Below are 141,861 nucleotides of genomic sequence, written 5' to 3'. Positions count from 1 at the left end.
TAATGATATCTGCATTGCTTCCAGTGACCACAAGACAGGGGAGGTCTGGGGAGGAAAGCAGACTGCTGTTTTTTCAGGGAACTGGTAGGTGGGATCCCATGGGTGATCCTTTACTCTCTGAAGGGTAAAGGAGCTCAGGAGAACTGGCAGGTGTTTAAGGACAACTTCGCCCAAGCATGAGAACAATTCTTTTCAACATTCATTTGGCTGAAGAGGGAACTCTTGACTGAGCTCCAACATAAGAAGGACACTTAGACGAGGTGGAAGGGGTGGGAAAGGCTACACAGGAGGAATACAGAAGTGTTGTTCCAGCATGGAGGTAGGGTGTTAGGAAACTTCTTGAATTGAAAGCAACACGGCATGTCAAGCATTACCATTAAAAATGAAGTAATAAACAAGGGGTGTGTCGGTACACTGCTGAACGGGATGGGTAATTTAGTGATAGTGGTCCCCAGTCTGAGCAAAGCAGGACATGTAGAAGGTGGCAGGGCCTGGGTGCAGCTTGCACCAGCAGCTCGAACGAGCTGCTGTCATCTCTGAGCCGAGCCATATCTTCCAGAACTCATGTTAAGGAGGTGGGGGAGGACCAAAGAAGGGCAGTGTGGAGACAGCAGTAAGAGGGGGTAAATGGCGTCACTGGCTCAGCCTGGCTTTGATATCAGAAAGAAGAAAGAACAAAGTACAAAGCCTTCAGTTTATAAGTACATATGATATCTCTAGGTGATGAAAAAGAACCATGTGGGATTTGTCAGAAACAAATCATTTCAAATCAGACCAATTTTTTTGACAGTAACTGGCCCGGTGGATAAAGAGAAGCAATAGATGTGAAATATATTGACTTTAAGGCTTTTAACACAGTGCAACAGGATGTTCTCTGAGCAAACTAGGGAAATATACTCTAGATTTCTTAAAAGAATGGGGGTGCAAGTAGGTGAACGGCTGTTCTCGGAGAGCTCCTGACAAGCTCTCTGTCAAACAGGAGGGCTGTTCAGATAGGTCTGTCCCGAGACTGATCCTCTTTTGAGTTTTAGTTCCTGATTTACAGGACAGAATTGAGAGGATGCTTCCACCCCGGTGAATAATGAATTCATCCCAGCTGGAATGAATGTCAGAATCAAAACTAGAGTGGCTGTGATAAAATGCAGAAATGGTCTGAAAACAGATACCTAAAGGGGGAGGGGGGGGATGCGCGTATGGAGAGGATAGAGCCAAACTCTTTCAGAGGTGCACAATGAGGATTAAGGTACAACGGGCATGAGTTTTAACTGGGAAAATTCTCACTGAGCATAAGGAAAATATTCTTCACCTTCAGAACTAGGGATGTGGGGAGGATCTCCATCCCTGGAAATTTTCAAAACGCATCTGGGTGAGGCACTGAGAAACCTGGTGCAGGTTTTGAGTTAGCCCTGCTTGGAGCAGAATAGGCAGGTGGAGACCTCCAGAGGCCCCTTGCAACCTAAATCTTTCTATTAGTTTATGACAATGGCTTAGCTGGTCATTTGCCAATATCAGCCATTCTAAGCCAAAGTAATGATTGAAGTTCTGAGAAGCTCAGGGGAGAAAGAGAAGATGGGATGTGTAAAAGCCAAAAAATCTTCAGAGAAGCTAAGAGGCGAAACACCAGTACACCTGAAAAGGGATAATCCTTCAGTCCAAGCTGACTGGCTGCAGGTTTTAATTTCCCTCCCAGTGGCTGTGATCCTGGTCACTGCTCTTTAACTGACTTTATACAACATGTCTAAGAGCACCCCTTATTTGGAAGGCAATGGGTGACTGTAAATTAATTCGTTAACCCGTTAGGAGACATTTTCTAGGCCACTGTTCCTGGTTTTCACACCCGTGATTCTTTTAAGCTCTTTGGCCTGTTTGCATGACAAGTATAAAGTTTTTTGAGATGCCCAGCTGTAGCCCTAGATTTTTGTTCTCTCAGGCTGTACATGGCTGGATAGCAAAAATCCTCTCCCCAGTTCTGCTTCTCCCTAGGATTAAGCAAAGGAATTATCAGTAATGGACAGGTATCTTTCAGGTATCTTTGTTTTTTCTCAGTGCCCAGGATTGTCCACAGATACAACGTAAGAGGAGAGAGGGTTCCTCAATGGGCAGGATCACAGGCTGCAGCTGGGGTTGGAAAGGCTTTCTGGATATCTCCTTTGGACACAGGACCCTGTGATGTGGCATCTGTGCGAGGTGGCCTCTCTGCAAGGTGACCTTATCAGGTACGTTAGAGAAACACAGATTGAACCAGCTGCACTTGGCTTTCGGCTAGAGAGCATGGGAAAGGCCCTGGAGGTGGGATAAGTGGGCTGAGGGGGAGGTAGGATGTGGTGGGTGAGTCTTGTCCTCAGCATGTTAGACATGGCAGATCTGGATGGGCAGCCAGACCTGCTCCTTCCAGTGCTCTACCTACCACATCATATTTTTGTTAATATTTGTCCAAAGTAGAGGGCATATAAATTCTTGGTCAGCTCTCATGAGAGAAAGTAATCCACATTAGGACACAAGGACACCTGGCACTGCAGGGCATGCCACCTTTTAGTAGCAGGATTGGACATCAGTGCCCGAGTCCATGACATCACTGAGCTGATGTCAGGGTCAGGCTGCGTGTGATCTCTCTGACTCTTCCACGTGGAGGGCTGATACGAAGGAGCAAATGCTCTATGTCCTCCCAAGAAGCAAATAGCCTTGATCCCTTCAGGAACCCATCCCGCCTTCCCACCCTGCACATGGGGCTCCAGGTAACCATTACAGACCGCCTGCCCCATCAATTAATTAATTCCTATTGAAGGCCTTTGCTCTTTTTCATCTTTTCTCTTGCATTTGTCTAAGAGGACAATAGATAGTGAATTCTTCAAGGTCTCAAGTCAAATCCTGGCTGATGGCTTATCTCCATTTCCTTCCCCCACTGAACAGCGGTGGGATAAATCCTAGACTTACACAGCATCTCCCATATTATCCAGGAGCAGCAGAGATGCAGCACCACTCCATCGCCAGCCTGGCTCAAGGACAGCTTGTGCGACATGCCCCTCACTAGGGCTCTCAAAGACAGCTCAGCTGGGCCAGAGTACAGCAGCATTCGCTTCCGAACTGCAGATTACAAAAGAGTCTCAGGGAGGTTTTGCTATGGGAGTTTTTCTAAAGCTTTTGTATTCTGCTCAGATAGTGCTTTTCTCAGAGCAGAGCGAGCTTCCCCCCCACCAAAAAAAAAAAAAAAGGAAAGGAAAGGTCAGGCCAAGCCTCTGCACGGATGAAATCCCTGAAAGAGCCAGTTTCATTGTGCAGCTCAAATGCTGCATTTGCCTGACTAAGACACAACCGCTCCTGCCGGCCTTTTGCACTGGTCCCAGGAGCTTACAGTGGATTGCCACTAACGGCAGGTGTTGTAAGAGCCTGAAGTCCTTGAAGGGAGCATTTCATTAGGGCTGCAGACCAGCAGACACCTCCTTTGCCTTAATTGCTTAATTAATACTCTGCGCAGGCATCCAGCAGCATGAAAGCAAGCAGGTGTGAGGTTGTGAGCCGCCCTGCGGAGCTACTTCCCATTAACATTCACTTGGCTTTCTGCAGCGGGAAGCAAAAGAGCAGGGCAGATAAAGCATAATTAAAGGGCCATTCATTCAAATGTTACATTTCCATCTACTCGAGTGCTATCAGGAAGGCTCTGGCCTGGTGCGGGGCGCCAGCGATTTGATTAAATTTTCAGCTGTGCCCGCTTGGATGTGCTGGCAGAGACCGAGTCTGGGAATGATGCTGACCCGAACGGCTGGGTCCCAGGGTGTTCCCAGTCAGTGCTGGGACTGGGACAATGTGGGAGCAGCCTCCTCCAAAACAGCCACAGAGGGGAAATTAGGGAGCTTGGAAAGGAAATGTGTGTTCAGAGGGGGAAGTTGAAGACGATTTTGTTCATCGGTGGACAAAAGCTGTAGCTGGGCTTCATCCCTAATGAAATTAGTGGTGACAAGAGGAGTCATGGCAGCAGCCTGGCTGTGCAGGGGCTCATTGCCTGGGTGGGAGCATGCTGGCTTGCTGGCCCAGTTTCACCTCTCCTGAGTAAGTTCCAGAAATGTCTGCCGATTGCTGTTGCTGAAATAACTGTGGGCATCACAGTGTCCTGGTAGCATCAGGCCCTGGGTTGCTGGAAAGCAAGTCTGAATTTCTCTGGAGCTGATCTGTTGGGGCATGTTCACGCTGACTGTGTGCCATGCGTTTTTTCAGGTGTGATGGCTCTTGCTCAGGGTCACAGCCCAGAAGACATCTTTGTGGACACAGGTGGCAACTGTCAGTGAATCTCCCCAGCTATCAAATCAGAAGGAGGTCCGAAAGCAAGCAAGCGCCCGCCTGCCTGTGTCAGGAGGCAGCAGAGCTGCAGTTGTTGATGTTTTCTGCTGAATAAAAGACACTGTGGGAGTTTTCCTACCTACAGAACATGTTTTCCCACCTACGAGCTATATCGCAGAGATGCAGGCAATGACACATTGCTCCCTCGAGCCTCTGCTGCTCCAAGAAAAGGAGCCCCATGCAGAGCTGGATTGGCAGGAAACACCCTGATGGCTTCTACCCTGCTGTCATCCCCAAGAGAGACAACTTCTGCTTGGAAGTGGCAGCGAGGCATCGGGTCTCTTCCCTGGAGCTGTCTGCCATGGGAAAATGCTGCCTGTCCTTTCCTTTCCCCACCTCCTGGGGATGAGAGTGTCCCAGAACTGCCACTGGAGCATCTGCATGTACAAAACTCCAGGAGGAGATGGGCAGCTTGCTTCTCCCTGCCCATGGAGGTAGCTGCTTGTGAGCCAGAACCCCGACTAAAACTGATGGTCCCAAGACAGTGTGCTGCTTGCCATAACACTCTCAAAAGGTGTTGGGAATAGGGCAGACCTTGAGGAGCACAGAAAAAACCCCACAAACTCTGTTTCTTAAATAACCATCGGGTAGTGCAACGTAGGGCAGAGGAAAAAGGATTGTAGGTGCCTGTCATTATGTTGGCAGGCCACCTTCCAAAGTTGCCTGTGTTTTGCCTGCTGAAAATACCACCTTCCGCATCGGTGGCCCTACTGCATGTCCACTGCCAGTCGCAGGAAGGCTGACTTTCAACACGACTTCAACACGCTGCCTGGAAGCAGCCAGGAGCCCTTTCCCTGGGCAGGAGAGCATGAGGCTCCGTACAGCCGGCTGCAGGACAGGGGCAGGGAGTGGCTCTCACAGGTCCGGAAGAAAAAGCAGAGAGAGCATGGCCATAGTGAGTCGGAAAGCTGGGAAGGATGACCTGACTGAGAAATGCAGTGGAATTAGAAGAAAACTGGGAAATGTTTGAATAAAAAATACAAAGAAAATAATATCTTCCAAACATCTTTCATCTTATCACAATTGTTCTGACTTTTTTTTCCCCTGAAAATATTTTCCACTGATTCCTTGTCCCATGAAACCTTGTGTAGTCATGCCTGTCTAGCGTGGGAGCACTGGATGGACAATGGAGCTTTCCTTGGAGCTACCAAAGCTGTTGCAACATGCAGCAGCATGGGCTGTCCTGCTTTCTGCTGCAAGCACAAGGCACATTTCTGTGCCTTGCTCCTTCTGAGAAAAGCATACACATAGCTTGGGAGTACAGACAGTTTCTCCTTGAAATACCAGGCTGCACATGCTTCTGCTTTGGCACAGGACAAGACCAAACCTGATGCACTTCACATTGCATAGTGCACTACTGGAAGGCACACAGGTATGGTGGGGAAGGGTCCGGTGTAGGATCCAACAGAAACCAGAACAGACACAGTGGCTGCGGTGCCATTTCACAGCTTCAGCCACCTCTCGATGCAGCAGCTGAGCAGAGATAGACTGAACAGCAAGTTTTTGTTTTGAAAAGGTAAGGAGTGCTTCCACTCCTTCCTCAGCATGGGTCCATTAGCATAAGTCGAGGACTAAGGCAGCCTTCACAGATCACTGTCAAAGGGAGGAATAAAACAAACAGGCACTGTCTGAAATCCAGGCTGCCCGCCTGCAGTGGTGGGGGGTTTCCACAGGTGTTTGCAGATCTGTAAGTTACATTTTCTCAAACGTGTGCACAAATGCACACAGGGATCAAAAGCTCCCAAAGGCCCATCAGGCAGGTTTGCAGGTGCTTTAATCACCAGCTAGGACTGGGAATCCCAGTTGCTGTAAAATGAGAAGAAAACAAATCAAAACCTTTGAAGGAAGAGGGGAGGGGGTGGCAGCGAGATGGAGAGCAGCAGCCCATGCAAATGGCATCTCAGAGCTCCCATCACTTCTCGCCTGCAGAAGTGGCCTCTTGTGGCAAAGCAGATGGTTGTGCTTTATTGTCAGAGGTGCCGGGGGAATAGGCATCCTGGGAGTAGACTGGGGGAACTGGCTTATCCCTCACTTGTGGTCATGCTTTCATTGATAACTCATTTTGGTGGTGACCAGCAATGTGCTTGGACAGCTTCTGCACTGTACCAGTTCCAGCACCCTTTGCAGGGAAACACTTCCCATGTCCCTGCCATGTCCCTTGATCCAGGTCAGGGAAGATCTTGGCACCTGACTGCAGAGGAAGGCGTGCTGCAGCCGGTGAGCAGCTACATGGTGCAGGGGCACCTCAGGCTTTGCAAAGGCTAGCCAGCTTCCAGGAAAGTCTTGGGCTTATTATGTGAAAGACATGCCAGGCGGTATTCACCAATACCAATGCCTTGTTGTGCTAGGTGTTGTACCTAGGTGTTGTAGGATGAGCTGGTGCCTCAAAATACTTCTACATGTAGAATGATATTTCATTCAAGGACAGAGAAGAAAGGTGCAGAGGTAAATGGGACCACTTTCAAAAGCATCTAACTCCCATTGCTCTAGGTGAGAAGCTTTATTGATGGTCTTACATCTAGCAGGTCAGTGTCCTGCAGAGCCCTTGGAGCATAGACAAAATATGTGGTGGTGGTCGGTCTAGGTGGTGAAGAGTCCGGCTGTCATCTCCAGAGCTAGCTGAACTTTTGCCAAAGTTTGCTGGTTCTCTCATGTCCAGCTCACACTCAAACCAGCTGGCTTCTCTCTGAGCCTCTTCTCTGCTAAACTCTCCAGTCTTACATCTTGGAAATGTAATATTAAGGACAAACATCGCCTGGTGCTGGTACAGAAGAAAGTTGACGCAGTCACATTGGGTAGTTGGGAGCTCAGAACAGCATGATATCCCCAGGCCTGTGACGTAGCTGCATGGTGCTTGTGGCCACATGTTTTTTCCTCTCTGGATGGGCAAACAGTGCACTCACATTTCTGCTCCCTCCTTCGTGGCCTCTGGTTCTGAGGCAGCAGGTGAGCATGATCAAAGCCCTCTCCTTGTGCTTGGGAGCAGGTGGGGATCGGCCATCCGCGGTGCACATCTGTATGGTGATCTCCATCAGTGCCTCCTGATTCACAGACCTGAATTCCAGGCAAGTTGGTAACAGATGTAGCAGAGAGAAAATATCCCTCGTCTCTCTTCTCAGCCTCTCCACTTTCCCAGCCCTGCCCTTGAATACCACATCAGCCTCCTTTCCCCCCCCGCCGCCTTTCCCATCAGCTCTGCCTCCTCATTGCCCCCGTGCAGACTCAGGAGCACTGTATAGACACCATATAGACCTGGGACCTGCCATGCCAGTCCTGCAACCCACCCTGGGGCAAGGGAAATTTTCTGCTCCGACTCCTCTAGGAGTCGACATGTCCGTAAGCAGGGGCAAACATGGACTTGGTGACTTGAAGCATGGAGATCAGTCTGGTGAACGGCAGAGGATACCGGGAGTTTGCCAAAGATCTAGCACAACTCTTCTAGTTCCAGAAGAGGAACTGCTGGCCCAGCTCTGGAAGCTGCATGGCCATGGCAGCAGGGCATGCTCCGCCACTGAGAAGCAGGTATGTGAGACGGGAAAGTATTGGTCTGGCTTTGCTTTACAGCTTCCAGGCCCCCAGCCAGCTCTGGAGCCCAGGCGAGCCCCGCATTGAGCTGACATTCAGGTCCTAATCCCCTTTTCCCTGCACACCCAACTGCCCTCCTGCCTGCTTGGCATGTAGTCAAAGCTGGGAGAGGCCTCATTACCCCAGTGATGGCCATGTGCTGTTCCTCTGCCAGTAATGCTTGAAGCAAACAAATACCACATCTTTACAAATGCCCCGTCTTCAGGACAGAGAGAACTGAGTACATGCGATGCTCTTTCCTCCTATTTTGTAAGTCCAGCTGCATCATATTGATTGAAGCCATGACCCTCCCACCCCGATCACCACTTATAATAAATGCACAAGTGCTTCAAATGTAAATGTATTCCCTCAAAGACCAAAGCTCTCAACTTGCTCAAGTGATCCCCAAATAAAAAGCAGAGCAATAATGGGATGGATGAGTTTGCATCAGGCACAGTCGGCTTTGTAATGAACACCTAGGGAAGCATGAGCATGTTAAACAGGGCTCGCTTATGCTATATGGGGTCACTATTACATGCCCTTCATTATCAGAAACTTGTAACAGGCAGATGCTTCTGCCTAGTGTGAATTAAGAAAAAAAAGACATGACATTTATGCTTCTCACGGCACTATCATTTGCTACCTAAAAAAGCATTCTTTCAGCAAGAACTTATAAAAATAATGAGCAGGTGACTCCTTGCAATTTCTTGACATTTATTCTGAATGTCCTTAACTGCCTCATTTCCCAGAGCACTGACAGTAGCACTCACCTGCTCCAGGCAGGTGTATTTCTGAAGCTTTTCTTCCCAGGATCAGACACCCCATGGAAACCCTCCAAGAATTAATCTGAATGGGCCAAAGATTTCTGTTTTGTGTGCAAACCACTGGAAACCTGCAGTGGCTCTGAGCCGCTCTGCAGAGCCACTGGTACATAATGCAGGTAGCCAAGCCAGAGCTCAGCTAAGACAAGCTGAGCTCCAAACTCTGGGAAGCGCCTGGATTTCCTCCAATTCAGCATTACAAAATGTCTGTGAGCACCCAACCTACTGAGTCTAGCCAGGAGGGAAAGGCTAATGCCAGAGACGTCTGAGGGATTTAATTGTGAAAAGTGACTTGGCTTTAAAGCCTGGGTTTTCAGCAACATTTAGGTATGGTTTTGCAGAACATCGTACTCTAGATGGCCAAGCCAGAGAACCTCCAGCTCCATCATTCTTTTTCTACACCCACTACCAACACTCAACACAGCCTGGAAACTGTGTGGCCTCCAAACCCCATCTTTGCTCTTGTACTGTGGCAGTCATTTACACAAGACATTAGCCACTGGCAGTGTGCTTTTGCTATTCCCACGGTGTCCCTAGGACCTTCCCCTTATCTTTAAGTGGAGTCAGATGTCACACAGCGTGTTCAACTGACCCTGAAGAGAGCTCTCAGCAGAGACTGGCCTCTTCAGCCACCCTACTGCCCTGCTCAGCAGGGTTTCATTCAACCTCCCTCCCCACAAGCACTTGCCCTGGACTACATTCTTGTTGGATTACACATCAGGTCATGCCTCCAAATTCACTGACAATTGCTCCCTAGGCAGTGACAGTGAATGGATTGGGTCCCTGGTGCCCTCTTTATTTTAAGAAGATTTTTCCTGGTGGTGGAATCACCTCAGATCCCTATTGAGGTCAATGAACCTGTACTGCTGTTATATACAGACACAGAGGAGTCATCCTAAAATATTCCCACATGGTAGCCACCCAAGCCCCAGAGGGTACAACCTCTAAAGTGCTTTCCAGCCTGCAGGACTGCCAAGGCTGTTTGCTAGGTGGGTACATTAAAACTTCCAACCCAAGAACTCACCCCAAGACATTGGGCTGACTCACCATCAGCTATTCCTATGAAAGCCTGGGCCACTCTCATCCCTGCTTCAAGCTCACTACAACCCACTCCACCACGATGGCTCACCCTAAACCTTATTGCTCCCTGAACTCAGCCCCAAAGCTTTCCCATCCTGCTCCCCCAGGAGAGCTCAGATCCAAATCTTCCGCGGTCAGTCTACTGCTGCCCACCCTCTGCTAACTTCAGACTCATGTCCCGTACTGCTGTCCCCGAGTGCTCGTGTTCAATCACATCCCAAACCACATCTGCTAAGTGATCATAATCTATTCCTTGCTGAATTCTGTCTTTAAACTGCAGCCCGGTGAACTGCCGTGGAATGCTTATGGCCAGGCTGTTCCCCACAGACTGGTATTTCATTTTTTTTTTAAAAAAGCCCTCCCTACCCCATCAAGTTTATTTCTGTCCTTCTGAGTAAGAAGAGCCACAGCAGCCTCAGCACAGACCTGGCCTAAGGAGAGAGAAAGCTGGGAGGAGGAAATTAAACATGATAAGAAATAGAAAGAGAAGGAGGAAAGAAGGAGATAGACTTGTCAGCCTGAAAGCTGAAGCACTGACAACACAGCAGAGGAACTGGAAATAAGGAAATACCTATTAAAAGAAGGGAAAACCAAGAAGAAAGGCAAAAAGGGAACAAATTCATCTGTGAAACATTTATAAAAAGGATCAACTGATGATGATGGAAATTTAGAAAATAATACAAGAGAATAAGAAATATAAGTAATGAAACACAAAGCAGTTCTTTGCAGTTGACAGTCATGAGATAGCCTGACTTTTTATTCTCTGAAACTTGTTTTCTGGAGGCCAGAGTTTATCTTTTCAAGCACATTTGTTCCTGCTTCTTGAGTGGCTTCAGTGCTCAAAACTTTCTATTTCCACAGCAAACACTGACAACATCGCAGAGAAGGGATCCCCACCTTTCTCCTTCTGCCCTTCTTATACCGGGTGGGGATCAGAGGAGGAAGTGGCACAGCTTTAGGAGATTTTTGCTGTAAAATATTAGATGATGAGTAACAACAGCAATGAAAATGCTCCGTGTTGATTCTCTCTTGGGTCTCCACGGATGTAGCAGGTGTTTAGTTTTAAAAATGATGGATTTCCCTTTCTCTCCTTATCCCCTGGACAAATAGTGCAGGCTGGTCGGTGTACTCTGTAGGTGGGTGTGCAGCCCTGGGGGGAGGTGGATGTGCAGGTCCTTCCAAGCTCTGGCAGGGTGCTGGTCACCCTTCTCCAGTGACAAGGATTCTCGTGTTGACCCAAATCCTGTGCCCTGTTGACAGAGAACACCTCTGTTCTTCCAAACCAGAGCTGACCACACAGGACAAGTTTCTTCTAATGTCTCTGGAGGACGGATGCCCTGCTCTGGTGCTCCTCAGCCCACGTCTTGTGGATCGAGCTGCTTTGCTGTATATGGCTGCTGATGGTCCGGCAAACTGACAGCCTGCTCAGCCGGCCGTGCTGCTCCGTAACAAGAAATGTGGGTGTTTGGTGGTTTCTCCGCAACACAGCGGAGAGGCAGTGGCTTGAATCATCGGTGTCGTTTGTTTCACCCTGGTCACGCAGCCAGGATCCCTCCCAGGGAAGAGCAGGGCGAATCGTGTGGCCCTGCCAGAGTGCAGGGACTCCAGTTTGCACTCGAATTTCCAAACTTACTATACGCTTGTAAAAACGAAATGGTCCTCTAGTATTTACAGAACTGGTTTTTGTCAAGTTTAACATGATCCTGAATATTTCATTAGTGTTTAGGATAGTGGGATCACTTTGCTGTAGAATCTACTTCTAGGTGCCTGCACAGAGATGGAAGATGCCTAGATTTTGATGGGTAAATCCCATTTTTCTTTGCTACTTGCCCAGAATACCAAGGGTTTTTCTGTTTCCCCTGTGAAAGCCCAGGCAACCTGAGAGTTCAAAAATTATTAAAAAAAAAAAAAAATCCTCAAAAATGAGGAAACTGACTTAAAAATAATTTGAGTTTTTTTTCAGAGATTGTTCCAAATGTCCTTGAATTTTACAGATTTTTTTTTTTCTGTCCTCTTTTCTTCCTTCCTTTCCTGCAACCGAGCCCTTCTGCCTTGATAAAAGATAAAGCAACTCCCCAGTAGCCACAAACATTTGTAAATTTAACTCCAAGCTGTTTGGACTATTTGTAGGGCTTGAGTTGACCCTCCTGATGGCAGCAACCAGGGCCCCTGAAGCAGAAAATGAGCAGCATGTCTGCACCACGCACCAGCTGGGGACTAGCTTCTGCGTAAGCCTGTGGAGGTCCTGAGTCCATCTGGGATGATGAGGCCAGAATGTAAAAGCTTCCTATTTGGAGACCATCCTGGATGCTGCTCAGCTCCCCTCTTGCCAGACAGCTGGTTGCTTCTTCTTACATCTAAGAAGTCCCCTAAGTGCAGGAGCTGGGGCCTGGGCCGATATTTGCAAATTCATTTCAATTAATATTGGTTCAGTTAGCTTCGAACACAAAGCCTTTGATTTTTTTTCTGTCATTTTATGAATTTTCAATGATGTTTCCAGTGGCACAGTTTGCTCACGACTCTATTAACTCCTGGGAGGGAGCTGGGGCAATGTAGTCAGCGCTCCTTTCTCCTGAATTGCACAGTAAACAGCCCATTACAGCCACAGTTCAAACCAGTGCAAGGGAAAATCCTTCCAATGCTTGCTATGCCAGGCTTGGGCACTTGCTCAGGTGGCAGCTGGCAGATGATGCCTGCTGGCAGCAAGGGTGCCAGCCACTAAGCAGGGCTATTTCGGAGGAGCCTGAGGGTCACCCAGGAGAGCAGGACACCCTAGCAGAGAAGACGTGTCCCCGCGGCTCCTCGTGCTGTCCCCAGCAGACCAACTGTTCTGCTCTCAGATGCTGTCCAAGCCCAGCCAGGTGCTCCCCTCCCTCGGGCGCCTGGTCTTCAGAGCTGGACGGGCACGTGCTGTCCCCGTCTGACAAACGACGGCGGCGGCAGCGCCAGCTTTTCTTGGCTTTGACTCCTCCTGCAGCTCTCCACTCCTAGCACCAAGCCGTCGGATGCCAGCTGTCCAAAGGGCCTCAAAATCACGTGCTCAGGTGGAGGCAATGCTTGCTTTCGCTCATTTAGGGCTCTGCCTTTGCCTCCTGCCGTTAGCACATTTGATGGTCAGGTCTTCAGGATTTTAATCCTTGCTCTACAGACCAAACCCCGAGAAATTTTAGGAGAGAGGTGAGATACAGCTGGAATCCCTTGACTCCAGTCTCTGGAACTGCCCCAAACCCACCGCTGTTCCTGCTATGCGCTCTAGATGCTGCTGGAGGCTCTGGGTCACCTCACCTGGTTTGGCTGGGTTGTTTATTCTCGGATCCAGCCTGGTCCCTCCTTTTCCCCTGCTCAGGATGTCGCAGCTGGTCAGACTTGTGGGGCAGAATTGATTGCCAGTGCAAGGCTGGTGCCAGGCGAAGTGGGAGAGCCGAGCGGGGAAAAGGAGGATGCTTTTCTGGCTGGGAATCCGGTCTCACAAGGCATCCATGAGATGCAGAAGGGAACATGCAGACATCTGATCCACTGCTGGTGGAAATGATAGCACAGGAGAAGCCTTTAGACAGTGGGGTGTGCAGAGACACTCTCCTGCTGGGCACCATAGGGAGAGACAAGCCTCTGGTAGGAGAAGGTTAAAAAACATATACCTGGAGAGCCCAGAGCAGTTTCTAACCTCTCTCCACTCCACTGGAGGGACCATGCTATACTGGGAACGGCTCTTCCATGGAAAGATGATCAGCTGTTGTAGATAAATTAAGTCCGTTAATCCCTTAAATGTCTCCCGTCTTTATCTCAAGATGGCATGTTGTAAATGTGTGCAATTTGGAACCTCACTGAACTTCTCTTTGGCAGTACCCGGGGTGATGCTGCAGGTGAGATGCAGATGCCCAGCGTGACAATGGCCCTGTTGCTGTGACCCAGAGAGGACGTGCCATGTGGTGCTGTAAAACCTACAAGCCGGCACGTGAATGGCACTGTAACACACTTTGCATCATTGGATGTGACGTGTGATTGTGGTTAAGTGTAGAGAGTTTGTAGCTACAGATTAGATTAAGATTATTTGTAAAGACTTTTTTTTACATATGTTTTTCCTTGTGCTGGACAGCTGTGGGCAAAAGCCTCGCTAAGTCTGCTTATCCTCTGCACAGCTGTTTGTGCCAATGTGATGCTGCTGCCACTCGGTGTATCTATGGCAGTTCGTTCTCTCTGCTCAAGTCTCTGTGCTCTGGGCGCAGCACCCTCCTTCCCACATTTCAGCTCCAACTGAAGGGAGCAGAGCCTCTTGCTGAGCCTTCACTGTGTTCATGCCCTTAGTACAACCCCATGGGCTGGAACTCCAGGTGTACTCTGGGTGCATTGGGTCCTGGGTGTATTCTGGAACCGGACTTTGAAAGGAATTGATAAGAGATATCCTGTGCTGGGCTGCGGATGCTCATGTTGATTTGGATAACCTCTAGTCTCTTGCTTTGGTGACTGGCAGTCTCCTCAGTTAAATTTGCCATGATTTCTTAGTGATGCTTTATTAGTTCATAAACGGCTGCTTCAGATAAAAGAATTGCTGAGTGCTTGGGATTAGACCAGCCAGCTTTTGGGTGGTGGTGGTGAGTTAGGTTCTGGTTTAAAAATCAGTTGAAAGAAGAGTAATTATGGCATACAAAAGGCAAGTAAGACTACTTTCCCTAGCCAAATTCCTATACTCATTTCTCTTTCCTGAAGCAGCTGAGAACTCACCAGAGGAATCACAAGCTCTCGGTGAAACATAGAGGTGACTTTGGCTATTCCTTGCCCAGCCACGGGGAGTGTCCTGAGCCTGGAGTCCCTCTTAGGCAGCATAGCCTTGCAGGAAAGGTGTTTTCTGCCCCAAGGATTCTCAGCATGGGCTGTCTATGGGGATCAGAAGAGCAGCAGAAACATGGGTGACGGTGCCATGCTGGGAACGGGATGCCAGCGGGAGCCTTGGGGTGCTACCAGCACCAGTGCCCTGCCCAGAGGCAGCTCAGCAGGAGGGCTTTGGGCAGGCCAGCACAGGGCTGAGCAGCCTGCAGCAATACACCCTCCTTGGCTCCTCTCCCCCAGCCTGCTTGTTCTCTGGACTGCTGCATGGGAAATGTACCTTTTAATAGCTAAGAAGCCCTGTTGACTCTCTGCCCAAAAATTCAGTGAAAGAGGCTCCATCTTTCCACTGTACCATCTTTGATAAATCAATACTGTCTGTGCATTGGAGATCCCAGTAAATGAAGCGCTAATTATTAATTTAATAGAATAAAAAATCTCTCAGGTCATAAAGAGAAACCCACTCCCCTTCAAAGGCGAATACAGCAGTAAGCAGAAAGATAGCTAGATTGATACAGCTAATATATCATCAGAGAGCTACACCATCTTAACAGAGTTTTCTGAAAAGGCTGAAGGCACCTCTCAGCCTTTTCTGTGCTTTGGGTACTGTCTGCATTTGGTTTCTTATATCCAGCAGCTTCCTTGTGAAGCAAAAATTTATTGCGAGGGAGAATGTTAATAGCAAAAGTTCAAGTGCTATAGTCAAAATCTGTTTCCTCTCTTCTTGGAAAGCCCGTGCAAAAAAATACATATACATGTACAAATAAAGCTAAGAAATACATCACTTGGAGCCAGAAAATTAAAGCTAAAAGCTGTGGTTGCTCTGCATCTTAATCTAGATGCCCTGGCTAAGGTTTCCTTTTCCATTAGTGCATTATTTAGCAGCTAAAACGTAATAGAGGATGTAAGCTGCAATGCCTAACACAGCCTCAGAGAGGCCCGTTCTGGTAGCAGTTGCAGTGCTGTGCATGCAGACCTGCCACCTGGAGAGCTTACTCCAGATTTAATGAATTACCAAGAAATAAGGGCATGCCTGAGCATGTGGTTAGAGATTTTGAACATGCGAATGGGGTGGGAAGGGAGACCCCAGACCTACACGGGTATTTTGGCTGTGTAAGGTCTTAGCTATGGGTGGTACAAACCCCCAGTGGAATCCCAGCAGCATTGTCTGTCTGTCCTTCCTCCTTCTGAAACTCCCCCTGTAGAAGAAACTCCTCCTGCTGACAGCTGAGGTCCTTCTCTCCATGCCGCGCTTCCCTTGGGAGACGAGGTCTTCTGCAAAATGATCCCAGGGCAAAGCACCACCTGCCAAACAGGAGAATAAATAACCGTGCTCCGACACGTCCTATCCATGCTCACCTGGAAGCACCACAAACAGCCTCCATCCCTACGCGCTCCGGCTAGCACCCTAACCGTGACTGTGCAGCCACGGCTGTAGAGGAATGCTAGAGCCCCTGCACTTGTTTTTCGGTGCCTGGCAGCTTCCCGGCCAGCCCAAGAGCGTCGGTGTGTTACTGCAGTGTCTCGATGGGCTGGTAAACTGAGCCACCAGAGCCAAAGCAAGACTGCCTGCACGCCGGCTCTCCAGAGAGGCATTGCTGGGCTCTACACGCAGGCAGGTGAAAGGCACGCAGAGCAATTCCTTCATCCCCTGAAACCTCTGCTCCCCGTCCTCTGGGCTTCAGGACTGCCTGGGCTCTCCCAGCACTGTCGGGCAAATGAAACAGCAGTGGCTGCGGTTGTGGATATTGATGTGTGCCTATATTCATAGCTCCATAAAACTATTTTATGGTGATATAATAACCCTAAATATGGGACGTATTGGCAACAGAGAGTTAGCAATTCTAAGTGGTCTATCCATAGTGAAATAAATGCCTCCCAGTTATCAATAGAGGAGCTTGATGGAGTCAAGTAAACAGCCGGTTTTCAATATCTGTCTCTGCTGCAGATTCACAAGGTATCAATATATCTATTGGAGTCCTTTGTGAGTAAGACATAAATCTGGGCATTTGTTTCCTGGGAACAAATGCTTTATTATTAGCAAATTGTAAAGCAGGGTCTAGGCACTTTGCTAACAAGTGCACGATCTGCAATTCTAATGGCAGTTCATCTCCCATCTCACATACACACGCATGCACACACATACGCCCCTCCAGTAAACACCTCCGTGGGAGTGATTAGTATCTCCTGATGACTGATAGCCAAGCTTTCTCCTCCCGCTTACGCTGCCAGTTCAGCTGCTGAAAATAAGATCTGCAATTGCTCCAGGCCTGGCAAAGGAGCACGCGGAAGAGCTGGGCAACATTCTCCACGCACAGAGTGGCAGCGGAGCATTTTGACATCTTGCCAGGTTTCCTGAAAAAGAAAGGGAAAAAAATCCATTTTCATCGGTCCTTTTCTGCTCGTTGTTATTAAAAGTGAATGGGGAGCTGTGTTTATCAGGAGCCGCGAGCCAGACAGGCTGCTCGTCACCCGTGTGATGCAGAGAACAGACAAAGCCTGGCTGGGAGATGGCTGCAGACATCCCTCAGGACTCTCCAAATGCCCAGGTTATCAGAGCCCACTTGCATTACCTGCCTGCAGTCTGGACACCCAGACCTGCCTGCCTGGGAAACCCCACTGGGTGATACTTCACGTCTGGGTGGTAGCCACCATGAGTTGTCAGCAGTTTAGGGACCTTCCCCCAGCCCCAATCCTCTTTCACACATGCTTTCAGCTCTGCCTGAGCACTGTTTCAAAACGGACCAACTGGAGGCAGCAGGCAAACCCACGCGGTCCGTCTTACCTCCCCGTAAAGTCGAACTGGCCCAGGAGGCTGACAAGATCCTGACAGGGGATGCTGAGGGAGGTCCTCTCTCCTGGTTTTCGCTTTTCCCAAGGCATCGCCATCCCTGGTCTGGGGGACAACCCAGCTGTGAGCTCTGCAGAGCTCATCAGATACTCTATGCAATTTAAAGGAGAAAAAAATGCTCTCATGACCATGAGTTGAAGGGCTGGTGGGATGATATTCAGCCTGTCATAAAAAGACTTTCCTATCCTCCCCGAGCTCATCTTCCCTCTCCAGTGATGTGCAGGCTGCAGGGCTGTCATTTCAGGGATACTTCAGAAGTGTGGTTTGCAAAGCTCTGATATTCACAGGAGCTCCTCGGGAGCACTGCAGGAAGGCACCTACCACCCACCCCTCTCAGAGAACAGCAAACACGTCCAGATATTGGCAAGCTACATTTGTAACGCTTCGAAACAGTTTTTCAAGTAAATTTTGGTAAACCTATCAGTGATCTTCCTTACTCTGAAATGATTTTATATATTTCACAGCACATTATCACACATATACAGGAAGGTGCCCTTCAGAGATGGCTTCTCTGTTGCTTTAGTGCGACATCAAGTTGTCTGTGTGATTTACAGACCTTCTGGAGCCTGAGGAAGAGAGCAGCCCCAAGGTCTGTCCAGACATCGGAAGTCCTTCCACACCCAAGCAGTGGTGCAAGAACTTCCCAGCCTGCAGTTTTCCAGCGCACGTGACTGACTGCCCTTCTCCACAAGGCATCTGTTAGACCAGATCAGATGATGTTTGCCATGAAAACAGCTGTGGAAGATAGAGGAGTATTTACATGAGGCCCTCCCCTGCTGCTTTGATGGGAACTCAGCCAGGGTTAGTGTAGGCAAGACAACCAACAAGACACACAGACCAACTGCTGGGGGATCTGCTTAGTCCCGTGGACCTGCCCTCTTCCAGTTTTGATGTGATTAATTGCACAAGAGGAGCTAAAGCTGGATGGGATGCATCCTCATACGGGCTCCTTCTGGGATGCAATTGCTGTCCTTGCCTGCCTGCAGCTATGGGACTGCAGCAGAGGTGAGAATGGAATCAAGTGCCACAAAAGCAAGAGGCAGGACTGTGAAGTGTGGGAAAGACATTAAGGTGGGTGCATTAGCCAAAGGGCTATGCCAGATGGGCTCTGGGCTTTGAAAAAACCTGAGGAGGAGGAATGAGGAATCAGCAGTGAGTCCTGCCCTGCTCCCAGGGCCCAGGGCAGTAGCAGGGGTAAGACCTCCACCACCATGGTCCCCATGTATCCAGTATGAGGGCTCGTGCCCCCAGGGCAGCTCCTCTCCCCAGATGCGATGTGCAGGAGCAGAGGCAGGTCGTCTCCCCACTGCTCAGGAAAGGAGGTTCCTTCTGCGCTGAAAGGCTGAGGCTTTTCACAGAGCCCTCCCATCCCTCGCTGCTCTCCTTTGCATGCCAGCATCTGCAGGGGTGGCCAGGGGCTGACAGGAGCTGGTCTCCTCCATACCTACCCCGTTCCTGCACTGCTCCCTGAGCATCGCTCCCGCTCGCTGCCAGAGATGCAGCTCCAGCCGTGGACAGCCTTGGCACCACAGCTCCTCTGTTCCACACCAATTCACAGGGAAGGCCCCTTCAGCCCTGCCCATCATCCCCAAGATGCCCAGGACAGCAGCACGTTTTTAACACTGCCTTCTGCCTCCAGCCCGTCTACCGCTGCTTCAGCTTGTGCCCAAGCCAAAGCTGCAGTGCTGAGCAAATATAGCAAAAGCAGTTATTTCCAGCAGACTGTGAGCAAAGCCCCCTGCCCTGCAGGTGCCACTCATGGAGAAAAGAAGCCAAAGTCGCAGCTCCTGCAGCATGGAAATGCTCAGGGCTGTCTTGCCTGGCACCCGCAGCTGTCTCTTAACCTTGTGCCCTGCAGCTGCTGGCTTTACCCGATGTCCCCATCATCGCATGGGTCAACAAACACACACACACCGTCCATGCCAGGCATCTGGCAGCACCATGCCAAGCTGCTGAAAATGCTGCACTTCGAAGCAACAGAGGCAAACTGCTGAGCAGAAAGCAATGTCCTCCCCTCGTCCTGCCATCCTTTCTGCTCTGGCAAGGCCTAATGCAATTCCTGTTCGCACCGCATAGATGGCGTTAAGCTGTGCTCTGCAGTTTGCTGTGTACCAGTGTGCTTAGCACCACTCCCGTGTGTGCATGGGTTTGTACGGCCAGATACATATACACACACATATATATATATATTTGAAAATGTTATGACAGTGATCAACTATCAGTGACTTGAATGATTTCCCTCTGTTTCATGCTCAGCTCTGTTGTGCTTAAGATCCACTTCACCGCTGTCACCCAGGATCATCTTCTCCTGCTTCACGTCTCTCCTTTATAGTCCCTAATGAGGGGACTATCATTTGTACCTCTGTACCCTGCTTGAGATGAGTGCAGTGATGTATCTCGCCTTTGTGCTACTCAAACAATGTGCCTGCATTGATGCTCTCTTGCTTCCTCCGGGGCAGCATGGTCGGATCACCAACACCCTGCCAGGCTCGATTTTCTCTGCCAGCTCCCCCCAGGTCTGGCCCGCTGTTTCCTTGAAACTTGTCCTGTACTTTACTTTGAATGCAGCAGGGAGTCAGAATTACGCCCACTGTTCCCTTCTATTCTTGGCCCTCCGCTTCCCTCACCTCCCAACCAAAATCTGTTCGCCTTCTGAAAATGGCTTTTATTTTCTGACTGCGAGAAAGCATCTCTCCCACAGGGGTTGCGGTGCCGGTGGCTGTCACACTTCAGAGCCGAGCAGCCTGGGGCAGGGGTCTGCCCCCTTCCCCTCCCTGACCCCTCTCTCCAGCCATGCCCAAGTGGCCAGCGGCTGATCAGACTTGGGGCAGCAGGTTTTGTGGCTCCTCCAATCACTGTTTGTTGCATTTATTGCTTGCTTTGTGCCAGTATTGCTAAATTTACTGGAGTTGTCACTGGGAATTATTGGTGTGTCCATATTTCTCTCCTTTAATGCCTGTGATTGCTGGGTGAGGCGGAACATGCTATTTGTCCCCTTTCCAAACAACGTCTCTGTCAAATCAACAAGAACAGATTATTCATCTGCTGCAGGAGGCTAATTGCAAACAATCGTAAAACAAAACATTATTTCACTGCAAAGTAATGGACAGCACTGTCTCTGTACCATATGGCACCCTAGTTCAAACACGGCCTGGTCTGGCCATCTGAACACAGCCCTTGCACAAGGACTCTTCCACTTGCTTAAGGGGTGTTCATCTAATGGGACACTTTCCTCAGCAAGGCAGCAGCAGAGCACCATTATTCACAGTCCAGGGAGAGCACCTGCAATGCCAGAGCAGGGTGACTTGCATCTGAGGAACAGCGAGAAGCCCCAAGCTCATGTTAAGGCACAGCTGTAACACCTGCACCAGCTCCCCGGAGCTTCTCAACCTCTGCCTGCAGCTCGGGAAATTGTGAGGTGCTCTCTAGTGCTTTGAGATCTCTGGAACAAAAAAAACCCAAATCAGCATCCCCGAGTTGCCCATTTTATGATCCTTAGCCGAGGGGTGGCACAAACATCAGCACCCAGGAGTCAGCGCAAGGAGAAACGTCATGGAGGCAACTGTGGAGACCCTTCAGTTCAGAAATGTTATGGCAGGGTTTTGCTGGAGATGAGGTTTGTATGTCTCATTCTTACAGCATCCTCCAGCATTCATGGTTGGACCCCACCTCTTAGGATGCACTGTGACATTTACCCTTGATGAGCGGCTAGCATGGCGTGAGTGTCCCTGCATGCCTTTACCTGGTCAAGAACTGGTCAGCATGGCCTTGAGGAGTCCTGGTTTTATAGGAGATGGGAACAAGAGACATCAGGCTCACAGTTCTTGCTGCTGCTGCTAGGTCTCTAAATCAAGCAGCTGGTTTTCAGATAGTCAAATTTTCAATGAAAAGAACTGATTTCCATGGGATGCTGAGTCTTCCCACAGAGAAGCATTATGTTTACCTCCAGCCTTCTGTCTTTTCCTGAAAACCACTTTCTTTAGGAAACTACGTGGGCACTTCATTTTTCCTGGGGACACACTATGCGAGAACAGGCTTTCAGTCATCTCTTCAGCCTCTTAACTGAAATATGAAAGGACGAATGACAAGTGGCCACCAGATCAGTGGGATTCACGAGGTGACCTAACCACAGGAGGTCTTTTAAGTTCAGGCCACTGCCAAGACCACCACCTCCCTCTCACTGTACATGGCAGTATTTTTTGCCAAAATGCTCACTTCCACAAGTTCCTCTCGCCACTTCCCAGTTTACTCTGGTCAGGTGCCCAAATGTTCACCTGCCTTTTGTCAACAGAGCAAAGCCATTACCTTGACAGCGATATTTCTAAAGTTTTCATTAAGAGCTGGTTGAACAACACTGCCAGCATTTTCTTTGGGTTATTTCTTAAAGCTGAAATGGTCTTTGTAAAGCCTCAATAGTTTCAGAACACATCTTGAAAAATCATTGTGGTCCAGAGCAACAATAATGCAACAGTAATCCTGTGGCTTGGTGATTAGCGTTAGCTGGGCTGTAAGACAGGCAGCTCCAAAAGGCCAAACACTGGCATTTGGGGAGAATCACGGTACTTTGGGACAATAATTGCCAAAATGGATCAAGGACAAATCCACCAGATTTGAGCTCACTGTTCAAGTATTACTGTACTCCCCTGAATAGAGAGCAAGTTTTAGGACAGAAAATAGGGTTTGAAAAAGTCCAACTTACAACAGATTCTCTCCAGGTGATGTCTGGGGTCACGTTTAACCTAAAACCTTCTTATATTGTGAGCAATACATTGTTCCTCAAGTCTTCTGCCCAGTTTGGCATGATCAGGGATGGAAAATTCTGCTCTGAACTTTGCACTTCTATATGTCAGCTCAATGTCCCCCACATTATGCTTTCAGGAAAACATGCACAAGAGTTTCATTTAATTGTTTAATTCTAATAAAAGAAGACAATAGTGCCTCCCACCTTTCTGTGAAACACCTTAATTCACTCCAGTCCTGTCTGCTGTTTTACGTGTTGAGTTTTGAAGACTTGTGACTGCAATACAGTTTTTAGAAAACTAAAGAGTCTGACCGTGGCATTTGGAGATCCACGGGGCACCAGCAGTCAAAATGACAAAGCTACTTAAATCTGGTCTGTCCCAGCTGAAGGTCCTGCAGAGGAGGACCCACAAACAGCTCAAGCCACTTCAGAGGGAGCAATCTTTGCAGATGACTGAACAAATAATCATTGCCATATCCCAGCTTCCTATCTTGCACCTTCCTCCAGCTCCATATGTTTCTCTTTACCATGTACAGTTTTTCTGCTCTTTAGCCAGTTTCTCATGCATCAAGCCATGCCAAGCCTTAAACTCATCAGAAAGAGTGCATGGGCACTCGTCGGTACTCATTCAAACACAGCCTGCTCGTAGTCCCCATCGCCTGGACAGTCTGCCTGAGGTCGGTGGTGTTTGTCCGGTCAGATGTGCCCTCAAGAAACCTCAAGCTACTCTTAGAGAACTCATTCTTCTTAAGGGCCAATTTCTTCTCCTAAGGCTGTTTGGAAGATTTCCAAAGGATGGCTGGGCACAGTTCCTGGTTCATCACGTAGGTGGGCTCCAGCATCCGGCACACATGCCCTTATTCAGGAATGCAATGCCATGATGGGGCACATCTGTACGTCCCACATGGTTTGGTCCAGCTTGCAATTATAATTTGCCTCCAGCCTGTCCTTTCTTTTTGTTCCTGCTCCAGGGTGGTTCCCTTTCCTCCATCTCTCTCTGATAAGGGCAGCAGGGAGAGGGGAAGAGTCCAATTTTTGGCCTGGAATAGCCTTACCCTCACTGTTTTTGGACGACCCATGGAGTTGGTTCATGTTTGGTAGCAAATCCACATCAGCTGGGAGGGATAAGCGCTGGCCAAGTGGTGACGGGACACCCTTATCTGCCTCACCGTCATTGTGCCTGCCCCCAACACAGCACTGCTTAAGGTATAGGAGCATCCCTGGAAATCTCTGCAGGCTCTGGAGGGTTTCAAGTTAAGACATGAGCTAGGAGAGTAATCTGAAATGAATAATTTATTTTGGTGAATTTTTCTTCCCTCTGTTTACAGATTGTCTAGGAGCAGATTGCAGCTTTCACACCTCAATTCATTATTGGAAACTATTTGCAGATAGTTCCTGGTCTGCAACTCATTTGCTAACTCTGTTGGGAGTACTGCAGATCTGATATCAGAGCTGTTTTGATTGGTCATGTGGTACTGCCATGCTCTCATTCCTCCATGAAATATATGACGTTTCGAATCAGGCTTTAAGGGCAGATGCTCCTAGTCACGAATTAGATGTTCATTTTCTGCCAGTGATCTCCAGTAGCCTTTCTGCATGTCCCTACAACTGCCCCTGCCAGGACATCCATCAACATTTAAGAGAGTAGGAGTCAGCCTTAAAAAAAGAAAGAGTAACCCTTTCTCATCTTAAACAGGAAAACAAACAAACAAACAAACAATAAACAAACCAAGTAGGAGAAAGCATGTCTCAGTAACTCAAGGCAGAGAAACAATATGCAGCAGCATCCACCCAGGACTGGCACCATCACAGTGGAGACACTGTTGGCTTGGAGGAAAACAAAAAGCTGACCCCTTAAAAAACTTAGGAGCTACAGCCCACACCATCAGTGTGCTGTACCTGGGTACAGCAGAGCTCCTGAAATGCAGAACTGTGAGCAGTTACAGGACCTGGAAGGTGACCCCAGTTGAATCATACTGGTGTAGCTGTGGTGGAGTGGCCATTCTTCAACTGCTGCTCTCGGGACTCTTCCCACTCCCTGGACACTGGCTCCAACACATGGCCTGGTGTTCCAGGGATAGCCACAGAGCATGTGCAGGATCTGGTCACCAGGTCTTACTGAAGGGGCACTGCGAGGGCTTTCCACCCCAAATACCTGCTTGTTTTGGATGCTTTGTTCTTCTGGAGGTTTGGCGTTCACACAGCTATGGATGAGACCAGCAGTGCCGAAATGGAGAGGCCATGACTCTTTTGGGCTCCTCTGGAGCAGATCACTGGGTGGGCCTGTGAGATGCACAGCCATGCCATTCACTCTGCGGTCAACACACGTGGAGTGCATGGTGTGAGTACCCAGGTTCACTTCCATGGAGGAGCAGGTTTTACCCTTGGTCCATGTTTAGACTTTTGCTGCCTTTCTCCCCACTCCCCTTGGCTTCCTCTGCACATGCTGAGGAGGATGTCCCACCCTCATATGGTCCATTTGGTCATGAATCCTATCCAGTCCATCATTTGGAAGGAAAAAAGCCCATCTTGCCCAGAAATCCAGGGGACCAATCTAACCCTTGAGCCGCTAATGAGGCCAGACACTCGGGATGTGGAGCCTTTCTCAGCAGAGCCTACAAGTACCCAGATCCACCATGGAGGACCTCCTTCGAATCAAGAATCTGGCCAGGAAGTTGCTGAAGAAACCTCTTAGGGCTTTGTGTTTCCCCTTCTTCAAAGTCCATTTACCATCTTTGACTGTTCCCAGTTGCTTCACAGTCAGTGCAGAGCAAGCTCAGGGCAGCTCTAATCCGTGTCCAAGCTCTCATCCAGCTAAGTACCCCGAAGGCTTGAAACTGAGCAGCTTTTGGCAAAAGATGCCTGAATAAATCTGTGGCCCTTCCTGCATGGCCCTATGATGCTCTGAAGGATCCTTGGCGCATCCCAATCTCAGCAGCACTGCCAGGACCAGGTGGGAACCTTTTACTGCGTGACGAGAGGGGATTGATGTGTCAGGCTGAAGCAAGTGCTGAGATGATTTACAGGAACAACTCGTCCAAGCCGACCCTATTGCTCAGGCAGAAGAGGCCTGAAATCTGAGAGAAATCACGAAGCAGAAGCTATGAGGCTCATAATTCACTTTCCTGGGAGAGGTAGCATCCATGGGGAATTGCTGGCTGTGGAGGGGGTGGATGCACTGCCAGAGGGGAAGCTTTTCTCACTCTGCCTTGCCCACCCAAGCTCTGCAAGGCTTTGGCACAGTTTTTCATGTCAATAGGAGCAAAACAGCACATAAGAACAATACAGATATTCAGTGCCTTTTCCTGAACTAACGCAATATGGTAATGAGCTGAGACAGTTGACAGAGATGGAGTGTCATGCCCGCCATAGTGGGGGTGGATGGTTCAAGCCAGACAAAGCTCACACCAGGGCCCAGGACTCAGTCAGCACGTCTCTAGCGTGACAGCAAAGGAGTCCAGGAACGGCCAGCCACGCTTCAGTCTTCTGGTTACGGGGGTCTCCCTGCAGTGTGCTGTTTGCTCGTACAGCCATCTGAGGCATTCTGGTACCCAGGATGCATTCCTCAGTGGGGTATCCTACTGCAGGAAAGAAATCGGACCTGGTGTGTGACCTGGGACTCTTTATATATATGTATGTGTGTATGTATATATATATTTTTTTTTTTTGGTGTGCAAGTAGGATGATGCAATATTGCATTCATGGTAGTCTGGCCTGCTGGAAGAGTCACTCTGTCAGCATACAACTTATCTGGCCACCGGTGTGCCTCAGTTCAAGTCTCGAAAATGGAGCAGTAACTACGCTGGGTGTCTGGATAAATCATGTCAGCACAGTTTGTCCTCGTGTGCAAACCTGGCCAAGGAGCCTTGCTGATGCAGAGCCTCCCTGTGCCTCCATGTTTGGCCAATCTGCAGAACATTTGTTTCAGCTGCTGGAAATGTCCAAGAGAGAGCCACGATCTATGTGCCCTTCATATAAGACAGCAGGTGGATGGTATAAAACATAAACTATGTCAATAGTCCCAGTGTTGGTGGGTCTGGGGAGCCCTTTCACATTTGTATTTGAGAGTCTGACCCATTGTCTGCCTATGCCTGTGTTTTGGGTGTGTGTGGCAGGGTTTTGGTAGCAGGGGAGGGGGCTGCAGGGGCGGCTCCTGTGAGAAGCTGCTAGAAGCTTCCCTGGCTCCAAGCCAGACCTGCTGCTGGCCCAGGCTGAGCCCATCAGTGACAGTGGTAACACCTGTGGGAGAACAGATTTAAGGGGAACCTGCAGCAGCAGAGGAGATTGGAATGTGAGAGGAGCCCCTCTGTGGTACTGAGGTCAGTGAAGAAGGAGGGGGAGGAGGTGTGCTGGAGGAGGGTATGCCCCTGCAGCCCATGGAAGTGAATGGTGGAGGAGATGCCCACCTGCCACCAGTGCAGGAGCCCATGCCGGAGCAGGGGGATGCCCCCCCCCAAGATGGCCATGACTCCATGGGAAAGCCTGTGCTGGAGCAGTGTGTGCCTGAAGGACTGCAGCCCATGGGAAGGACCCATGCTGGAGCAGTTCGTGAAGGACTGCAGCCTGTGGGAAGGACCCTTGCCCAAGAAGTTCATGGAGAACTGCTTCCCATGGGAGGGACCCCACGCTGGAGCAGGGGAAGAGTGAGGAGTCCTGCCCCTGAGGAGGAAGGAACAGCAGAGACAAGGTGAGATGAACTGACCCTGACTCCCGTTCCCTGTCCCCCTGTGGGGGGAGGAGGTGGAGAAAATTGGGAGTGGAGTTGAGCTGGGAAGGAGGGAGGGGTGGGGGAATGTGTTTTAAGATTTGGTTTTACTTCCCATTATCCTTTTTTTGATTTGATTAGTAATAAATTGATTTTGTTTTTTCCCCAAGCTGAGTCTGTCTTTTGCCTGTGACCATAAGTGGTGAGTGATCCCTCCCTGTCGTTGTCTCGACCCATGAGCTTTTCTTTATATTTTCTCCTCCCCATCCCATTGCAGAGGTGGAGGAGTGGGTAAGCGGCCTTGTGGTGCTTTGTTGCCGGCTGAGCTTAAACTACCACAGCCTGTCCTCAGAGCAGGTGAAAACTACTTCAAGACAAGGTGTTCTTGGATCTCCAGAAGGATGATTTGCCCAGGGGTCCAGAGGGATCCTTATCTAGTGGAAAAGGTAATATTCCCTGACCTGCTGATTGCCAATGCTGCATTATGCACCATGTGCTCACGTCTGCTCCTGCCTCCTACAAGCACAGGCAGTTCCAGAACTTGGCCTAGGCACAGCAGCAAACAACCTGGTCTTTTAGTGCCCTTTTTCTGCCTCCTTATTCCTCCAAAAGATGTTTTCAGATGCTCACATCCGCATCAGACACAGGAAAGGTGCGGCCACAAGGCAATGGGGAAGAAATGTAAAAAGCCTTTACTGGATCAGCGCAAGGGTAAAAGCTATGCTTTATTTAACATTGGAATTCAGGAATCAGCTCAATTAGGTCCTATGCCAAAAAAGAGGTGGGTGTAAGCACGGCAAAGGTCAATGGCTTCCTGTTTTATGTGCCCTCTCTGTTTCTCCACATCCACCTCCCTTTTCCACCTTCTCCTCAGCACCCGTAGACCCAGGAATGTGCCCCAAACATGTCAGAGCTGCTCTGCTCACAAACATAGGTTAAAGAGAGCAAGTGAACGGTTGACACTTTGCAAGCAAGGCCCACAATCCAAAGGCAGAGAATTGATCTAAGTGTGATTAAGCATTAGGTAAAGACGAACATGTAATTATCCAGTCAAAGCAAGGTGTCTCTTGATCTTGGTGAATGTTGGCTCCTTTCCAAGCTGCAAATGAGCTGCATGGAATTACTCATGCTGTCACTGCAAGCCACCTCAGCTCCCCCAGGAGGTCTCTTACTTGGGAGACTCCTTCTCCTTCACCCAGTCCTTGCTAGACAGCGCTTAGATGTGTTGGGAAATGGAAAGCACAAATGTCCAACATGCAGGCACAGAGGGAGAGCCAGTCTCCTGTACCTTGTAACAGGAGCTTGGAAAGCAAGCTGGCACTAGGATACCCATCATACCACTTTGCATGCCAAGGTCACAGCCACCATGTTACTTCACGGTGACCTATGCGTAGCAAACTTTTGGGTCTCAAACCAGCGCAAAGCGGTGCAGGAATCTGCAAGAAAAGTCAGTCGCGGCCCTCTACAAATGTGCTTTCTCCATTTCAAGATTAACCTTTCAGAAATGTCAGCCAAACAGCCACACGCAGCCAGCTGCCTTCCTGGTACAACCTGTAATTTTCGGCCTTGTGACTATAGTTTCAGTTAACTCCTTCGTTGCTCATGTTCACCTTCCAGCCCTCTCCCAGACAATTCCAGCTCCAGGGTCCTTTTATCTGCAGCGATCTTGATGCTCTGCACATAGGTGACCTCTCTCCCCTGATGCACTGCTTGGGATGGCAAAGTCAGAGGGCACTATTGAAACACGAGTGCTTGAAGGTGTGTTTAAAAGTGAGGAGCAGCATATTCCTCAACTGTGGTACCCAGACTGTCACTACAGAAAGACCAGGGCAAGACAGGATCATCCTCCCTCCCCAGGAGATGTCCACAAATCAACAACAAGGCGTGCTGCCAGCAGATTGCATGGGAATGCTCCTTGTCTCTTCCCAGACCTCACCTTTACTTTATCCCTGACCCCCCCAGACATCCCTTCTGTTCCTTCAGAGCTGACCTGCTGCAGACTGGCCCAAGCACCCGAAGGAGACAGCTATGTTGAAAGCCACAGTCCCATCTGAGGGTCCCAGCCTTTGACCTTGTGGGCATAGTGCTCCCTCGGCAGCATGTTCATTAAGTGCTGCCTCGGGCTGCATGTGCAGGACTTGCAGAGAAGAGAGGGGCTGTCCGGTGCCAAGCTCTAGTATGTGCAGGGTAGGGCAGGGGTGCAGCACACACTGGTGAGGGTGCAGGCATGGATACAGGATGGGCAGGGATACAGCTGGAGATCACCCTTACGCAGAGCAAGTAGAGGGAACAGGGCATGCAAGGCAAAAGGAGAAGAGAAGGTAAGTGTATGCCTAAGGTGGGATGCAATTAGGTATGCAGGCTGGATGTGTGGGAAGGAAGAGAACTAGGGAATTATCCCTGTACCCTTGCACTCTGGAGGGGCAGAAAGGCAGTGCTCAGAGGGCTGGGTATCTCCCTGCCCTCCCCAGGTGTCATCTCCCATCTCCAGGGGAATGGAGGAGAGAGGGGCTCAAGGCATTAGGCTATACTTTTACATTTGGACCATTTTAGAGAGTGTCTGGGTGGCTACAGTTCTGGATCATTTTTAGGTGGAATTTCAAACTGTGGACCACTGCAAGTGGAAACTCTAGCAGGAGAAGGGGGAACTGGAATGGTCAGTGGCTGAGGAGTCTGATGCAGGGGAAGGTGCCTGACCAAGGTGAAAAGTTTACAAGGTTTGTAAGGGAAAGTAACTAGCCTGGCTCCTGGTGCCACACCGTCCTGCCCCTGAGCTGAGATCTTGAGGTAGGTGCCCCCAGACTCTCCGCGCGCTGAGTCCTGGCACCAGCACTTGTGTGCGGGCATTCCTCAAAGCACATCCTGCTTCCAGCTGCTTCTCAGCAAGTCCCCAAAATGTAGGCCTCGAAAGATGAGTGTTAATGCATGACAATGTGGCTGCATTTGGCAGCCTTTGCCCTGTCCTGAGAAAAGCCAGATTCATCTCTATTCTGCTGGTGGCACTGAAGGTCCTGAAAGATCTGCAGGTGAGGTAGGTCCTGCTCTGACCCTCAGGTCCCAACTTGGAGCCCATTCCAGAGCTCTGCCAGCTGCAGCCCTCCTGCTCTGGTCCTGGAAGCTCTGCATCTCAGCCCTGCTCCAGCATGCTGCTTAGACTGATCTACCCACATTCCTAATGGCAGCCTTTCCCCTGCTCTCCTTTTCCACTTTGGTTGTGGATGACCAATAAAATGCCAGCAAAAGCTACCTAGGAGACATCTGGAAGCCATAGCTCCCTGGTACCTTTGGACAGCTGAGGCTGTTTGCATAATTAAAGCCCACACTTGGTAAACTACCTCCACCTGGCTCAAATGTCCAGTTAGGCCTGCCTTTGATTGCATTTTTTTCCACAGGTGATTGTGGTGCCAGCTTGAAGTACCCCACTGATCTTTGGGTGAGGTGAGACAGGTTATTGTACACAGGAGAAACATTCTCCTGGCTCATCTCGGAACAATCCCCACGTGGAAAGATGCAAACTGGGTAGGCCTTCAAGAGATGCGGTTATGACATAAGCCCTGAGAGCAAGCTGCTCTAGAGATGGTCAATAGTGGGGTCACAAGCCGTAAGAGAGGAGCGAATATTCCATGGCATACATATACCTGTGTGTACATAGATATAGATATCTACGCCTATCTGGAAGCAGGTCGAAACCTCTGACCAGCAGGGACAGAGCCACCATGTCTTCATGTTCAAGATGTTTGGCTTTCTCTGCCACCATCCTTCCCTCCTCCTTTCCCAACCAAGCAAATGAGTTCACTTAATAAAAATCCATCTTTCTGCTTCCCAGGACAACTGCAGATGGGAGCTGCCTATGCAGTAAGCGCTTGTCCGCTCCAGGACAGGGAAGGAGGGAAGCCTGCAGGAGGGCTGAGGAGGACAGGGAAAGCCAGCTTCGCCCTGCCTCATCTACCACCAGTGTAAACGTCGCGCTTTTTGGGTAAACTGAGGTAAGCTGTTGCCCTTCCTGCGCAGGGGAGAGCGATCCCACAAGAGCAGGGGCGGGATGCGGCGAGAGGGCTCGGTCGTGCGGGAGGGGAGGAAGAACTCGCTCTTTCGGGCTCTGCCCAAGGGCCCGTCTTTAGCAGGCTTCCTCCAGCCGAAGCAAGACCTGGCGACGGGGCGAGGCTCCTGCGCTTTCAGGGGTCTCTCGGAGCCGCCCCGGCTCCAGGGGACCACAGCCTGGGGGGGGGTTGGAGGAAAAAAAAAAACCCACCACAAAAAACAACAACAAAAAAACCCCCAACCAAACAAAAAAAAAACCCGAGCCTCCCGGGCGTCCCTATCCGCGGCTTCCTTTAGGTGGCACCTCTCCTCCAGGAATGAGCCGCCCGGCCCCTCGCAGCCCTGCCCGGGCCGCGGCCGCGCACGGCGGGGGGCTCCGCCGCCGTCGGAGCGGCCCCTGCGCTCTCCGTCTGCCCCCCGGCGCGGCCCCTCCCTCCATCCCCGTGCCCGTCTCTCTTCCCCCGTCCTCCCTCTCACTCCTCCAGCCAGTAAATCCGATCTAGGCTGATTCCTCTCACGTCAAACCACATGATCCCATAAAACATTCATCGCCTCTCCAGCCCTGCGCCCCGCTCGCTCCCGGGATACGGTGCAGCAGGGCTCCGCGCTCCCCGCCGCCCGCGGGATCCGCCGCAGCCCCGGCCCCGTGCGTGCGGCGGGCGGGAGGGAGGCAGGAAGGAAGAAAAGGAAGAAAAGGAAGGAAGGAAGGACGGAGGGAGGAGGAGGCAGGCGAGCAGGCAGGGAGGGGGAGCCTCGCCTGGATGCTGACTCCAGCTCGGGGGCTGCTCATTCCCCCGATGAGCGAGGGCTCCGGCACAGGGAGAGCCCCCTCCCCGTCCGCCGCCGCTCCGCGCTCGGGCTGAAGTTTTGCACGAGGATCTTGCCCCGCTTTTCGCAAGGATTGTACCGCCTGCCGCTCGACTTTGCGCCTCCAGACGTGCCTTCCCCGACCCCTAAGATGAAGAGGGCGATAGCTGAAGGTAGGTGCGTCCCCGGCCCCCGTCTCCCCCCCCCCCCCCCCCCCCCCCCCCGTATTGTGTGTGTGTGTGTGGTCCCCCCCCGCCCCGCCAGGGCTCCCCGGGGGGCGGCAGGGCAGGGCGAGGCGGCCACGTCCCCAACTTCGCACCGCACCGGGAACTTCCCTCGCTGCAACTTTTTTTTTTTCTTTTTCTTTTTTTTTTTTTTTTTTTTTTTTTTTTTTTTTTTTTTTCCTCCCGGGGAGTCGGCGGCAGCGGCCAGGTCCCGCCGCGGGGAAGAGGGGCCGGACCCCGGGGGCTGAGCACGGCGGGAGCCGGGCGCTCGGCCCGGGAGAGGCGGCGGGGAGGGCGCGGGGGGGGGAAAGCGCCGTGTCTGCAGGAGCGGAGGAGAGGCGAGGCCGGGGTGGGAGCGAGCACCGGGCTGCGCCCCGACACGGCTCGGCTCCAGCCGCCGAGCAAGGCAGCGGGCTGGAAGGAGAGCAGCGGGCTGAGCCCCCGCCAGCCCCGCGGGGGGGGGGGGGGGGGGGGGGCGGTCGGCCGCCCCCTGCCTCGGCTCGGCCTTAGGGTGCCGGGGCTGCCCCCCGAAGTTGGAGCGGGCAAACTGCCGCCGCGGGGAGAGGGGGGGTAAGCGGGGCACCCCGCGCTCTCCAGCCCGCATCCCGCGGGGGCACGGAGCGGCTGCCCCGGCGGAGGGGGCCGGAGCTGCAGCGCCCGTGGGTAGGGAGAGGGGCTGGGGGCCAGCCCGGCTCCCCCCCCCCCCCCCCCCCGCCCCAGCTCCCAGCCCAGCAGCACCGGGTCCGCTCCCCGAGCGCCGGCGGAGGAGCAGCGGGCCCGGCCGGCCGCCTGCGGGTGCCTCCGGCCGGGGAAGTTTGCGGAGGCTGCGGGAGCCCCGCGGGGACGGCGATTACCGGGGTGCGGCGGGGGTCTTCTCCCCTTGCTCCGTCTCAGCCCGGTGGCCTTTTGCCAGAGGCTGGGAAGAGCTGGGGAGTGTGTGTGGGGGGGGACGGACACGACCCCCACGTCGGTTCGCCCCGCCTCGGGGAGAGGCACTCGGCGTGCGGCGAAGCCGGCCTGGCACAGCCGGATCCTCTGGCTGAAAATCGCCCTTTTTCATCTGCTTTGGCAGCCCTGGCGATAGTCTTTGCTTCCCGGCTCCCGGTGCGGAGGGATGGGGCTGGGTCTGTGCTGGCAGCAGCAGCCGGGGGCTGTTAGAGCTGCCCCGCTTGTACGGTCGGTCGCGGCTTGGCCATTCGCAGTCGCTCCGGGTAAAAAAAAAAAACCCGAAATAAAGACCTGCATTTGGAGGAACACATGCTCTCACGCTGCAGGTTTGGACCGCTTGGAGAGGCGTGTGCCACCCAGGTGTGTTTGCTGGAAACCCAGCCCACGGGTTGCAATTTTTAACTCGAGTGATCGAGCCATTGTAGGAGCTCCGCTGCTGTCCAGGCTGCTGGTCAAGGGAGCGTTTGGCATGCAGAGCCTCTTGCTGCACGGAGTCTCTCGGTGTGTGTGCCATCTCCAGCTCGCTTCCTGTTCCCATCAGTGACACAAATACAATCTTTTTCTTTTTTTTTTTTTTCTTTCTTTCTTTCTTTCTTTCTTTCTTTCTTTCTATTTTGGAGGGCACTCGGGCTGATTTATTAGTGACGATCAAAGGACATATCCAAGCTCTGATCCAAATGGCACACCGCCTCCCTTAGAGAGTTTGTATCGGTTTTAGATCTCAAACGGCCAATTTATTCCTGTTTGGAAAACACCTTGGGAGCAGGTTGCAGTGACGGCTTCTCCTGCAGGCCCTTGGGGGACACTGATATTTCGGCATCCGTTTGCTACGTGCTGCACCGTTGCCTGGCGTGTGGGTTGCCCGTTGATTTGAACCCAGCGGTTGTGTGTGTGCTTGTGCACAGGCTCCTGGTGCCGAGCTGGTGGTGAGGGCTGCTTGTCTACCGTGATGCTGTAGGACGGCTGTCAGCTGTGCGGAGCAGTATCCAGGTGATGGGTGTGGTACGGGCACCCAGGATAACCTCTCCCTCGCCGTTCCCGATCCTGCTGCAGCACAGCACTTTACACTGTGACATTCCCGGCTGCTGCCGGCATAACGTGAAACGGCACAGGAGATAATGAAATATAAAAACTGTGTTACAAACGGCTTTATTTATAGAACAGGGCTTTGAGGGGTTTGGGGTTGAATTTTTTATTTATTTTTTTTTTTTCCCCTGCCGTTTATGAATTGTTCCTGTGAGAGGCTGGGTAGCCTGGATTGCTGGTAGGTGTGACTGTAAAGTCCTTATGAACCTTGGGAGATTATGTTTAGATGAGTGACCATCCTACTGTATCTGGACTACATTTCCCAGTGCGGGCTGCTGGGATACTTCAAGTGCCTTGTAAGCCAGAAATAGCCACCAGGGGCAGTTCGACAGGCAGAGCTTTCGCCTGGTGTTCTCAGCACTTACTGCCTTATTAACACGATTTATTCATATTGAAAGAGGTCTTACCACGCTTATTCTTTTATAAAATTTATTTAAAAAAAAAAAAACCCAAACACAAAACCCTGTGATAGGAGAACCTACACCAACCTCAGAGACTACTTATTCACTGATGTGACAGCAGATCTTTCTTTTTCTTGAGAGAAAACTCCATTCATCGGTGTATTATTTTATATTTCCTACCTGTATAACGTTCATTTTGTATCAAGGGGCCGCAGCGTTTCCTGGGCTTGGTCCCCGCTTCCTCACCAGGCAGCACATACCTCAGACCTATATTCTGTGGGACCATCAAAGGATGTGTTTGGAGAGGTTTTCTAAAGAGGACTATCAGGGCAAAAAGGTGGAGGTGCCGCTGCACCGCTCCGTGCCTGGGCATTGTGTCAGTGCAGATGTCGTTGTGTCCCTGCCGGCTCTGTGGTGTTTTCCCCACTAAGAGCGTTAGACAAAGCTGGTCCAGAAAATAAGTTAATTAGAAGCGGCAAAAAGCTGCCGATGCTCTCTCCGCTGGCTCGCCACTAGCATGGGGAGCATGGCAGTCCTGTCTTAACAAAGCAGGTCCTTTATTAATTACCTCCATCCTGTGTTCAGATGCTCTGGGCTTCGCTTGAGTAAGAACCTCCTGGGAGCCTATCCTGTTCATAAGTGTGAAGGAGTCAGTGGTGGGAAGGAGCAAGGGGACAGTTTGCTACACAGCTGAGATGCCTCCTCCTGCTTTCGTCTGCTACCTGCCCTGCTCGGGGGGCTTGGAAGGAGAGGGCAGGGGAATGGTTGTCTGTCCGTACGCTCGGCCTCGTGGCTCGCTGTGGGGTTGGAAGCTGGGAGGGGATGTGGGGGTCCACAACTCGCATCCCCACGAGTGTCTTGATAACTCGGTGACGATCACTGTGCTAGTAATGAAGGCCTTGTGCCTGTGTAATCTTCTTCTGGCACCACCGACGACTTTGGCCGTTAAGCCTTCCAAAGGAACAAGCAAAATCTGTGAAATCTAGCAGCACCTATGTGAATTTTCCACCTTCTTCGGCTTGGAAGCAGCGAGGGAGACTGTGAGATGGGGGCAGGGAAGGGGAAGGATGCTCCGGAGGCCAGCTCTCGGGCGTACTGCTACGCACCCTGCATGCACAGTGATACTGGCTGTGGGGAGCTGCTGCCTACCCTGGAAAGCACAATGTCTTCCTTCCCTTCCCATCCTCCTGACCCTAGAGGGAAAGGAGGAGGGAGAGGGAAAATCAGTTGAGCCAGAGCCTCAGCACAAAGCAGGACAAGGAAGATTGCAAAGAGCTGAGCTCTAATCTCTGCTCTGAGCCTGCACATGGCTGCTGTGCCAGTTGCTCGCGCAGCTCAGCCCCGCCGTGCTGCAGGGTGCATCCTCGTGGAGAGGCTGAAGCTGCAGTCCCAGCGCAGGATTCACCCTGCGCATCCAGCCAGAGGCAGAACCGAAGGGAGAAGAAAGGAGTCGGTCTAATTAGGTGTGCGTTTTCTTCCCCTTGGATTTGCAATGCTTTCTGCTGCTGTCACCTTCATTAAGACATACCTCTGAGTGCCGAGCTCCTCTTTTGATGTTCCTAAAGAGGTTTTGGTTTGTTTTTTTTTAATGTGGGAGGCACATACACAGTGGAATAGGAGTATCCTGTACCACTGCAAAGAGGTGTTGTAAGAGGCAGCATCACAGTGGTGCCTGCGAGGGCTGGGAATTGCACTAGGGCTTCTCCCTCCTGTCCATGAGGAAAGCTTTGTGCTGTGTCCTCGAGCCAGATGGATCTGTCTGGGATTTGTGAGTAACAGGGTTTCAGGGCTTCTCCATCACAGACACACACAGAGGTGTGGAAGGGAGGAGGGAGGCTTGTGATCTACAAAGCCCAACCTCTCCTCCCCTTTCATGCTTGTGGTTGCACCTCCTGGAGGTTTCCAGAGACTGAGGGAAAAGGAGACAATTGTACTGAAAAGGCATCATCAGCTAAAAGAAGCCAAGGGTGGATCCTTCCATGTTTGCACAGAGATGCCAAAGCAATTCATACAGACTTTGCTAAAATGTGCAAACTCACCTCAGCCTGTGCTGGTGTCTTCTTATGGCTATCGGGACATGCAGCAGCGTGAGTTTTGGGTGGCTGATTATCCATTATGGTGGTGGTCAGTGATGACACGTAGACTCGGAGCAGATTGGCATCAAACTGACACAGGTATTTCCTATGGCCTGTGTGCAGCATGCATGGAAAGGCCCTGCCTGTGTGTAAGGCAGAACACATCTGCGTGTGGTGTTGCACAGACTCTGTCCATATTTACTTGGCTTTTAGAGAGCTCCTGGAAGTCAGGGCTTCTGGAGTCTGGTCTTGGCCCTGCTTCTGACTTCTTTGTATCCTTGACTGGGTCAATGAGCCTTTCTGTGATTTAGTTTCAGCTTTTCCAGCTCAAACGCTGGGAGAGCAATGCTGAGTTATCTCCCGAGGGACCCAGAATATGCTTAAAGGTCAGTCTAGAGCTAAGACGTGGAGGTCTGTGCAATTGCCAGTCACTTCTTTAGCAGTGACACAGTGTCAGGTGACAAGACGGATGATATTCTCCTTAGGGGTGTTACTGCATCAACAGCAGGTTTGTCTCTCTGGTCTGGCCTGCCTTTGCATTGTAGCTTGGAGCTGATCAATAGCACCAGCAGATGTTACAGTATTTGTTGTCCCTCTCAAGTCTCTCTGCTCCTGGAATCGGGGGATTAGAAAAGTACTTGAGTTTTATTTTTTAGCCTTCCTGGTTGTCAAGAAAAGCAGAAGCATTACACAAGCATGTGCAAAACGTTGAGGAGGTTGGAAGCAAGAAAGTACTCCAATGCTGTGGTTTTTAATATGGTTCCTTGGTAGCTCAAGTAGTATGAGGCATCAGCCTGATGACAGGCTGCAGCCCTTCTCCCCCAGACAGCCAGCAGTGTTAGGGTCCTCTCTGCACGCGTCAGGCAAGGCAGGGGTTACAGAGTATTTGCTTTCATAAAATCATAGAAGAGTTTGGAAGAGAGATCTGGAGGTATCTAATCAACCTCTTGCTCAAAGCACAGCTAATTTCAAAGCTCGATTGGGTTGCTCAGGGGCTTGTCCTGTCAAGGATGGATGTAATCTCCAAGGATGGAGATATCCTCTCCTCTTCCATAGCTCAGATTTCTTGGCCTGTCTGGCCAAGGCTGCTCAAGCCCTTTGTCACCTGGCCTGGATCAGGACCATGCCTGTGTCCCTTTGGCATGGTCGGGGTGCCTCTTGTCTGTCACTAGGCATGGCAGTGGTGGAGCAGGAGTGACGGTGTGCATAGTGCCTGGGTCCACGCTTGATGGGAGTATGTGGTTGTCCCTGTGAGTTCAGGCGTTGAGAGGACCTGAGAGTGGGGGTCACAGTCAGGGTCCCTGGCAGGGACACTCAGGAAGGCAGCAGATGCTTCCACGCGTTTCTGTCTTGTGCCTGTATGTCTGCTTTTCTGACTGCCTTTGGGGATGAAGCCCTTGGACGTACTTTCTGTATACTGGTTACAGCTCTCCCAGCATGGTGTTGCACATCAGTGTTAGTTAAAGCAGTTTCCCAGAAGCTCTTTAGTCCTTAAATGCACCCTGTGCTGGAAGCCTTTCCTGGACACTGTGCATTGGCAGAGACCTCTCTGAGGACATGGTTTAGGATGGCCAAATCCCAGAATCCTGGAGGTGCTGGTGGGAAGGGCTCTCTGGAGGGTCCCAACTCCCACCCGGAGCAGGGCTATTGCTAATGTCGGATCAGGTCTGCTGTGGCTTTCTCTAGCCAAGCTTTGGAAATCTCCAATGATGGAGACTTGCTGGCCTTTCCCAGCGCTGGAGCCGATTTAAAAGCTTTTCCTGATGTCTGAACTGAGCCTCCCAAACTGCAGTTCTTGGCTGTGGCTCCTTGCTGTGTAATCTGGCCTCACAAAGGTGTGTTTGGCTCCGTCATCCTTATAACTGCCTTTGAGTAGCTGTAGGCTGCAATGAGATTGCCTTCACCTCCTCTTTGCCGGACCCAACCATCCTAACTCCCTCTACCTGACCTTGTAGGACGCGTGCTGTAGGCTTCTGACCGTGTAGCTCGCCCTCCACTGGACCTTTTTTGTTTCCCCACGTTAATTTTGGACTCGGGGAGCACAACTGGACACAGTGTTTGAGGTGCAGCCTCCCCAGTCCTGAGCAGAGAGGGACAGTAACTCCCCCACTCTGCTGTCCACACTCCTCTCAGCAACCATTTGCTCATGCTCACCTTGGTGTCCACCATAGCTCCCAGGCCATTTACAGCAGACTGCCGCTCGCAGTTTGCAGGCTGGTATTGATGCATGGGGTTATTCTGCCCCAGGTGCAGAACTTTATGCACTTCTTGTACCAGGTGAGTAACTTCTTCATACTGTTCCTCTTTCGCTCATTCAAAAAGCTTGAACATTTAAGTAAAGAGATGCCTACCTGCATGTGACACTGTTTCTTTACTGTACTAAAGTGTTATTTAGCAGTGGGTCAGAAACATTTGAAGAAGTCCAGGGTTCCCATCCTGCACTTGGCTTCTCCAAATCGCCCTGCTGAATGGTTGTTCCCTGTGCTGCTGCCCAAGTTCCAGTCCAGACAGCTAAGGAGAATCTAGTCCTTGACATGGGTTGCCTTCTCCCTTCCACCATCAACATCCTTAGGTGATGAAAGTCCTTTTGCCAAATGATACTTGTTTTGCTGTTTATTTCCTGGAGTTGACTGAGAAAAACTTTCTTGGCCTGCATTTCTGTACTTTATCCAAGGAGGTCTCCATGAAGGTCTGGAGAGCCTTTATTGTCAGCTATGCTTTGATCCCCATCCACAGCTGCAATTCCACATTGAGAGATGAAAAAAAGGCCCAGAGAAAGCAAATGCAAATACACCAGTAGAGTGAGGTTCACTGCCTGGATGGGAGTTTCCAGCCCGTCACAGCTTTGCTCCATCTCGTGGGAGTTCGACACGTTCCCTCAGATGGCTCTTTGAATCTTGTTGCCTTTTTAACAGTTGTGCTTTCTTTTATCTCTCTGTGTTGCACCTTCCTGCTGGAAACAAAGGAATGTTTGCATTCAAATTTGATGCTTTCTTTTCTTCCCTGAGTGCACGGGATAATTATAGTGCCTTGCATGGACTTGTACTAATTGATCAGTTATTAGCAATAATTATAATTTACATGACAGTTTAGGAAGAAGGGGCACTTCTGTGGTAGAACTGATGCTCTAAGATAACAGTTCAGAACTGCTTGCTGATGTGTCAGATCATCTCCTGTGTGCTGTTCATTGGGGAAACGGGTTAACTTTTTTTTTTTTTTTTTTTTTTTTTTTTGCTAAGAACAAATCTTTTGCAAGAACCATCTGGCTGCCAAATTCTTCTCCTGAAGCTGTGCAGTTTGCTGGGAGTTCATTTGCGTCTTTAGCTACTAAAGAGAAAGTAAAAGTGACTGATTAGTCTAAGACTGGGACCATTCACATCAAAGTGACAGATTTTGTGAGCTGGATTTGGGAAAGTGTTTAAAACTGGTGTGTTTTCATTAAATTTTGAAGACTGTGGGCAGAACTGTGCTCTCGGCACTCCAGCACAGCTCTCGACTCTGCACCCTGCGTCGTTATGTCAGAGTGAATTGTGTGGCTGTTAAAATTTGTGTGTGCTTGTTTGATGACTTTAAATATTGATTTTAATTGTGCGTCTTTCTTAAGGCTGTGAGTGATGATCAGAGCCACGTACAATACCCCATGTGCATAACACAGCAACGTGTGCGGGGAGGAGATGTGAACTCGGTCTGCCTCTTAATCAGAAGGGAGGAGGGAGAGGAAAGGAAAAAAAAAAAATCTTTGGAGGCCCCAAATTCAGCTTTCCCTGCTTCCGGGCGCCATGGGGGGCTTTGTCAGAGACACGCCATCAGCTGCCGGACAAGGTGGGATTTCAGAAGCCTTTTCTGAGTGCTGGTGTCAGGCTGTGAAGGCTACGTACCCTCCTTTGACAAAAGGCGTCTTTTGAAATCCTAAGAGCAAATACTGAGTTTGTTAACATTCCACTCAGGACGTGGTTTAGTGAGCATGGTGGTGTTGGGTTGACAGTTAGACGTGATGATCTTAAAGGTCTTCTCCAACGTAAACAATTCTATGATTCCATGTCTCTGCAGAGAAAAATGATCACCTGAAAGCCACCGGGACCTTTAGGACTTGCACATCTCCTTGGCATCAGCGTGTTTTGAGGGGCGGTGGGAAGTTGGGAAGAAAACCCTCTCCCTGGGCACAGGTCCCTGCCCAAGCGCACGCGTCTGGTGTGGATCTGGCTGTGATTAATGCTTTCCATGCCCGTGCAAACATGGTTAGCGTTGGCTTTACACTAGAGGGCTGTCTGTCCCTTTCCCTTCAGAGAAAAGGCAGGAGCGTGTGCGCTGGCGACGCTCTTGTCGTTCACAGTATCCACACAATTCGACAGCAGCCTGTTTTGTCGGGTGGGTAATGAGACGCGGGCTTGTATTTACTGCTTACCGTCTCTCTTCGTGCCGCACGAGAACGTCCGTGTCCTGGTCTGGAGGGCACTTTGAAGCTGTTTGTCTCGGGTGAAGTGAAGTCTCTCTGGTTTTATCGCCAGGCTCTCTGTCCTGCACAGGTCAGCAGCCTTTCTGCAAGAACCAGCAGGCTTCAAACTGGCGGTAGCCTTCCCCTCCTGTTTGTTCAGGCCACTTTTGCTGTCAGGAGTAATGGCACCAAGTGTTATCTTGGCTTTCCAGGATTTTGTGGCATTTTCTGCTGCAGCCCTGTGCTTGCGAGGAGCTGCGGCCCCCAACATTTGTACATCCAGTTCTGCAAGCTGTGGAGTGCACCCAGGCGGGAGCTGCTTTGGAAATGGCTACCCCGGGGGCAAGAGGAGGGTCTTCAGTGTCCTAGGGCTGAAAGAGATTTGGCAGCTTTCGTTCCATAAGCTCAGGCTTCCTCTGGGTCTCCTGCAAACAGCAGGGCTGGGACCTCTCTGGGGACCTTGGCCACCGTGAAGGCCAATTGCTTCGGGTCCACGCAGGCACTTGTATCACGGGTCTGTTTAATTCTGTCCCCGCTCACCTTCCTCTAGACTGGCCTTAACTCTGGTGAGGACGAAACCAGCTGAGGTTTGCCTCCGCTTAACAAACTCGGTTTGAATTCGGACCTTTCCTTAGAGCGGCACGGCTGCCTGGAGAGATGCGACCGCAAACACAAGCCCCTCCGTGACTTCCAAGTGCGTCGTGCCAGCTGCGTTCTGGGCGTTTGTTTCCATTCCGGGATGCTTGTGCGGTCTGCGTTTGGCTCGATAATGGGCAGAAGCGGCGTTAATCGCGAGCAGCCAAGTCCCTTGGCCTTTGCTAACAAGGGTCGGCTTCAGCAAGCAGGGCTGGAGGTGGGGGGGATGCGGTGAGGCGGCCGGGAGCCAGCAAAGGGGCGGCACTGTTGGGAGGGAGAGCGGTGCTGGCACGCTCCGGGGCTGCGTCCCGCACGTACTGAAGTGCAGACGTCGGTTCTTTGTCAGCAGCTGATTTATCAAGTCCAGGGGACTTCTCTCCCTCCCTCTTTTCTCAATTTGCAGCTAATATGTCCTGAAGGGAGGGGGGAATTAATAATGGTAATTACAGCAGCTCACAGTCCTGAGCGGTAGCGTTAACCACACGCGTAGTGATGGATGGTGGGAGACTGCTCCGCCGCGAGGAAGCTGGACGTGGAGGTGGCCCGTCGGACCTGCTCTCCGTCCTCCACCACCCGTGGGCTGGGACAGCAGCTGCTGCCAGATGTGGGGCAGGAGCGGGAATCGGCAGCGGGGGCAAGCTGAGATCTGCCCGTCACCTGAACTCAGGGCGGGGATGTCCCTGGGCTGAGCGCCAGCGGTGAGCCCGTTTGGTGCTGAGGGGTCACCTGCCGCAGGCGGGCATCGCCTCGCTGCCTCTGCTCTTGGTCCGGTCGCCTGCTGCAGGAGCCGGGAGCTGCAGGCAGGCAGGAGGGCATCGCCTGGCTCCTCACGTCACGCATCTGCCTTGCCGGTTTTTTTTGCTCTGGCCCTGCTCCTCTGCCTTAACACCCCTCTGCAGACCTCGCCCTGGGGTCTCCGTGGAGCACGCAAAGGTCTGCAGGGCAGCCCGGCTCTTTCCAGAGAAAGAGCCGTGGCCAGCGTGGGATTTCGGTGCGAGAAGGCTGTGTGCTGGTGCTGCCTTTCCCTGCCGGTGGTGTGGGACGTTCCCTGCCCGTGCGCCCTTCCCAGACTTTGGGAAGTCCCTGGGGAGCTGCCCAGGCTGGGCTGGTGGGCTGCATCGCTCCTCCCCAGCCCCTGCTCCCCCCGCGTTTGCACTCCTCTGTGGAGACCGACAGCTGCCGAATCTCTCGCTTGGCTGGTTCAATTTCAATCCACAAAATGAATTTTAGACCCTCTGGGCGAGACAGCAAAGGGATTCTGCCAGTCAAGCCTGTCTGGGCATTATGGGGGTGTCAGCTCGTGCAGGCTTCGACGTGTCATCTTTAAGCCCCAATTTCTGACGTCGTGCGGTGAAGCGAGACTTCACCTGGGGCTTGGAGGCAGCGCCTGGCCGAGGGCCTGTGGCTTGAAGCTAAGACTGGAAGAGGTAACATCTTTGGGTTTGACGTTACCCACAGGACAGATGAACCACCTCTCCCGGTCTTTTTAGCAGGAGCCGGTTCTATCGCGACACGATTTTTGCTGCCGCAGCGCCGGCTGCGCTCCGAGGGAAACGCGGTGCCTAGAAATCAGGCAGTGATTGTCTAAATGGCGTCCCCAGGTCAGCGAGCACTATTCTGGTTTTCCCGAGGCTGCATCCTCCTCCGCGTGCAGCGGAGGGTGGTCCTGAGCCCTGGCAAGAGGCTCTGCTTGGGGCTGGGGTTGCTGCCGGCGCTCGGGCAACGCGACTGCCCGGGCTCCGCTTTCCTGCTCGACGAGTGGCTTTATGTCTGAATAATGGGCCCTTTTTCTCCCAGGTTGGAAGGGAGCACCAAGGGAGCAGCACAGCCAAAGAGAGACGTTTATATGAGTGGCACAATAAATGAATCTGAGCTGCCTCCTGGGAACCAGCCCAGAAGAGACTGACTTTACTTGGCCATGGCTTTCCAGTGGGAAATGCTCTTCTTTCGCTGTATTTATTTTTGGCTTTCCTAGTGTTTTGCTAGGCTTACAATTAATCCTAAGCTTCTGGGTGGCCAGCTGGGCTGCGGGGACAAAGTCTTCTTCAAAGCAGTTTGCTTGGTCATTTCCTGAGGGCCTTGGATGTACGAGGAGCTTGGGAGAGCTTGACCTGGGTCCACCTGGGTCATGCGCGCACCCCGCTTTTGATGGAGAAAGAGGTATCTGTGGGTGCAGACTGACGGGGGAATGGGGTGGAGAAGCCACTTGGCACTCTCCCATCAGATGGACGGGGAATTTGGAATTTGCTCTCCCTTGGGAAAGCCGGTATGTTGCTGCCGGGAGCCGGCACGCGGCGAAGGGACCAACTGTGTGTCGCTGCGTGCGTGAGTTGGTGGCAAGTTGGCACGGTGCGTGTTGCGTGGGTGTTAGAGCTGGGCTTGCCCCTCACCCCGGTGTACCTGGCATGTTTTTATTATCGTGAGGATCCCCCAGGACAGACTGCCTGCTCCAGCCTTGCCACCTGTGTAGCATTATGTGAAACGTCTTGGGATTGCGCCGGGATGGATGGGCTGCAGGACTGGTAGGCATTGAGAGGAGCTGTTCTGGGCTCCCCGGGACTCCCTGCACTGAACGGTCTCTGCCTTTGGTGCTGGAGGGGGATCCCAACCCTCTGACGTATTCAGTGCCTGCCTTTTGAGCTTGTTTTGTTGGCAAACACCCAGTGGGTGCCAGCCAAGGCAGCTTTCTGTGTGCTGTGGACTTGTTTCCCTGCCTGCACCCTCGTCCCTCCTGTTGCTGCAGCTGAGATGGATGCTCTGGAAGTGTTTGAGCTGTGTTGGTTTTGGCTGGGTTTCTGAGGCTTTCTAGCTTGCTCCTTGTCGTGATTTAACTCCAGCTGGCAACGAAGCACCACGCAGCCACTTGTTCACTCCCCCCACTCAGTGGGGTGGGGGAGAGAATCGAAAACTCTCGATCTCAACTCGTGGGTTGAGATAAAGACAGTTTAATAGGGCAGAAAGGAAGAAAATAATAATGATGATGATAACAATAATAAAATGGCAATAATAATGGTAAAAGGATTGGGTTATACAAAACAAGTGATGCACAGTGCAATTGCTCACCACTCACCGACTGATGCCCAGTTAGTTCCAGAGCAGCGATTCCCCCTCCCAGGCCAACTCCCCCCAGTTTATATACTGGGCATGACTTCACACGGTATGGAATACCCCTTTGGCCAGTTGGGGTCAGCTGTCCTGGCTGTGTCCCCTCCCAGCTTCTTGTGCCCCTCCAGCCTTCTTGCTGGCTGGGCACGAGAAGCTGAAAAATCCTTGACTTAGTCTAAACACTGCTTAGCAACAACTGAAAACATCAGTGTGTTACCAACATTCTTCTCATATTAAATCCAAAACATAACACTGTACCAGCTACTGGGAAGAAAATTATTCCAGCCAAAACCAGGACGCTCCTCTCTTCCTAAGATGAAGGCTTCACTGCCGCTCATCTGAGCGTGACCCCCTTGCCGTGCACGTTTGCGCCCTGTTTCTTGCTCGTAAAGCCACCCCTTAAGGCATGGGCTCACTGGGGGGAAACTGCTGATGTCAAAACTCCTAAAAAACCCAGTGAGGAGTTTGGGGGTTGCCCGCGCTCACTGTGTGCCGGTGGGAGACGGGCGTAGTTGAGCCGAGGCATCTGCCGCTGTCTGCTGCAATGCAGACAGCGTACGGGCCAGTGGGTAGAGCACGGGGTTGCCTGGCCGGGGCGCGAGGTCCAGCTCTGCTGGTGACCTGCTGTCAGGCAAACGATTTAGCGTGTGACATCCAGAGGCCACGGGCCAGCGGCCCCTCCTGATAAATCCTCGTCAGCGTATTGTTGTCCTTCTGTCCAGAGAGGAGGGTGACAGTCGTTAGGTCTGCCTCCCCCCCGCCTGTCCCCACATCTCCTGTGTTCAGAAGAGACTGACTCCAGACTGAACATCCCTGGGGAAGGAGACCGGGCAAACCGATGGCCTGCGGTACTGCAGGTACCCGGGTTCTATTGCTCTGACCCTGGGGAATGCAGCGCTGGACTGCTAAAAAAGACGTGTGAGCTCTCCCTGCGTGCAGGGCTGGGGAGGAGCAGGCATTTACTGCTCTCTCTAAAACTGAGAGATCCTGTGAATTAAAAGAATGAGCCTGACACTTGGCACCAGCAGACGTGGGAAGTGATAATGGGAGACAGGGCTGTAATGGCACAGGAATCTCTCGGTGTGATGGGAGCTAAATGATGCGGTAAGGAAAATTGCACCTCCTTGTGAGTGTCAAAATTGACGGAGAGGAAAAGGAGATGAACAGTGTTTGCAAGTGCACCCCAACAGCTCCTGTAAAAGAGCCTTGACCCACCTTCGGCTCAGGCTGGAGTCAGCCTGCCAGAGCAGCTCGCGTGATCCCTGGCTCCCCGCTCCTGCTTCCCCCAAGCCTCTCGTGCTTGGGAAGGATGGAGGTGATGGCCAAGATCAATCATTCGGGCCAAGTGCACGCTTGCGCAGCCTTGCAGTGGCCCTCCGGTCCTTTCTGGATCATGAGGCTGTACTCGTGGTTGTAAGACCAAAATGCCCATCGCGGAGTGTGGCTGTGCCTGGATGCACGTGGATACCACGTGCACGTGTGTGGGGCTACGTGAGCAGAGGCCATACGTGTGTTTGGACAAGCAAGGAGGGATTGGCGAGTGCTGCACGAGGGGGTGCCTTTGTTTCTATCATGGGACGGGGGTGAAAATGATCACGGGATGAGCACGCGGCTTGTGACAGGGAAGGGGGTCCGGCTTGTTTGTCACCCAAAAGAGACAGGAAAATCAGAGAGATGGAACAAAAATAATTAAACAAACGGCTCTGCTGAATACATGCGAGTGACAGGCTGTGCCAAGCATCTGGGCAGCAGTCAGCGTTGCTGTCTGTTGCAGGGGCTGAGCCCTGTGTGATCTGATGGTTTTGGAGCCGATGAGGCACGAGGCTCAGCACTGGGAAAAGCATAGCGGTGCTCCCTGTCCTCACCCGTGCGCCGGGCTCCAGGGGAGCTGGGAGCCTGGTGCGCATCTCGGCGTGGGGCTCTGGCAGCCAGAACGGGAGCGTGTGTGAAGGGGGACAGAAACTGGATGAGGAGAAAATGGAAGGTCTGTATGTAAATCAGCGGTGCCTCCTCCCTTGGAGAATCGTGGTTCCTTCCACCCCTTTCTCTCTTTTTGGCTTAAATTACTGAGGACATAAAGAGAGTTTGACATGAAGAGAGCTCAAAGGGGCTGGAGCTACTTGATGACAAAGGGAGATGGAAAAGATGGGCCAGTGTATAGGAGAAAGCACGGTGACGAATGGCACAGGGAGGATAGCTTGGCTGTTGCTTCCGATAGAACAGCCAGATGGCAACACGCTGAAAAGCGTAGGAGGAGAGCGTTTCGCTAGCAGGAGAGTCCTCCGGAGCTGCCTCCCACGAGGTCCTGCTGAAAGTCCACGGAAGGTGCAGCAAGGGCCACGTATTTCTATTTTCAGAAAAACATCCAGCAACGCCGACCTGCAGGCTCTCGCACTTCTGGCAGGGATGGAGGAGAGCTGAGGCTATGAGACAGCCCTGCTGCCTGCAGGAATGCAAAGAGGGGTCGTCACCAGTGCCCGCCAGAATAGCTCCTTCTGGAAAACCAGCAGCTGGTGCCACCAGCCTCGGCACTGCCCGTCTTTGGACCCTGTTTTCTCCTCACCCGACGGTTCTGGGTGCAGGTGCGTCCTCACGACCTGCTCCCTCTCAAGCATTGCCACCTTGATGTCTTGCTTCAGAGGAGCTTGCTAAGGAGATGAGAGAGCGGTTTATTCTTCAAAGCATAACGCTACCATCTGGAGGAGCAGAAACAAGGCTGGGGAAACAAAAGGCAGTAGGTAAAGATCAATATTGAATACGCATTTAGCAACGGTGGATATGCATTGCTTAGTGTTACCGAAAGACTGACGCTGAGCTACGTGGCGTTGCTGAGCTGGGAAACTGGTGCTGCAGGGTAGTCCTGTGCCCACGCTTCAGGGGAGGCCCTCTGTTTCTCCCACCATGCGTGCTGCCAAAGAGTTTCTCCCTGTGTTTTAGTAGCTTGTGGCTGAGCCTGAGCCCTCTCCCACTGAGAGCCCTCCCTGACTGCTGCTTTGCTTCTGCTTAGCTGAAGCCAAACCCTCCCTGTCGGGTGATTCACTCGCGCCTTGTTCATTTGAATTTGTAACAGTCCTTCTGCACACACTGTAAAGAGTATTTAATATGCAGCATTTTGCTGAGCCTGTAGCCTTTGGAGCTTTTTGTGGAGACTCTTTGTGGCCTCCCTGGACACATTATTGGAGCGATACAGTCCCAGGCACACTGTTGAAAGCAGATGTCATGCTAGTTAATACAGAAGTGTCTTCATTGCTTCTTCCCAGAACGCATCCAGTCCTGGCTCTTCCTCAGATGGGGTAATGGAGGTAGTGCTGGCTTCCTCCTTGGTGCCCTGGGCTGCTCTGCAGATGCATGGCCAAGACGTCGTCCCCTCCACTGCTTGCGGTCCTTCGGTTTGCTCCGTCTCAGAACTAAAGGTCACTGTGGAGAAGTTGCATGGTGCCACCCAAAAGGGTCCCCCAGCCTTGGTGGGCACAGGGTGTTTGTGCTCCCACTGCAGCAGGTTGGCAGCAGTTCATCCCGAACGGCTGTCTGCCTCTTCAGAGCAGCACCGGGAAATATGCAAATTTAACCTTTGAATTTACTGTGCTGTTCTTTTCCCGGGAAATGTCACTCAGGGCATCAAGCTGGGATTGCCTGGTCTTGGGAGGGGAGCGGGCATCAGCGGCATGTGCTCCGTCTCCGGGGATGCATCTGGCCGGCCCGCAGCGTGGGGAGCTGGGTCCTCCAGGGACACGTTAGGTGCTCCCTGCGAGCAGGAGCTCCCGTGCTCTGCCTTGCTGCCAGCAGAAGCTGCCCTGAACCGATGCGATGTGACGGGCGGAACGTGTTTCGGTGGCTTGAGCTGGCTCCTGAGTGACGTAAGGAGGATGACGTCCCCGTCGCCGGGCCGGGGAGCTGTCGGCAGTGACGCATCTCACAGCGGCGAGAGCGGCTCGTGGGAGCCAGCGCCGGAGAGGGCTCCTCTGCCTCGAGGGAGGGGAACGCTTGCGGGGTCGGATCCAGATGATGCTGCTGCGGCGGCAGGAGGGAGCTCCCCATTCGGTTGAATGCGCAGCAGAGAAAGAGCCGAAGGGAATCCCGGCTGTCAAAGCTAGCAGTGACTGATAGGACGGTCCTAGCTCAGACCAGAGACTAAGATGAAGGGTTGAGTTTACAGGCTGTCCCTGGGAGGTACCTGTGGAGAAAAAAAAAAAAAAAAAGTGTGATTACAGTGCAGGCAGGAGTGACTGTGCAAAGAAGATGGATTTCAGCACAGGTGAATAAACAGAGACTGTATCAACATTCCAGGAGGGCTTTGCCCTGGTTGCTGGACCATCTGTGCCAAAGCCTTTGCTCCCACATCAGCTCTGTTGCTTTTATGAGTTCCTGCCGGCGTGGATATGCCTATTTCTGCGGCATTTCCACCATACCTATGTGGGCTGTGCCAGCTTCAGGTGTGGCTTTGGGGAGGCAGAATGTACCTGAAGAGCACTGCGAATGGCTCTGGTTGTGTGGCCCTGGTGCAGAGCGTTCCCTGCAGGTTTTACAGTTCCCTGAGTTATTACATTTGCCACTACAGATCTGTCTTTGTTTAGGACAAATGCTTCAGGGTCAGCAGAGCAGGAGCTCTCAAAGAACAAGCCAAGGTGTGCAGCTGGGCTCTCCTCCAGGACCCTCCGATAGCAGCCAGCGTGGGCAGCTCCAGGCTAGCAAGACCCTGAAATAACAGAGCAGAGTGTAGCCTGCCTTCACAAGCATCCCTAAAAATAGCAAGGCAGGATGTCCATGTGATGGGTTTCAGTAGGAAAATAGATTCATTTCCCAGCTCCCAGAGGGGTTTTTGGAAACAGCAGAGAGTAAATAAGGGTTTTGAAAGTGATGACAAATACCTTGGAGGTGCCCTTCCAAGCAGCCTTAACTGTTTGAAATTACACTCACATCTCCAGTGGCTCTGAGAAGGGGAGCGTGAGGCCCTGAAGATCTCCAGATCTAGTGTGCTCTTATTTGCTTGGGTGCTAATTAAGAGAATGTCGAATCTCTGCTATGTATTCTGCAACTCTCTGTAAATTCAGATAAGAGCCATTACAAATCCATCACAAGGTGTATTAAAAACTTCTCAATTCATAAACAATGCACACAGCAGTCTCCAGGAGAAGGACCGTGAGCACTGGAGGGGAACGCAGGACAGGGATGGCCACCAAGTCAGGGAGCAACGAGTCGGGGTGAGGAGGATGCTGCCCGCTCAGTCCTCATCCCCCAGGAGCAGGGCAGTGCAGGAAAGGGAGTCGTGGCAGGCTCCGTACGGGAAAGCTGCTGGTCTCCCAGCTGATAGTTGAGGGCTGCAGCTACTGCCGGAGCCCTTGGTTTTGCCAGATGTTTCCCTGTGGCTGCTTGGGCGCCGAAAAAGCATCACGGTCTTTGTCTCGGCAACGTGGGTGGAAAGATGAGAGCGGTGCAGGGATGGGTTTCCCTGTCCTGTGCAGCCTGAGAGCGTGTGGCCGATGGCCGGCGTCACCCAAGGGACGCTGGTTTAAGCCCGTGTGGCAAGAAGAGGGCCCTGTACCAGACCTAGACAGCCCGCCCCAAGGCTACGCAGGCATTCTGGACTGAAGTGGGCTGGATTATTTACACAAAGAAGAATGGCTCCACGTGGAGGTGGGGATTAGAGCGTTATCACCTCACAGCAGTGGCTTGCATGGAGCATGCTTCTGATCCCACTGGCTAACTGGGATTTGAACTGGCCCGAAGCCTGCATGAGTGCCTGGACCACTGGGGTAACTTTGGACTTTGCATGCTCCTTGACCAGAAGTACCTTCCTGGTCCAGAGACAGCCCCTCCTAAAAAAGTTTTCTTGAAACTAGCGCTAATATATGGAGCTTTCACCATATTCACATTTTCTGATGAAAAATTGCCTCTCAGAAGGGGAGTCCTCACTTGTCTAAAGAGAAAGGACACTGGGGTTTGAGCTGCAGCTGTGGTTAATACACAGATGCAAGAAGGAGGTGGGTTCCTGGGCGGGGAACTCAAGTCCTGAGTTGTGGTGGATTTATGTCCCTGGAAAGCTATTCAGAGAATTGCCCTACTGCAGGAGGAACCGTTCAAGCAAATCCCATGAGTTGTTCTTTCAGAGAACTTAGGTCCTGAGAAAAAGGGCTTTACCGTCCGCTTGTCCTCTGGGAGCTCCAAGGAAGGTCTGCAGGCTGAATGACCTGGAGCAGTTTCCTCCCCTTTGCCTCCAAATCTTTTTGCAATAGCTCACTGAGGAATATTTCCATTTCAGGAAGCATTTCCTCTCCCAGATCTGGATGCTGTGCTGGTGTCACCCACTTCTGTGATCTGCTGCCTCTGGGGACATAGAATTTCAATTCACGTTAACTATGCTCTTACCCTGGGGAGAAGTGTCAGACCAAGACAGACCTACTCCTCTGCCCCCCTTCTCCACGTTGCTCTTCTACCAGCCGGGCTGGGCTTTCCTGGTCTCCACTGTCTTTAGGACATCAAGGGCAATAGCTAAGAGGGACAGTAAAAGGAGGTAGCCTGCTTTTACTAAAGCTATCTCAATTCGTGTGTTGGCACTGATGGTGCAGTTTCTTCAGGAGCAAGGCAGCAGTTGTGTCCCTTGCTTAGTGGGTTCAGAGGTCTGAGTGTCCCTGACAAGGTTTGTTACTTGGCTGATCCTGATAACGTGACGTTTTGAGCCCATTGTGGAGCATGCCTTGTCCAAACTGCCTTTCACTCCCTGCGGTACTCCCAATTTGTGTCAGTTGAGGGTTGATGAAGCGATGTGTGTGACAAGCATCTGGGTGCTGCACTCACAAATCAGCAGGGCTAAAGGAGAGCTCGCCAGGCAAAGATGCAAAACCTAAACAATCCTCAGATAGCATCTTAAAGCCCTGACAGGCTCCAGACAGGTGGTTTCTATAACAGACTCTATTCTCCACCTGCCCTGGGGCAGAAATACTGATCTGTCTTCTGCTGGCTGTGCCAAGAGACTGTTCAGCCCCTCATAAACCCATTGTGCCCTTCAATGTCCATTCGTGGCACCTGCACCTTCTCCTGAGCATTCCCTGTCCTGGGTGAGCACGTGTCGTGCTGCCAGGTCTCCTGGCCCCGCAGCACCTTGCAGGGCAGCTCTGACAGCCACGAGTTTGTCCCTTAGGGCCAGAGGTTGGGACCTTGGAGTCTGGCCTGAAAATAGCAAAATACATACAATTGCTGTGTCTCTGTAAAAAGACTTTTTCTGGTTTCAGGCTTCACTGTCTAGATGGACAGCGGGCGGGTTGGAAAGGAGCAGGGGGGTTGTGCGGTGATGGCACTCGCACGTACCTCTCCAGCTGTGCTGACTCAGCCGTCTCCAGCTGTTCCCGAGGCAGCTGTGCAACACCCTAAGTGGCCGTGTCCCTTATCCCCAGCAAGGGGTCCCAAGGGGGTGACCCCAGCCCACCTCCTCGGGTACCTACCTATGCTAAAGGTTTCCAGCCACCACTATCTGTGGTAACTCCCTTTCCAGGGAGGGTGACAGGTCCGGTTCCAGTGACCCAAGGTGGTGGCACCTGCTCTGCTCGAAAGCAAGACCGCGGTGGCCTCAGTGCACCCACAGCATCATCAAAGGGCTGGATGGCGGGGGGTGGCAGGGGGCTTTGGGTAGAGGCTGCACGTGCCGACGGGTCTTTCACAGATTACTGACCGGGTTAAAGCACTCCGGCATGTCTGCCCCGGCGCTGTGTAATGCTCCCATGCCGTCTGCCCTGCTAAGAAATTCCTTCGGCAGGCTACGGCCAGCCAGGCGTGTGGGAGCTGCTCTTGCTCCAGCTGCAATCCGGGGTCTGTTTGAGGAGCGCTGGGGCAGCGGAGCTGCGTCGGCAAACCTGGGACAGAGGAGAGCGTGGGGCTCTGCCTGGAGCGATTTGCCTCCTGGATGTGTCTTGGGCTGGAAGGAGGAGCTGGATGTCCTCCGGAGGAAGGTGAGGGGAGCCAGACCCTGTGCAGGGCCAGAACCTCTCCATCCCACGTGCTTTTCTCCCCAGGCTGGCTAAAAAGTCTGCGTAGAAGGTGGGTGGCACCTCTGTGCACCCTCGGAGGTTGGTCCTGCCACCAGGGCAGGCTGTACAAGCTGAGATAGTTTCTTGGACGTGCATCCAGCATCAGAAGCTGTGAGCTGCAGGGACGAAGGAGTGTTTGTCCCCGTTCCCGTCTTCCTCGTGCTGCTTTTCTTGGCTCTGGAGACAGCCTGCTTCTCCATGCCATCTGATATCTGATCTGTGTGTAATGTCTGCAGGTCCCCTGCTGTCTGAGGAGAGATGGGGCTGCTTAGTTAAAACCACAGACGTTAATTACTTACCCTTATGGCTCTGCTAAGATCACGTTCGTTTGAATTGCCACAGACCTCCCTTGCGTCTCCAGAGACAAGGGACCTCAGTGGTGGCTGAGCTACACGTGAGACCGTCCGGTCCCGGGGGAGAGCGGGGTAACCCACGTGCAGTCGAGGAGATGGTGGCTGGAGCCGGGTTTGGACCGCGAGTCTGGGGGGGTCCCTGCAAGCCCCCTGCCTCTGGGGCTGGGTCACGCCAGGGAGGAGAGCAGGGCGCGGTGTCTGCTGCTGTACTTGGGAGCCGGCGGTCTTTGGCCAGCAGCGAAGGAATAGCAAAGGCGTCTTGGAGGGGCTAATTCTTCTGGAATTCACCTGAAGGAGAAGAAATGACGGGGGAGCCAGCTCGTGGCTCGTCTGTACAGAGGCACCTTTGCCTGCGGTGCAGGTGTGGGCACACGAGGGACTTCCCTGCCACAGCCCGTGGGTGCGTGGCGGGACCGATGGGTCTCCCGTCTCTGACAGTATATTGCGGTTGCACGCATCCAGAGCTGGAAGACATTTTGGGCGAGAGCTGCAGCTACAGCAGAGCTGCCTGTGCTCCGGGGTATAGGCATTTCTTCCAAAATTCATTCAGGAGCAAACATGTGAGCTGCTTGTGCACATGTCTAACTGCAGCTGTAAAAGAAAGCAACAGAGATTTCAAATGGCAGTGCCTGTTTTACCATTTCAGGAAGAAGTGTGTCTTATTATAATTGCCTTGCTTATTTGGAAGAAAAAACCCACTGTAGTTACTAGAAATTCAATATAGAAATTACTAGTTACTACCCTCTGTAGACTAATTTTGAGGGTAGAAGAAGAATGAGGAATTTAATGCACACTATAATGAATGTCAATCTTCTCTCTTAATGAATAGGAATCACAGTTTGCTGCACATTGTAGGGAAATGAAAAGCATCCAAAGTTCAATTCACTTTTTTCTTTTTTTCCTTTCTTTCTTTTTTTTTTTTTTTCTTTTTGAGAGAGATAATACGGTGCACAGCAGATGGGTACATTCATTTGTGAACGCTAAGGATTTTTATCTCTCACTGTACAAGTCAAGGTTTTCCTTCAACTGAGCTTTGTAAAATTTCCTATCCAAGCTGAGGCATAATGCCGTTTACAGAGCTGGATCCTTGAGAGCAAAGTGTTGGGTTTTTTTTCCCCTCCCTCCTGTAGCAAACCATCCAGACAATTAAAAGCAGAGATGACCCAGCTTGTGCTTGATATATGTTTGCTATTCTCAGCCGTGGCTTTGCTTGCTGGATTCGCAGAGGAGCGTGAGAGTGTGTGTGTGACTCGTGCAATTAGGTCCCTCGGAAGGGACACAAAACCCCATCCCATTGCTGCACATGAAAGCGGTACCTCTGCCTGCTTTCTTAGCTGCTTCCCTTGCCGGCAGGGATGCCCCACTGGGAGCCAAAGGGCGAGTTTGTGGCAAGAGCTTTAAATTTGAAAAAGCCGATGCAGTTAGTGTGGGACAGCCTCATTCCTGGCTGAGGAGGCTGTGCAGGAATTCGTGTTTTTTAGCAAGGAGAGGGTGGGCTCCTCAGCACGGCCCAACTCTGTGGTCCACAGGACCTTGATCTGAGAGAGGTCGCTTTGCTTGCGTGATGCGGGGGTCTCTGGAGGAGCAGAGCATCTCGGTCTCGCAACGGGGAGGATGTCTGGGGAGCAGCAGAGCCGGTGCCAGGAGCCCTGCCTAGTCCCCGTCCCGCTGGTGCTGTTCCTTGGCAGCCTTGCCGCTGCGGGAGAACCACCCTCCGGTGTCGTTCAAGGGACCTGCTGGAAATTGCTGAGCTCCCGGCTGTGGTCTCAGTCAAGCCAGGCTGGACATCATGCCTTTCTCTATGGCTCCGTTAGGATCTCGGCTCGCTTGGAGACAGTTCTAGGACACCTTGCTGCAGGCAGCCCGTGGCTAGAGGCCAGCGGCTGGGTGTTGTCGCTGGCAGCAGAAGGCTTGGCGGACATCTCTGGTGATGGGGCCAAGGCCCTCAAGTCCTCTGGCCGATGCGGCTGGAACGGCTGAGCAGGGCTTGCTTGCCGGTCTTTCTAAACAGTGGTGGCTCATTGCTAATGTTCTCCTGGCTTAGTTAAAAGTTATTCCCTGAGCCTGGATGGCCTTTAGACTACGACTGGCTTTTCAGGTTCCTCCTCGCATCTCTCAGGGGTTTGAAGCCATAGCACTTGACTGCATGAGAGAACCATGCTCAGCTGAGGACCAAGCCAAGCCCCAGCCTGGCCTGGAGGGACACTGGTGGAGAGGGTCCTGTGGCCACAGACCCGTATTACAGCTGAGGTGATCCATGGACTAATTGCTGCAGAAAGGACCTGCGCGAGCCCTGAGCGGGTCCATCTTGCCGTGCTCTGTATTTTCTTCTAGTTCCCTGAGCTGAACCGTCTCAATGCTCTCAGGAAGGAGCTTTATGAGGAACAGCACCCTCAGATGACCCATCTGTCAGCCTTGCATTTCGCGCAGTACGCGCCGAGCCTCTCTGAGGGTCGTGGTTTGGCAGGTGGAACCACGTTGCTGCCCGTACCCCTGTCCCAAGCCTTGCAGTGCAGCCAGACGGGGCCAACGCTGCCAGTGCAGCCCACCCGCTAAACCAGTGCTAACTCTGCACACTGAGACCTTTCTGTGGGAAAACCCAGACCTTGTGGAGCAGTGTCTATGGGAAAGTCCTGGACGGAGGCTTATGAGAAGGATGCTCTCATGACTATGGTTCAGGTCCTCTGCTCAACCCGTTCTCCACTGGAGGCTGTGCAGATCTCTCTGGAGCCTGTTCATCTCCCTCTCCTCTGCATGGACAGCAGTTGGTGTGGGTAAGGCTCTCTGTGATGTGGATTGCTTCTTGCATGCTGCTAATTCATGCTGATGAAGGTGGTTTTAAGGCACGCGCCATGTGCTGTGATCAGAAGGTGGAAGGTCTGAGATGGTCCTTAACTCCATGAAGGTCGATTCCACCAAATCCCACAGTGTCTCTGTCTCCTGCTCATTTTGTGACCCCCCTCAGGCTTGAGCGAAGACAGAGCTACATCTTTTTTCTGGAGCTAATTCTGCCCATCTTCTGCTCACAGCCTGTGATTTCCTTGCTGTGCCCAGGCAGCCGCCCTGTGGCCCGAATCTGCTGGACTCGGTAGCAAGGGGAAGGAGGCTTTGGGGCGTATGTGAGGGTTGGGGGTTACAGGGGTACCGCACAGAAGAGCCTCCCCCTGCAGGTACCAGCACCCAGGGCTCAGGCGTGGAAGGGTGTGGGATGTACGGGTGCAGCAGGGGGGAAAGGGAATTTCGAGGAGCACCTGGGGGACAGGGCTGAGGGCTTGGCCCCATCAACCCAGGAGTGAGTCCCAGGAAAACTCCCTGGGAAGGGACATGCCGGCAGAGCCCCGTGTGCCCTCCGTGCGAGCCTGGCATCCAGATGCAGACCTCGGAGGGGAGCTGGCTTGCAGGGGCCACGGGAGCCCCTGTGGCCACTGCTTTGGGGGGTGGAGGAGAGGAGAGGCAGCTCTCCCCCACGCAGAGGTGCTCTGGGATGGTTCTGGAGAGGTGCCTTGCTAATGTGGTCCTGGGGATCCGGAAGGTGATTTTCCGTCTGTTTTCTCTCATGTGCAAATGCAAACTCCAGCTGAGCAGATGCCGGCTCTGTGCCAGAGGAGTTTAGAGTTCCACTGTTTTAAAATATTTATTAATGTGAAGATGTAGTTAGCACTTAAGCTGAGGCAATACAGTAGAAGTCTTTTTGTTGGAATGGAAGTTAGTGATGCTGAAAAGCCATTAAGCTGTAAATATAAACTATATTAAGTGCTCAGTAGCAACCTTAAATATCCCTTTGTTGGTTGCTTTGCTTCTGCAAGGCTGAGTGTCTGTTGAGGGGATTACTCACTGCTATCGCTCCACGGCATGCCCCGCTCTGCCTGATAGCTTTAAGAGGGGCGTGAATGGCTTTGCAGGTGAGATTTCCCGAGCTGCACAGCTCGGTGCTTGCCTTTCAGCAGCTGATTATTCCGCAGCCGATCGGATGCTTGCAGGGACTGTGAGTGGAACAAGATGGCAGAGCAGCTCTGCTCCGCCTGGAGAGGCTCTGCTGGGATCCCGTGGTCGCCTGCAAGGGCTGAGCTCACGAACCACCGGCCGGTGCCTCATTTCTCTCTCCTTGGTCTCTGGTGTGTTGCAGAAGCTGCTTGTCTGCCCTCAGGTCTGGCAAGTCCAGGTCTGGATTCCCACCTTGTCCTGGAGGCACCAGCACCCGAACAAGGTGAGTCCCGGCAGAAGGGAGGCTCTGAGCAAGATGCCGTGCTGCCTGGATGTGTGTGCTGCCCGTGGACACGACTCACAGCCTTCCACATTCGGCCCCTGCCGAGGAGTCCCTTCCCATCCAAATGGCTCTTTGCCTAGTACGGGATCAGCCCTGATCCTCTCGTCCTTGCAGATCTGTCAGAAGAGATGGGCTTTTCTCAGAAAGTGCTGCCAGAGCTCAAAGCGAGTGTCAGCGAGTCTCTCGTAATCACGCTGCCTCCGAGCCTTCCCTTCTCTCCGTCCCTCCACGCAGGCTGCTCACCAGCGGGGTGATAAGGGGAGGAATGGGGCGGTGCTGGCTGTCTTTGGTGGTCGGTGGGTCATGACTGTGCTCCCTAAACGCCGGCTCGGCACGGGGCAAAGCAGAGCAGCAGAAGCCCTTGTGGTGCTGTCTTACGAACCCTGCTGCCTGCCCGGTGCCCCGCTGTAGTGCCAGCCCGGCTCTGCTGCCCGGAGTTTCACAAACCTTGTAATTTCTGCCCGAGCAAGGGCTCGGCTCTTCCTTGGACCTGTGTGTCTTGACATGCTGAATCCCAGTAGCCGGTTTTGGGTCGATTATCCCAACCAAAAGGGCTGTCCGGGCAGCCTGCTCTGCACCCTTCACAGCCCCCCCCGCGGACCCTCTGGCAGCAGGGCACCGTGCAAAGCAAAGGGAGGCAGCCTGGCCATGCAGAACCTGCCTGCATCCGCGGTTTGGCCGTGTCCTGTGCTCCAGCCCAACGGTGGCACTTGAATTAGTAAACTCCCTTTACCCAGGAGGGCTCGTATTTCAATCTTTAAAACCAACCTGAATAACGATTGCAAAAATAAGAAACCCTGGCTCTGGCTGCTGAGAGCATGAAGCTATATGGATTTCTTAGGCAATTAAATTTTACATAATAGAGTAACTAGATGATTGTACAAATTTAAAGAGCGCCTGGAATATGCAGGCATATTCTGAAATTTCTAATCTCGTGTTTCAGCTCTAGACCATTAATCTGTCACATTTCTTGCCTTTATTTCTTTTCTATCTACACTGCTTCAGAGTTGGGATATCGCCAGTAAATGCGGCTCTTCCATGTTCGCCTCTAGCTCCTGTTCTGTTGGGTGCTCCTACCCTACGCCATGGGCACGAGCAGCTGCTCTTCAGATCGTGTGCTCAGTATCGTGGATTTTTTTGAGGAGGATGGAGCATAGCTCCTCAGCATAGCTTGTCACTTTGCCTCCACCTTGCTGGGAAGCAGTTCTGCAGCAGAGCTGGGACAGATGCTTGGGGATGGGAGCACCATCAGCAGAGGCAGCACATCCCCAGCCTCCTGTCTGGCCAGCCCAGCCCCGACTTCTTTATTCTTCCAGTCCCCAGCTAGCTTTTGCCTGCCAGCCCTGGCTGCTGGCTTGCCCCCAGGACATGCCGGAGCACGTAATCCCCTTTCCGTTGGGCAGCTAATTCTGGTGTGCTGGCCCCGTCCCTGCTACTCTCGTCTCTGTGCTTACCCCTAAGCTGCTTTCCCAGGTCAGGCGGACCACAGCGATGTTTCTGCTTGCTCTTCCTCAGCGGGAGGATGCTCCGTGCCTGTGCAGAGGTCTGTGAGCGTGAGCTGGCTTCAGGAACCAGAACTGTTGGTTATTCTGGATTATTTAAAGCCTGAGATGCAGCCAGTAAGATCGGGCCCCTGAGCCTGGGGAGAATCGGGGGGAATACCTGGATGTTTTCTGCTCTCCCCAGTGTGGCGGTAGCGGCTGTGGCTGTCGCACCTTCATGGGGGCCCTTTCCTGCCCTGAGTTACAAATTCCTTCTTGGCAAGCAGCTGTAAACGGCCCAGCTGCCTGAATACTGCTGCTCTGAAGGCTCAACAGGCTGCACATCGAGTGAGGAGACTGCTCTGGCAGGCTCATACCCTTGGGACAGCTTGCATTTGTTTGTGCTGTTGCAGATTTTCTCCCCACTGCTTGCCTTGTGGCTCAGGGAGTTAAAGGGGAGATTTTTCCCTTTACTCATCGCAAGAGCATCCCCCCGCCAGCTCTCCAAGTGGACCCTTGTGGTCTCACTTGGGGTTGCAGATGCCCAGATCTGTTGGAAACAGTGGCTGGTGTAGTTTTGTGCAGGCAATCAGTCGGCTCTCAGGTCAGCAGTAGGCTTTATTCTCGCAAAGCAAAGGGCTGAAGTCGTGGTTATAACATCGGAGACTGTTTGCCAGAAGATGATACAACAAACATGAATTACAGTTCATATTTATTGCTAAAGCACATGCCTTGTTTCTCCTGTGCCTTTGGTAGCTGGACAAGTTGGCAATCTCACCCCTTTGCCACCAAGCTATGGCAGCTGCCCTGGAAGGTCTTGCCGTCGTAGCAGTGCGGTACAGCTCCTGCCAGCCGCAGGGGCTGCCTCCGTACCCCTTTCCCTGGATTAATCCAGCTCTTTTTGATAGGGATTGTGTCCGTAGGAGCACTGGACATGATGGGGGCCTGACTTCGGTCTGGGACTCTGACTGCTTGTAAAATGCTGATGGTGTTTAAACAAGGAGCTCCCATCAATGACTAAGGGAGTTGAAAACCTGCTCAGCGTCATCTAAAATAGGTCACAGGTTGACATGATCACGCAATGTCCCTGCCAGGCGTTTCTGGGAAAAGCCTCGTGGAGCAGCTCTGAATTAAGAGATTAAGGTGGCAGCCTGGGGGTTTGGCTGCAGCCCTGTCCCCAAGGTGCTTCTGGAAGCTCTGGGGAAACAAGGATCTATGGGGGGCAGCAGGTCCAGGAGACCATGCCGCACATCCCACCCTCCGTGGTGCATCCAGGGGCCTCTGTGGGCTCAGGGTCTTTCCAGCCCTCTGTGATGCAGCTTTGTTCAGCCTCAGCTGAAACTGCGTCCGCCTCTGGGAGCTCGTTCGAAATCCAGCTAGAGAGAAAAGGGGAAAAAAAAAAAGAAAAAAAAGACCTGTTTTTGTTTGCCTGTGTGCACAATCCAGGCTCCTTGGCTGCTCTAAGCTCCTGGCCTAGATTAGTAAAAGATAGATTATTTTCACGTGGAATTGTTTGGGAATAAAGACAGGTCTGGGTTGTTAGTTTGCTCTTTGTTGTGGCTGAAAGAACCGAGGAGTTTTGGAGCCTGGTTGCTCTGTAAGCAAGGCAGGTAGGTTTAGGTTGTTTTGTTTTCAAAACAAAGTTGGAGGGATCTGCTTTGCAGAGCAAAATGAGCAAGAATGGAGGAAAAGATGTGAATGCTATCTCTGGAGAGCTTTAAAAGTCTGAGTACCTCTGAGATGCTTTAGAAATTCAGAGTTGACCCTGCTCACTTTGTTTAAAAAAATAAAAAGTAAGTAAAATGCCCCTGCCCACCCATCTGTGGCATTCTTTGGGAGGACTTCTGAAAGACTCTGAAATGCGCTGGCTGCTGAATAAATTATAAACACACTTCCTCTGGTAGAGCACTTGTTTCAGGCTGCACATCCAAAAGCAAATTAAATACTCTTCGGTGTAATTTCAAATGGAGCTGTTTGCTTCATTTTGAAGATTGTGTATTCAGATTATTTGTCTTTTTCTCAGGCTACGCAGGAGGGGGCTGTCTCTGGCCGAGAGCCTGGATGCGGAGCAGGCTGGAGGGAGGTGCAGGTGGGAGACGTGCGTGCTGCTCGGGCTCTGCGCTAGTTCCATCGCGAGCGCTCCTGCCTCAGGCTGCCCGTGTTTGGAGAGGGCTCGGGAGGCGAGTGTTTAAGTCAGGCTGCTTTTTGAAGCAGGGAGAGCCCAGGTCCCATGCTTGGGCTGTGGGAGGGCTCCCCTGCGCTTCCTTTGCAAGGCAGGGTTGGGACACAGAGGTGCTGCCGGCTCTCCTCGGAGCGGGGATTTTTCCGTAGGGAGCCAGACCTGTTAAACAAGCTCTTCTTGGCTGCTGTGCTTTGAGAGCAGCCTGGAAGTGTCTCAGCAAAGAACTGGACAGGTCTTGCCAGAGTGGTCCGCAAGGAACCTCGCTGGAGGGATGTTTCACAGCCCAGCACAGTCTCAGTGACAAAAAGTCCCCGGGATGCGACCCTCGGAAACACGGGTGACGCTGTCCCTGTGCCTGCTCAGGGTCCCAGGCCTCCCAAAGCTGTACGGGGAGAAGATGCTCCAGCTCTGTGAGTTCGCTGAGCATCGAGCAGCGGTGCCGTACACCGGCAGAGCTGCAGCACCAGCACCTCTGAGCTGCACCGGAGGCCTTCTGGGAGCCCCGGAGTGTGAAATGCGTGGAGAAAAGCGGGTCCAGGGCTGCTCTAACTGCTCTAATTCTCCACAGGTGACAGGAGAGGCAATAGCCAAACGTTTATACGTTAAGTTATGTAAGGATATAATAGCACTTTATGCTGTAGAGCAACCCAAACTGCGCTTCATCACCCCTTCTGCTGGCTTCCTGCCTGCAAACGGGACGCGTGATGTGTCAGCTCCAGCCCGTGTCTGTCCCCAGCGTGAGTTATCAGCTTGATTTCAGAAAAGGCTTTAAGTGTATTTGAAACGTAAAGGGGAACAGAATCCCCCTGTATCTTCTCCGTGAGCAAAGTCCAGTCAGAAATATTACAGATTGATCAGTATTTTATCTGGAAAGGAGGATGGCTCCTTAACATCATTAAGTGGTGACCTTTAAAACTCATTCTCCTGCCAGCCAGATCGGGCAATGGATGGAGCAGAGACGGATGGCAGCGGTGGGGAATAGAATCAATTGTTTGCTGAGATCAGTGCGTGTGTGTTTTCAGTGGCGTGGAGGTCCCTGGGCCACTGTTCACCATCTCTTTCTGCACATTTCTTTTTTACGGCAGAATAAATTCTGTTTGGTGCCCAAGATGAATTTTCAGAGTCATATGTCATGTTTTACAAGGGGCTGACAGTGCAAATTGGGGGAGAATAATGGTGCCCAGCCCTAACTCACCTCAATGGCTTTATTAGATTTCTCATCGAGAAGCAGATGAGCAGGCTGGGTTCTTGGGGGTGTTTTCTGTTGGGAAGCTGATCTGCTTAGTTTCAACTTTAAATTTTGGTGTGTGTTAATGCTCTGCCCAGATTAGGCTGTGAGACACGCTGAGTGGCAGCACCAGAGCCAGGGCTGAGGCTGCTCGTCAGGGGACATGCAATGGCTTTACACCAGGCTGCTCCAGTTCTGGATCTGGGTCCTGTCCCCTTCACCCCTGGTGCCGCCTGCCCGTAGCTTGGGTCAGAGAAGGTGTCAATCCCGCACAGATCTGGGCAGGCTTGCCTCGAACCCTCTGAGTTTATGGCAGCCCATGGCAGTGTGGTGATGGGAATCTGCTCTGTCATGCCCTGCGTGTGGTCTTGTGTGTTTTAAGCTCATGCATGTACGTTGCTGGTGCTGTGAAAGCAAGACCTTCTCAAGGCAGAAAGCTGGGTCATGGCTGGCAAGCGTTGGCCCCTGTGGCGTAGGCTCGTGGCAATGTCTTCATGCTCTTGGCTGTCATCTTCCAGCTCCTGCGTCCTCCATGGCTACAAGGTCGCGGCAGGTCCGGCTGCACGGCAGCGCAGTCCTGCCAGACACAGGACAGCCACGTGCCACAGCCACCCCCTAGTCCTGCAGGTATTTGTCACCTGGGCGTTTGCAGATGGGCTGGGACTCGAGCTGTCTGCAGATGCGTAGGCTGTTGCTCTTGCCCGAGTTGGCTTTGCTGCAGCCTGGGAGCCCTCATGCAGTTGGAACCTGCATCTCCTCCACTGGGCTGGCAACTTCAGATCCGTTGCAGCGCAGCCCCCCAGACCACCGATCTGCACCCCTCTGCTCCCCCCCAGCCTGGCGAGAGCAACCTCCCCCAGGGTGGGCGAATCAGCCTGACGTGCCATGTGCTTGGAGGGCTCAGTTTGCCGTCTTTCCACAGACTCGGGCTCAGGTAGGCTAGGGTGGGCTCCGTAAAGTGGGTCCAGCTCTCGCGCTGCTGCCCGCAGACTGACTCAGTGCCTGGCAGGCAGGAGGGATGCCCCAGGGGAAGCAAAAAGCAAAGTGAGAAGGAAGCAGGTGAAAGTCTCCTGGAAAAGGGCTGTAACTCTGCGAGGGGTTTGTTCTGCCCCAGGGCGGTGGGTGACCGGCGGATCCCGTTCCCCTGGGGCTGCGGTCAGCGGCGTTACTCCTGCCAGCAGCCTGGAGCTCGATCCAGGAAGGTAAATCCCAGTTTGGTCTCTCCGTTTCCATTTCTGTTGCCAGCGCAGCCTGGAGCATCCGTGCGGGCAGCGGGGATGTCGTTTGGGAGGTAGGGGCAGAGGGGAGGACGAGACGGGGCAGAGCGAGCTCGGGCAGTCTTGGTGGAGCGAGGGTCAGCTCTGGGGCTGGATCCTGAGCATGGACACGTGGCGTAAGGCCACAGCAACCCACTTAGGTCTGGTGGAGGAGGGGAGGAACAGGCTCTGTGCTAGCCCAGAGCCGCCTCCGCTCCTGCCAAGACACGGTGCAGAGTCATTGCAGGGCAACGTGCTTTCAAAGATGAGCAGGGAAGTGCTGCATCTTTTTTACAGCCCTCTTCTTTGACCTCTGAGAGGCGATGGTGAGGACTTGGTGCTCATCCCCGTGCGTTCAGCGTGGCGGCAGGTTGTTGTTTGACAGCGAGACGGTCGCTCCTCCGGACCAGAGGCACGGGGACAGTGGCAGAGAGGAGCTGCGTCGCGAGGAGGGGTGACAGGTCCTAGGGACGGCGGGAGGGCACAGAGACCAGCTTTGGTCTCCCGTCCCCTCTGAGGACATAAATCGGGGTTTTCCCCAAGCCCTGAGCAAATACAGCGGTCGGCACGGCTGCTCTGTGCCCCTGAGCTGGGGTGCATTTGCTCCTGGTCCCAGGGCCGTGGTTCCCCAGGGAAGTGAGGACAGAGTTCTTGTGTCTTTTGGTGAGAATCTGCCTGACTTTGGGATGTCTTTGCAGAGCTCAGACAGCCCTTAAAGCAGAAGGTTACCCTAATTTATAGTCCCTGGATTTATGGGAGGTATATATCAAGGGAGAGTGTAATAGCTTTCCTGTGGCCCATCAGCAGAGAGGGGACCAGCCTGAAGTCCCTGGGAGCAGGGATAGCTGCGGGATCGTTGTAGCTGCTTTAACTCTTTCCCTTCGGGAGCAGGGAAGAGACAATCCTGCCACTGCCTCGCAGTGGTGTTGCAGCTTGCTCCACGCACCGCTTGCGAGCAGGCGTTGAGTCGGTGCTGGGAGGAAGCTGGAGTTGGTATCCCAAGCCCCTTGGCTTCTGGCAGGGGATGGGAGGCTTAAGAAGCGGAGATTTCCCAAAGCTCGTCCAACACGGCATGTGGGGCCAGAGATCTCGCCGCTTCCCATGGAGCTCCCTGCCCTCCCTGGGAAACCTTCCTGCAGAGTCCCTGTCCCACGCACACCCTTTCTCCATGCTCATGCCACCCACCACGGGCACTTTTGGCCTTCCCGTCCCTCCCTGCATCCATATCCAGAGCTGGTACCGCTGTTTTTGGGCCCCGTCTGCCCCTCAGCCCAGCACCGGGGACCTGCCCCGGGTCTCCCTTCAGCCGGCATCGTTTCCTGGTGCTCCCACCTGAGAAAATGGCTTCGCTGTCCCTTGGTTTGTCTGACAAGCAGAAAGCCGAAAGGGCGGATTAGCTCCCGCTTCACTCCCCAGAGCTCTTCCGAGCAGCCAGCGAGCCCTTAGGAGAGTGGGGATTGAGCCGTGGGGTCTGCTTTCTGCTGCGAAAGCCCGTTCCTCCTCTCCGTCCCGTGGGGCAGTGCCCCCTTGCCCCTGCCCACAGCTGCCCCAGGTGATGCCCCGGCTGTGGAGCTGCCCGAGGCAGGAGAGAGCTGAGCTGGTGGTGGGTGGAATCACTCCGGCTCTGTTTGCCGGAGGCTCCCGGCTGTCAGCCCCGTCCAGCGTGTGCCAGGTATTCGCAGCCGAACGTTTGTCTGGGAGCTGACTGCCGCAGCGGCATCCCGGCGGGAGTGCTGGATGAGCCCCGGGCAGCACGGCGGGGAGAAAGGCTCCTCCGGCTTCAGTGCCTGGTGGTGCTGGGGCCGGGAGGGTTCTGTGGACTGAGCTGGGCTGGAGCAGACTGTGTTCCCTGCAGAGGGACCGGCAGAATAACTCCCTTTCTGACTCATTCCTGAGGCTGCAGGCAGGGCCCCAAGCAGCTGATGGGTGCTGAGGCACTGGAAGGAGCGGGGAAAGGGAAGGGTGAGAGCGTGGGTGGGTGTAAGCAGATTCCCAGACACCGGGTGCTGCATCCATCAGCATCACCCGCCCCGTGCAGGGTAGAGAGCATGAGCCTTCCTCACACGTCCCCAAAAGCATAAATGGCTGGAGCATCTCGGCTTCCCGATCCTTTGCTCTCACTGTGCAGACCTGAAATCGGGAGGAATCACTTGGGTTTTCTACATGGACGCGGCAGGGCAGGCTGAGCCCTTTGCAGTTCAGCTGACCCCACCAACTGGGGCTGCACTTTTAGAGCTGCTCTGCTGTGGGCGTAGGAGGATGATGGTTGCAAAGCTGCTATTCCTGGGGCCCAGGCTTTCGCATCCTTCCTCCTCCTCTGCAGTCCCTGTGTGGAAATAGCTGTTGCCCACTCTGGAAGCTGGCATTGCTGCTAGAAGATGTTCTGCTTCTTTAGCAGTTCAAGAGCTTCAGCAGTTACAAAAACTTCTCTTTAAAAATTGATGCTGTTCTGTATCATGTTAAATATTTATTCTTAAGGAACAATGCGTTCCTCCCTCCCCCATTCTGCTATGATACCTACTTTGCATATGAGCTGATTAATAATTAAGCGTCTACATTTTATTTTGACTAACAGAAGATGCGCTGTAGCCAATTGGATGCCTGTTGTGTTCTGCTGAGCTGTGAATTCACCTTTCCTCTCCAGTCCGAGGCATCCTCTCCGGTCATGCCTTGGAGCAATCCTACTCTGGGAATCCAAGCTGGCCATGGCCAGTCCTGGACCACCTTCATATCTGTAATGCTGCAGAGCCCATGTTCACCTGGCCACGGAGAAGACTGTAGGATCACCCATTCCCTTTACAGCCAGCAGGAAGCCAGGGTGGTTTCTTCAGCCCCAGCTGCGTTTTCCCCCTGCCTTGTAACTTTGCTGTATTCAGGTGAAGATGATGCACTTTTTCCGATGGAGAGATCTCCCCTAGGCTGGGGCAGGAAAAAGTTGGTGCTGATCTGGCCGGGCAGCCAGGATGGCCCACGGCAGCAGTGAATGCCTGGGTGCCAACTTTCATCCCTGCTGAAGCAGGAAACGGGGGAAGAAATTGGGTGTCCTGGGCCAAAGCCAACTGCGTCCCAGCTGGTTCCAAGCGCAGAGCTGGTGCTGAGCTGCTGAACGGCTCCATGACAAACGTTGGGTGGTGGCATGAGGTCTCGGGACAGTTTCCTCCAATGCAGCTTTGGGCTCCTCTAGCCTAACCAAAACCAGTACACCCTCTCTGGGGAAGCCACTGCTGAAGCTGAGCCCCAGACTCCCTAAGTGATTCCCTGGCGTGGAAGGGGAGACGTGCGTCCTTGAAACAGGGACCTGGCCTGGTGATACAAACCGGGTTGCTTAGTCCCTTAGCCCCACTGGATGCACAGTTTTTTGGAAGCGGTCGGTAGGTCCAGCTCCATAACTGGAGCCTCCCTGCACAGGAGTTTTGTGCAAGAGGGAAGCATGGTGTCTGCAGCTCAGTGACACTGGGCACACAGCAACCAGACCTCAGCAAACCTGTGCAGGTGCTGAGTGTCCACCTCCCGACAGGTATGGGGCTCTTCCCCCCTAAAGCCGGCTCTGGTAGGCAAGGGGTAACTGGAGAAAAAGACCTCTCGGCAACCTGGGACCCAGTCCTGCTGCAGGGGCAACGCACGGCAATGCTACTCTGACACTACTAAGCTCAGGAACAAGGGCTGAGGAAAGAGCTGACACAAGGGCAAACCGTACCCTAGGATTATAAGGAATTAATCCTGCTAAGAAAACTGGATTACTATTCAGGAGAGATGCTGAAAAAACAGCATTTGTATTCTGTGGGAGATTTCAGTGTTAGCACCCTCTTCTCCCCGCCCCAGATTTCCCAAGGAAGAACAAAAATAACTCTTAAGTTTTCCCATGGAAATATAATCCCGGCTGCTTTGCAGCATCTTGTTTTCTGTAATTCCCGAGCAGAGTAATAGATACTCTTTTCACCAATAAAAAAGAAGCTACAGGATCCATTTTGGAATAGATGTTTAAGTGTTCAGGAAACAAGGAATTAAAGCAAATTGTGTCGAGGTGTTTGTTTGGGGAGCTCTGTCACAATAGTTGTGATTCCTCATTGCAGTCCCTTTCAGGAGTGCTGCATTTTCTAAATGCTCTGTCAAAAGCATCTCAGCTGGCTCTACCCTTTAGACTGGAATTACAAAATGAAGAGACTGTGCAAGACTGAGATTTACTAAAGCATTTGGTGCAGATTCACATGAAATCTTTGTCTCAGACTGAGTTTTAACAGCCTGGGTTGTAAGTGCTGTCATAAAGAGCAAAGATTGCCTGGGGGGTTGTAAACAGAGGGCGACGATGGGTAATGGCAGAGCGCAGAGTGGGGTGCTGAGGCTGCGCGTGGGATGCAGGGGACACACACGGCAATTGGTGTTTCTTATTTAACAGCTTCATTAGTGAGCTGGAGGCAGGCACACGCAGCATGGTAATGAAAGGCGCAGATGGTGCTAAACTGGGAGGTGTCGCAAACAACAGTTCAGTGCGCGATGCAGAGCGCCCGGGAGAGGCTGGAAAATCAGGTGCAATAGGGTGATGCTCAGCGCACGAGCGAACGGCCCAGGACAAAGATGGCCAAGGGCAAAGCTGGCAATGAAGCAGCGACGAAGACCGCGGCAAGAGCGTGCTCAGGTGGCAGGTTTCGTTTGCCACATGGTGCACTTGCCCAAAACCCTCCGTCCCTCCTCGGGCAGGGGGGAGGCTGTGTGCATCTGTGCCACTTTGTCTCGCCGGCCGCACGTAGTTTCAGAATCTCAGCAAAATCCTGAAAACCGGGGAGCAGAGAGGGCACGAGGAGGGAGCGGGCCCTGGGGAGAAGTAGCTGTGTGCTGTCTGCATTGCCGGGGCTTGCTGTCCGCCCCCGGGTGAGCATGCGTGTTATAATCTGCTTTTGGGAGGGGAAGGGACCATGAACGTAGAAGTCCCACCTTGAAAGGGCCAGTTTTGGTGGTGTCAGGCATTGCCTGTAATCAATGCAGGGCTGTAGGATCGTCTTGAGGACCCAGAGCTGGGACCTCTGCTGAAAGAGCTGCAAGAGTTAAGTACAGCCCGGGCTGGCCGTGCTGGAGGGACTGGCCGCCACATCCCTCAAGCTGGTCAATTAAGGCTTTTTCCTGTGGGGCTTTGTTGAAAGAGAGATGGTGCGGCGGGCCAGCGGTGGAGTGCCCCAGACTTGCCGTGGGAGAGCGGGAAATACTTGCAAAGGCAGGTCCGGAACCTTGCCTGCCTCTGTGCCAAGGCTGTGTGCGTCAGCAAATGCTCTCTAAGAGGGCAAGATCTTGCGTTTCGCATTGGTAAGGCTCGGGAGCAGGGACGTGAAAGATGCACTGCAGGCTCTTTGGCCCTGCTACGCCTGAGAGACTGGGTGTGGAAATGCAGCTTGTATTTTGAGCAGTCTGGCTTTGAAGGCACCAGTAGATGGAGGAGCTGCTGTTTCCCTCCACCGTTTGTGGTTGTGGTTAATCACTGTGACTCATCTCATTTCTGATTTGAATTCTCTGGCTGTAACCTTAAGCCACTGGATCTTGCTTTGCCATCCTCTGCTAGATTAAAGAGCCTTTGAGTACCCTGTAGTTTTCTTCCCTGAAAGTGCTTAGGTGCTGTTATCAGGTCACCTCTTTTAGCTTCTCTTTAGAGGAGAGGCAGATCGTGTGTCTTCAACCTCACACCATTTTTCCTGGCTGTTGGTATCGTTTTAGGCTCTTCTTTACAATTTCTCTAAACTCGCTTGGGATGGTTTTGCACTGGAGCGATACTGTAATCCTGCCTTCCCTTTGTTGCAGTACGGGCCAATTCCCTTCTGGACTTGCAGAAGGCCACCGATGCGTGATCACGTTTATTGCTGGCCTTCAGTCCCAGCGCTGTGACTTGAGCTATGACACTGGCTGGACGCCGCATTTTTGATGAGCATTTATTATTTTCAGACATGTCCTGTCAGATTCACAGACTTGGGGAGCAGGAAGAGTTGGATCTGGTGCGTTTGGACACAGACAGTGAAGTTTTGTTTTACTTTATTCCTCACTGTTTGAAGCTGGCTAGCCTTGTGCCAGCACCTCTCCTCTCCTCGACAGCAGCAGCCTCTCTCCCTCCTTCCTCTGCATTTATCCGCTGTTCGATGCCAGTGCTTGGCACAGGGGTTGCAGGGGGCTTTTGACTTTGTTTTCTCCCAGCCTGGAAAGAGGCAATGCCTGCAGCCTCCACTCTCTCACTGGAGAGTTCATGCTGTAGCTAGTGCCTGGGCCCAGGTGTTAAATGGAGGTGGTTAAAATGGTCAAAATAGAGGTGAACTGGCTTTACTCCTATGAGCCCTTTCCCTTCCCGCACAGTTGCACAACTGCCCCAAGGCTGCAGGAGTGCACAGTCTTGGCTCAGGGTTCATTTGAGGACACCTAATGCAGGGTGGCAGAGGCAGGGCTGAAGCTCAATCCCAGTTCCCTGCACCAAGGACTGACTCCCAACCCCTCTGAGATGCAAAGGCCATGAGTTTTCTATGTCTCCCAAAGACAAGCCGGTACCTAGCCTGTTCATGAGAGCTGGAGGGAGCTGCATCCAGATGCATCCTGGGCGAAGGGAGGGAAATGTCATTCTCCTGGAGGAGTCAGAAATGCTGGAGAAAAAAGACATGCCGGCACCCTAGATCACCCAAGAGAGCTGGAGACCATGGCCAAACCAGGGAACTACTTGCGCAGTCCAAGCTGGCAGGGCAATGGCCCTGCATGCTGGCACCGTGCATCCCTGATAGTCCTGCTGGGCTGCATCTGCTCTCAGCGTCCCAGCATCCCAGCTCATTTCTGCTGGCAGAGCAAAGACAGTTGAGGCTAGGATAATGAGAATAACGTGTCAATGGCAAGGGAGAGCGGCACCAAGACTTGGGCCAGAATTGACCTGGGACCTGTCTCCAACTTGCAGGGACCAGGGATTGCCCTGGTGCACTCTCAGCCACCTGCTGCTCCCTCCCAAGCTGGACATCACTCCTCAGTTTTGCTCTCAGAGCTTGGCTGCCCTTTTCTCTGCCACGTAGATTGCAGCCAGGATCAGACCGGTGGGTTAGCAGGTCCCCCTCTTTTGTTCCATCACTGGGAGCTGTGGTAGGTCCAGGAGAAATTCCCAGGAGCGTGCTGGACATGGTTACCCTGGGATGCTGAGCTAGAACCATCAGAGTCCTTCAGTGGGCCTGCCTTCAGGGCAGTGACAGTTTTAATTGCCAGTTTTAAGTTTGAGGGAAAAATAGATGGTGCCTAAATTGCAGGGGCATAGTAGGAACTGCAGGTGTGTGTGCACACCAGGCACATGCGGCGTGTAGCAAAGGCAGGTGTACACGTGCACAGAAGTTTCTCCTGCTTTTTTCCCTGCGCTGCAGATCTGTCTAGTGGAAATCCCTCTGGTTCTGCTGGCTGCTCCTCCTTTTTTCACACTGAGCTCCATGAGTTTTGCAGAAATACTCCCTTTCACTGCAAAAACACAGACAAAGTGAAAAATCGGCATTTTCACAGCACTCGGGGCAGGGGGTGAACATATGAGCAGGGCTGGGGGTGGACCAGGAGCCTTGCTAATAGAGGTCAGCACCTCTTCTTTGGCTCAGGACCCTTTCCTGAGATTGCAAGTGCCGCCTGTGGCAGACTTCAGTGGGTGGATGGCTTTCTTTTGGGCTCCCAGGACAGGCAGGACCCCTGCCTGTGACCAGACCCTTCCTCTGCCGCCGTTGTCCTCACTGGCCCCCAGCAGCCAGGCTGGGCTGCGGTTCCCTGTCTGCGGGGGGTGAGCAGAGCCACGAAGGTGCAGAGGTGACGGCTTCGTAGGTGTCTGAACAGAGACAAAACTCAGGCAGCAGTGATTGATTTTAGGCAGAATGGGCTCAGATCCTACAAACCCTCCATCTTGGGAGGGATGGCACCCACGCACCCGTGGTCCACGCACAGGCTCCTGGTCCTGCCGTCCTCCTGCGCTGAGCTTCTTGGTGTCTGTCTCCTTCCTAAGGCTTATGGTGACTCACAGCTTCACTTGCCCTGTTGTCCGTGTCCGTGCGTGAATGGTCTCATGGGGAGAGCTCTCCCCGTTGTCCCCGTCAGCAGTGGGTAGAGGCACCAACAATGTCACGGCTGGTGCAGAAAGCAGGAATGAGCCTGATCTCAGCTGGAGGCAGCTCAGGTCCGTATCTCCCTTAGCCAGGAGCTTGTTCCTACTCCAGCTGACAGACAGGGAGTTACGCTTGGGTCTGCACAATACCTCCAAGCGGGCACTGCTTGTTCTCCTCCTTTTCCGTGCTTGGCCATGCTTTCTGCAGGAGTTCCCCTTTCCACAGGTTCTGCAACACCCATTTCAGGCATTTCCATGGGTGTCAGGTGAAGCCAGGCCAGAGCTATGCTAGCAGCAACACTAGACAACGTATAGGAAGGCTAATAACTCCTTCCTCTCCTATTCTCTGTGCCAAGCTTGTCTCCTGGGAAAGTCCCCTCTTTAAATAGCAGGTCTGAGTGTTTTTAGTTTGCGGAGTGGTTTTGCAAAGAATTGCATCAAGGACTCTTAGTGCTCGACCTTTCCCATCTTGCTGCAATTTCTGAGCGTGAGGCTCAGGCTGTGAAGTGGCTGGAAACGCCGCTGACCCCACGCAGCCTCTTCTCCTCGGCAGAGACCAGAGCCGCAGCTCCCTCCTGAGGGGTCTGCCCCGGCATCCGCAACCGGTGCTTGTGACGGGACTCACGGAGACCCGGGCCACCCTTTGCGTGGATGGTGCTGGTGGAAAGTGCTGTGCCCCCCGAGAGGGCTGTCAGACCACAGCCTCAGCACTTGGTTCCCGCTACGTACGTCGTGCCTGCGCTAATCCTGCTCTGGGAAGACACAGTGCGGTGGGGCTAGTTGAGCCGTGCTGCGGTTTTAAGTTTGGGGTCTGTAAGTTCCCCTGGCTGAAGTCGGTTGAGCCAAGTGAGACCAGAAATGCGGACAGTGAGAGCTGGAGTGGGCAGAAGGCACCTTAGATCTGCGCAAGAGCAGACCCGAGGGACTCCAAACTGGAAGAGAAGGTGACAGCACCATCCAGGAGATAGACAGGACCTGTGTGGGGCAGGCTTTCTTCCCAGGAGGCAAGAGGGGCAGTCAGCGGGGTCGTCAGCCTGGGGAGGGTCTCGCACAGAGCTGTGGGACCCGTGGCCACCGCGGCTACACCAAACCCAGCTCAGATACCTAAGTTTACCTGTTGGAGTGGCTCGTGGCTGCTAAGGCCCATGCAGGAGGAGATACCTGAGTGGCAAGGGCTCTTCAGACTAGTGGGCAAAGGTTAAATAAGGGCTGGTGTCAGGAGCTGGAGCTAAAGCACATGTTGTTTGGCAGGAACAGGAGCTAGCTGCTGCGCCAAGGGGGATGACGAGTCTGGTGTCACTGGCAGGTTCCGCCGACGGACTTTGCATTTCCTTCTTGATCAGCTGCGAGAATTAAATCCGGGTCGTCTTACTGCCTCTGCAATGCAGGAGGTTGGAGAACACGGTTATCTCCTAGGGCTTTCCAGCCAGTGACTGTGGACCGGGCAGGGAAGCGGCCTTAGGGGCAGGTTTATTCTCTCTGCAGGTCCCTGACCTGTCTCCTGCATGGCCGGACCCCCCTGCTCACCCCATGGCACACACAGTTGCTGGAGGTCAGCCACCAGGCTCGTGGGCTCCATCCCTTGCCCTGCGTAGGATTGCAGTGGACTGCATGGGTTAAGAGGAGGAAGATCCTCCGTGAAGGCACGTACGTTGCCCCAAACGCTGTTCCTGCCTGGCTGGAGAAGGATCTGGTGGTCTGAACAAGCACAGATCTGCTTCAAACCCAGCTTTGCAGAGGACTGTCGATGTGTGTGTGAAATGGCAATGGCTGAGCTGTGGCCAGGGGCTGTTACGTGCAGAGAAATCAGGGTAAGCACAAAGCAATTGGGAGAAAAAAAAAAAAAGATGTTTTTAAAATTTAAATTAGTTTTATTTCTTTTCATGTTGCAAGTCTGCATTTTCTTTTCGTCTTACAGGCTTGTGCTGCTAAAGTGGTTGTTTTGTGCTTGTTTCTTTAATTAGTTTCTTAGCAATTTCCCAGCTTTTCTATGGAGACTTTTTCTTCTGAAGAAGTTTATTTCTTAAGGTTAGTCCTTAAAATGCTCATCCATACTGAAAAGCAGTGCCAAAGCCCAAGGAAAAAACTTTGCTATTGGAATGATAGACATTTGCTGAGCAACGAACTCCACTTTCTGCATGTACTAAAGAGTCTCCCAGTGCAAGAGCCAAGGGGCTTTGATTTGACCATATCCCATCATCAGAGTTTGCAGGTTGAATTTATTGGGGCTTTGGCTCCTCAAGCAGTTAAATGCTTTAGAAAAGCCTTCTTAATTCCCTGCAGCTGGGAGTATGAGGCTAATTTTGTACTGCTTCGTTTGGAAGTGTCAACTTCTGTGTACAAGAATTTTACAGCAACTTTGTTCATGCATTGAAAACTGAGATCACTTTTTAATGTTAACAAGGAATCAATTTGTTTTGAATGTGCAAAGATTTTATGCCACAAAGACAGAAGATTTTTTCATATCTATATAACAAGCCTATGGTATGTCCATGTTTTAAATAACCCATATCTTTCTTGTTGCCCCACCTCAGAAAAGATGCTGTAGTAAAGGAAAAGCTTGTGAGAAGCGCAGCCAGGATGATCAGAGGTACAAAACAGGTCTCGGATGGGGAAGGACCCACGTAGAGGTTTTTACAGTTTTGGAGACCTTCTACACAAAGGTCTCCAAAGCAATGAGAGGGGCAGGGCAGATGAGCAGAGAGCAATTAGTCACCGTTTTTAACACTGGTAGCGCTCAGTAAAATGGTGCGGCCGGAGTCTCATGGCACATCTGTCACTTCTAGAAATCTTTGCCCCAGGATGCTGTGGGAGTCAAAAGAAAGAGTGAATTTAAAGAGGGGAAAGGCAAACTGGCTTTCCGGGATCCATTGGTGGCCATAAAGCCAATGGTTCATGTGCAATCCCAATTTTGGAAGTCTCCAAACTGCTGACTCTTATCTTTGACAGTGCGTCAGGGGAAGGGCTAGCATATTCCTGCCCTGTTTCACCTACTATTACCTAAGTGGAGGCTGCTGGCTGCACCAGAGACAGGATGAAAGCCCTGATGATCTTTGTTCTGGTTCAATATGCCAGTTCTTGTATAAAAAAAAAGAATTTAAAAATGGGTTCACAGGAGCAGCTAAGACCCAGATTCAGAGCTGCTTAAGTGTTGCAGAAACAGGGATTTAACTTTTAGAAGCTTGAGATTTCTTTCTCTCTCTCATCTGTCTTTTTTTAAACGGTTTTCTAAAATTACAGTAAAGCATCCCACGGATTTTTTTTTCTGGTTGGTTTATTCCGTGTGTGTGCGCGCGTGAAAATCCACAGCACATCGGTGCTAACTGCTTAGTTTCCAAAGACAGACAGACCATGCAGCTGCTTGGTAAAATGTGTATAAATCACACAGTGAACATAAGTAGCGTAAAACATTGCAGATGTTCTGAAACAGTATGAATTATTTTTAAACAAAAGCTCCCAAATAATAGTCGTATTGCCTTTCCTAGCTCGTTGTGCTCTGATCTATCAGATGGAAACTTTGCTGTGAGTGTGACGGGAACAGTAACTCACCTTGCCCAAGCTAGCTCTGAGCTGGAGGGGCCCGGCTATCTCCTCTTAAGGACATTTCTCTGTAGTCAGGACATCTGATGTCACCGGTCCACAAAAGGAGGATGGTGACAAGTGTCTGCCCCAGCTTCCCAGACTCTCACGGTGTGTGCTGGGGTGGGAGTCGCGCTGGCTGGACCACCAGCTGCCTTTAGCAAGATGCTGTCCCCGTGGGACCGCGTGTGCCAGCAAACCCAGCTCCGCTCCCAGCTCCCAGTCTGGCTGACTCCCTCTGGCCTCCGCTCTGCCACAACCACCCCTCCGAGCACGTCCTCCCGGGCAAAATGAGCCTGGAGACACCAGGAGCCTGTTTGGGCTGGCGGGCTGCTCCTCCGAGTCCTTGGCAGGGGGAACCGCAGAGCTCAAATGCAGGATCCAAAGATGTCCTGGGGACTCTGGAGGCATTTCCATCCACATCACAGACACCATCTCGAGGATCTTTTTATTCTGCCGCTGTTGGAGCTTCCTTATATTGGGGTCTTGCTGCTAGCCTTTGAGCATCTGCAGGCCCACTAACGAAAGGCTCTTAAGCTGATTTGAGAAAAAAATCTCTTTGATGAACAAAATGGGACCCTCAGGTGCTGATTTTCTACCCGTACACCTCTTCTTGCAAGAGGTAATTGAACTGCAGTCGTAAGGACATACTGTACCAGTTTGCAGATTACACACTGTAGGAGGTCCTTGGTGTCCTCTCACAGTTTGAGCTCAGTTTTCCCCCTGCTTACCAGCACGCCTTGCAACAGGAACTACTTCACAAACAACTTGCAGTAAGAGTATTTCAGAAATCATTGTTTATTCAATATTTATGACAACCTTGGAATTCAAATTAAGTTGCAACAAAGTAGCACACAGGTGGTTACTTTGTTATTACACAATTTCTAAATTACCTTGCTGGAACCCTTATTTTTCACGGTTTCCTAGTCCCCTTGTTGCAAAGCTCTGATGTTGCCTAACAGCTCTGTACTTCACCACTCCACCTGCACTTACTTCCACCCATTCCTTAGTCCCTCCACCAGGAATGGGAGTTGTCCCCCTGACCTTGACTTGCCGCAGTTTGAGCAGGAAGATGTCATGCTGATCTCTCCCAGGTTTCTGACCCAGGTCAGCAGATAACTCGACATGTCCAACGTCTCAGAGTGCCCCAGGTTTAAGTAACTGGTCTACAACAGCTAGTGAAATCTGTAATTTGGATCCAAAGTGTCATAGACTTTAGGATATGTGTATAGATATCTGTATAAGTCATCTCGGTGAGTTCTTGGTCTAGACATCACTTTCCTGACCCCCAGGCCCAGCAAAGCCTGGTATGGATGTTGTGCCTTCCTTTCACCTCCCTGGTCTCTTGTTGGCAGCTACCACCTCGCTACGAGACCCGCAGAGTTCTCTTTCTGTTCTCCTTCTTGTCCCCAGGCACACCAGGCTGGGCACGAGCACTTCCTTCAGGGCTTCCTGAGGTGTCCCAGGAGACACCTTCCCGATGGAGATGGCATCCTCTGATGCCAGTGTTTGCATTCCCCAAACCAGCTCTCCCATCATGGTGCTCATGATTCATACTGGGTCAAGAGGTATGTTAAGAGATGCTCAGCTACGCACACATGCCAGTCCCTTGCAGAGGTCCAGCCTATCATTCTGCAGAGCAAAGAGTAAAACAGCAGCTGTTGGGTTTAGCACAAAATAAAGCAAGAAAAAGCTGCGTTTGTAGCACCAAAACTTTGCTGCCTTCTAGGTTTCTCTTCTCTGGCAGCTGGAATGGCCCACAAACCAGATCATCAAGATTTAATTCCGCCTGTGGCTTGAGCGTGATCTCTGTAGCTTGTCCCGTAGCCTTTCCCCTTCTCCAGGAGCCAGCGGCATGTTTGCCACAAGCCATCTGCCACCCGTGTGCGCATCTCAGCATGGACCAAGTCCCAGCTAGCCGGATGTGGCGGAGTTGCTGTCCAGGCAGGAGGCACGTCTTGGCTGTTTTTTATTGCCTGAACATATATTTGTTGTATCAGGTGGTGTGGAGAAGGAGCGGCTGTAATGTCCCACTGTGTGCCCTGCCAGTCCTGGGAGAGAGCCAGCTCTTCCCTGGGCTTCTGTGGATGATGGGTGCACGGTCTCTCCTGGGTTTGCAGCGCCGGTGGAGGTGTCCCGAACAAGAGCTCTGAACACCTCCCTCTGCCCTTGCTCAAGCTGGGATAACATTTTTTCACTCCCCCATGCTTGCACTTTAAATCATTTACAGGAGATTACCGACACATTTATACGTGCTGTGTCACCTCCCAAACACTGCTTGCTTTCTGCGGTGCCGGAGCCTTACAAAGCATGCAGGTCGGCGTGTGGGCTGGGGTTGCCACCCGGGGCTGCTTTCAGGGACTCTGCGGTGTCATGGCTTTATCCTTTCCCCTTGCCCTTGAGCAAAACCCTCTTGGAAGGCCTGAAGGCTCACCTGCCAAGGAGCTTGGTGTCCCACCTCCGAGTGACTCCCTTGCAGCATTAGCACCGGGCGTGCAAGGATGTGGACCCGCCGGGCTGGTGGGGCAGACGCTGGCAGCAGGGAGAGGGAGCTCCCTGGAAGGCAGCAAAAGCCGAGGGGACGCATTCCCCTCTCTGCTGGTGCATCTTGCTGTGGAGAAGGCACTCTCCCGGCGTGCCTCTGCTGCAAAAGCCATCCTCCTGGCACCGAACCTTGTCCTTCGGTGTGAACGGCTCCGCACGATGCGCAGGCATCGCAGCACCCAGCTCGCTGTGTTGACACAGGCTCCTGGGAGAATAGCATCAATACTAGGCGAATATTAGTACTAACAGGAGGAGGCAGAACCATTGTTTACCCTGCTTTTGTTAATCAGTTTGTTTCCATTCGTGATCCCAAAATGAAATTAAAAGGCTCTGTTTACATTGCTGAATTATCATCTGCTCCAGCAGGTAAAGCACTTTGGCAGAGAATTAATGGAGCCGTGGACAGATTTGTGTCAAAAATATGTGCATATTTTCCCACTGAAGGATTTGTTTGAAATGAGCTGGAATCTCATGCCTTTGTGTTTAAATAAAACATCATCCACCAACCACCCACACATGCTGCTGGGATGCTGTGGCCCTGAAACAAGTTCACCTTTAAAACAGCTGAGTTGAAGGCTTTTCCTGTGCTAGATTCAAAGGTGATTTTCCAAGACCAAAGATGGCCTTGGAGGGTAGCTTAAGGATTCAGAATATGCTTGAAGGAAAAATCCAGTCCTGATGCCAAAGAAAGACAAGAGAGTGTGCGCAGGGCTTCAGTTTGTCCTCAAGAGCTCGTGCTAAATTGTGCTGGGGGGAGGGCGGGTATTTCTGTCTCAACGGCGAGAGCCAAATTATCTTCTCTGGTGCCGCAGTGCAACCCAGCACAGAATGGGGCCCTTGCACCTGCCTCAAAAGGCTGAAAAATCCAATTCTGATCATTTTTGCTCCAGCAGCACTAAATTTATAACCCAGCACAAGGAAGACAAGATCTAAAAACCAATTTAGCAAAAAATGGCCTTTGCAACTAAAAATTAATGCTTCGAACGGCCTAAATGAAGCTTGAAAATAGCTTTTTTTCTGCTCCAACCGATGATTCACGTGCCTATTTGCAAACAATTCAAATGCAGTAAATTGAGAGGAAATATAAATCAGGTTCCTAAGTGAAGCTGCATAAATCCAATAAATGATTGATGAGAGAATCCTGTTTTAAGATGCTGCTGTCTGTCTCCAGTGCTGAGGCAGAAAATAATGGGGCCTTCGCCTCTTTGGGCTGCGCCGAATGAAGTGAGTTTGCACCGACCTCTGATCCCCACTCAAGGTCAGATGCAGCTTTCTCTCTCCACCCGGCCAAGCTGCCCAAAAAGAGAACTGCAAAATAAGGCTGCGCTCACCCAAGGGCCTGGCAGAGATCGTTACGGTCCGTCCCCCAGGGAGGAGGAGGAGAACGGACTCGCTGGTTGTGCTGCGGAAGAGCCAGAGCTCACAGCGCAACCCTGCAAAGGGTTTGGTGGCCCCAAAGGAACGTGGCTGCCGGCACGGACCCGGTGCTGCAATGCCTCAAAAGCATGGCTCAAGCCAGCCGGGAGCCGTGCTTCTGTACCTGGTGTCAGGGCGAAGGAGCTGGTGTGTCTGACAAATGCTGGCTCTGCAGTAGGACCACACTATGCTTTTGTGGCAGGTCTGGGATGGACGTGCCCTGGTGAGGAGCTCGTGACCGCTCTGAGCTCTCCGCTGCTCTCTGCACGTGGGGACGTGTGTCCTGCTGGCACGGGGGAGGTCTCGGCTCTGGTCTTGGAGCACAGCTACGATGGCAGGGGCAGCTGGGAGGGTGGCTGGAGTTGACCAGAGCTGATGACCGTGCCGAACGAATGGGAGCACAGAGATCTGAAGACATACCCCAAAATCTACCCAAGAATTACCCAAAGATAGTCAAGGCTCCTGCGTGCTGCAAGCTATCGTGGGGCTGCTGGCGCAGTGCGGTGTCCAAACCTTTGCTTGGAGGTGCAGGGGATAACCCACTGTATGCAGGAGCTGTTCACCAGGAAGGGGATTGTGGCCAGAACACGTTTCTCGTGTGTGGTTCTTGGTCTTCGTTCCTTGCTCTCCACGCGACCGGCAGCTCCAGCGACGGTGCCTGGGGTGCTGGGAGGTGCGTGCTCCTGCCCGGCTCTGCTCCTGGCACGGAGCCACCCGTGCGATGCGCAGGGCAGGCAGCCCGCAGACCCCGTGCCTCCAAGACACCGGCTTAGGACCTGGTAACTGACGTGAGCACCGAGCCTGCAGCGAGCGATGACTCTTTAACACACCAGCAGCTCAGTTGGCAAACCCCTAGGAGGAGCCTGTCTGAGAAACGGAGGAGATCTGGGTGCAGCCAGCTGCCAGTGTCCTGCTTCCAGCACGGACCTGGTGCCAGAGTATCCCACGTCCCCTTACGGGCCGGTTGCTTGTCCTGCTTGGATTGAACAGCTCTGCAGGCACTTGCAGACTGGGATGTGTCACGTGCAGCTGCTGCAGCCCTGAGGGCTGGCAGTCGTGAGCAGCTTTTTCTGTCCACAGAGCGATGGGTGCGTTGGGAAAGGGACAAACCTCATCGGAGCTGCTCTGCAGCCCTGGAGCGGAGTACAGTATTTCTGGGGTGTCACCCTTCCAACCTCTTCTGGGGATGGAGAACCTGAGAAACAGCGGGATCCTGGGCACCATGTGGTGCTGGGCTGTGCCCCACTATTCCTGCTTTGAGCTGTGTCAGCTTGGGTTGTAGCAGAGCATTTCACCCCCAAATAGACCTTGCATTTCACCTCAACCTGCCCCGCCATCAGGCTGCCAAAAATGTGAGGGGAGAGGATGGTTTGCTTAGGGATGCAGCAGTGCAGCCAGCAACGCGATGCTCTGGCTGCCAAGGTGCTGGGAAGAACCTGAGCCTCGTTGTTCCCTGCTTTGTGTTGGGATTGGGAGGTTCAACCGCTTTTTTCTGCACCTGACAGGTCAAGGCAGCTGCCACCAGCTCCTGCTTCCAGGCAGCTTGGCATAAATCAGCATCAGTGGAACGAGGTGGCTTGTCTCCGCTCCAGGTTGTCCCTGTTTGGATTTGGCTCTGACACGGTTTTCATGAAAAATTTATTTTGTGAGAAAATGGATTTTCAATCAAACCAGGCATTTCTGCATAAAATATTGTTTGCGTCGACATTTTCCCATTTTTTTTTTCAATGATACAGTTCCCTTTCTTTCTTCTCCCACCCTCTTCCAAAGAGACAAGCACAAAAATAATTCAGAAGCAGTGTTAATTTTTCAGTGAAAGTGTCTGGGTTTGGGTAACAGAGGACTGCATATCTTTAAAGAAAATCAAATATTTTTCATCAAAAGTGAGGAAAAGTCAGTTTTTAGAAATCAAACCGACAACCTTTAATGTAGTGGGGAAATGATAACTATAGCTGGTGAATGGTTTGCGGTGAGAAATTGGGGTCTGTAACTGGCCAGCCTGCAACACAGGAGGAGGATGCTGTGTCCCACCCAGCCCCTCGGCTCTGCAGCCCTGACCACGCAGAGCCACGGGGGAAGCGGGGACGACAGTGTCCGTGGCCTCGGTCCTCCTCTTGCTCGTGGCCAAAAAGCCCAAGATGCCCTTCTCCATGACGGGCTTCACTGCGACCGTCCTCCTGCTCTCAGCAGGCTGTGCCCCGTCCTCCTTTCGATCCTAATGAGGCTGGATCAGGTACCAAATTAATCTACTCCAGTGACAAACGGCGTGTTGGGCACAGGAATGAGGAGGCAGCGTCTGGGGTCTCAGGGGACGCCCGCTCTGTAATGGAGCTGATTTCCACGCGCCCCACGTGGGCTAGCTGCCACCGGGGAGATTGCCAGCCCCCAGTGCCCCAGATTCGGCTTCCTTCTGCCCTATTTCTGCCTGGCCTGTTGACAGGCCGAGGAAGGCTCGGCTTCCCAAAAGCTCCGTGTGACAAAAGTCTCTTTCAGAGTCGAAGGCTTTGCTTCGTCAAGCCGTGACGGATAGCCCCTGTATCCGCCCGGGCACAAGTGAGCATCCCTCAGCAGGCGACTGCGGGTCCTCCACCCTTTGGGTGTTTGGCTCCTGCTGGTGCAGGGCTCAGGGCCAGCCCGCGGGAGCCCAGCGCCTGGGCTGCGGCCACGAGACAGCAATTTCTGAGACACGCAGAAGAAAGTGTCCCACATTCCCACCCTTGTGTTCTGGGGGGCAGAGACCGCATCTCCCCACACAACCCTTTGCCTTTACCATGGCTGAGCTAATCAGCGGGAAAGGTCTTCGGGGGATCCCCGGCTGTCCTTGCTGAAGTTATCTGATGTTAACTCACAATCTGTGATCCCACGACAGCCCTGAGCTGGCTATGCATTCCCACTCCCTGAGCTGGCTCATCCTGGGAGCAAAGGGTGCTGGTGCAAGAGAGGGGCTGGGGCCGAGGCCGTGGCTGCGTAGATCGGGTGAAGCTGTCAGGGCACTGTGCTCCATCTACTGCACGGGAGATCCTGCTGGCTGCCCTTTAAAGCAGCAGAGCTAGCTCCGCAGGGGCCTCGGTGAGATTCACCCTGCCAGCTGCGGCTGGCAGCTGGCTAGGCACGCAGCCTTGGGAGATTCTTGCTATTTTCCAGCTCTTGCTCTTTTGCAGGACTAGCAGAATTTCTCAGTGTAGAGACATTTGTCAATTTGCATAATTAAAGCACTGCAAACTCATCCAGATTCACAGATCCCTGCACTGGTTCCCCTGAGACTCACCACTTCTCTCCCATGAATTATTTATCGGCAGCGCTGTTTCAAACGGGCCCCTTTGTCTGCCGCGTTTGCTCCAGATTTCATCTCTGCGAGGCGGAGATGATGCTGTGGTCCTCTGAGGCAGAGCGCGGGGAAAGGAACAACTCCATTTGCCACAGCCCTTCCTTTTACTCTGCCCATCAGGTGCGAACGAGGGAACACCCCTGAAACCATGGGGCTGCCTGCCGGGAGGGAGCTGAAGGAAAAGACCGCGCAGGCAGCAGAGATTCCTGTGGAGCTGCCCGTAGCAGGGCAGCCACAGACCTACAGCCAGGATGACGGTCTCCGCGCCGCTTCGTGCCTCCAGGTGCATCGTCAGAGGGGGCTCAGGGTGCTAGGGCTTTGCGTGGGACAGGCTGCGAGACATCTCCAGCCCCGCGTGCTGTGGGGAAGCAACGGGGCCATCCGTGAGCAGATACACTGCAGCCGGGCACCCCGAGCTCTCCTGTGATGCTCCCCTTCTCCCGGGCTGCTTTGCCTCTAGCCAGAGCAGCCGTTAACTGGCTGGCTTGCCAGAAACCACATTTCCCTGGTTCAGGCACACAAAAAATAACAGGTAACACAAGAGAGAAAGCCAGAGAGACAGAGGAAGGCAGGAGCAAGCGGTGAGTACATAGAGACCTCGCTCGTATTTGCAGGCTCTCCCTGCCGGAGTCGAGTGTGTGCTTGTGAATCCCACATCAGAGGAATACAAATATTTGTGCTGCGGAAACACTTCCGATGAAGTCCTCGAGCTCCCCTTCTCAATTCCTTTTAGCCTTTCAGAGGCCTGTTTGCTTCTCGGTCTGTGGGAGCCCTGCAGGCAGCCTGGCTCTGGCAGGCGAACCCCTGAACGCCCGAATGCTGCAGCCCCTTCCCCATCCCGTGGTTCCCCGCCGGCAGCACCCACAGCACTGGGAGCACGGCACTGCCCGGCAAAGATGGGCAAGGATGCAGCTGCTTTCCCTGCAGCTCTCGGCAGCGTCTGCGGAGCAGAGCGGGGCTGAAGCAAGGATGAAGTCAAAAAGTAGAGGTCCCAGTGCTGAGTAAATCGGAGTAAGTCCAGGCTTCGGCAGCTGCGTGCGGCTTTGCTAAACAGTGGTGCGAAATGATCTGGGGATGGAACACGTGAGCGTGGGGTGATGCTGGGGCAAGGAGTGGTCCAGCGAGACCAGAACTGCGCTTGCCAGCCTGATACACCGGACTGACGTTTCACCCTGGACCCGGCCCTAGCGAGGGGAGTTTGCAAATTCAGCCCTAAAAAGTTGCGATCCGCCAAAATTACAGGTGCCTGTGCAGTTTTCACCCTCTCCCCACCCATGAATACGTATGTAATGTACAGCAACGTGGCTTTTAATAACATAAGCACTTGCTGTTCGATCTCCTGGAGCTGTGCCAGCCCCGAGGCTGACACGGGAGGCAAAGGCAGCGGTGGGGGCTGAACCGGGACCGCTGCCGTTGGTGCCGGGTTGGGACATTCACGGTGCTTTGCTATCGTGGGCCCTTTTGCCGCCTGCTGAGCGAGGCTGGGGGGCTCCTGGCGATGCTGGCGGTGGGCTTCACTGGGTATACAGCTGAAGGCTTCGTACTGGGAGGCTGGAGCGTTTATTCCGGAGAGCCCCGGCTCTCGCTGTGCTCATCAAAAGGTGTGATCGCGCCTGCAGCGGCGAGGCCCATGTAATTTTCAGCTCCTATCCCCTTCGTTAAATCAGACGAGGCGAGAAATGGTACAATGCAGTTGGGGGCTATTGTGAAAAACCTCTGCAAAGGATTTTCACAGTGTGATGGAAGCTAGAATATTCATCTGGGCTTCTTAGGTTTTATTTTTTTTTTTATTTTTTTTTTCCTGGAGACTGCTGTTGCTGATGTATTATTTATACAGCAGGAAATTAGACTCTGAGGACTCAAGTATTCTTCAAATAAGCTTCCTAATTCTGTCAATTAAGAATGCACAGGCTGCTGGGTCTCTGGCTTGGGAAGAGCCGCAGAGGAGTGAAAGCTGCCCCTGGTCATTGCTCTGATGTACTGCATCGACGGCACGCTACAGACGTTTCAGCTGGAGGAAAAAGATCCTGGTCCCAAAATCAAATGCGTGAGATGCTAGGAGCGTTATATACAGCAGCTCTTGCTGATTTCAGTGGGACAAATAACTTCCCTGTGCTCAGGCAGGGATATACTGGAGCCCTGAACGTGTGGTGTCTCATTGTTATGTTCTGTAATGAAATCTGGTGCTTTTCACTGCTATTAACAAATGGCTGCCAAGCTGGGAGACCACTGTTATGAGTTAGGGGTCATTTACTCTCTAAGTAACGCAGTAATTCTTCATGTGCTCCCGGTGTACTTCTAGAGCAAATGAGTTGACATGTAATTAATACGTAAAAGAGCATCTTCCCTCCTTTACTGCATTTCCTTAACCAACCGGCATTTGTAAATGGGTTTGGAAGTCTCCTCCTGCACCAGGGCATGAGGATCTGTTCCCCATCATGGAAGAGGGCTTGGGCACAGGGCTGCAGGACGGGCTGTTCTCGCCTCCCACACGAAAGGGAATGTCACGGGTCGGAGGAAAGGAGGAAGCAGACTGTCCCCGAAATGCAGCTGGGCACGGGGCCACACCACTAGTTGCCAGCACCAAGCTGGGAAACAGAGTGTTCCCTTCTACCTGCAAAATGCTCAGCCCTGATCTGTGACTGGAGATGTTCATTTTGTAGCCAGGAAAAAGCAACGGGGTGGGGGGGGGGGGGGGGGGGGGGGGGTGTTGAGGCGATGCTTGCCAGCACATTTACAAATGCTTTGATGCATTTTCTGCACAAGACTGTAAAATGCTTGTCCTCCCTTTAGCGTTGCTATGAGAAAGGTGAAACCTCTCAGAGGACAACCCGTTTGTCCCCTTATGGGCTGGGCAACATCTCTTCTACTGCCCCACAAGCGCTCTGCGCTCTCTGGCTGAGGGAAGGAGGTTTATGGCTGCAGCACGGTTTTTCTTTTTTTCTTTGCTACAAATTTAATGTCCACTGCAAATGCAGATCTCTCCATCTGGAGGAGGAATAAACGCCTGCACTGTCTGCTCTGCATAGACGTGATAACTCATTCTGGAGGACAGGGACACATCACTCTGTGCAGCACTTGCACGAGTCCTGCCAAAGGGCTCCGGGGACGGGGCTGCCACTACGGGCGAACACCCTGACTGCTCTGGGTCAGGGCTGGACGGGTGATCCCTCTTCTCCTGGGGTGCTCTTCAGTACTGCATGCCAAGACCAGTCCAGAAAAGGATTGATTCCTCTGTGCTGCTGGCCCCTGTGCAGGGAAAGATGCCCCCACCACCCTCCATCTCTTCCCAGTCCCCAAAAGCCTTGCAGATGACACCACAGTGACTGACTTGCACACAGGCTGTGTGAAGTCAGCTGTGGATCCCTAGTCACAGAGGAGAAGAGAAATAATTTCTCTTGCTTTCTGTAACCCTTTATGGCCTTGGCAATGTATCTCTCTCTCTCCTTTGTCAGCTAAACAAGTTTTCCCTCCCAACCTTCTGTAACACTGTCCCTTTGTTGAAAACCCACAGCTTCTGGGAGCATGGGTTTAATTTTTAAAGTGGTTTATAGTTTTGTTGGCTGTGGAGAAAGATTAAATAACTAACCCATTTGGATTCACACAGCAGAGCCACAAATCAACGGATCCACAACGGTGATTAGCTGTAAGAAATGCCATATGCTATTTTAGTGCTTGTGTATCGCATGGACTTGTGCATGGGGAGCTGGATGTGGAAAGTGTCCTTTCCACCATTTTCCATGCAGCTGTGCAGGCAGAGCCCAAAACACCGGCATGTCCCTGTGCAAGCAGCTTCGCATGAGAAGCAGAGATGCTGGAAGGTGAGTGTGGCCCCTGTGCTACTTTCATGGTTGCTGTAGGATGGTAGAGAGTTGACAGTCCGGTCTCAGCTTCCTTGGGACTGTGGAGCGTGACCGCCATCGGGCAGGGTGGTGCAGAGCAGAGCTGAGAATAGCTCTGATGGTGAGGGTACCCCACTCATCCTAACCCGTGGGCTCTCATGTTTTTTGGCCTTGGCAATGGCCAACCCCTCCCCAGGTGCTTTCCAGAATCTGGCTCTTAATCCCATGTGTCCCTGGCCCTTGCCTTCCGTTTTCCCGCCTGCCATCGGATGCAGCACTCTTGGTCATCTCCATCTCATGTCCACTGGCTGCCCCTCTGTCTCGTCCTCCCATGCCTGCCGCTGAGGTTACGGTGCCTTCAGTTCAGTTTTGCCCTTGTGCTGGTTTCTGTCTCTGCTGCTCAGCATAACATGTGGGCCAAGAGCAGCATATCCTCCTGTGCAGAGCATGGCCCACTGCTGACCCTTGGTTACTGAGTGAAACCATCAACACAATAAATAGGGAGCAAGACTCAGCTCTGAATCGCGAAGGCTTCAACTCATGTGTTGAGTTAGAGAGAGACGAGCTGCCAGCAGGCACTCACTAGCAGGCTATTTCTGCTTTGAAGAAGCTCATGAAATATAAACCACACCTGGCATTAGACTTCTCCCTGTCCTTCATGCTTATGGGGGAATAAATGCTTTTCTTTTCAGCTCTAGTGAATGCAGGGCTGAGCCTCTCCATCTGAAAATGCTGGGTTTGCTATGGAAACCAGTCCCTGTTATGACAGTTCTCCAGTCCTCATCCAGGGAGGAATCAGAGACAAGGCTCCTGGGTTGGAAACAATGAACACGAGAGAGGCACCAATCCTCTTCTGCACCTCGCTGGGGCAAGCGTGGAGTAACTCCCTGCTTGGCTGGCCTTGCTCTCAATTTGGGAGGGCAGTAATGGAGAGGGGGACCCGAGACAGGGAGGGAAGCACAGCAGAAAGCTCCCCATTCTGCTAATTTCTAAACCGTTCCTTTTCTTACTTGCTATTCCTATTCTCTATTCTTCTTCTTTTTCAGTCCTTCCAGATAGGAACATATAAAAATATAAGCCACAGTGTTTTAAAGAGGCAGCACACTTCCAAAACAAGGATATATGTGGTTAAAAGTTTGCACTCTGTTGGATTATTCTTGCTTTTCTGCTTCTTGTCAGGAGACAGAGCTTTGCAGGGACCTGCCAGCCGGCTCCTGGGGGTGACTGTGCTCCACAGCAGGCTGTGGGTGAGAATGAAGAGCAGGACAGTCCTGGAGGACACTTGCCTCTCATTCTCAGACATCTGTCTCACAGGCATGATGCTCAGCAGAGGTGCTGTGCAATGATCAGGAACGGAGGGAGCCATTGGGGGTTTGCCTACGCACATTACTGAGCCCCTGCCTCTGCTTCCCAGGCTGTCCAGAGCCGAGCAGCTATCTGCAGAGCCAGGAGACATCAGACAGGAGGGTCTGTAAAGCAGCAAGGCATCTAGTGGGGCAAAACCTACTATGTTCAGGGTCTACACAAGTTCTCACTGAAGGCCCTTGCAGGAGGTGTCACTTCAAAAAAAGATAGATCAGCCCAATATGGATATGTACATCTGATCTGGTTGTCCAGTGACATTTATTTGACCGAACCTGAATGTCTACATCTAAGCAAGTCAATGGAGTCCAGAGCATGATGTTTCTCTTCCTAAACACCTGCACTTTCTCAGCTGAATTGTGCCCTAGAGTCTGTAGTCCAGACTGATCGGATCCCCTCCCCCAAATTAGAATAGTGAAATGCAACTGCAAGTATCATCTAATCTCTGGGATCTGTGCTACACAGCAAATCCGTGCTTGCATCAGAGCTGGCCCTTAAAGAGGGGGAAACAGGATTTCGTAAGATTTATGGCTGCCATGGATCATCTCCATGACCCTTTTTGGGGGGTCCCTGGCCCTCACATTCTCCACAATAACCCTCCAGCCAGTCCCCAGCATCACTGCTGCAGGCAGGAGAGCCTCTGCTGCTTCTGCAGCTGACACCAGGTCCGTAAATCACCACCCCCCCTCCTGCCAGCCTGCCCTCCCCAGGAGTACTTAAATCAACTCTAAATGAGCTCTTTTAAGGAAATGTAGGCAATCAGTGGTGAATTATTGCAAGGCACAAGGGCTTTCTTAAAAGCGACGAGCACTTATTGGTCATCTGGACTCCAGAAGGCACAGCCCTTTAAATCAAAACCCACAGGTCGGACTAAGCAACGCCTCTGCCGCGCTTCCTTGAGCAGAGCCTGCGCTGGCGGGTTGTCAGCGTCTTCCTCCCTCCCCGCTGTCCTTTCAAACCATCCTCTTCAATAGGATCCCTGTGCGTTCTGCTCCCTCTTTTCAAACTTGCTTTTGCTAACTCTTTTTCCGTCGGAGGACAGCGTGTACTCAGGCTTCAGCTGGTTTTGAGACCTTCTCGAGCTCTTTCCGCGCTACCCTGCCTGGAGCCACAGGGAGGCCGGCTAAAATCAGAAGATCATGGAAAATGGTTCCCTGTTGCTCAGGAAAGGGGTGTCACTCTTTTCAGGGGGGTGCTGTGATTTGTGAGCCTGTCATTGAGCCTTTCCTCATCCACCGTGTTTGCAAACAGCAGCCACAAACCTCAGCTTTGAATAGGGAAGGAAATTCTCAGAGAGCACACACTTTGGGACATTTTGTTTCCCTCATTCCTTCTGAGCTTTGGGGAGATAGATGAGTTAGCATTTTCGTCTTAGTTGCCAGAGAAAAAAAAAATTAGCATTAGAAAGAAGCCTGTGATGAACTGAATCCAGAAGCTGGGACTTCAAAACATTTGCTAAATTTCTTAGTGATAAAATCCTGAAAGTTAGCAAGACCTCCAGCACGCGGTGCCCACATATCTCCCTGCATTTGACAGCCAGGCTGAGGCTCAGGTGGGACTCCTGCCCCTTGCCCCCCCTTCCCTTGCCTTTCCTAAGCTGTACAAGTGAGGGGGGCAATGGGATCAAAGCAGCCTACATTTAACATGAAGACAAGACATTCATCATCAGCCTGATCTGCTAATTTCTGTGTTGTGCGGTGGGAGTGAGTGACAGCTCTATAATCTCACTGGGGGAAGTCATCGTGTGGGTCATATTCTGTCAAGGAAAACACAGGTAATGTTTTGACTTCCTTCTTTGAATTCTCCTAGTTTAAAAGCATTTCAGAGTTCCCGCTGGTTTTGTCTGTAATGTTAGTGTCAAGGGAGTCACAATAAAATGTCATCCCTCCCCCAAAATATTTTACCTGCAGATGAGAGCTGTTTTGGTTTCTGAGTGAGGCTGGGGCTTTTTTTGGGTGCAGAAAGTGGAGAAAGGACTGGTGTTCAGCACGGGGGAGAGGTTGTGGTAGCAGTCGTAGTGCACAGTTGTGTGGCAGCTGTTTGAAAAATGATGTCTTGGGAGAAAAGGATGGAAAACCCTTGATGACCTCCCTCTCTCCGGGCCCTGACATCTTTTCACTCAAGCATTTATTAATTGTTTCTCAACACGAAGCCTGCCGTATTTGGTGCCTAACCTTGAAGATGCTTCTCTGGCCCTGGTCTTTCTACCAATACCAACTCCCCAGCCTGCGGTGTGCTGAGCCATACGACCCAGCTGTACAATGGGGCAGAGCAGCTATCCGTGCTGTTTAGGGGATGTGGCATCCACATGCCGCAGTCTCAGAGCTTCTTAGGTATTCAGTGAACACGAAAAGTCCTGAAGTTAGTGAGTCTCATAATTTTCTTCAGTCTTGGCTGAGGAAGGGTGTGTTCCCACGGCACAGTGACACGCAGCATCCAGGCTGCTGTTGGGTATTCGGGGCATTCTCACGTGGGATGCTCACCTCCCCTACAGCTCTGACTGCAAGTGCCGACATAAATTAACTTCATCACCTCTGTCAATCCCACTGGCACCCACCTGTGGCTGTGGGGTTGGGATACCTCTGAAAATCAGGCCAGCGAAGAATGAACTCCAAATAATTCATGGTAGCTTGAGGGTGAAGCCTGCCTATGCTTCTGCCATTGGGGATGAAAAAGAGATTTAGGAGACGAGACTGAGTCAGAAAGCCTCATGGTCCATGCTGCCTGGCTTTCAACGGCCACCCCCAAGTGATGTGCTACTGTTGGGGCAGGGGAGTGGTGCTCTGCAGTTTCTGCCAGCAGTTCAAGGATCCCGAGGGTGCAAGCAGAACACAGCATGAGCTTATTGCCTGAGCCCACAGCAGGGGAGGGAGCCCTTTTTCCTCATCGCTCCTCAGTGGAGCATTTCTGATTTTCAACTCCTAGATGTGTCATGTCAAATAAAGAAGCAGTCCTCTGAGCAGGGACTGAAGCAGACCTTCTCCCTTCTGCTCTCTGTCCCAGTCTCAGGTTCATCTCCTGCCTCATTCTTTGCAAGTTTTTGTTGTATTTGTCATGGCAGACCCATGCTCAACACATTTCATTTTTCAGTCATTCCTGCTAAGGTTACCGATCCAGCCCTTCAGCTCGTTTATCGGTTTGTCTTGAATCGACTTGGATGTGTTTATGATCTGGAGAGTTCAGATGCCTGAAGTTGCCCCCCTTTCTCTGGAGACTCTCACCAACCATTGAGATGCTGCTTAGTGATGCACAAGTATAGCTTTAAGCTTGTGAATTTGCCAGTGAGGTGCAGGTAGACGTGTTCAAGTTACGTAGGGTACCAGGTCTATGAAGGAGCCTCTCCTTGCGCTGTGATGCTCCTGCATCATCATCATCATTATGAATTGATGCCACTGGTCTCTTTTGCTAGAAACTGGTGATTTTTAACCTGCACGTGGGATCTGACAGCTCTGCTCCCAGGATGCGTGTGCCTTGCACCAGCCCTGAAAAGTTGCTGAGGAATGGCTCTTCTGTCTGGGCAGATGTGCAGGGCCACCACTTTGCCGTGGGAGCTCACCAGTTTTCAGAGCCTGGCCAGTCTAGACAGTCTGTGTGAAAAGCATCATCTTGTGACACTGTAATGAGAGCTTCAGCTGATCATCTTAAGGGGGATGTTCTTGTTTGTTTAAAGATCACAATTTATACACAAGGGCTTTGCTTTCTGCCCTTTTAAATAGTCTTTCTGTTTTCTGAGGATCTCTCTCATGCTCTGTCCACTAACTCACTTGTTAAAGGTGTCTAAAAATATATGGTACTCCTTATACCCAAGAATATCTCAATTTACATTCTCATTTTTGCTTAGGTAGCTAGTCCATTAACATCTGCTTTTGCTTGGAAAGTGTTGTGTTTGGCCACCCTCTCTTACTCAGTTCTTCCAGAGTCTAGACTGGCATACCAGTGCTGTGAATGTGACTGGGATGGCACTGGACCTGGTTGTTTCCAGTCAGCCCGGATTTCTGGAGATGATGTAAACTCTTCTTGTAGTCTAAAGCTGTTTTCTCTTTCTAATGTCAGAGTCACTGGGGAGGCCATGCTCTAAAATGTCAGACTATTTGTACTTTCTTTTGGGATAACAGGTCAGTGACTTCATCTGAAGTTCAGCTCAAACCATTTCTCTTAAAGGTTGGTCCTTCTCGATGTCACGTCAGTGCATTCATTAGTTCAAATTTCATGCAAATGTAATTTGAAATGTTCTTAATGATCGTAGACAAAGCTATGATGCCTTTCCTCGACTCTGCATGTTATTTCAGATGGTCCACAGAGACAGGGTGATTGGTGGTAAACTTACACTGAGGTCCAGCTGACCTGTTACAAGAAGGGTGGGTGAAGCAAATGCAGAAGAGCCAGAGGTGATGACGTGTCCCTTCAGAGGATATGTCACTGGTGTGGAAGGCTGGGTGGGATCTTCCGCTCCATCAAAGCCAATTCAGTATGTTCTTTAAGTACCACACATTCTCAGTATCTTCCGTATCCACCAACACAGAACTAAATTGAAGCCTTTTGGTCTATCCCTATTATCCTGAGGGTTTCTTCTCTTGGGTTAGGTAGTTTATAACTAGCTCATAAGGTAAAAATGCTGATTTCATGCCTCTTGTATTTCATTTGTCTCCTCTGCTGAATTGCTTGTGTCTGGATGTGATCTGATCAGTGTTTACACAATCTGTATTCAAATGAGTGGTCTGTAGCTGACAACCATTTATTTATATATACATTTATTTTTTTAAATCAGTACCCTCTATCACCCATTTATTAATTTCTGCAAGGCTGTGCAAGTCTCAGATGCACCAAAGCTTACAAGCATCTTAGCAGAAACCTTATATGTCCCTTGTTGCAAGTGCTTTTCAATTCTCTCTTTCTCATTTAGATTTTCTTCTCAGTCTCTTGTAAATGTCTTTCAGGCATGGGCTTCCCTCATATTGTTGTGATTATCGAGAATGGCTGAACTCCCCTCCAGGCGTGAGGGCTCCTGTGGTTCTGGAAGCTGTGGGTCTGCTCCTCCTGACATGCAGAAATTATTTTGCCAGCATTAGAAAAATTGCTTTGGTTTTGTGCATTAATGCTACTATCAAGCCTTAACATTTTTTTTCAGAGATTGCCATGTTGCCTTGTCTCTGTTCTTCTGTAGCTGTTTTAAGTGGTCAGACTTCCACATTTGCCGTGAATATATTCTCCCTCTTTTTTGAAGTTACTCCCTTTAGAAATGGTTTTAAGTACACTTAGTCTCCCTCTTTCTCAAAGAGTTTTTTCTCACATTTGCTTCTGCTCTGGAGAGAAATTTCTTGTGTGTCACAGGACCTGACTTTCATTGCTGTTATTTCACAGAGCACTCGGACTGCAGCTGGTTTAAGTTGGCAGATTTTGGTGAAGTTCTGACTTGTGTGGAGCAGAGCTGGGGCGGGGGGGAGCTGGGGGGGGGGGCTTTTATTCCCATCTGTCATGGCCTGGGAGTGTTTATACCACTAAAAGGTGATATTTTGATGTCCCTTTTTCTCCTGAAAAATTTCTTTTTGTAGAGCACCAAATGTCCTTCCCTTCCCTTGCATAAGGATGACAAAAAGGAGGCCCCATAACTTCGACCTGTGGTGCTGTGCTGGTCTGGGTGATGGTTTTACATCCAGATGCTCTCTTCCAATCTAATGCAGAAATTGAGCTGGCACTATTTTCTCCAAAACTTTCTGGTTGGTTTTTTTTTTTTTCCAGCTCTTTGCAAACAGCCTGCCTAGGGTTGACCTGGCGTGTGTTTCGTTCACTGGCTCTCTGCAGCTCTGCCTTCATGTGGGTACCAGCCTGACTACATGGGGTAGCCTGCCATTGCACAGCTCATTTCTGAGGTTCAAATTTGAAACAGAGAGGGTGGACAGCATGTTTTCCCCTGTGGTCTTTCCATATCTCCTTGTTGATGAGCCTTGCTATAGGGCCTGATAGGGCAGTTGCTCCTCCTTCAGCTGAGTTAATTTACTGTGCTATGCTGCTTCCTCCAGTATTTTTCCAGGATTCTGCAGCCCTTAGGACACACAATTAAGACATTTCAACCTGTGCACAGAGCTGCTCCTCCAAGTTCACCTGTGGATAATGCTCCTTCTCGCACCACTTCCCTAAGTTTCCTGGTGTTTTGGTTAAGCAAGGACATCAGAACCTAAGAGCTGTTGTAACAGCGATCAATAATAACAATTGTATTCTTTCTGATAGTCTCTAGGAGCCCCAGGCAAGAACTAACATTTGGCAATGCAAGCACAGAGCAAAAATTCACTCCCAGGTAAACCACCTTCCCTTCACTCATTATCAGCCATCATCTTGCAGCTCTCTGGCAGCTCCTCAGATATGCCTCTTTTATCTATAGTCTTTCCCCTTCACACTGATTAGTTGGAAGGCTGATCATTTTCCCCAGAAGTAGCTGCATTTTTCTAGCCTACATCAATCTGCCATTTTTTTTCCACAACCGTCCCTGTCATTTATCTGTCCCCACTAATGCTAAAAGCTTCTCCAGCTCAGTAGGGGCAAATTTAATTAACCTGCTATTTTCTCCCATTCTCATCTAGATCATTAACGAGAGTGCCTAATGAGTCTGGGTCTAATAGCGGTCCCAATGGCCTATCACAGCACACGTCCTCCTCTCGATACATCAACCAGTTGACATTACGCTTCAATTGGGATCTTTCAGCCCGTAGTAGTCATTCCCCCAATCCAGTACGAATTGCTGTTTCACGTAATGTGTCAGGAGTGAGTTGGTTGATGCTGTAGTGCGTGTCGTCCATCTGCGTGCCTTGCCCAGCCAACTGGAGACGAAGGTGCAGGTCTCTGCCTCAAGTCAGGCATTGGGGGATACGACAACCACATTGGGCTTACGGGTGAAACGGCTGTACGCCAACGGGCACCCCCGCAAGCCTCTCCATGCTCAGCTGGCCAAGCAAACCCCTGCACGCTGATGTCCATCAACACCTGGAGATGGAGGCGTGCACACTCACGCTGGCAAGTGGCAAGAAAATTTGTGTGCCGTCAGCTTCACAGGCAGCCGAGATGAGTTGGAGAACCGCTGTGGCAGTTGCATTTTAGGGGCTGGCAGCTCCTGGGGAGGTTTGCCCCTGTTGCTGATTCACTCGCCTTGCTGCTCTCCGGCCAGCCGGAGATGAGGGGATGCTGCGCTGTGAGCGCTGGCCAGAGTCCCAGGGGAGATGAACGGGAGGACGTTGAACTTGTTTGATTTCAATTCAGGCAGCGATTTTGAACAAACCCACCCATCAGACCCCCCCACCCCCTACCCCGTCACGGGAAACCCCGGAGGGACCTTCCAAATCTAGGATTAGCCGGTTCTCTGATAATAGCCTCTCGGCACCAGCAGCTAACATAAGGGCCAAGAGGCATGCGTCACCTTCAGCAGGATTTAAACATGTAAGAGGAGAGGAGAAAGAAATATCTGCTGGATTTTAACATTAGCAAATGTCAGACCGTACATTTGGGAATGGAAAAAATGTAAGGTGACCTCTAGACTGCTGGGAAAAGAGCTGGAATATTTTGATAATAAAGGGGATTTAGGGATTCAAAAAGCATTATCTTAAGGATGAGGGACACATGGTGGCTTCAGCAAAGGATGCTATCACCTGGGCAGAATAAAGATCTAGAAGGTATTTTACCAATGAAAGACCTATGTGAAGCCACCAGCTGAAGCCACCAGCTGATCCCAGCACGCAGCTGGAGACGCAGGGAGTGTGGACGGCTCTGGGGCAGGACACAGACCTCCCCGGCAGCCGGACCCTGCAGAAGTACAAAATGGTGAAAGAAGGGAAGCGCAAGGCTTTGCTCAGGGCAGAGGAAGACTTAGGTTTGTGACAGGGTGAAGAAGAAAGGCTGCTCTGTGATAATGACTAGGAGAGGGACGCAGGCAGGAGGTGCTGCGCATACACATCAGCAGAGACCAGGATAAAAGTGGTGCAAAGCCAAGAAGAGATTGCCCTCCTTTGGAAACAGCACAGGCTTGGTCCTTGAACCACTGGGAAGACTCTTCCTCGAGGTGGCATTTTATCAGTCAGTGCAGAATTTGTCTGCAATTTCCTTTGTTGTCAACCTGATTTGTTCTGTGCGCTTTCCCCAGTTGCCTGGTGTGTCAGGCTGCTGCTTGTTACACGATGCTACAGCATGGTGCTGGTTTGACCGAGCTGTCCAACAAGGGAAGCTGTTTTGGACTGTTTTGTCAGCAAAAGGTGGGGGTGAAGGGGATGTCACCCCAAATAACATCTTAGAAGGAAAATAGCAAGGCAGAGGCCAAGCGTGGCGAAGCAGAAATGGCAGCATCTAAATCCTGGGTGGGACTAGGTTTTCATGAGGATGTAAGTAATAATGCTGGAGCCTTTCTGACTCTCTGTAATCAAGGTGAGATTGTCTGAGTTTGCTTAACCCTGCATCTCTGAAGAAATCCCTAGGGGAGGAAAGGCAGAGACAGAGGCACCAGAAGAAAAGGGCGATCCTAAATTCCTAGCTTTACTCTTGAAGTATTCGTAGTTTCCCTGTGAGAGATCTCTGGCCTGGTTCCTTACACAAGGCTGGAGGGGGTTTGCTGGGCTGAGATGGTTTGCTGGGCAGTTTTTGTGGAATTCTGGTTTTGGAAGGTGAGATACTGAAGGGGTTTGTATGCCAAGGCTGGCACAAAGCACACTTCTTTGAAACTCGTCGTCTGGATAGCTGTCCTGGTTTCAGCTGGGATAGAGTTAATTTTCTTTCTAGTAGCTGGTATAGTGCTATGTTTTGGGTTCAGTATGAGAAGAATGTTGATATAACACACTGATGTTTTCAGTTGTCGCTAAGTAGTGTTTAGAGTAAGTCAAGGATTTTTCAGCTTTTCGTGCCCAGCCAGTGAGAAGGCTGGAGGGGCACAAGAAGCTGGGAGGGGAAACAGCCAGGACAGCTGACCCCAACTGGCCAAAGGGGTATTCCATACCGTGTGAAGTCATGCCCAGTATATAAACTGGGGGGAGTTGGCTGGGGGGGATCGCTGCTTGGGAACTAACTGGGCATCGGTTGGCGAGTGGTGAGCAGTTGCACTGTGCATCACTTGTTTTGTATATTCCAATCCTTTTACCATTATTATTGTCATTTTATTATTGTTATTATTATCATTATTAGTTTCTTCCTTTCTGTTCTATTAAACTGTTCTTATCTCAATCCATGAGTTTTACTTTTTTTTTTCTAATTCTCTCCCCCATCCGACTGGGGGCGGGGGGGAGTCAGTGAGCAGCTGCGTCATGCTTAGTTGCTGGCTGGGGTTAAACCACGACAATAGCACCCAACCGAACCGGCAAGGTTTGCTTTCCTTGTCCTTGGTCCTGTCAGAAGTTGCACAAGCTATTTCCCCAGAAAGAGGAGAGTTTGCTTCCACTTTGGCAGGGAAAAGAGCGCAGGGGAAAATGAGGAGTCATTTTTTTCTGTCTTCAAATCCACAAGATTTACTCTTCTTTTTCCTTGGCTTGCATCAAGTGTGAGAAACACTGAAAAAAGTAACAGTGAATATGCTGGAATGAGCTTTTTGCAGGCTGTAAGAGATGGGATATTTTGCTTGTAAATGTATATATTTCCTATCGGGTGCCATTTTGGTGCCTGATGTTATTGCAGGATTGAGCTTCCCAGGTGCATTTTTGTGATTCTGATGTAATTTCTATTCACAATGTGACCAATTTCTTCCTTTTTTCACTTCAGTTAATTCCTTTGATGATATGATTCATATTTCCCCCACATCGACAGTTGGTCCTTGGTCTCCCTCTCAGTGCTGAAGGAGGTGAATTAAACAAATAAAGATGGCAAATGAAATGGAAAAAAAGTTCACTTAGTATCATGAAATATTAATAGCCACTTAGTATTAGGGGAAATTAGTCCTGCTGCACTAAAACTGCTCTGCATGGAGTGACTGAACTGCAGGGTGTGAAGTCTGTGTCCCCGTGGAGATTTGCAGGTCCTGGCTATAGGATGAAGATTGCCTTCAATAAGCTTCATGGTTTGATTCTTTTAATTAAGTAATATGCTTCAGGGGCTGAAGCAAAATGTGTTGCTACAACATCCCTTTCTCAGACAAGGCCGGCAGTGGGACAGCAATGCCTGCCTTGCCCGCTGTGGAAGAGTAAAGAAAGGTTATCGGTTTGACAGGGCAGTGGTAGAGTGACATAAATACCTGGTCCTGGAGAAAAACAAGTCTCACGGAGTCAGTGCTAAGGAAATCTTTTATTTTCTCTGAAATGATCCTGAGTGCTTAAGCACCTTGCCTGTGGAGGCTGTGAAGTAGCATCTCTGGAGAGGGATGCCCAGCTGAGGTGAGACACGATCCATGAGGAGTGGTTTATGGAGAGTGACGGTAATCCAGCCGTGGATGGATGTGCAAGCCTCTTCCTAAGGAGTGTGCATGGGAGCGCTGTCAAAATTGGCTGACAAGGTCCCAGTACTAATTCCTTATAAATATCAGAAAACCAGGGGAGTCCCAGAGGCAGGGAAGGCCAGTGCCCACCACTGGTTTAAAGCAGCAAGTGGGAAAGCCCAGGCAGTAAGGAGAGGCTCTTCGGTTCGATCTGAGTGCTGCGGGAGAAAGCAGAAATGTTAACGTAGCTAAAGATCAAAGACATAGAAATACCATTAATTTCCAGATTTGATTTCTGGTAGATTTTCCAGAAAGTATTCTTAAACCCAGTCAAGTTCTTAATTTTTTCTTATATTGTTTTTAAAGATATTGCTGTCACTATTTTTTATTAATCTTATTGCCACAATGCCAACAAGCCCCAGGCATGGACTAATGTTGTGGCATATTAGATGTGGACAAAGGAAAAACCAGTCTCTGCTCATGTATCTGGATTTTCATAATATATTTAGACTTATGTCAGGCACTTGTTTTACTTGGTCAAAAATATACTCTCTGTTGGATCGATGGACAGTTATTAAATGGATTAAGAAACAGGCAGCTAAAAGCTCTCAAAATGCGATTGTTGTTGGAGGATCATTGCCGAACAAGCTGCTTGCACGGTAGCTTTGCAGGATTCATCTTTCACCTCGGTATATTTCACTATTTTCATGAATGATCTGGAAAATATATATAAATTAGTTGCCCGTAAAGTTTGCAGCTGACTCAAATTTTGCCATGATAAATAATGATGAAGGCAAGTCTCTAATGCAGAGCAATTGCAATTGCTTGGTAGACTGGCAACAGTGAAACAACATGAATTTTAATACAGCTAAATGCTCGGTCATCCATCTCAGAGCGCAGAATGTAGGCCACTCCGTCAGGCTGGGAGACTGCCTGCTCGAGGGCAGCGACTCTAAAATTGATTTAAGGGCCATATTGGGTAACAGGTGATTATGAACATTTAATGCCCTGTAGTGGTGAAATGGATGAACATGATCTCTGGATAAAGAGGGGAAGCCGAAGTCTGAATAGAGAGTTTTTATCCACCTTGATTAAAAAGCAGGCAGCTGCTGTAATCTACTGTAGCTGTAATGAGACCCAAAGGCTGGAAGTTGAACGGAGGGCTTTCGGCATGGGAATCCGGTGCAAATTCCTGGTGGTATACTCTGGGGTCTCCGAACTCGGGGTGGATACCTGTTGTAAGAGATGTGGGTAGCTCAGCCAGGCACTAGGCACTGCTGCCTTCAGCGAGGCTCAAGCCTTGCCTCGGCTGCAGGCTGGGATCCTTTCCCCATCGCTCGCTTCCCGATTTCCACACAAACAGGAAGGTGTATCATTAGCGTCCTATTGTATTCTTGTTTAGCTTGGCTTCACAGAATCCGTGCATCTCAGAGAAATATGTTTATAGAGTTGTGGGTGTTGTGTTTCTTATCTGGCGAGAGTGGATGAGAGAGCTGCAGAAGGGCAGGCAAGCATGTCTAATGCTGAAACTGCGAAGGAGACAAAGCCGACACCCGATAAAGACAGCGGCGGTTGAATTTGCACACTTATTAAAAATCAGTCCCAGCTTTTATCTGGGAAAGAAAGAATGAGCCCTGTGAACGTGGCGGGGGTGCATGCCAGGGAGCTGGGAGGGATGCCAGGAGAGACGGGGGAAGGAGGCAGAGGGGGGAGCATGGCCAGGCTGGGCTCCTGTCCCACCGCCTGGATGGAGGGGCCAGGTGTCCGGGGGAATACGGAGAAATGCCCTTGTCTGCACCACGGAGCTCGCTGTAAGGCAGCTACGGGGTAGAGCCCTTACATTTCATTGCGTGGCTCTGCTACTCCACTCTTCAAGGTGACAGCTCACGGGGTGGGGTGGAGAGCTCTGGTCATCCAGGCTCGGCAAGGAGAGCATCAGGTTGTGAGCAGGGTAGAGAAATACGAACTTCAGTCACCTGTGTCTGCTCTCGTGTTTTCACTCCTAGCTGTTCTTTGAAAAAGCGGTTGCGTCTAAAGTTGAAATTAAAATGCTCTCCCTCTCCCCGTCCCGCTTGTGTTGCCTGGCGCATTGGCTCCCAAGCTGTTTCTTCAGCTGCAAGCGTTGTCCACGTCCACGCAGACAACCAAACTGAGGTCATGGGAAATTTCTGGAGCAACTTTTCCTTCCAGGCTCTTTCCTAGACTTCATTCCTCCGCTCCACTTTATCTGCAGATGCTTGGTCTGTAAGCAAAAGCTGAGTGAAGTGTCGTTTTAGAGGAAAACCGAGAAAAATGCTGCCTAGTGCAATGGGGCAGTTCCAGAGCTGAAGATGTGGGGGTAGGGTTTGCAGCTGCCAGGTGGGGTGCAGTCCCAGATGGCTGGGGGAGAGCAGGTGTAAATGCCATCTGGAGCTTTACCTCTCCTTTCTGTGAGTCACTCGCACACAGTGCCTTCACCAGTGCCAGGTTTGGATACGCAGGAAACTCTGCTTCTTAGTAATAATGTTTTGAAGCATGCCTGAGATGCTTTGGGCTCCATGGGAGATCTAAGTCATCTCAGGAAGCAGAGTTTACTTCCTTTGGACACCTGTTTGTCCCTGATTTTTTACAAATATGGCACAGATAATACTAACTTCTGTAGGAGGTAGTTGTGATTCACAATGCATATTTTCTCACTTCATTCTTCACAGTATGAGGATTGAATGGTGGCTATATCATAGATGATCCTGTTCATGCAGTGTGCTGGATGCATCCCATCTGGATAAGTTGGAAATGAGGATCGTGACCACTTAAGATGCCCTCACCCACTGTGCTGGGGACCGATCACAGCTTGTTTTGGTCTGCTTTCTTAGGCAAGCTGGGATCTCCTAGGATTTTTACTGGGCTGGGTCTGGATTTCAGTCATATGACGCTTTGCAAAAGGCAGCGTGGCAGGGATAGCTATGATAATACCATGGCCATTGGTGCCCGTGACTTGGAAAAAACCGCAGAGGTGACATTTCTCCCAGGTTGTCAGGAAGGAGCCCACTTACTCTTTGGCTCACTGGGCTCAGTCTGGCCAAGCTCAGCTCTGCAGTAAGGGCACCATTGCAGCTCTGTGTAGTGGATTAGGATCACAACAGTTATCCGGAGTGGTCATCCAAGATGAGTTCATGACAGGTAGATTTGGAGGGTTCAGCTTGTACCTGCAGGCTCTCACGGCTGCCTGTCTATCTTTGTTCTGCTGGCTCTCCTGCAGCAAGCCCACAGCCTTCCTGCCCATCCTCTTCCAATTCCCTCCTTCATGCTCATTTTTCCCACGGTGCCGCAGGTGCTCCAAATGCTTCTTCCAGGCCATGCGCTTTCACCTTCCCTTTGGGCACTGGGCATTTTCTGCGCAGACCTCTTAGCTCTCATCTGACTTCCACATCAGATATTTGCCTTGGACTTCTGCCTTTGTCAGGGACTGTCCCCTGCACTGGATATCTGCATGAGATTTTTGCTTCTCCTCGAGCTATTGCCGTTGTATTTGGTAACTGGCACGGTATCATGTCAAACTCACCTGCTCGGAGCCAGATCCCTACAAATCCCATCTGCTCTACTCAGTACAAAGGCTGATGCTGAGATTGGCCTGGGGGAAGCCGTGGTGCAGGGACCTTGGTGGTGTCACACTGGTGGAGGGGACACTAGAGAGGGCCAGGAGCAAGGCAATGCCAAGACTTTGCATTATGTCTTTAGGAGAGCTGAACATGGCCATGGTTATTCCAGTGTTAAGCTGCCATGCATGATCACATCCTGAAAGGGGACACACTTCTGCATACAGTGGGGAAACCAGAGGAAGAAAAAGGGAATACTGGGAGAGTTTGGATGGGCCAGCAGCAGCTGGGACCTACACTATCTGCATGGGAAGGACCATGGTTGAATGGTATCAGGCCCAGGACTGAATGGTATAAACCCACATAGGAGGTCTTTTCTACAGGAATTCTCCATGTTTTTACTTTAAAGTCATAAGCTTTTCCCTTTAAAAGGTCATAAGCTTTTCCCTTGCAGATATGCGATAGATAGTTGGAAACAGGACAGATGGAAAACACGCAGATTTATTACATCTTACATGAGAACAGCGGAAAATTCTGCCTCTGCTGATAGAATTGGCAGAGACTCAGTCCCACCAGGTGAGATGGCAGAGCACAGAGCTGGCAAGAGCAGTCATTGAAGCATGGCCTAGGATATCCATAGGGTTTTCCTATGCCTATCCATAGGAAACAGTGATAACTAGGTCAGCTTTCTAATGCCTAAGAGAATAACCTCATCTCAAAGATGCGAGCAAAGTTTATTCCTCTTTTTATGTAAACCGTTTTAAGGAGCATCTTTAACCTGTGTTGATAGGTAGGGATTACCAAGTCCTTATTTCTGTGAACTACTGCTGCAGCTGGCTGCTGGATGAGGAGGATGTCACTGCTTACAGCCAGCTTACAGTTTAAGATTTGGGCACAACTGTGTACTATGATAATATTTCTGCTTGAAGGAAAGTGGATATTTGGGCACATGATTTGTTGCAGCAAGGGGTTTCACGGTAAAATTCATAACCACAGACTAGATGGCAGATGCAATTCAGCATTTATAAATACAAAGTAATGTACGCTGGCAAACAGCCCAGACCCTTACCTAAACAAACACAATGATGGGCTCTAAATGAGCTATTGCCACTCAGCAAAGTGATCTTGGGGACTTTGTGGAGGGCTCTCTGCAAAGCTCAGCTTGATGCTGAACGATGGCAGGCAGAGTGCAGGAGCTGTAAGGGACGGAGCAGGACAGCTAAACCTCCGCGTAAGTCCATGCTGCAGTTGCATCCCAAGTATCATCCTCCCACCCCTACAGTGAAGAGGACCTGGAAAAGATGCAGAGAAGTACAGCAAAAATGTCTGGACCAGCATTCATACAATGACCTAGGGCTTGGAGAAAACCTGAGAGACTGGAAAGAAGGTTTCATGGTCTGTTAAGGAGACAGGGAGATTCTGCCTCAGGCAGGCCCTGGGACACTGTTTGCATGGGGCTTGGAGAAGATGCCAGGGCAGTGCTCACACCATTTAGTATTGCCTTTCCATCCGCATCTGCTCCTGACCACTGTGTCAGACCAGCCCAAACGGGCTCTTGTCTGACTCTGTGCAGCTCTTCTCACGTTCTTGTATTACAACGAGGGCTTTTCTCTTTCTCATTTCGTGGCCTCACAGGGCATTACTAGGCTATAATAATTTATATTAGTGTTATTGTTATACAGGGACCTAATGACTCCTGTATTTAAATCCCTTGATATTTTCCCCTATGAAGGTTTCTGGTGACCTTTTCTTTGAGACTCTTTCACACCTCCGTGGCTTGCAGCAAGCCTTTGAAATTCAGCAGGAGGAAAACCCTCTGGCTAGAGAAGAGACTGGTGTTTTTTTTTTTTTGCTCCTCATCAAATTCGTATTCAAATTGGCTGAAATATGCTGTTAACTATCACCTTTTCCTTTCTCTCCCTGATGTTGCTGAGGGAAATGCTGGCAAACCACCAAAAGTATAACCCTGCCCAAACGTTGTTAGGCTAAACTGACGCTGCTGCCAAAATGCCGGGAGTGCTGGAGAGCCCCTGGCAGGGATGGGGAGCACCACCGTCCGGGAGCTGCTTGGGCACACGCCTATGAACGGATGGAGCTGCCCTGGTTAAGGTTTGTGCTGCACTCAGCTCACGTAATGAGTCGTGTAGCTCAGCCCTAAGCAGTGCTGAAGAATCAGCATTCAAACCCCTCTGGAGATTTGTGAGGATGGATTCTAAGAATTGCACATGATATAACTCGCTTTTACCTTCTTCCCTTAAAAATATCCCTGCAATATTAAGTCCAAAAATCACATTAAGGGAGTATGATTTAGGTGGAAAAGATGAACACCTAGAAGTTAGGAAATGGCACATCTATTGCCTCCATCCCCTGCCTGGATGCATTATGGAAATGACCTTTCATTTCTGACCATGCATGGTATTTTTTCTGCTGAAATCCTGTCTTTTTCAGGGCAGAGGCTGGATATACCAAAGAGCAGGACTGAGGCTGTACTGCCAAAGGGAATGAAGAGCACTACAGTCCCAAAGGCTAATGGATCTGGACGCAGTCCCAGGGCATGTGGGATCAGAGACTGTACCTATAGAAGTTAGGGGTGGGGTTCAGGTACCTAAACATTGCTGCCTGCTGCCATTTATATCAGACCCAGGTCCAGCTGCTGGAAGAGCACAAGGTCTACTAGAGGAGCTGCGTCAAATCTGCCAGCAGGCGTGTTGGCATCTCAGACCCTCAAGGGTGTCTAAAAGGTAATTAGCCGCCTATTTTTAGGCAGCTGGGATTCGGCACCGGAACAGGGCGTGGGTGTTTTGGTGTGAGCTGGGACTCTGAGCTCCGGCAGTGGCCCACGGGGATGGAGCTGACCCAGTCAGCCGAGCCTGGAGAGCAATTCAACGCCCCAGAGCAGACAGGGAGCTGCGTTCCCCATGTCCCCACTGACTGTTCACCTCGAGAGGGGTGCCTGACACCCCCGCATCCCCACGGAGCTGCAGATACACCACAGGACTTGCAACAGCCCCAGAATTTTCTGCTGCAGCTGGCTGCCAGGCAGCTGCCTGAGGATGCTTGCAGGGCAGTGGGCACCTGTGTGCTGAGACCTGGTCTGTTGGTACCTGCTCCAGGTCCTCAGTTCCCCAGAGCTCTGACACCGGTTCCTTCTCCCAGGTGCTTGTGTGGTGGCAAAGCATCGCTCCTCTCCTTCTCACCCTAAAGCCGCTCCAGCTGCACCATCACGAACCAGCCTACCTCTCCGCAGCGGAGGGAGGGAGGGAGGGAGGAGGCAGAAGGGAGGGAAACTCCAGCCTGGGGTGAGACTAGTCCAAACCAATTCTCCTTCCTCATAAACCTCTCAATTCGCCTTTGACTTGAAATGCGTAAAAGTGCTGCCCTCTTCCTTTTGGCACACACACACTCACACGCATAGACCCACCTTTGGCCACAGGACAAAGCAGGAGACGCTGAAGCTGCTTTGCAGAGTGTCTTTCAAAGCGATGTGCTGAATTTCAAACAATATCTGTTCAGAACAGGGAATTAAGCAGCTATAGTGTCTCCGTACTATAAACAAAGGCAAAATGCTGTGTGCATCAGCAAAAGGCTTTGTATTGTAAAGTACTCCCTTTATGTCCAACCAGGAGAGAATTCAAATGATTATTGACCCTCCACTGTAGGAAAGCCGCATTATAATATCTCCAAATCAATAGAGACAAGTGCAGAGCGGCAGAGAAAGGCCACGGCTCTGCAAACTGCAGAAAATTGCATTTTGCTTTGGCCTCTTAAAAAGTTTGCAAAGCATCTATTAGAGGCCCCCGGAGCCTTTTCTTTCTAATTGCCATGTTTGACAACGCGATCGCACAGGGGACTAGCGGAAAGACAGATAATGGACCCACTTTAATTGCTTCCCAGTTCCATGAGTCATAACACTTCTGAGATGGCAAAGGGGAAGTGCGGCAGTTTGACTGAAGGAGGTTTCTGGCTTTTAAGAAAGCTCTGGAGGAACAAATGCTAAACTCAAAGCCAACGTCTTGGAGGGACTGAAGGTTCCAGGTACTGGATTTTCTTTCATCTTTTGCTTTTGACTGGAACTATCCAGTTAAGTTTTAATCATATTCTGGAAGGGGTAGGAGTGGCTTCTTGTCTAAGAGATGAGGGAATGGATGTCACACCAAGACCCTTTTTCTCAGGGATGGGCACTAAGGTTGAGTCCTGAAGGTGGCAGAGTCCAGCAGGTGGTCGAGGGTCCGGTGTCAGTCAGTCGGCAGTGGTGGTGGGAGCACACTGCGTACGCAGAACTCCGGTTGGATTTATCTGGCAGGTCAAGGGAAGGATGCTGTAGTTCCCTGCTGGGAGCTGGGCTTGTCATGTATTTCTGGGAACGGGCACACAGTGGACCTTCTGACCTCCCTCCTGCCTGTGGCACCAGTGAATTTCTCCTGTACTTCTGGCCTAAGGGCAGCAAGTGTGTTTCCTGGAAAAGGAAGGAGCCCAAAGCCAGAGCTGAACCCAGAGCTCCAAGAAAACAAACGATGGCATTTGCCTGTGCCAGCCAGGCTGCAGAGTCACTGGGCTCTTTCTGCCCAGGTCCTCTGGATTCTTGTCATCTGCCCCGAACTAGGGCTTTGACCTTTCTGCTCAGGCCAGCACTCACTGGGACCCCTCAGCATCGTGGATACTTGGTGCCCCCCAAAGAGGAGCAGAAGCCCACGACACTCACACTATTCCTGGCAAATTTCAAGCTGTGTCTGTGTGACCTTTGCCTGGCCAGCCCCTGAAGGTCTTCATCCTTCCCCTCTGCTTTGTGCCAAGGGAAACAAGCTGCGGCGTGGTGTACAGGACAGTGCACCGGCTCTGGGCACTGCCAGGATGTATCCCAGCCTCTCTGTTTTGCCTGGGTGCTGCCTTCCCCTCAGCTGGACACGTCCTGGGACATGGTGGTTGGAAAGGAGGAGGTCATCAAAAAGGGGGAGGAACAAGGGGAGGTGGGGAGGAGAACAGAAGAAGGTGGAGCGCCCGGTTTTGTGCTAGGGTGCCCAGCTGATTGGGCACTGGGTTTCCCAGCTGCTGTACACACCTCTGCAGTACAGTCCCCGGATCAGTGCTCCAGCTCCTTCCCCTGCGTTATGGCCCCAGCTCTGTGCTAGAGCACGAGGCTCAGTGAGGTGATGCCCCACGCCATGCTGCGGTGCTTGGTTCAGCATAAAGGGACTTGGGTCTGTGCTTTGAGTCATGATATTGGGCCCCAAAACAGGTGCCTGTTTCCAGCTGATGGGCTCCAGACCCAGGGGCACAGAGCAGGGATACCGTTGGCCTGTCTTGATCTTGCAGGGCTTGGTCTAGAGTAAGAGATTACCTGAAAATATGAGGGTATATTCCGGGCAGACAGGAACAAGCTCTGCTGTGCTTCAAACCATCCTAAAACTGTGCATTTGTGTTAATGTGCCTTGATGCCGGGTCTTGGCAACCTTCCTGTCCCAGGGCCCTGCCTTGTGCTCATGCCTGCCCTAAAGTGGTGACTTGGCACCTGGTCAGAAAAAAGCAAGGTAATATTTGCCTGGAATTGGACAGATGAAACTATCCTGGCGCGAGGTCTGGCTGGTGCATGGCACTTGGTGGCCACTGTGGTCTGGGACACACCGAGCACAAGGCACAGTTACTGGTTGAACACCAGTGATGGAGAAGCTCCTTGGGGGAGCAGGGGAAGTCCAAGGCACGGTCCCTCCGGTCTCTGCCGCAGCACACCGCAGTCTGGCTCGGGAAGAGAGGGTCACCTTGACTTCCCAAGGCTGTCTGCGGACGGCACCCACTCCTGCCCTTGCTTCAGGCCCTGCGCCGGCCAGGGAGCCTCTGACGACTGCTGGGTGCTGAGCTTGTTGTGGATCGGTCAGGACATGGCTGAGCTGCGCGGCGGGAAACTAACTGGAAAAAAGCTTCGGGGGATGATTGACAGTAACTGTCTCCGGTGGAAGGAGCTAATCCGAGCAGCTCATGAACACCAGGTCCCTAATTAAAGCACACAGGCTAGCCCTGCCTGTAATTAATTTCCCTATGCTGCTCCACTGGCAGCCGGCTATCAGTGCCACTGACTCACAGCTCCCGGCAGCCTCAGAGGCATCGGCAGCAGGAGAAGAAACGCCGTGGTTCAGAGGGGAGCAGGATTTGCCCCTTCCCTTCTGCTCCTCTGTGCTGGGGAGAAGCCGTAGCGTGCTCCCCGCCTTGCGCACACCCAAAAGCTGGGACGGGACCTTGCTGCCCGGCCCCAGCAGCTCTCTCCGTAGGAAAGGGCTGGTGGTCCACGCTCAATGCACAAGTGATCCAGAGGGTGCAGAAGCACGGCTGTCAGGAGGGGGTGGCACAGGGCAGGGTGGTATTCATATGCGTGGCTTGTTCTCTGCCGGCTGCTTCATGTTCTCTCTTTCTCTCCCCATGTATACATATATTTATTATGCACTTGCCTCCCCTGGCTGGAGCTTGAACAGGAGTGTTGTCATTGTGATTCCTCTCCCATAGGAATGGATCTTTGCATTCACTCTGCTGTGAGCGTGTCACGTATTTATAAGGCATGTGGGATGCATCTGGGTTGTGGTTGGATTTTCCCTGAGTAGGCTGTAGCCCCTGCAGTATTGCCAAGGCGGAGAGGAGCAGCTGGGAAGAGCCGTGGAGCCTGCAGCGGTGTCTGCAGTCCGAGCGCTGTTTTGCTGCAGCGGGTGGGTGGCATTGAGTGGAGAGGTGAATCCTGTTGCTCCAGAGCCACCCCGGCCCCCATCATCCGAATCACAAAACTGAAGAAAGAGGCTCCAGAAAGTCCTATTTCTCTGGCTATAGGTTTTCATTATCACCTGGCGAGGAATTGTGCTGGTCAGAGAGTTGCCAGCCTTTGTTTTAATTTCCCAGGAGGCTCCTCTTGGTGTGACATGTCTCCAGCAAGGGATTTCTCTTGTCTCGTGTTACTTTGCTCCATACAATGGGACGTGATATGTCAAAACATGACAAGCCAGCCAGAATGTGTCATAATACTGCACTCAACACACTGCCTTCCAGGGATGCTCAGCAGCTAATAATATCAGGCTCAAATTATCTCTGCATGCTGAGCTTTTATTTTTTCTCCCATGTGGACTATGATATATAGGAGTCTCCCGCCTATATTGGACTGTTGGATCACCACAGATTTATTAGCTGCACATGGTGAATTATTTTGACTAGACTGAAACTCAGGCCTGGGATCCCAGCCTGTTATTGCAGAAAAGCAACTTTCCCACCTTGGCTTCTCCAATACATTTGTTATTGCTTCAGTAAACAGTTTGGTGAGATTTCTGGATGATTTAATCCTTTATCGTTGGGGTTTGAAGTTGCTACTTCGATGCAGAGATGATGTGATTTCATTAGCAACGTGATTGCCTTTCAGCCTTTTCTGTGAGATGCAGCCGCTGTCTCCAGGATTTGGCCCTGTGGGAGCCAGCACGCTGCACGCGTGGCTGGATGCGACCAGGCGCTCTCCAGTCTCCCCGGTTTATCCCATTCTGCATCGTTGTCCCTTTCTGCCTGACTTTTTGAACTCTGCTATTTTACCTTAAGGTGTAATGAGGCATCAACATGCCTGAACAATATTTTCAGTCTTTCAAGGAAGAAAAAACCTCCCACAACAGTGAAGAGGGAAAGCTGCTGTTGTCCCTGGGCTGGCGATCCCCAGCGATGGGGAGGAACGTGTCTTTTTGCCAGAGGTGCTGTGATGAGCTGGGAAGGAGACACACGTGTCCCTGCTCGCACGTGGTATTTCACAAACAGAGCCTCCTGCTGCTACAGTTGCTGCCCATTCATTTTAGCTCCCGTATGCGGTTTAGAGGAAGCAATCTAATTACTTGCTGCTAATTGCTGGGAAAACACTGCTGAAACTGCCTCTTTTCCCCGCCTTCCCCACCATGGGTAGGGAACAGCAGGTATCTCTGCAGGTCTCTCAGCTGGAGGTTTACACTAACCCTCCCTCCCAGGTCCTCTTTCAGAAGATGCAGAGCCTCTGCCCATCCCTGCCTATCTGCCCTCTATGGAAAAATGTGCTGTTTTCTCCTCTTCCTTGGTGGCTGCACAGATTCAAAGGGAAAAAAGGGGAGAAAGGAAGGGAAGCAAGAATATGTGGTGTAAAGGTTTGACCGAGAGAAGGAAAGGATGCTCTTGGTCCTGAGACCTCTACAGGCAGGTCTGACCTGTAAGTTATTCTGGGAATCCCTCACAGTTATTTCCTACGGGAAGACCAAATCCGTCTGAAATTGTTCATGGAAAGTCACAAAAGCCACATCTCCATCTTACATTTTGAGTGCAATCTGGGGACACCTGCTTGTTTTGGAGAGTTGTTCGATGATCCCAGAAAGCAAGGAGATGGTGGCACTGCTGGAATGGGATGCAGAGTTGCCTAGTACAACCCCGTGGCTGCAGGCATCGGCCATAGCTGGGCAGATGCTTTCCCATAGGCTGAACTGTGCTAAATATGCCTGTGGCAGAGACAAATGGCCCCCCAGAAGACAGCCCCTTTGCTCAGAGGTAAGGTCTTTGGAACAGGGCTTATGTTAGATGTGCATTCAGGACCCATGATGCAAATACGTGATGATGATCACTCTCGCCACCAAAGTCAGAGGCCTCCCAAGTGTGAAAGGCTGAGGAGGTTCCCAAACTTTGTCACTACAAGTGTATATTGATTTTAGCTATTGCGTTGAGTGGTAGAGCATTTTTAATTCTGCTTTTTAATTGTTTGGCTCCCCTGGCATATGTAGTTTGTGGTTAGTGGCAACGCGCTTAGAAGGGTGATTTTCAGGCTCATCTATTAGTTGCAAAGAAAAGAGCTCTCCCATGACCCTGGCTAATTTGCATACTATTTTTGTTATCCTTTAGGAAGCAAACTGCTGATTTTGGTGCTTTGCTTGAACATCCAGTCAGAAGTGGAGTCTTGCCCCGGGGCGTGTGTATGCTACAGTGAACCGAAGATTACAATAAGTTGTCAGCAGCAAGGACTGACAGCAATCCCCACTGAGATACCCATCCAGAGCCAGCGCATCTTCTTGCACAACAACAAGATAACCCTTGTGAGGTCTACCAGCTTCACCTCCTGCCGCAACATGACGATTCTTTGGATCCACTCCAACAACATCAGCCTCATTGAGCCTGGAGCCTTCTATGGGCTCAACAAACTGGAGGAGTTGGATCTCAGCGACAACACGAACCTGAAATCTATCAACCCTGTCACTTTCCGGGGTCTTGTTCACCTCCACACCTTACACCTGGATCGCTGTGGGCTCCTGGAGCTCTCCACAGGGCTTTTTCGAGGGTTGTTCTCCTTGCAATATCTCTACCTTCAGGATAATAATCTACAGAACCTGCTGGATGACACCTTCATAGATCTCGCAAACCTCACCTACCTGTTTTTGCATGGTAACAAAATCAAGAGCTTGTCAGAGAACGTCTTTCGCGGGCTAATCAACCTCGACCGGCTGCTTCTGCACCAGAACAGAGTCAGCCTGGTTCACCGCCGGTCTTTTCATGACCTTGGGAAAGTGATGACCTTGTATCTGTTTAACAACAACCTGACCGTTCTCACGGGGGAAACTATGGCTCCCCTGGTGTCCCTCCAGTACCTGCGCTTGAATGGCAACCAGTGGATCTGTGACTGCCAGGCTAGGTCTCTCTGGAATTGGTTTAAGCAGTTTAAAGGATCGTCTTCGGAGCTGGAGTGCCACCTTCCCCCCCGCTTGGCAGGGAGAGACCTCAAAAGGCTGCAGAGCGCCGACTTGGAAGGATGCGTCGACTCCTTCAACCAGATACGAACAAGCGTTTTTAGCACTAAGACCAGATCTGGTAAACTGCCAACCGGGGTCCCTCCTCTCGGTTCCCACGACGGCTCCCCGAAGTGCTGCCAGCCAGAAACAGATAAGTCTTTTATTTATGAAGCTAAAGGCAAGGCAGGTCCTTCTTCCCACAGCAGCCGGCCATCCTCCAACAACCCTCTCAAGGACAAGGAGAACATGTCCAAAACCAAGTATGTTGAGACGGACCCTTCCAAAAATGGCAGCAACAAGCAAATAAACGATTCCCCCTTTGGGACCTTCCCCAGCATTGTAGACCCTCCATTGACCAAGTTGAAACCAGAATTTCTAGAGCCTATTGAACCTTCCACAGTCCCAACCAAAAAGAGGCAGGGCTGCTCTAAAAAGAACAAATCAAAGGCCCAGTGCCGCCTCACCCAGCAAGGAAACAGCTCCACGTTACAGCTCAGCCTAAGCCTTTTGATCCCCCCCTTGGTGTGGAGCTTACTGTTATTCTGCTAAAATTAACTCTTTTCCTGGGTTGATGACACTTTAATACTAGACTTTTGCTGACCTCCATAAATGTTGCAAACAAAAGCAAAACTACCATCCACCCTGAGAAAGCTTTGTTACACAAAAGTTAACTGGATGCCTTTATAAAAAACAAAAAACACAAAAGACAAACACCAAGATGTACATAATTTATTTGTCCTGAAACCTGTGAATTATACCTTTGGTCTTCGGAACTGCACTTGCCCACAAAGCAGCTTTTGCTACAGCAGATGGTAAAGAAATACGGTTTATTTACAGGAAAAAAAAAAAAGTGTAAGAAATGCTCCGAAAAGAATGTCTAAAATCTGTTTGTAACTTGACATCACACTGAACAGTATTGCAGGTTCCCATTTGCAGAGGTAATGAATTTGATGCTGTTTTAATCCTATGTTTATGAATATTGCAGTTTTTCCGTATTCATTCCATCACACCATGTTTACGGGCAGCATTTGTTAAAGAATGCTACCTTTTCCTTCACAAGATTGCAGTATATATAGATATGCATTTTATTTTACTTGTGTACAAGTATACAAAAAAAATATAAAATAAAGATTTCTTTTGCTAAATGGTTGTCATCTGCAAGGGGGTGAGGTATGCTAACCAGCTAAAAAGCTGAAAAATTAAAAGGATGTTGAGTAATCCGTGATCTGAAGGCAGGTTGGGCGTTTAACACGACAGTAATAAATAAGACATGCTCCGCAGGGTTATGCAATCTTTAAGTGGTGCCAACAAAGGGTTTCCTTGCATGAAACATGCTCTGCTAATGCTCCTGTTTCCCTTCGAAGCTGTCCCATGAATTTGCCCAACATCATTCATATTTCAGGATGCTCAGAACAGCGGGAAATATTAGCCCAGCACCTTGGAGCTGAGGACTCCAGGCTGCAGGTAGAGGAACATTAGTAAGCAATCCCAAGAAGTCGGGCAGGGCCATTTTTCTTCTGATATGCACAGATAACTAGACTCAGCTCTGTAATTAATGAACCAGAAAGTAGTTTCAGAGTGGAGCTTGGATTTATGAAATAGGGTGTATCTCCCCAGACATGCAGCTCCTGGCCTTGCAGCTCTGGCTGGCTGTGCTGGAGAGCTGGTGTCCATTCCTGGCTGTGCCACCAGTGCTTTGTGGAGTCACTGTGCCAGTGACTTCAACTTCTGTATGACCCCCATCTTCGACCTCGGGATGCTATGAAAATAAAGCCGTTGATGTCTGGGTGCCCCCATACCACCCAATGGGCCATGAAGCACCTGCCTAGTTCTAGCTGTGTACTCCTTGTACTGCAGAAAGCCGCCCCGTGCACTCTGCATGTACTCCAGGTTACGGCAGGGTTGTGCAGAGAGTTTGCCGGGAGGTTGCTTTTCCTTATCAAACTATAAATTTTCTTCTGCGCTCCTCTCTTCAGGAAGACTGTTGAGATATTGAGGTCTATGCATGCAAGACCAGCCTGTCACATGCAGGGGGCATGTAGTGCGGGCCAGAGAAGAGCACGAGCAGTCATGGGCGTACCCTGGGAACATGCACTAGAGGACTATGTGTGCAAGTCAGGCTGAGTGAGGGTCTCCAGGCTGCATCGGCCACCGTTGGGGTTCACAGCGGTGGGACTGGTGCTCAGCTTCACACAACGGCCACACGTGGAGGAGGGAGGGACCGTGGCAAGCCAGGAGTGAAGAACATCAGCAGGGTCATGACTTAGTGCCAGCCTTACTCTAGGCTTGGTGATTCATGAGGAGGGGACAGTGACCATGGGAAGAAGCAGGGGAGGGTGCTTGGGTGGCTCATGTCCCAGAGAGACTGTGATGCTGCAAGTTGGGCAGTATCTGAGGCCCACCTGCAACAACTTCACGGGGTGTTGCTGGGTACTTTCTACCTCTGCCACAGCCAGTTTCCCCCTGTTTAAATGACAGGGAGGGCAATGCCCAGACAGTTGCATTTGTGACCTGTCTCCTCCGAATCCGTCACTGGGGCTGGCAAAAAAATGTGGCATAGACCCGTACTGGTGAGCAGCTCACTCTTGGCACTGAGATGGGGACTGATCTGTCAGTACCAGCTGTATCGCTGGCAGGAGATGCTGTGCAGCATGGCCCTGGGATCCCAGCAGATCTGACTGCTGCCATCCCAGTTCCATGACCAGCATCGTCCTCTGCAGAGGAGCCAGGCATGTTTCCATGCAAATACATTGTCCTGCCCAAAGGATGAAGCAAGAAGTCAGTGCTCTGTGCTGGGATTCCTAAGGGCCTTGGTAAGCTAGACAGCCTTGACAATCCTGATGCCTGCACTCATGTGCAGTTTGTGTGCATGCTTATCCACACACACAGGTGAGTGATCAGTACATTACCAGCTGCTTTCTGCCATACTTGCTAGAATTTGTCCCCTTCATGCCAGTGCTGAAGGATTTTCTGAGGTCCTGCATGCCCAAAGCAGCCCTGTCCTCATGTACTCATCCAAAAGCATCATCCAAACTCTTGAGGGATTCAACCCTACACATGAAGCTGAAGCACAGTAGCAGGGAGCAGCTCAGCCTGGTTGGCCACGGGGTCAGCACCACTCCAAAGCCCATAGAAAAGCTAGAAGGAGAAGTGCTGGATGCTGTGGGGGGCTGCTGTGGAAACTCCTGTTTTGGTCATAGTCTCAGGGCACACCACATGTCTCCCTTGTACAGTAGTTAGTGAGTCTTGTGGTCAAAATGCTTGGACCAGTGCCCACAGCTCTATGGGCATGAGGAAACCAGATGAGGTAGCAAAAAACAGGATGAACCTGAAAAAAAAAAAAGAAAAGAAAAAAGAGGACAGCTGCATGTTGTGGCATTTCCCCACAGCAACTAAATGGGCCCTGAACAGAGCTGATATCTGGGCTTGTCCATGCCCAAATCAACATGATAGGGAGTTTGGCTTTGATGTTCCCTGTGGTTAACACAAAGCAGACCTGTGCATTACTGTCACTTGTCCTGAATGGCCTAGGAGTCTCTTTATGCCAATCTAGTGACACTCTTCCTGCTTTCTAGAGCTTGACTCTGCTGTGCTTTCAGTGGCTCCTAGGACTATATATTGGCCACAAGCCCAGAAGAGTCCCTTGTGCTAATTTCCTAGATTTCCTGCTGTCCAGATGCCAATTTCTGTGTTTACAGGCATTAGAAGGCCATTTGAATGACAAATTATTGAAGAAGGGGATGCAGTGGATAGCAGGAACACCTGTAGGAGCTTGGAAGAAGCAAAGGGTGAGCTCTGGTATTGGTGAGGGTAGGGAGGGTTTGAGACTTCAAAGGAAGGCAGGTTCGCTTCTGCTCTGTGTTTTGCTGGGGTTGGCACAGGTTTTCCAGATATTCCTAGACCTGTTTTACACTCAGATGTCACTGAGTTAAATGGGATTTACTAAGCAGGGCTCAGGATCTTGTTGACTGCTCCCCTCTCATGATACTCTCTCTTCCTTTCTCGCTGTGCAAGTCACAGTCAATTTTCTGCTCATGTCCTTGATGCCAGGAGTGAAATTAAATAAAGTCAACAGCAAGGAGCCAGAATGGCTCTGGATGGATGAGAGTCCAGACTGTCCTGGGAAGAAGGGACTCCCCATCACAGAGTGCAGAGCTGCACAGCTCAGCACATAGTGTCCCCCATGCATTGTCACCATACAGACCCTTGATAACACAGGGCCCACTGTTGAAGATGCAGTAAAAACACGGGCCTTCAAGCAATGATAGAAAGACACTGTGTTCATGCTTGTTTCTCTGACAGCATTTGCCTCCACAGATCCACACTTATCCTTTGCTGCCAGCTCCACACTTGTCATTGCAACAAGCAAGAACGGTACCAAAAGAGAAACACTTTTTCCAGGTTTTTCAGGTCCACCTGTAAGCACCGCCAGGCTCCAGGCTAGCCAAGGAGATGATTATGCCCCTCCTTGTCATGGTAACATGTGAAGTGTATTTATCCTCTGCCCTGTCCCTCCATCTTCCCATCCTCCTGCAGAAGGCAGGCAGGTGGGACTGTACCTCTGCCTGTGGATGGGGAAATGGAGTCCGAAAGTGTGTGTCCCCAGGTGGTGATTTGTCCCATCCTAAATGAGGTGCCTGACACAGGTATGGTGAGCCTCACTCCAGAGGTCCCCATCTCTGACTACCATGCTGCCAAGTTGCAACACCTGACACGGCCACATTTTATGTAAAAGAAATTTCATCAAACTGGTTTTGAAAGCTAGCTTTCTTTTTTTTAATGGATAACTGATTCACTGAGATCAAAATTTTATACAGGGATGCTGTGGCTTTGACGCCATTTCCATCAGCAAGACCTGTTTGATCAAAGCCAGGGGAGAAAGAGAGGGGTAATGCAGTGTGAAAGAAATGTCACTAATGGCCTGATTCATAAGAAATCCTAGATGTTGATTGGAAAGGACTTAGATGCTCTGACACATGTAGCTCAAGCAGTTCTAGTGTAAGCTGTGGTCTCCTGAGGATTTCTCACTTTCCCTGTGCAAAGCCCCTCCAAGCCTTCAAAAGATGAACAGTCTGGGTCTGTGCATTGAAAGTCCCTCACAGAGCTGGGTTTAAACCTCATTGCTATAGCTACTGAAACAGCCTTGCTGGAAACACATCATCAGATGACCAGGAGAGGCTGGGAGCAGGACAAGACCAGCCAAAGCTGACCACAGCCAGGCACTGGACCTTGGTAGCTTTGTTCTCTGCCCACTGCACACAGCAGATTGCACTCCCAACAGTGTTTCAGGAACAGTCACTTTGCTGCGTGCAGGGGATCTAGAAGTGCAATGTCCTGAGGGAGACAAGCTCGGGCAGAGCTAGTGGTCTCTCTTGGCTTCAGACTTTAGGAGTCTACAGTTGCCTCAAACGTGTTTGTGGCAGCTGCTTTCCTCCCCTCTTGCCCCTCTTCCACTGGATGTGAGAGGACATGCAAGTTCCCTTTGCTTCCCCTGAGACAGGGGACTCCCATTTCCAAGTTGGTCCCCCAGACACCAGCACTGTGACTCTCCAACTGCTAAAAAACTTTACTCAGGTCCCCAAACTGAAATCAGCTTTTATATGTGGGGCTTCTTAATGAAGCTCATCTGAGTTCTGCTTAGCTGCGTACTGGTTTTGGAGACTGCGTTTCCAAGCTTTTCTCATCTGAGGCTGAAGTCTCCCCACTCCTCCTCTGAGTTGGGGAACCATCAGAGAAACACCAAATCGCACAAGACTCAGGACAGTGCTGAGAGCTGGCAATGCTGTGTCAGGGACTGGAACCTGCTTCTGGCAGTAGTGCCTGCAATTACCTGTTTGTGAGGGCAAGTACCTGCTCTTAACCCTGGCCCTGGGGTGCAAGCTGATGGCATCTCTGCCCCATCCTTCCCCAATAGCTCATGGAAGATCATGGGGCAAATGCCCAGCTGCCTGTGACTTCCACAGGGCTGAGAGCTCTGCTCCTAAACAGGATCTCCTAAACTTTGTGGGCAAGTGGTGTTTCCACATCTCTCTGCTCTGACACAGAGAAGATTATCTGAGCTGCTGAGTTTTGCTGCAAACCAACATGATGCATAGAAATAATGAAGGCTGGAAGGTTTTCTAATTTGAAGCTGTGTTTCTGGATTAGTTCCTTATCATTAGACAGTGAGGGAGAAGAGCTATTGCTGTTCTGCCTCCTCAAAATCAGAAAAGGATAAAAAAACCCAAAGTCATTGAGAGATGGGGATGGGCAGGAGAACAGAGAACAGGCAAGAGAGGCAAAGGTTTCTTAGGGATGATATTGGACCATGGTGTCACGATTGCTGATGGGAAGCTCCGGAGACAGCATGAACTCTGGGTACAACCATGGTGAGGGCAAGGAATCTGTCAAATTATACAGAGACTTTCCCTGTAAAGCCAAGCCCAAGTATTTGAATCTGGCTAGGGACAGAAACGCTAATTAGAGACCCCTTGATTTATGCCATAACTAGGGCACTGCACGGGGAAATGCTGAGGCAGGTGACACTTAATGGAATTGCTTCCCAGGGCATCTATAAATAGGGATAATGGAGACTTGGCAAAGAGAGGCATGATGAACATAAAGGTATACACTGCCCACTCACTAAACGATGAGGCACTTCGAATCTTGAAATGACCCACCTTCGGTACAGTTTGAGACTTGTTCTAGGTCAGCAGGTACTAAAAAGGCCCAGCTGTCATCAAGTATAAAAACAGTAACGTCTTTGGGGATGAAATCATAGCTTTTGATAGGCTGCCACAGTCCGCATGGCACCAATACAGGCGCGCTAGCTGGGATGAGTCATGGGCTGGGCTTCTTCGCAGCATTTCGGTTGTGGGTGGCTCCATCTGCAGTGGTTTACTTGTGTCAGGGTCCATCTGCAGTGGTTTATTTGTGGGTCGGGGCTGTTGGCAGTGGTTTGCTCATGGCTCAGCTCCTTTGTGGCGGTGTGGTTGTGGCTGGCTCCTACTTGCATTTGTTGTTCTGTGGCTGGTTTTGAGTATTACTGCTTGGATTTAAAGCAGAAAGGGACGACTGCAAAATGTGGTATGAGGAGGGGGTGCTGGACTTTTCCACGTGAGTAGGTAGCTGACATTTTATACCAGTGAAACTGCACCTGTTGGCTGGTTGTGGTCAGTGGGGTTCAAACCGGCAGTCCTGCAGCTCACTGCCTGTGTGTCTGCTGATCCTGCTCTGCTTTCGGCACAAGCCTCTCTAGTGCAGTTTGATCCAGCACCTCTAGAGAAGGACCAGGAGCTTCATGGCATGGATATCTGACATGGCCCAGGAGCACAGCAGCGTCTCTCACCAGGTCTGCTGCATGATCCCTCCCATCACCCCAACGGGCCAGGGATCCGGGCGCATTATGCACTAGCATGCCTGAGTCTGGGAGGAGTGGCACAGCATCTTTATTTTATAGCACCCACCAGTCCCCAGATTGGACAGTCCCCAAATACACATGGTGCTGCCCCCCACCCCTGGCCCTCAGACATCAGCCTCCCCATCGCTGCCTTGCCCTGCTTGAGAAACTCTGTGTTTAGCCTCTGAGCCTTGGATTAAAGCAACAGAGACAGCTCTGGCTGAGCTGCAGTTTCCAGCAGTGTCACATGCACAGTATGAGACCTCAGGTGAGTCATTTAACCTCTTTCCCAGTGCCCAAATGGGTGCAGAGGGGCTGGTGGTAGGAGGCTGTGCTGGGTCTTCACACGCATCCAAGCTTCTCCTTCAGCAGGAGAAGGACAGGATGCTCAACTGCTTTTTATTTTCACTGGAGCAAAGCCCTAGAGTGGGCTGACTGAGGACTCTTATTTAGCTGCACACTTGCTAAATAAGGGCAGAGCTGCTCTTTTCTCCCCCGGTATTTCCATTCAAACCGCAACAACAGCGGCAGCAGGAGCAACCGCTCCCATGGAATATTTATAAGTTGTTTGCAGAAATGTCAAGAAGAGCCAGTGGTTGTATTAACACACTCTCAGAGCAGCAGTCTCGGAAAGTTATCTTATACGATTCTTAGTCAAAGTGCTTTATGTAATAGTTACAAGCGCTTACAAATCCCAGTGACATTTTCTTGTTTCTTGACAAACAGCCGTTCAGTGTCCTGACACTGAGACAGGAATCAATCACTTTTGCTCGTTCATTAGCTGTCTCCATCCTCCCCTCCGCCCCGCAGTGAAATTAACACCAAGTTACCTGGAAGGCTCAGTCCCTTTCTGCATGACAATTAGAGACTGAGCTCAAACAGGATGCAGCAAAGCCGGAGAGCAGGCACGATCCTCACCCGGTGATGTCAGACACTCACGCAAATTTCAAGTTGACTTCAAGACGCTAGGACTAAATGTTCCCATTTGCTTTGGGCAGCAAAAGTTGAAATTTTAACAACGTTTCCGAGCAAGACTATTAAAATCTGTATTTTGCTAAATGCTTGCTTTTTACTCCTCACTGCCCCTCCCTTGCTGCCAGACTGATCTTGCTGGGACTGTGGGATGAGGCTGGTGGGGACGAGGGGTGTTGAAGGGAAAGCAGCTTGAAGTCTCCCAAACAAGGAGATCTGGGAATGCATTCGTATGCACACCTTATTTCTATGAGTTAGGGGTGGGGGTGGAAAGTACACTGGGATGTTTAACTTTACTGTGTATGTTTTGAGGTTGTGTGTCACTTTTAGGAGTGTTTCCAGCAACGGCAGCTCACCAGAGAGGTTCAATACCAAGGCCCTCCGGACTCCACAAGGGTAAGTTCTTGCGGTGTCGTTAGTTTGGTTGGACCAGAGACGTGCTTTGGTCTTTGACCAGATTGTTCTTGGCCAACTTTTGTAACCTGGAGAGGTCAGGAATATTTAGGTGCAGTCAGAGGAGCAGAGGCTTCTGATTTGTTTCCACCCTTGGAATATATTACTTATTTCCACCAGAGTTGTGGTCTTTAAACAACCTAAGAGATTATTTCCAACCACTGGGTGAAACAGGGGCCACCCCAGAAGGAATGGGTGTTTGTGGGGAGAAAAATCTGTTTTCTCCTGCCAGAGTGGCCTAATAGTTCTGGGAAGGAGAAAACTGTGACACACAGACTTCACATTTTCCATTGTGTGTCATTGGTGCAACTGATACTCTTGCCAGGGCCCTGAGTTAACTAATAGGTGCTACTGGTCCTGACCAGCCTTGTTTGGGGTTTCCACACAAACCATGGGCCCACGAGCTCTATTTATGTTCAGCCCGGTGACTTCAGTCCTTGTCAGAGCCATGCTGGAGGAGCACTGGTCATGTCCTTGCCTGACTATGGAGCCCTGCTGCTCTGAACCCCAGCTGTGGGCTGATTTCATGGCCCCTTCCAGCCATGGGATCCAGCTCAACTGCTGGCTTGCCTTCCCTGAGGGAGCAGCCCTGCTCTTGCTGCTGCCTGACACATCTCATGAAATCATAAACTTTACAGGCACCAGCTATATGATGAAAAGGGGCCAGCAGAACAGAAGGCAACCCAGGTGGCCTGAAGCTTGTCTAAGGTATGACCCCAGCCTTACAGAGTGGGTTGGGTTGGAAGGGACCTTAAAGGTCATCTAGTTCCAATCACCTAGTTCCATCCTTCTCCAGAGTCACTAAATTTTGTTGCTTGCAAAACCTTTTGTGGGGCTCAAACAATGCATGTATGTATAAGGGGTGTCTAGTCAAGCTTTAAACTTTCCAGGTTCTTTCTGGTTTGCTTGAAAAAAATGAGGAGGGGGGTGGGCTCCAAACAGTGTACCAAAGACTGGAAAGGAAACATCTGTTTTGCCCAGGGGTTGTCATAGTGAAGATGAGTGATACATAATAATGATGAATTCAGAAACTTTCACCTTGATTTCCCTGCCTATTTGAGCTTTGAAGTGAGCCTCTAATATTATGTTAGCAGTTTATTGTGTGTGCTTCATTAAAAATACATCACAGTCTTTTTTGAGCTAGAAGGGACGCAAATTAGGTCATCTAGTCCAGCCTCCCGCTGTTCTGCCAGGACTCTGATCTCGCTAATGACTCCAGCCCAGCCCTGACAGGTGCTCGTCTGGCTGCCAATTGAAGCTCTTGGCTGACAGGGGGGAACCAGCCTCTATCCGAGATGATTTCGCTTTTTAAAAACTTTCAGGCTCCTTGTTAAATGGGGTTTTATTTCATGTTCCAGTACACCCGCTTGGCTGGCGCTTGAGCTGCACGGAGAGCAGCTTTGTCTCCCCTGATGAGTTGCAGCTCCCCTCCGTGCTTTGAGCCGGGCAGATTCAGTGGCCGCAGCCGCTGTGGAGCAACGCAGTTGTAGGCAGGTGTGACGCAGGAGCTGCTCACCGGTGGGAGGTCTTCTCAAATGCATCTCCATGGCTGAAAGCACTTTGGTGGAACGGTGCCTCCAGGACCCTGGCTGCAGTTGTCTTTCCTCACGGTTTGTCCCCAGCCCTTTTCCAGCTTTGCTTTCCCCCATGCCTGTCGCCTGCAGTTCCCTTGGTCACTCCTTTGGGATAGTGGTGCAGGCAAAGGTGTAAGCCTCAGCACTACTGAGGGAAGAAGAATCTCCTTGTATCGAGTTCTGCGACGTTAGAAATGTAGGTTTTGCCTCAAACTCTGTCAGTCTGAGCTGAAGAAACGTTGGGGCACACCTAAATGAACATACCTGCATGCTGCCATCTTATTTTCCTTTTGGGCTGACTCTTGCTATGGAGTGGTGCAGCTCCTGAGGTTTGGTGGGACCTTAGCATCACACAACTTGCTTCTAGGTTGCGCTACGGGTTGCTGCAATTGAGCCTCTTGCAGCCTTGTGTCTTCCTGCCAAGGGAAGACTCAACAAAGCTGAGCTAAATGCTCACCAGTGCTGGCTGGTGTGGACAACCAAGGAGGCTGGCCCCCATGTGAACTGAAGAACTACCTCACCTAACACTATAGGCGTGTGCACAGAAGAGCAATGAGATCCATCAACTCTCTTGTGGGCAGCCCAGGACCTCTCTGCACCAACTGCTGCGCAACTGAGACTGGAGCTGCCAGGTCCTCCCTGGTGTGGGTCTGTGTTGGCTCTCAACAACTTGGGAGATGCATCTGAGATGTGCCCTAGTGAGGAAGAGTCTGACCAAGCATTTGCTGCCCCTGGAACAAGTGTTTTGTCCAGGGTCATGGTGCTGGCAGATCTGGGGGAGAAATAGCAAGAAAAATGCAGGGGAAGGACCAGTGGGTTTTGCCCTGAAAGACCATCATGCCACAGCATTGTTGTGCTCTGAACTGAGGTCTACAAGAAGGGTTTCATCTTGTGGGGGGATCTGAGTATGTGCCTCCCCTGGGAGCATGGGGACCCCTCACTCACCACCTGTGTAGCAGGACCTGGAAAGTCCAAGCAGCCTGAGCTGGCCTTCCCTGGACTTTGAGGCAGAAGAGCCTGATTCTAGCTTGAAGATGCTCCTGGGTTTTTCTCAGGCTCCGTGCCTCCTCCGGGGGAAGAAAAGCACAGACCTTCATTAGCTGTAATGACTGTCTGTCTTGGGTTGGGGCCATGGGCCCTGGGCTGTGCAGTGCTTGGCAGAGTGCTGTGCTGAGCAGTCTAGCATGACCTAGAAAAACCTCTTAATGTGTTGTTCATTTTGAAAGGGGCAATGGTCTTATCTAATCACAAACCACATCCTTCAGCACCAGAGCCACTGCAGCCAAGTTAACTCAATTAGTAAATCACCATGCCGAGCTATTTAGAGACAGTTTTTAATGGCTCTAGCAACAGGAGGATAATAATATAGAAACAAAGTGCACTAATATGCTGTGATGGGATAACTGGCATCCCTCTCCACCCCTGCAGGGCCTTTGCAAAGCGGTGCTGTTATATGGGGCTTTCTCATTTCCATGGAGGCCCCCCTCCCTAGACCCATTCCCTGGGGCTCCTTCTTTGTCATCTCTGCAGCCTCAGAGAAACTCACACATTTTTCAAAGCATGCAAGTTTGAGAGGGTGTGTGGTGGGTTTTTTTTCTTTTTTTTGCTTTCCCCAACAATCTTATTTTAAGTCTGTCCTCCCCCTCTTCCCTCCTCCAGGTCTGTTTTGCCTTGTGTCAGCCCACTTGAGATCTGGGCACCTGCACTCAGAGGTGCTGTCTCCTGTTTTGGGGGGGCTGCAGACTACCTGGGGGGACAAAGTCCAGGTGCTATGCTGGCTGTAGGAGGTTCACTGGGGAACGGGGACCAGTCCCGGGAAGGGTGTTTGTACCCTGAGACCCAGGACCATGCCGCTGGGCTGGCAGGCTGTTACGTTAGGACTCCTGGGACCTTTTCCATCCTTTGTCACAACCTGCAACAGCAAAACCTAGCCAAAACAGAGAGGTTAACAGAGTCATCAGCCCCCTGTGTCACAAGAGTTATGAAGAGAGGCAGAGCTCCTGTGCAGTACTTCTCTTCCAGACCTCGGTCTCTCTAGGAAGGGCTCAGCCCTATATTGTCATTACTCATGGGACAAATGGAAGCTCTGAGTGGGTAAAATGCCCCAGGTGGCCTTAAAGGATGATAGCAAAAGTGGGATTTGGACACAAACTGCTGCATTTTCATCCTGAGCTCATCAAATAATAAGCAGAGGATTTAAACCCTTAACTGAGAAACAATTGGCATCTTTCTTGAATAAGGCTGAAAACTGATATTCACTTATATAGAGTTTCCTCTTTGCATTTAGTCTCACGTTTCCCTAACAGTGAAATTTAGCAGGTCTGAGTCAATTTTGGAGCTGCTCATTTCCCCCCCCCCCAAAATGGACAGCTGTAGCTGGAAAGCCTGGCTTGAAGAGCAACCTTGCGGTAGGGTGATGCTCAATCAAATGCTACAGAAGTGGGAAGACCATGGCTGCCTCCCCATGCAGCCTTACCTCAGACTCCTTGCAAGCATGCCGTCAGATGATGCTAAATGATCTCATAGTTTTCCCACACGGCCTCACCTCACTCAACCTGGAGAGCACTCAGGGTGGAATGACTGCTCTGTTCTCCTTTCCACTGGCACTGCTTAATGTGTGGCCTGTTTCACCCAGCCCTGCTCTGAATATAGCACTATAAGTGGCCTGGTGCTTATTGCTATGATATCTAAGTGCTTCCCAGCTGGTCCTGGACATTTTCAAGACCATGGTAAAATAGGGAGATTATTTTAACACCACTGTAGGCAGCGCTTTCCAGGTGCTTGGCGAGCAGGGCATTTACAGAGCAGAATTTGGTGCTGCTGCCCTCCAATATATTCAAAACACATATGGGATTTGGCTTGTCAGAGCAGCAAACTGCCAACCTCCTCCCTTTTAGCAAACAAAATTTCTGTGATTTGACTGCTTTGAGGATGCCACACAGGTTAAAAACAAAAACAAAAACAAAAACAAAAAGCCAAGAAAAAAAACCAGAAAAAAACCCAAATTGTGATATTTCTATTCTTTTCCTTCTCAAACATTTAGCTAACAGGCAACATTTCCCTGCCACCTCTAATGAGAGTGGTATAAATGATACCAACATGCAAATAATCTTTTAGGCATTAAGTAGCCAAAAGAGTTTAGACCCAAAAGAAATGTCAGTGTTTTTCCACTCCCCCCCCCCCCCCCCCCCCCCCTCAGGAGGGCTGAAGAAGAAAACCGTGTGTTCAACAAAAATATCTGTTAAACTGATTCTATTTCAGGCTTCTCCAGTGGAAGCAAAAGCTTGGAAATAGCAGCCTGCAGTTAGGCACTGGTCCCCGAGAGAGTCGGGTGGAGGCCATCTCCTCTCCCCCCAGCCCAGCCCTGGGAGCTCTGCCGAGGATGAGAAACGCAGGTCTGGTCCCTCCTCTGCTTCTGTCCCTCAGGAGAGCGATCTCACCAGTGTCCAGCCAGGGCAAAGGGATGCTGGAGGTGAAGAAAAGTCCCAGGGCATCCTCCCCGCACCTTCTCATGCTGCATGTCGGGCTTGTTGTGAAATCCCTGAAATCCCTCCTAGATGGGGGTCATTGTCCCTAGGCTACAGCACCATGCAAGGTTTTTCCCCATGGTATGCTTTGCTGCAGAGGGTGATCTCTGTGAGTCATGGCTAAACAAGCCCACCTGTACTTGCGCAGTGCTGCAGCACCTCATCCTAACCTTGCTTTTATACAGAACCAAGTGGCTGGGGCTTTCCCACAAGGTGCAAACATGGGTCTTGCGCCCGTATCCCACAGTGATGCTGCATTCCACACTTTACTCCCTGGTTCTGGGGTGCCGGTTCATTCCCCTGCACTTAGACCCCACACCTCTGCCTTCAGCATTTCCATGGCCACTGGCTCATGGACCACATCAGCGTCTTGAAGCTTTGCAAGCAGTTTTGTGCCCAGTGTCAATCCCCAGGGCAGGTTGGAAAGCTCAGTGCTCCTACATCAAGCCACAAGAAGACTAAAAGTACAGTCTCCAAAACATCTCAATTAGTTTTATGAGCTTCTCTTTTTCAGCTTCAGGGAATGTTTTTCAAGGCTGGAGATGCATGTCGAAAACAGCCTGCGTGCCTCACGCCTGAAATCAATGGGCTTTTGATCAAGATGGAGCCGAGTGAAACAATCCCCCCCGAAAAATGGGCTTTTGCCCAAAATGCCTGCATACATCTGTATCTGTGCAGATATCAGTTTAGTTTCTTTTTCCTCAAGTTTTTGCTGAAAACATTGAAACAGGACCATGTTCCACAGCACTTTAGCTTTCACAGAAGAAAAAAACCCAACAGTTTTTGAAAACTGAAAATTTTAGTGGAAAACTGAAATTCCTGGGCGGTTTCCTTTTCCAATGCTAAGGGAAAATTTTGCAAAAAGTCAATTTTTCCTGCAAAGAAGTGTGAGCTGTGCTGTTTTTCAAGCAGCTGTAGCATGAGCTCATATAGGCAAAAAAGAAATGTAGCCTGTGCACTGGGGGCGAGAGGCGTCTGGTGAACAAGAGCAGATTGTTACATCAGTGAAAGGAATTAAGATTCAACAAGTGAAAACTGACAATCTTGAGAAAGGAGCATGGAGGGAGAGGATCAGGTTAATTAGCCTCCCAGAAGAATAGGAGGCCACAAGCTCAGCAGAACTTTGTGGAGGAATTAATTAAAGGTTTGTTTGTAGCTCAGCTTGATGATAAAAAAAAAAAAAAAAAAAAATCCCCACTGCAAGTGCCTATTGCATCCTGACACATTGAGCTCCTCCTGGACTGCTGCCACGCACTCATACAGCCTGGAGTTTACACCTTTGAAGAGTCAGTGGACAGGAGGGAGAATTAATTGCCATGAGCCCAGACAAGGCTGCCAGAGGGAGACCATCGGAGCTGCCTTCATCCCTCCACGCTGGTGGGTGGGCAGGACAGTGAGAGCAGAGCTGCGCAGCAGGAGGGGACCAGGCAGGGCACTACAGGGCTGGAGGGATGCAGGGATGCATCAGGCATCACTTGATCCTGCAACACTCTCGGGGTCGGAGCCAGGATGACTTTGGGGAGCAGGGCAACCGCTGACCTGCTGAGCGTGGTCCCCGCAGAGCTCCTTTCCCCTCTCCCTATGGGTAACCCATTCACTGTGCTGATAGCATCATAGGGACGTGCCGAAAACAGCAGCAGGAGCAGGTCAAAATCTTGCAGAAAGGTTGTGCTACTGCTGGAGTACCGCGCGACTTCCTTCAAGAGGAGCAGTGACTGGGAATACAGGAGCTCTGCTTCAGCAGGGCTAGTCCTCAGGGCAGGGCGAATTCCTGTTTGGACTGAGGTTGCCGGACCTTGAAGTCTGAATTTTGCTTCTGTGCTGTTTGGTCGTGAGGTTCAAGGACCATTGTGTATAGGGTGAATAAAGCAGGACACACTGACAAAATAGCTGGGCTTCATGGCACTGAAGTCTCCCTCAGCATGGAGCTGACAGATATAACCCATAAAAGGCTTTTGCAAGGGATCTGACATCATATTCTGGTTTTAAACATTAGTATTGGGCATTACCTAATCCACGTTAAATGGGTTGGGAAGTGACAACAGGCTACAAAACACTAGTAATCAACACAAAACTGTCACTGAATGGGGACATTTCTGTCGGGACCTCAAGGAAACAGTGAAGCCTTTGTACTTTTCAACATTTCTGTCGATTATCTAAAAATAAATCTAAAATTTGCAGATAACATCAAGACTGACAGCCTGGTATATACAGATAAAAGCAAGCAGCTTTACAGACTTAGCTAAATTCCTGGGTGAACAGGGCTGCTCAATTAAAATGTGTTTTCGCACAGGCAGATGAGTGTTAGCTGTTTTGGTGCAGGGCGGACACGAGCTGTTAAAGGCACCAGCTCCGACAGGGATCTGCAGAAGGTGAGCGTGCCGGCTGTCATTCCCAGGCCAGCAAACTGGGGTAGGATTTAAGAGGATCAAGGACAGGGTAGAGAAGGTAATTTTAACTTTTATATAAGACATTGATGGGACTGGTAGAAAGATCCTCTTCCTTTGATACTCTCTGCTTAGAGAGTCCCAAGGAATATTGATGCTGTGGGATTACTGCCATCTCCCTGAGCATCACAACTGGTGTTACTGGTGGGCAGGCAATGGCCATGTGCTGTAAGCACATAGACCCGAACACTCGCCAAGCTGGGGCATTGCATCCTCATTGCCACCCCTCTGCTTTGGACAACACCGTGTTCCCCTTGCTGTTTGGGTTATGCAGCCCTCCTTAGGCAGGAACTGTAGGGTGACTTCAATCCCCAAATTCTTGCCAGATGGCTGTGGAGGGGGTGTTCGGTGATGGGTGATATGACAGTGCATGCTCTGGGACAAGGCAGAGGGCAGTGCCCAGGGTACCCCACCCAGACATGCCTTGCGTGGGACCACTGGAGGATGCTTCCATCAGTCTTGGATGCAGCAGGACAGGCTCTCCCAGACACCACTCAACCTCAGGCTGCCGTCGGCACTGGTCCTGGCTCTGGGTTTGACACACAGTCCCCATGGTAGGACCCAGATCTGGTGGGCCAGGTCCTCATGGGGTGAAGAGGTAGAAGTCAAATGTACACAAGCTTTTCAGCTGCATTTGAGTTTTCTTCCCAAGGGAGTGTGTATCAGGGTAGGACCCAAGTGGGCATCAGTATGGGGTCAATGAGGACAAGCAGGAGTTGGGAATGCTCCAGCATGACTCTGTAGATGCAGATGACTCTAGAAATGTCCCTCAGTGTATCATGAAGCTTCATGGTGAATTGAAATGTCAGCTCCTGCCCCTGAAGTGCTCTCCCACCTCACCTGCCTAACACAACACTAAATAGGTTGAGTGAACATAAAGATCAGGCCACATAGCGTGGTCTTACAGGTACATAAGGAAACAACCATGTCATAGGTATCTTCCTTGAGACAATAAATGTATGGCTCTGTATGCAAATCCCTAAGACAGCCTTTTTTTTCCGGGGTGGGGAATGATGAGACACCAACCCAGCCCCACAGGAGCAGGTCAGCAGCCAACACAACCCAGCTCCTGGTTGCTTCACTTGGAGTGGGGTCAAAGACCACAACACCCACTGGAGTCAGAGCTGCAATCTCAGCTTGGCTGCACCTGTCACGGCAGTTAGTTAGAGAAATAGCCTCAGAGGCTTTTGGACAATCTATTTTGTCTCAGCTCTCTTGCATTTAGATAATTTCAGTTTTACACCTGAGCAAGAACATCCCTGGCTGAAGTTGTGTACCAGGGCACCCGGGTCCCCTGTAAATTTGCAGCTGTGTTTTAAACCTACTTCTGCTTCAGGGGAGGTTATAAATATGCCGTGAGGGAGTTTACGTGCCATCAGGCACAACTTGCTTAGCTTTGAGTTTAGAGTTGGATCTCCACTCTGCCTGATCAGCACATGGATGGAAAGAAACTGCCATTTACTGCCATGGATGCAGGTCTTCAGCACAGGCAGGTGCCAGGTGGCTGCCTGGAAAGGAAATGGTGCAAGTGCCTCTGAAAGAGAAACTTTAGTAGAAATGTCATGTTTTACAGGAACTGACCATGCAGACCTTAGAGGCAATGTAACGTCCCTTATGTACAGAGGTGCAGGAGGAACGGGGTCTGGCTATAGCCACTGCCATGCAGGTTGCTTAATAAAACAAGTGTGTGAGATCTTTTGCAAGCTGTCAAGATAAATAAAGGGAGCTGAGGCCAGAGGAGAGGAAGGTGGAATTGCTGTCACTGGGGCACTGGTGCTGGGCTGGCTTCAGAGGCAAAACTCTGCAAGAAGGCTTTTCTCAGTGATCTGTGCAGAATTAATGATACAGCTAAAGAGGGAGCTGAAATGCTACACGAATCCTGAGATCAGAAGGAAGATAAGCAGATGTAAACATCTCAAATTCCTACAATAGGGAGATTTTTTCCGAAGGTGATGAAGAGAAAAGAAGAATCTTACCAGCAGCACTGAAGCTGATTGGGGGTGAGACAGCAGCACCAAGCCTCCTGAGATAGGGGGATTTATTTAGAAGACAACCACAGGCAAATATGTTTTTTTTTTCCCTTGCTTTTTGATGAAGAATATTGCTGGAATCAGCTCAAGGGAGGGAGGCTTTGATCATGCTTTCGTGGAGCAAGAAAAGCTGCTTTGAATTCTGGCAAAAACCAAATCCTAGGAGAGACTGTGTGCGTGACGTTCACACTGGTGTCGAGGCCCTTGTTCAGATGGTGAGACTGTCCAGGCACAGTGACTGTACCCTCTTCACATTCCATACTTAAAATAGATATGCTTGGGCAACGTAGCACCGATATCCTCACAGTGCTGCTCATGAGCTGAGAAATTAAAGGTAGCTACCCAAATCTGAGCTGCTCCTTGCAGAGGGACCCAGAGCACCAGGGACTTCCAGAGGACAACCCATACGAACCATCCTAGTACCTATTTTAAGATAAAAATATCCAGATGCCAAAGTTAGTATGGAGGAACCCAAGGTCAAACTGCAAATACTACCTGGTGTTGTAAGGACCAAGGCTTCCTCCGGCTGTGCTTTCTGGGGCTGCATGGTAAAACCACTGACCAGATAAGGTCCTCAGGGTGGTGTGGGAGAGAAATATAAAGGGGAGGGCAGATTCATGGCAGGGGCTGTTAAACCTATTTCTGCTAAGCATGCCAAGAAAAGTAGTCGTATCAGCAAATGTCTAAGAAGAATACATCTTTTGTGTTGAGGTGGGTCATAAATATGCTTCACCCAGAAAAATTGCCATTGGGATTATTAAATAGTGACATTAGATCTGCCAGAGGACAGAAAAGATCCATATCCAATGCCATAGGAATGTGATAAAAACAATATGTGTGAATTTGGGTAGATTTGTCCTATACTCAGAAACAAGAGTATTTGTCTAGAAGGTGTTAATTGAAGTAGCATGAAAAAATTCCCAAAATAAGTATCTTTTTTTTATTCAAGAAACAGTGTTCCTCTGAAGGAAATTGCTTTTGAAGGAGTGACACTAATTTTCAATTACTTTTTTCATTCCCTGCTTCTATTTTTAAGCAAAATGTTTGACAAACAAAACTTCTTTACAAGACTTTGAAAGTGCATTCAGTTGAGTGTGTGGATTTTTCTTCTCTTTGGCCACTGAAAAAACTGTGAGAATAGAGAAAACTCAACTTCTCCCATGTGGATATTGGCTTCCCAGATCATGCCACCTGATAAAATCAAACCTTTTCCAAGGGTAACTTTCTCTATGAAATAATGAATAATTAAAAACAAAGCTTTGCCTTTTAAAAATGAGAAGGTCTCCTCCACTTGCCCATGTTTTTGAACTGGACAAAGATCAAATGAGAGGGAAAATCACAAACTCTGTGTGGGAAAAGGAAATCTTCATACGAAAGTAATTGTAAAGAGATTTCTTCCTGAAAATACAGTAATTGAAAAAACAATCGGAGACCTCCTTAGTTTTCTTAGCAGTTTTAGTGTTATTATTTCCCTGAGCCATTTTGGAATATTTTTCTCAGACTAGTGATGGAGATAAACCGAGTTAAATTCATCCTCAACACCTGTACAACGTGGCAAAGAGCTGTAAGTTCCCTGATAGGCGTCCAAGATAATTGCTATGGCATCCTTTCTTTTCAGTAAAAGCCTGCCCTGGCACCGCAGCTTTCATCATTAAAACACATTTATCTCCCCAGTGTGATTAAACCCTTGGAAGGGCGGTCTGAGTGTAACCTCTGCAGCAGACCTTGCCTGCGCCGGTGGCTGGGCAGCACCGGCAGTTCTGCCAGGACCGAACCTGCAGCGCCGTGCACACCCCGCACCGTTCCTCCCGGCATTTGATCCAGCTGGGCTAGACCACAAACTTCTTCTTCCTCACCTTCCCATGACACCCTTTTGTCCAGCTGGTCCCAGACCTGGCTTGCGGCTTGAAGGTGTGAGAAGAGAAGAAAGCACGGATGAGCCGGGGGGTCCCAGGGGCGCAGCCCCGCGGATGCTTTGGGCTCATCCCCCAGATGACTCTACCCTCTCTTTCCAAGCTCAGCTCTTCCACACTTACCCTGCTGTGTTTCCAAATTCTGCTCGGACTGCCCCTTCTGCCAGGGACCCGCTGTGTCCCCAGGCTGCCCGTCCCCACGGCTTTGCCCCCAAAAGCTTACAGGCTTTGCGCTTGGCTGCTGCCTTTGTTCTCTTTTCATCTTCCCTTTACCATCTATAGCTCCTGTTTGGAGCCAGCCAGCACTTCCAGCCTGACAATTAACAGTTGCAATTAAGAGTTGCAGAGGTAGGTGTTTCCCCTCTGAAGGGACCTGATGTTTTCCATGCTGAGAGTGAGAGAGATTCCCACTGAGGGAGCTAATTTGTGCTGCTTAGTAAATGCAGCTGAATATCGTCCTTGCTGTACTCTGGCTAGCTAAGTCTGAAAAGTTGCAAAGTATTAAATCAGATTTTTTTACCTATTTACTGACAATCCCAAATTCCTGTCAAAAATGGAAGTACATGAATTTTAGGTGATTGTTGCACAGTCTGTGCTCTTCAGAGCTGCTAAGCAGTTTAGAAAATCAGGTAAACAATGCAGAAAAACAGTAGTTACCCAATAAAGGATTTTTTTCCCCCATCCATTTTAAGGAAAGGGTTGCTACGTGAAAGGTAGAATATTAGGGCTGTCCACAGAATACAGCCATAGAAGTAACACTGCTAAGTAGATGGTGCATCAAAATGCTTCTGTTGAGCTCTCAAATCCTTTAGTGAATGATAAAATGGTAGAAGCTGGGAAATAATGGGAAAAGATGATCTGGACCTGAATGGAAAAAAATTTCTGCAGCAATCAAAACAAACCACCAGTGACACGGAGTATTTTCACTGACTTTTAGGTCCTGAATTCAGACAAGCTACTGGTGTCCAATAATGGCATTTTATGTCTTGTGCAGCGAGTGCCAGTACAAAATTAACAGTGAAAATATGTATTTTACAAATAAGGCCGTGTCTCAGTATCTGCAGGGAAAATATGTTTAGATCCTACTCTGCTTGTTGCTAAAAGTGATCTAACGTTGCAAGTGAAACAAGAAAAGCCTCCAACAATGTCTGTCTGGTGATGAGAAATGATTAATATAATACCTGCTGGAATAGCTTCGTAGGCATCCCCAGGACAGCTGGATGGATGGTACACTATACAGAGATGTAGCACTGTGCAAATAAAACAATGAAGAAATAAGGAAGTGTTATTGATGGAGATTATTTCTCCCCTTACTTGATCATAACAGTTTTATATCTGTGTAAAAATGAATTCTAGTTTGTAATGTGGTCTCTGGGAGTTGTATTTATTCTGTTTATTGGTATCAGGAACTTATTACTTTGCATAAATTATTCATGTGAATTAGACATGCTTATGATACTCACATTATTTGTGTTTGGAGGGATGGGTAGCAGAAAGCCACCATAATACTTCTTTTTATTTTTTGTTGAGGAAGAGCGCTTGGAAGTCATGGGACATGAGAAAATCCCAGTGTGAATGGCATCGTGCTGCATACCCTGCACACCACAAAATACTCCTGGCCACATAAACCATGTGTTGGGGTGTCTTTACCACACATGGTAGAGCACAGAGCAAAGCCTCCCTGTGCCAGCACTGCTGGAGCTCCATGGGGGCACAGCAAGGGCCCTCAAAGGACCGAAGGGTAGTAGGGGAGTAACTCTCGCCTAGCAAAGTACAAAGTTTATCCCACAGCCGCTAAGTGTGGAGGATTCTGTGCAGACAGAGCATTTAGGTGAAGATTTAACATCCTGCTGGAGCATCTGTTCTTCTTTAGCCATAAAAAAGGGACTGGATGGCTATTGCTCTGCGATCAGCAGGAGATCAGAAAAGACCAGCATAACAGTCCCCTCTGGTTATGAATTTGTAACAGGGAATTACAACCACTTCATTCACTGGTCTCCACTGGCAGGAGGAGCCCGTAAGATGAGTAACAAACCGCTGGGATTGTGCCTATAGCTGCTGCTTAACCCATAGTTCACTCATCAGGGATACATGTTGGGTTCTTGGCCTTGGCTATGGGGTCTTTTGCAAACCAATTAGCTTCTATTTCCCACTGCAGCTGGTATTTGTCTTAAAAGCATATTTCTTTCCTAATGTGATTGAACTTTGATTAAAATACTATTCAAGTTCGGTTCCAATCCTGAGAGATGGATTTGGCAGTGGTGCTGCTGTGGTGGATCCCACGCGGCTGGAAGGAATGGTGCTGCCCTGCTGCTGCACTGTTCACCCTGGGTGCTTTTTCTTTCCCAGGGCTGTTGTTTCTGCACAAGCCTTCCCCCAGATAGCTGCTGTGTTGTTGCCTTTTTGCAAGTGGTAATTCAAAAGACCTGGCTGACATGCACTTTTTTTGAGAGTTCTTGGAACTGCTGGGGTGTTTTTGTGTCCATCTGAGCCACGTGTCTGTCCCATTGCATCTGGGCCTTCATTAATCATACCCCAGTGGTGATGCACTCAGCAAGCTGCAAAATGTTTTTGCTGCACAGCCTGTCTTGCTATCCCATTCGGAGCAAAGCTAGAAATTCCTCTCGTGCATCTTTCTCCAGCTGCTGGACGCATTTTCTGTACAGCATCCAAATCTCACACCTGCACAGTGGTGTGGTAAACACAACAGCCCTGTCCACCCTAGTTTGGGTAAAAAGCAGAGAGAGCCCACACTGAGGCTCTGATAGCTTTATCATAGGAAAAGAGTAGCTCTCTGTGAGCACCGCAGGCACCAGATTGCAGCACCAGGGGCTGGGTGTAAATTTTTAGCTGTCAAGTGGCTCAGTCCTCCTCCAGAAGCCTGGGAAGCAGCAATGATCTTAAAGGTCCTTACCAACCTAAATGATTCTATGATTCTATAAGTAAACTGGCCACGTGCTCTGTGACTTGCTCTTCTCCACTGACAAGGGAAGAATCAAGTACCCCTGCAAAAGTCATGCTTCACTGATGATGGAAAACGTAAGGGCAGCAGAGGAAAAAACTGTGTTATGCAGTAACTAGCAGCTTCTTTCTCAAAGCACACAGGAATGACTTAAAATCTTCCTCTCATCTTGATGAGGAAGCTGGTCAGGAAGGCACTTGCTTCCCCTGTGGAGTGGTGTCATCCCACATGGCAAATCTTTGACCATGCCAAGTAGCAAACCACCACCCAGGCTGCACAGCCCCAGCAGAGCGAGCTGCCCACCACCCCCTCTTCCTAGATGCTCTGGTGGGCTCTGTCGTTAGCCCCAAACCATTCAACTTCTTCACAGCTCAGCTGGAATGAGGTACAGTAGTCTTAAAAACACTGGAGAGATGGCAGGTCAGTTAAAAAGGGCCAATCCCATAAGGCAAGCTTAAGTGAACGACATGCATCTTAACCCATCGGACACAGGGACATAAATCAAAGCACAGACAGCACAGATCGTACTTGTGATACGAAAATTGGTAAAGCTGTGACCCCACCAATGGCTTGGAGATCATTTGACATAACAACCTAATGGAAGCTCACTCTAAGATAAGGAAACTGGGATGGTGAACATGAGCCCAAAATTCATTCATAGGGAAATGCTAACAGGATAGAAAGAGGTGGTGTGATTTCTGCATAAAATATTAGGGAGAGCAAGATAAACTACTGGATCTATAGCTGATATCCACATTGTTAAAATATGTTGTCAAACTGGAAAATGTAGACAAAGACTTGCAAGGATGAGTCAAGGTTTGAAAAACCTGCCTGAGTGTGACAAACAGAAGGAGCTCCATCTTGCAGTTTATTAAAGTGAAGTCTATGAATAATAGTCACAGCACAAAAATCCACCCATAGGGTGCAGATTACTGATAGCAAAACAGTGTCTAATTTTGCAGATAAGGACAGATCAAGATCCAGTGGTAGGAAATTGCAGGCATGGAAGACTGCGTCTGAAAATGACGCACAGACTGCAATTTATGATAATGTTAGCTATTTAAGAAGTGCTGGACTTTTTGCTAGAACCACCAAAAAATTAGACACACTGAAGCTGTGTGCATTGTGGGGTCCAGGTTAGAAGGGCTGGATCTTGCATAGAAATCCAGAGCCCTGTGGCTGCACAAAGTCCAAAGCAGCAGATTTTTTAGGCAGCAGCCTGAGATGGCATTTTAGGACTGAAATTTAGGATGTGTGCTCCTGCATTACACCCAGAGGCATGTCCAACACCCACGTTTTCTTGGGTGTTGCCTTAGTGGACCCTAATCCTTCAGTTTGCTCAAAGAAGGAGGAAATGCTAAGCCATAAATTCACATTTCAAGCAGAAATAGCAAGGTCAGGCTGTGTGGGATGTCAGGCTGGCCCATATGGGTATGCTTCTCTTACTCTGAGTCCCAAATATTCCCTGCTCAGTGGGTGCAGCCTGCTGTACATCATTTCACAAACCATGAGAAATTAGTTCCTGATCCTACATTTAAAAGTCAAGGACAAATGAAGATCAAGATTGCTGGAGTCATTCCCATCCTTCCAAGAGGTAATTTGCTTCCACAGATTGTCCCTTTCCATGGAGAAGGAAATTGCACCAAAGACAACAAAGGACATAAAGGAAAACACAATGGAAATCAACCCAAGTATGACCAGTGAACAAGAAAACACACTTCCCATGTGTATTGCTTGCTACCCCCCCCCCGCTACCAAAACCTTGCCAACAAAACCAATACACCATGCATCCTCCCTGGCATCTACATTCCCAGTCATCACTCTGCAAATGATGGGTGGCTTGAACAGACACAGTGCATCCTCTGTGCTGTCTGCAATTGTGAATTCCCTTGCATGAAGGAGGGCTGTAAGGTTTGCTAGAAGTAAGAAGATGTGAACCTGCAGCTAACAGCCTTGGAAAGCTTTTTTTCCTTTACTACACTGAACCTGCAATGCATTTGCTCCCTGTTTTCTGAATTTCTCTGATTTACGTGCTCTCATTTACTAAAAGAGATGGCAATAGTAAGAGTAGAGCTGTCCTCCAGTGCATATACTAAAAAAATCACCAGGATGTCTCTAAGAAACTGCAAATATTTAATCATCAACACCTTTGGGCTAGAATCAGTCATTATTAGATCAACCCTGTAATAAGTCTAATTGGGAACAGCCCTTGATAGATGTGCTGGACTCTCATTCAGCTCATGCCTACTCTGAGGGTTACACTCACTTTCCTGGAAACATCAATGATGGCTATGACGTGTGGCTTTGCTTGCATTTCATTTTTCTTCACTAACCTCTGCAGCAAAGCACGCTTTTCTGTGAATCTCCAAGCCACGTGCATTCTCTGAATCACAGCCCCATCCCTCCCTCACTGCTCCAGGGAAAGGAGCTCAAGAAATAATTAACTTTACCACTTCCTGTAAAATCACTTGTTTTTCTGGGCCCTTGAAGGCAGGAGCTGGCAACATCGTGTGTATGTTAGTGACGGCTGAGATCTTTCACCTCCTTCTGCTGTTTTTGCAAATGGAGGGCAAGACTGCCTTGTCTGATTGTCACGAGCAGAGATATGCAAGTAATTGTTTTCTTGATTTGGCTAGTGATCCAGAAAAAAATAATTGTTTGAGGTTGACCCAAACCCACAACTTTACAGAACTTTTGGTAAAGTGAAACAGTTCATATTGGGTTCAAATGCCACATGCAACACTTCCTCTGACAAGAAGTGAATTGTTTTATCTTGGGGGAGTTGGTTTTAATCTGGTTTACAGGAGGAGGGAGTTGTACTCCATAGCTGCTCACCTGGCTTGTGTTGGAGCTGGGATGGGAACCCAGCACTCCTGTGACTTGAGAGAGCCAGCTATAGGCTGGATGGACACAACCTGCACTGGGCTATGGGGCAAGAGGGACAGGACCTTATCCTCCTGAACTCGTCCAATATGCTGAGCCGTTAATCACGTGAGGCAGAGAGCTCCCTCCTGGTGTACGGACATGTGTCAGAGTGATTGGGACCCTGGCAGAATTCATCTGCCTGAACATTGATGCAGAGTAGAGATGTCTCCATCTGAGTAATCATCTAGAGTCCCATTATGGTCAACAGTGAGAAATCATCTCTGCCAGAAAGCCATCAATCTTGCGATCAGGGAGATATCTAAGTAGGCAAAAGCAGTGACTTGCATGCTGAAACCTGTATTTTTTTCTCTAGCTTGGCTGCATGCACCTAGACTGTGGAAGTATAAATCTGGGCTGATAAATTTCTTCTTTCCTTGCTCCTCCCCCAGTTTCCAGCTTTACTCCTGAAACACCGGGTGCAGGATGGGAAGAGCGCTGGTGAATGCCCGAAACCCTGGGTTGAGGTGTGAGGGGTACAGCTGACCCCCTCACATACCTGGGTGCTGCACTACTGAGCACAGACAGCACCTTTTCCAGCTTCAGTCTCAATATATGCTCACTGCAGTTTTATACCTCCATCTCCTCAGGACTCCAGCATGCTCATTTGGAAAAAAGCTGCAGATTTTTTCTCAGCTAGTACAATTCATGAATTTCACTTATGCTTTATGATGCTTCCCCGGCCCTGAGACATGGCCATCATGGTCAGTCACAGCACTGGGATTGTACCCTCCTCACCAAATGCTCTGGCATTTTGGGAACTGAGTTTGGAAAAGCACTGAGTTTGGAAAAGGAGACAAGAAAGAAGTGAGCATAGCTGAAGACCACTAGAGAGGAAAACTTTTTTAGGAAGGCAGATGCCTGTAGTGGCCACCCACACAGGCCAGAAATTCACCTTCCCACAGGCTGTGCTTTGGTCTCTGCTGTGCAAAGTGAAGTTGAGACCGACAGAGGAGTGGGGTGCTCAGAGCAAAGGCACTGGACAGCTGTAGTCCCAAAACACATCCCTTTTGTAGGCACGGTTTGGAAGGTCCTCTTCTTCCTCTGCTGCTTGGTGGCTGATTCACTTAATCCCAGCTGTGACTGTTAGGTTTTCTGCCTGGAAGCCCTGGTCTGTCAGGAGGATTGGGAGCATGAATAAGGTTGACTGCTCCTGGGAAAGAGAAATATTTGTTTTAGCCTCTTCCCATAATAAATGTAGGACTAGCTCCAGAAGCTTTGCTTACCCAGTCGGGCATTACTCTCTTCCTTCCTTCTTTTTTTTTTTTTTTTCATTATCATCTGCCCAGGAAATAGAAACACTCTTCTGCCTTCCTGTGTGATGGAAATCGTGTAAGAAGAGATGGGATTTGTATTGTACTGTAAAGGCATCTGCTTGGGGTCTGTATTTCACAGTTTGGGATCTCTCCTACCCAACCAAGATGCTCAGCTGCCCATGAGAGAGAAGTGAGGGATGCGGTGAGCGGTGCCAGTGGTGATGTCCATTGGCCTTCTCCTGTGGACTATACACACTGTTTGCAGTGGTCTCCATCAGTGTAAAGCACACAGCATAGTGCTTCCATGCATTTTTGGCTCACAGTGTGTCCATCCCCTTCCACGCCCTTCAGCACGAAAAATATTTGGCTTCATCCTTGAAGACCTCTGATTTCTCCCATTTTTTCACTTGCACTTGCCTTCACACCTACAAATCTCAGAAGAAGGCCTTCATCAAGGACATCACAGTGGAGCGCTGGTCCATCGCAACCATCCCAAGCACACAGAGATGGTGAGTACTTTTGGGGAAGGAGGACAGCAACGTGACCATGAAGAAAGCGCTAACATACTGGGAACTTAATGAGAGCGATGTAGAGGTACAACTGACACGTGGCCTATCAGTAGCATATGACAAAATATTAAACATGACAATTTTCCAGCATGGCAAAGGCTTTTAACAGGACAAAGTAGCTGAGTATGGAGAATGCCCCTGCACATGTCCTTTAGTTCCCAGCACTGACTACTACAGATTTCATCACGAAAGGGCTTTGCACTTGAAAGGAGGAGGAAGAAGAGATGCTGACTAATTTGCTGACTAAATATTTACTAAAATAGATTGTAGCAATAAAAGTCAAGAGCTCCCCAAAGTTAGGATGCAAACTGAAGAGCTAGAAAATACAAAAGGAGAGGTTCTGGTGAAAACGTTAACTCTGTCCTAGCTTAGGTATAGACCCAGATTTTTTCACAGAATGAGAGAATTTAATTCCAAGCTAAAGCAAAACTGAAATTGAAATTTTTGGAAAACCAGAAACTCAAAGGAGACTTTTTTCAGGTAAAGTGAAAATTTGTTTGATGAACCACAAACATTTCAATTTAAAATTGGAACATCCCCTTTTTTTTTTTTTTTTAAATTAACCTCAAACTATAAAAAGCACAATGACTGGAAACCAAAGAATATGACATTGCCCAAATGTCTTTAATAAATGCACAAGCCGCAAAACAAATACGGATTTGCAAAACATTTTGTTGTTAACATATTTGCATTTTCACTGACTAAAAGTATTGCTACAAAATTTCAGCCAATTCCCTCTCTAATATTCTGCCTTCTTAATGCAATCATTTAATACTGATTTAAAGTCTGTGAAATGAAGGATGAAGAGCTGATATTTCTCCGTAACCTTTTGATTTTCTATATTCTGACTTCGGTCCATTTGATCCATAACATCCAGATTTCAGTAGCATAAGGGATTTTTTACATTTATTTTCATAATTTAATGTTTGTTTTAGAAAAAGGAGGGGAGGGAAAGCTGCCAGGGCTTAATCATGCAGCAATCTTGAATCTTACCACGACTGGGGGAGGAAAAGAAGGTTTGGCATCTTTGCTGCAGTGCTAATTTGCATTGAGGAGGATCTTTACCCTTCGCAGCTAAAAAAGATGAAGTGCTAACTTCCAAAGTGACATTTTGGAATTTGTGTGGAGGTTCTCACGCTTCTGGGGCTGCGTTGAACGCTCTGTCTGTTTCTTTTATTAAGCCAGGGATGGCAAATTTGTCCAGAGGAATAAATGCTGTGGGGGGAGGTGGTGGCAGTGTATAACTCAAGAAGGGAAGTTTATTCCCACAAATAAATTGATATGGTAGCAAAAGCCATGACTCTGGAAACCCGGGAGGTGGAAGGCACTGACCACCGAGGCACATGTTCCTCAGCACCATTCTGCAAAGGTCCCCTTGTCCCCCACCAAAGGGCCCTTCTCACCCTTCTGGCCCAAAATCAAGACAGACAAAAAGCTGCATTTACCCACAGGGTGGCAAATGCTCTAAAATCTGCAGCTGAGGCTGTTTCACAGCTCAGTTCCCCAGTGTTAGGACATTTTGCTTCAGGGCATCTGTGACCTGTGGGGACAGCTAAAGCTGCTTTTGGCCAAAGCATCATTCAGTAACCATTCGGAGTGAGCACTGCAAAACATGTCCTTGTTTTGCAGCTCTGCTTGGGAAGGGGTTAGAGACAGTTTTTACGGCCGGACCTTCAGACTGTGGTTTCCACTGACAGCATCCTGGCACACGCACACCATCACGATGCTGGGTTTCTGCATGGTGCTGCCGTGTTGCCTTCGTGCCGCAGGGACTTCCACAAGCTCCTAGCTTTGCTGATCAAGGATATGCAGAAGGGAGGGTGTGTGAGTGTGAGGAAGAAAGTGTGTGCATGTGTGTGATGGCAAGGTGGGGAGATTCTCCCCTTGTCTACCTCTGCTGCTGCAACCCACTCACCCTTGCACTCTCCTTGGAAATGGAGCAGGCTGAAGGCTCAGGGCAGTGTCTTTAAGAATCCAGTTTGTTTTTTTTTTTCCAGTTACAATTCAGCAAACATTTCTCTTCATTAAACATTAATGAGAAGCCAGAGTAAAGGCGATCCATGTGATGCTGGTGTGGTGCAGCTCTTGCAGCTCCCTGCTCATGCTGGTCCAAACCCTTTATTCCAGGAGTTTGTGTAGTGTGCTCAGCACGCAGCTCAGAGGGGCTCACATGGAATAGAGCATGAAATCACTGTCATGGCAAACAGTGAGCAGTAGTCATTTCTCCTTAGTTCTCCTAAACAGGTGCAGGAAGGTCCTTTAATAAAATTTATTTGTGGGTTACAGAATTTTGTGCACCAGAAGGGGATGGTCCTGGGTAGAAAAGGAGCTCAGAGTTGTGTTTTAAATACAGTCTGGTAGAAGGGAGAGGTCTTCCCAGCCTTTGAAGGACTTTGGCAGTTTTTAGAAATACCATGGTGGGGAGGAGGGCCAAGCATGCTGTGGCATCATGGAGATTGGGTTGCATATATAGTGCTTAAAAGCTGTGCTCCCATCTCACTCTCCTCCTCAGTGTCCCTCAGCCAAGCTGGATCTGAATGA

At 50.6% G+C, this 141,861-nt stretch overlaps 1 protein-coding gene across 3 annotated transcripts; it reads left to right on the top strand.

Moving 5' to 3' along the window:
* The first annotated feature begins 31,291 nt into the window (after window positions 1–31,291).
* Window positions 31,292–112,462, top strand: RTN4R (reticulon 4 receptor). Of its 3 annotated transcripts, none has more exons than XM_030026630.1 (2): window positions 31,292–31,942; window positions 110,437–112,462. In XM_030026630.1, the coding sequence occupies exons 1-2, from the start codon at window positions 31,921–31,923 to the stop codon at window positions 111,864–111,866; spliced, it is 1,452 nt and encodes a 483-aa protein (XP_029882490.1). In that variant the 5' UTR covers window positions 31,292–31,920; the 3' UTR covers window positions 111,867–112,462. The 3 variants fall into 3 exon arrangements, with proteins under 3 accessions (XP_029882490.1, XP_029882488.1, XP_029882489.1); XM_030026628.1 differs by lacking the exon at window positions 31,292–31,942 and adding an exon at window positions 43,321–43,734; XM_030026629.1 differs by lacking the exon at window positions 31,292–31,942 and adding an exon at window positions 57,038–57,260.
* Window positions 112,463–141,861: the final 29,399 nt, after the last annotated feature.

The sequence above is a fragment of the Aquila chrysaetos genome, chromosome 9 (assembly GCF_900496995.4).
Source record: "Aquila chrysaetos chrysaetos chromosome 9, bAquChr1.4, whole genome shotgun sequence".
Lineage (NCBI taxonomy): Eukaryota > Metazoa > Chordata > Aves > Accipitriformes > Accipitridae > Aquila > Aquila chrysaetos.
This window is presented reverse-complemented; position numbering and strand designations above follow the sequence as displayed.

Excerpts from the sequence above, each read along its gene's own strand:
- RTN4R (XM_030026628.1), top strand. The coding sequence starts at position 43,437 with ATGAATCTGAGCTGCCTCCTGGGAACCAGCCCAGAAGAGACTGACTTT. Across the intron at positions 43,735-110,436 it reads CGCTTTTGATGGAGAAAGAG|GAAGCAAACTGCTGATTTTG; the intron begins GTATCTGTGGGT and ends GTTATCCTTTAG.